The 113,350-nt window shown below is 51.5% G+C and overlaps 2 protein-coding genes and 2 long non-coding RNA genes across 12 annotated transcripts; 3 read left to right on the plus strand and 1 right to left on the minus strand.

Annotated features, from left to right (window-relative positions):
* The first annotated feature begins 3,330 nt into the window (after positions 1–3,330).
* On the plus strand, positions 3,331–15,334 carry LOC135424444 (F-box/WD repeat-containing protein 10-like). 7 transcript variants are annotated; one of them, XM_064675665.1, is made up of 13 exons: positions 3,331–3,392; positions 4,274–4,472; positions 4,560–4,687; positions 5,659–5,787; positions 6,313–6,425; positions 6,861–7,064; positions 7,532–7,653; positions 8,173–8,321; positions 9,408–9,550; positions 10,376–10,534; positions 11,386–11,576; positions 12,742–12,786; positions 14,221–15,334. In XM_064675665.1, the coding sequence occupies exons 2-13, from the start codon at positions 4,379–4,381 to the stop codon at positions 15,066–15,068; spliced, it is 2,325 nt and encodes a 774-aa protein (XP_064531735.1). In that variant the 5' UTR covers positions 3,331–3,392; positions 4,274–4,378; the 3' UTR covers positions 15,069–15,334. The 7 variants fall into 7 exon arrangements, with proteins under 7 accessions (XP_064531735.1, XP_064531737.1, XP_064531742.1 ...); XM_064675667.1 differs by having other exon boundaries at positions 5,722–5,787; XM_064675672.1 differs by lacking the exon at positions 14,221–15,334 and adding an exon at positions 13,468–13,707.
* Positions 15,335–16,111: 777 nt separating this feature from the next.
* Positions 16,112–17,158, minus strand: LOC135424452 (uncharacterized). The gene is made up of 2 exons (XR_010435228.1): positions 16,497–17,158; positions 16,112–16,403 (listed from the first exon to the last, which is right to left on the minus strand). It is a non-coding gene; the product is annotated as an uncharacterized LOC135424452 (long non-coding RNA).
* Positions 17,159–18,174: 1,016 nt separating this feature from the next.
* TVP23C (trans-golgi network vesicle protein 23 homolog C) lies at positions 18,175–25,126 on the plus strand. Of its 3 annotated transcripts, none has more exons than XM_064675679.1 (7): positions 18,175–18,282; positions 19,425–19,504; positions 20,436–20,580; positions 21,041–21,130; positions 22,711–22,842; positions 22,928–23,056; positions 23,816–25,126. In XM_064675679.1, the coding sequence occupies exons 1-7, from the start codon at positions 18,280–18,282 to the stop codon at positions 23,846–23,848; spliced, it is 612 nt and encodes a 203-aa protein (XP_064531749.1). In that variant the 5' UTR covers positions 18,175–18,279; the 3' UTR covers positions 23,849–25,126. The 3 variants fall into 3 exon arrangements, with proteins under 3 accessions (XP_064531749.1, XP_064531750.1, XP_064531747.1); XM_064675677.1 differs by lacking the exon at positions 18,175–18,282 and adding an exon at positions 18,468–18,793; XM_064675680.1 differs by lacking the exons at positions 18,175–18,282; positions 20,436–20,580 and adding an exon at positions 18,461–18,793.
* Positions 25,127–40,615: 15,489 nt separating this feature from the next.
* LOC135424450 (uncharacterized) lies at positions 40,616–68,681 on the plus strand. The gene is made up of 4 exons (XR_010435226.1): positions 40,616–40,714; positions 42,718–42,842; positions 44,161–44,267; positions 68,220–68,681. It is a non-coding gene; the product is annotated as an uncharacterized LOC135424450 (long non-coding RNA).
* Positions 68,682–113,350: the final 44,669 nt, after the last annotated feature.

The raw sequence follows: 113,350 nt of genomic DNA on the forward strand, positions 1-113,350 counted from the left end.
GGTCGGGCTCCTCTCCAAGGTGCCAAGAGACAGTGGGCACAAACCAAAATGTAGGAAATTCTCCTTAAACAAAAGAACCCACTATTTTACTGGGAGGGTGGTCCAACGTGGGGAGAGGTTGCTCAGAGAGGTTGTGGAGTCTCCATCCTTGGAGCCCAACTAGACATGCCCTGGAGCAGCCTCTTCCCACTGGTCCCACTGGACCAGGAGGTTGGAGATGACTCCCAGAGGTGCCTCCAGACTTGGCAACTCAGTGTTTCTGAGACTACAAGCCCCTCATCAGACCCTCTTCCCATCCATGCCATGCCCTGGCTCTGCTCCCCATGCTCCTCCCTGTGACATGGGACATGTCTGGATCCTGGCCAAGGTTTTTGGACACTTGACTGAGAGACAGGAACACCCATCGTGATTTCCTCCAGCAGATCTGCCCAGATCAAACAACCCAGGTGGTTTATTGACTTCTGTATTTAACCGGATCATCTTCTCTCATGTTGTTTCTGTGTGAGTTTAGTCCCAAAAACATGACTTTGAATTAATTCTTTTATTTTTTTGTGAGTCAAAATGCTCTTTTTTTGTTGCTGTTGTTGTTGTTGTTGTTCAAGTCACCTGGGTCTTTCCATGTGGGTTTGCAGCAGACCCTGCCCCGCTATTTTAATTTTTGTGGCAGAAAGGTCTCACCAGCTGCTCCTGAAAGGACCCCAAAGCCTTGCAGAGCTCTGCTTCTCTACAGGTCCCTGCCCTCCAAAAGCCCTAAGAAGAAAATGAACAGAAAAAAGGACAAGGTACCACTGGATGTGGGTCCATAAGAAGTGGTTTGGACCCACTTTGGGTCCCACCCCACGAAGTGCTGAGGTGGCTGCACCAAAGCCCAGCTGGGCTCTTCCCTCCTGACCTGTCCCCAGGCAAAGTGCATCAGCTGATCAAAGTTTATTCTTCTACCTTCCCCTTTTCTTCCCTGCACACTTGAGAAGAGACACTACACCAACACTATGGTTTGGGTCTTTTGGTTCAACTAGTTTTATGTATTATGAAGAGAAACTCAAAGCAAAGTTCCAAATTCATCATCCCTGGGAGTTGTCTCTTGTTAAACTTCCTGTCTGGTGTCCTGGACTCACAAATTGCAGGATGATTTGTTTGTTTCCTCTATTTCATTAATAAAATATAAACAAATAAAATACACTTATATATTAATAAATGTTTTTAATAAATATTATATATTAATAAAAGTAATAATGATATCAAATGCAAAACACAAAAGCAGATATATGCCAATCTATTTTATATAGACTATTTCATAATGTCATAGAAAACATAACATAATATACAAATATATAGAAGTATAAATATAATAAAATATAATAACTCTTTTTTTTTTGTTTAATTAGAAACATTCACCTTTCAAAAAACCTGTTGTGGCAACGAGTGTTGCACTGAAATGCCATTGATGTCCAGGCAGTGGGCACAGGCTCTGCCTGAGCTCACCCACAGAAGTGGGAATTTTCCGTTGGATTTAAACTTTGCAGCTCAAATTAATCCCCAGGGCTGTTTCTTTTCCTGTTGTTTGAGTGATTTCTTTGTATTGTTTGGCTGCCATGGAAAAAAAAATCCCAGTGTCAGTCACTGAGAGACTGCTCACCCCCCTGCCAAAATCCCAGTCCCCCCACGAGCAAAGTTCCCCACTTGCAGGCACCCAAGCCAAGAATTTAGAGCAATCCATGGGAAGAGCATGGACGGGATGGGGTGGGACGGGATAAACAAGTGACTCATGGTGACCTCCTGGCCTCAGGCTCCTGGCCCTGCTGCGGGTTGCCCCTCCAGCCACCACAACCCTCTCCCCTCAGATCCCTTTGGGATCCCAAATCACTTTGGCCGCTTGTGCTTGCAGAACTGGTGGGAGCAGGAACCCTTCTAGCCACCAGCAGGAAAAATCAAAATATTGGAACAGAGACATCCCAGGCCTTGGAGGTCCATTGTCAGTCACGTTTTTGGTGATTTGAGAGAGAGTTGTAGTAGAGGCATCAGGAATTGCACTGTGGCCATGGGAGATTGCCCAGAGCCTGGTTGGGATGAGCCCAGCTGGTGGCATCAAAATTCCTGGCCTGACACCTGCAAACTGCCCTTCTATGTGGCCAAATATGAGTGCAGGTGCAGAGGTCCTGGCTGTTCCTGTCAGTGCTGCTCAAACACATCCTGGCCCCTCATCCTGCAGCTGGACTGGGAGATGCTCTGCCCTGGGGGAGTGCTGCTGGCTCCTCTCCACCAGCACCACTTCATTCCCTCTGCTGAGGGTCTCCCTCCTCTGCAGGGACTAGCATGGACCCAAACCTCCACCCTCTTCTCCTCCAGCCCTCTTCTGCAGGAAGAATCACATCTTTTGTTGGGAATTGGCTTGTGACCAGCTCGCCCTGCCAAGAACCATGTGTGCTCTCGGCCAGAGGTGTGGTGGCGGAGCCTGTGCCAGATGTGCTCGTGTGCAGCCAGATGTGCTGGTGCTCAGAGAAAGACACAAACTGGAGGAGCCCTGAAGAGGCCAGAGGAGCCCTGAGAGGAGCTGACTCCACACCTGAACAATCACAACACCTTGGGCTGATGTTCCTCCAAAGCCCAAGTAGAACATCAAAATCTTTCAGAAAAAAAAATGTGGGTTTCCTATTTTTTGATCTGTTTTCCATCAGAAAGGAGTTTGATGGGAAATTGTCACCAGCAGGTACGTGGCCAGCCACAGTGCCACTTCCTTGGTGTCTGTTTGCTGGAACATCTCCTCCTGGGTCACTGCACTGGAGGCAAGGCAGTGACAAGCCGGGCAGTGACCTGGAGGGGACAGGCAAGGCTTGGCCAGGGCAGTGACAGCTTCTTCCACCGAGGGAGTACCGAGCAAAAAGTGCCTCAGTGACCCGAGATTGCTCCCGAGGGGTTCCTCAGAGCTCCCAGCACCCCGGGACAGTCACAGCACGGGAGGGGGGGGGGGGGGGGAAGGAGGGTGGCGAGCAGGAATGTCCTGTTGCAGAGCCGAAATTGCAAGTCCACCTCCCAAAACTGAATAAGGATGAAGATTCCTCCCAGGAAAAAAGTGCCAGGACAGAAAGGTCTTGCTACCCGTGGAGTGCGCTGGGTGGCCCCTCAACTGCACCTGAGATCACGAGGCTACGAGCTTTCTTTCCTGGGGGAGAGGGTCTCGGGTTGCCCTGTCCTGCCTTGCTTGCCGGATCCCATCCCGAGGGGCTGCCGTCCCCCCAAAATGCCCCTCTGTCACCCCGACACCTCCCGTCACCCGCCTGATCAGCGGGTTCTGCCCGCGAGCTGCGCGGCTCTTAGCAGCACTACGGCCGGCGGTTGGATATTTACGGTAACTGTCGCCCAGCGTGGCGGGGGCGGGCGGGGACCCCGGGCAGGTGAGCGGCACCGAGCCGGGGCTCCGAGGCCACCACGGGGGCCGGGGGGCGGCTGGATGCCGTGGGGGTCCCCTCGGGACCGGCGGAGGGACGGGGCTGTGCCGGGTCCCCCGAGCTCCGAACCCCGGTGCCGCAGCCGAGACTCGCGGGGGGCTGTGCTGGACAGGAGCTGCCCTGGCCGTGTGCTCGGCTGCGGGGTGACCGCCGACCCTCTGAGGGGTGTTGGAGTGGGGCAGAGATGCTTGAGGTGTCCGCGGACAGCAGCAGGAACTACGAACGTGAGAGGGGCATTCGCTGCGTTTAACCTTCCCTTGTCCTGGGGACAACAGGGACATTAGTCCCCCTTTCTTTCCTTCAGCAGTGTCGTAGCTCTAGTCGTATGACTGGAAAATCTTGCGGCTAAAGGAAGAGAAGGTTTCCCACTCTTTTCAGTAAAGCAGTGCTACGTCCTTGGCAGGAGGTGGGTTTTAGAGTCTGGGACAGTCACCCTCTCATGCTATAGGGAGATGTGGAGGAAGAAAAGTGCCTTGTGATAGTAAAGAGAAAACTGCTGCACTTCGTCCCCACCAAGCTCACTCAGGGTCTCCTGTGGCCCCTCTGCCCCCCTGATGTTTCCAGCTGTGGAGAGCCCCCAGTGCTCTCCAGGGCAGGGGTGAGGGGGAAGAGTTGTCATGCTGCCCCTCAGACCCCACTGGTGTGAGCTGTCCTGCCACACCTGGAGCGTTCCCAGCATTTTCCTTTGGTTAATACAGCACCAAAGTAACGAGCAGAAGAGTCAGACTAACACCAACCAACTCCTGCAGGGCTTCACTAACAACAGTGCTGTGAAGGGCCACCAAAACCCAGACACTTATGGGACTGTGAATTCCCCTGTCTGCCAGGTGATCCACCACCAGCAACGTGCTCCCAGCCCAAAACACCGAATTCAGGAGGGCCCTGATGCAGAGGACAACTCACCTGTGTTTGTAGCTGATCACCATGTCACCATGGCTCCTGCATCTCTCCAGTCATGCTCTGAAGTCACCCAGTGCCAGGACTTCACCCGCTGCCTGCCCCTGCAGCTGTCCCTGTACATCCTGGGTAAAGCTGCTCTGATTTCCCCAGGGTGGTTTCCCTTGAGGGTAAGTGTGGACAGGGGTTAGCCAATCTGTCCCTTTAATTTCTCAGGGTTTTTGGATGAAAAATCCCTCAGTGCCTGCTCTGATGTGAACAGTCACTGGGCTTTTCTGGCCGGAGCAGTCAAAGAGGAACGCGAGTGTCGAGCCACAGTACAGCAGGATTTCCTGCAGCTGAAGGTATGGCACCTGGGCTCCTGCCATTATTATGCACTTTAAAAAGAAGGTGTTTTCCTGCTGCTTAAGACTTTACATGGAGATACTTGTACTAGAGGCTGCCTCCCAACTCTGCCAGTCTCCATCTGCGTAGCAAAACCAGGTTACCTGTTCACAGTGGCTCAAGTAAGCACAAGAGAACAGTTTTTACTGACCTTTAGAGAGCCTGTGACTCCAAAAATGGATCAAAACATTCCTGTCATCAAGAAAGCAGAGTTTGGTCACAATGAAAATACTGGACTTCTTAGAACAGTGGAAATTGGGCAGAGCTACAACAGCTCCCTGAGGCAGCTCAGAAATGAGCTTTATTTGCTCCAGAAAGGGCAATGGAAATGCAATGTCTCTGTGAGGAGTGGGAGGTGGTGGTTGGGACACAGGAAAGCAGAATTCATGGGAAAGGCTTGTCCTGGTTAGCAGGACCTGCTGTACACTGAGAGAGGTGTAAAGGTACATCCCCCAAGAGACAATTTGGAGCCTTTGCATACTTTGATTTGTGAAGAGAGCACAGAACCTCAGCTCTGTGCTAACCTTCAAAGAAGGCTTCATGGAAGGTTTCACATGCTCAAAATGAATCTTAAATGTTGATCAAGGTGTTTTGAAAACCTCTCAACTCAATGGGTTTGGGTTCTGAACCAACTGAGTGCACACCAAAGATGAGACGCGCTCAAAATCTTGCTGATTATTAAGAGCTTAAGACTAGAGTTTGGGGAAAATAAAAAAAAAAAAGGCAATTACTTTTCACAAGAAGTTAAACCTTTAGATAGACAAAGTCATAAATGCAAGGCAGGTCTCAAACAACAACAAGGCAGCGTGTGCAGCTCAGCTTTGCACGTAACTTCAGCGTCCCATGGACATCCTGAAGCATCAGCACATGAGCAGCTTCCCTGGTGTGCACGGACTCTGCAGTTATTGTTGCCTCAACTGGTTTGTTCCAGGAGTTGTGTCCTAGAAAAACCATCCCAAACTATGCTAAAAGAGTCACTGTGCAAATTCCACAGTTAAATGAAAAGGGTGATGTCACTGAAGAGAAAGGCAACAACCTGAAGAGACGCAAATCCTCAAAGGTATGTTGGAAGCTGTTTGCCTTCCATGGATCCTGCACTTGAGTATTTGGGGAGGAAGAAGGACATGTCTTGGAAGACAGGACACTTCCAAGACACTTCTTGGAAGACAGTGAATTTGGAGTTGCTTTACTCTTCTCCCACTCCTGCTTCTGGCTTGCCCCATCATGAGGGGCTTGCTCAGCACCTTCTCACACGGGAGGGAGCCTGCATTCCCAAATTCCTGCCTCATCCTCATGCATCCCCAGTTGTACACAAAGCCCTGAGGCCAGGGGTGCTGCCAAGCCTGGGCCTTCTTCCTGCAAAACAAAGGGTGCAGCTCTCAGGGCTTCAGTTTTTGCCACGGAACATGGCATGGGAATAACCCTTGACTAACCAAGGACTTCCTGCACTCTGGGGGCTCCTCAGCAACCCTTTGTGCCTCTGTTGGGCTCATCACTGTAGTGGGGACCAGTGTGTTTAATTCTATGGAATAATGCTGCATTTCTCCCTCCCTCAGTTACTTTTCCCTATTTTTCTTTCCATCAGACAGAGGAAGTCAGTCTGCAGGCAGCCTATCGTAATCTGAAAACCAACAACATCCAGCTGGAAGAGAGAAATGTCTTCTGTGGCTCCTACAATACCCGTGTCCTCATGGCCCAGTGAGTAGATGCCTGGCTGTGGGGCCAAACAGCAGCTCTAGAAACCCTGTCCCACTCCCTGTGATCCTTCTGTGAGAAGGCATGGCTGGGGAAGGGTCTTTCAGCATCAGTGTTAAGGAATCTCCGTGTCAAATCCATTGTTTTAATAAAGATACCAAGAGAAGCTGTTTTTAAAGGCAGATGGGTTAGCAATCCATGGTGTATCACCAGGGCTATGGGGCTGGGAGGAGCCCTCTCCCCTCTTTAAGCCCACCCCCCTGATATAAAGTTGGGTGTGCAGAGCTAGGACCGTGGTTGTGGTGCCCTGCAAAGGATTCACCCACTTTTGCCCATCAGGTTGCTCAGCTGAGCACCAGAGAAATGCCTCTCTCAGCCTCAGAGCTGTTGTACCTTGCAGCTGGCCAAAGCTCATCTCAGTCACCGTTTCTTATCCAGGTCAGACAAAAGAAGAATGATCCATTACAGTGGTGGCAGCTTGGTGGCCGTGGCCTCTGCCAACCAAAGAGTGAGGCTGCTCGGGGTGCCAGCAGGGAAGGAGGTGCCTGCTCTGCTCTATGGCCACGCTGGGAGCACCAGAGCTCTCCACCTCAGTGAGGAGAAAGGGCTCCTGCTCACTGCAGACTTGGACCTCAGCATCAGGTGAGCTGGGGCTGTGCCATGGGGTACCAGCCCCTTGGCAAATCCAGGGAGAAGGGAAATGTAGGGGTAAAAATTTAACACTAAGCCTGACCTGAGCATTCCAAATTCTCTGACACCTCAGTGGAACAACTCCTGGTTTTTACCTCATGTGTGTGGGAGAAGAGTTGGGCACATTATGTATTAGACAATCATCACAGAATCATGGAATGGTTTGGGTTGGAAGGGACCTTTAAAGGCCATCTAGTCCCACCCCCAGCCATGGCCAGGGACACCTTCCACCAGCCCAGGTTGCTCCAAGCCCTGTCCAACCTGGCCTTGGACACTTCCAGGGATGGAGCATCTACCAGCTCCCTGGGCAATCTTAGAGGTGGCATCTGTGACCTCTCTGAGCATCTTATTAATGAATAAGATGAATAAGCCATCAGTTAAATTGGTCACTGTCTTCCCCGTTTGGTGCTGCTCTGTAGGTGCTGGAATATACACAGTGGTGCCTGTATGAAAAGCTTTAATGGTCACTATGGGACAATCACCTGCTTGGATTTACACAAAGAGCAGTTTGTGTCAGGAGCTGGAGATGGGATGGTGAAAGGTGAGAGCCAAGACCAGGAGATTTCAGCCAAAGGCCAACAGTGGAGGATAATGGGCAGAGTACATGGAGCTGTGAGGAGTGTGAGTATGGAAGGAAGTGTGTCAGCCAGAGGGTGAATCCCAGTGTCCCATATCTTTCCTTCCAGAAGAGCCAAAGCTGAGACACACAGTCTCTAGCTGTCTCTTTGACTGATTCTCATAATTTCTGCTTTTATTCACTATTAATGCCTTTGTGGCTATAATGCCAGCCCAACTCCTGGGCAAGTGCTATCAACTTTCAGCTTTGCCAGAGGTTTCCTTGTAGAATAAGGATGGAAAAGATGTGCTATTTTCTGCACTTTACATTCAATTCTTTTGCCATGAAATTACCCTTTTTAAGTCAACACTCAGCTCCACACAGAGCTGCAGGGACAAGGTGTGACTGTAATTCCAACAGTATTTTTGAATTCAGATTGTACTCAGCAAAACTCATCATTTGGGCAGATGTATTTTTAATATTTCTCTACTTTGCCCCTAACAGTGTGGAGCCTGAAGAGTGGGAAATGTCTCAACACTCTGATGCACAACAGTGCTGTCTGGGCAGTGAAAATGGACGGGACCCACGTGGTCAGTGGGTGTGAGCAAGGGCTGGTGAAGGTCTGGTGTGCTGATACAGGTGCTCTGATCAAGGTGAGCTTCTTCTTAGGTGGATAATTTTGTGCTAAATGATCAAAAATCTGTGCTGGTTTATCATAGGTTTTTTTTTTTTCTGCTTTTGCCAGAGATTTTCTAAAAAAAGAAAATAATCCCCCAAAACAATCCCAAAAGAAGTCTAAACCAATAAAAGAGATCACAAATAATTTAAGAACTGACTTGCAAACAGCTTGATTTTAAGGCAGGGTTTGATTTGCCTTGCTTCACACCCATCATTATTCATTCTCTCTAGATATGTTCATCTCTGCTCTGGTACAAACATTCAGAACCTGGGAAGAGGGTGGGAGGGCTCGACTGACTTGTGGCTGGAGGTATTAAAATGTGGAGGTATCGAAATTTGGAGGCTCAAAATGTGAAACCTGCTCTCAGAACCAGTTTCTAAAGCTGAAGCAGCTGAGTAACTGCTCAGCACTGTAAGGCTTGAGGCCAGAGTCCATAAATTACCTTATCAGGCATTCAGAATTAGAGAATCACAGAGTCAGTGAGGTTGGAAAAGACCTCTGAGATCATCAGCTCCAACCTGTGACCCAACCCCACCTTGTCACCCAGACCATGGCACTGATGGCACATCCAGGTTCTGCTCAAACACCTCCAGGGACGGGGACTGCACCCCCTCCCTGGCATTATGGCCCTTAGCATTAGTCCATATCTGGGAAAGGAGTGAAGCTCTTCACCTGCAGGGAAGAGAGTTGCAAACAGAGAGATATCTCAAATATCTCAGATATCCCATCTCCAGCCTGGCTATTGCCAACTGAACTCACCTGGAGGTGGGATATCTGAGAGATTGTTCCTGGGATCACAAAGGTCTTGGTGCAGTAACATCTATTTATCACATGTAATAAAGATGCAAAATGGATGTTAATTCCATGCTAGTGGCTCATCAGCATCAACAAGCTCAGAATATTTCTTTTAAGTGACCATAAGACTAACACAGCTATCCAGAGGGTGCATTGCTACAGTAACAGCCAATAAACAATACCTTATAGGGCTGGTGTCCTGAATGCCATCAGATACCTCAGCAGCTCTGCTGACAGTGTTGCACCTATTTCTTTTACTTTGCAGACATTAGAGAAGCACCAAGGCCCAGTGAGCTGCCTGTCCTTTGATCAGTGGCACCTCCTCACAGGAGGCAGCGATGGATTTGTCCTGGGATGGAGCATGTTGGGAAACCTTAGGAAACGCCTGATGGCTTTCTTCCATCCTCAGTAGGAATCAGATGTGTTTCAAGTTGTAGTCAGCAGTGTACTAAACCTGCAAGGAAAATGCATCCCTTATAGGAAAAGAAAATGCCTCAACCAACTGTCAGTCTTAGCATTTGAAATATCCTCACTTTCAACAATTTTCATCCTAAAGGCTGTGCCAGGCACCACGTGGTCACAACCAGCACTCCTCAGTTAAGACCTGCAACATCTTGAAATGCAAATCCACAACCACTTGTTCTCAAACAGGGATGACTAAAGACTGAGGGTGCACAGTCCAGTATTCCAAGGATCCCAACCTATGTGTGAGGGTATCACACTGCCCAGTCAGGAACACACTCTGTGCTGGAGGTGGCCCAGTTTCATGCTGAACCTGACCATTTGTATATTCTGCCATTTTCTGATACTTTAATTGTATATAGAACTGTGAAAACTGTAGAATCATACTGTTTTCATTGACTTTCCTACAGAAAACTGAAATTTAAAATGCAGCAGATGGCCAGAACCAGGCTGGTTGCTATGGGGAGCACAGAATGGTAGAATCACAGAATGGTTTGGGTTGGAAGGGACCTTAAAGATCACCTCCTTCCAACACCCTGCCATGGGCAGGGACACCTTCCAGTAGAAGGATGCACTGGGCTGGTTGATTTGGACCTGGAGTGATTCTGAAGGACTTCTCTGTTAGAGCTTTTGAGTGTGTTGATGAGCTCCTCAGTTCAGCCTGTTGATGGAATCAGAGCTTTGCATCTCCTCCAGCACAAAATGAGAGTTGCCTGTGTCCCCCTGTGAAAACACGAGGAATGTGCCAACCCTTACCTGCTGTGTTTTCAGGGCAGTTCTGTCTCTGGAGTTCCTCTACCTCAGAGTCATCAGTGGCTGTGCTGATGGAAAGATCCGTGTCTTTAACTTCTTGACTGGGACCTGCCTGAACGTGTTGCTGGTCAGCAGCACTGGAGACCCCCTGTCTTCTCTCCAGGTGGCAGAAAACAGGTTGGTGACAACAGCTGCCATAGGTCTCTGAACCAAATTAGGTAGATTACACTGTAATTTAAGGAATTGTGTATTTTTCCTTCTCACAAATAACTTTTAAAGGGTTCTATTACTTATTGACTGCTTCACTAATCTGTTTTTGTTCACAAGGCTAAAAAGAGATATAAATTGTTCATCCAGCAATGCACAATGTCCTGCTTCTATACAACCTAAGATACAGACCCAACTGTAAAGCTGAATTCAGAACCCAATTTTTCTAAGAGGTTGGAGAATCAGGCCAAGGCCTGACAAAGACTTTCCCTGTCCTACAGCCTCCTTATAAAAGCCATTAATGGAAAATTCTTCCAGGTTCCTGCACCATTAATGAAAGGTAGTTCCCAGCTTTAGTGGAAGCAATAGCTAAAACACTGCTGTGTTTTCAATGCTGGTTTGGCCACAGCTCTAAAACACGGTAATAAATGGGCAGCTGTGAAGAAAACTAATTCCATCCCAACCAGACCCATCACACCTCTCCAATCTACACTTTGACATCCCTAGTAATATGGTATTTCCAGTTTCTTTTAGCACTGCAGTGATATAGTTCAGCCCACTGTTGACAATTTTCATCCTAATTATTTTAAAACTAATTTTGCCACAGAGCTGAACGAAAGGAGCCCCAGAGAGTTCATGCAGAGCACAAGTTAAAATGTGCAGTGTCTGACTGATGGGGCTAATTGTGCTGCTTCCTTCCCCAGGGGATGGCTGTCTCAGATCTGGGGTTCTGTATTGCACACAAACAAAGGGTCCCTCAAGCAGGAACTGACGTGTCCGTGTTACTTGTGCCTTTACTGGCTCTTCCTTCCCTTCTCCAGGATGGTGATCAACTCCCCAGCCAGGGTGCTGATGTTCCAGTTCCAGGATGTCACGTGGGACTATTCCTTACCTGCTGACAGGGAGGTGAAGGAGAAGGAGGAGAAGCAGCCCAAGGGGAAGTCGAGCAGATCCCCATCTCGGCAGCAGAAAATGAGGAGCCAGTCAGCAAAAGGCCGTGGAACATCCAAATGTATTGCATTCAACCTCTGGCTTTTCTAAAACGAGTTAGAAAAGACTCCAAGGCCCCAGTACCTTCATCCCAGTCAATACACACTCTCTGCTGTTTGCAAGAGCAGTCTGGTAGATGTGCTGCTGCATTTCAATGGTGCTGTCATTTTTAGGCTCCTGTAAAACCTTTATGCCTTTTTAGAAGGGTTTAGTATAAATACAACAGATTTTTCAAGGCAGGCACTGTCATTTTCCAACTGAGTAATAGAGAAATCAGTAGTAGTATTCATATTCTTACAGCTGGTGGGCATGGAAACACACTGCTGATTCAGGGCTTGAATTATTCATTAAAAATACTCTAGAAAGTTATAGAACACCTACATTCAGGATCTGCCATCACTGGGAAATGCAGCTGCATATAAACAGACACCTTTTAAATTGTAACATAGTGATGTCATTTTTTTTAAAATCAGAGTTATTAAACGCAGAGTGTACCACAAATCTTCCAGCTCCACAATCAAACTGGATATTGCAAATAATCTGATAGGCTAAGAAAGCATTTATGCTTTTAAGATGCCATCAGATGCCAACCTCCTGGATGCAGCTCTGCATGGAAAAGATAGGACCTGAGGGAAAATCTGGAGCTGTGTCAGGGCAGGCTCAGGTTGGATCTCAGCCAAAGATTCTTCCCCCAGAGGGTGGTTGGGCACTGCCCAGGCTCCCCAGGGCAGTGGGCACAGCCCCAAGGCTGCCAGAGCTCCAGGAGGGTTTGGACAACACTCTCAGGGACAGGGTGGGATTGCTGGGGTGGACCAGGAGTTGGACTGGATGATCCTTGTGGGTCCCTCCAACTCAGCATATTCTGTGGTTCTTTGATTCTATGATTCTATGATCTACAGCTGTAGAAACAGGAAACAAACAAGGAGTGGACTATATTTTAACTTTAGTGGCAAAAAAGTATGGGTTGTGTATAGATAATATGTTTTAAAATCAACATATGAACTCTGTAAGGTTTTCTAGTAATCAAGTATCCTTGGATTATTTCTAATACTTATATATTTAGAAGCTGCGATAAGAGCTAAACAGTAACAAAGACCTGAAAGCTTATCAGTTGTGGAGATTTTATGTAATAAAGAAAAGTGTATCACCAGCAATGTTTAGAGATGGTTTATTCTTCTCTTTGCCAGCTCCCCCTCGTGAACTGAAGAAATCAGCAGCTTGCCAGCAGCCAGGTAGGACACTATTTCCTCAAAGAAGTGCACTAAGAGAAATGAATGGATAAATCCAAAGATAAAGGATCTCTAGAAGCCAAACCCATTCTGGGTGACAGGTCTGCAGTGGTAAAACTGATCCTGCAGAGCCTGGGGGGGCTACAAGAGCTGCTTCAGATCAATCAAATACACAGGACAAGTCCTCAGCTCAAGCTGTAGGGCTCTACTCTCCAGGTTTTCAGGGTCTCCTCTATGTTTTGTTTCTTTTATCAGGTGTAGGAGAATTCAGCACCAAATTTATTCAGGCAGTTGGTATTTAATCAATAGCAGCAACTCAGAATTGTTTAAAATGACACGTGAATTGTGTCAGCCAGCAAAGACATGGCAACCTGAAACCTGAAAATGAGACAGAACTGAGATCACAATAGTGTCTGTGGCCATGTGGCATTTGTCTCCTTTAGTTTTGATCAGGTGTTTTATTCAGAATCTGTTGGGATCTTAAACTTTCAGACATACTCTGACATCTTCCTTCAGAAGAGCTGCACCCACTGAAAGGCTCTAGCCCCAAACTCCTGGGGCTGGTAACACAGTTACCAACAGCTCTAAATTCTGTTAATTTAGAGAAACACGCAAGATTTTCATTAGTTTTTTGCTGTATTCTGCCTTTCTGCACTGTAAATGTTCTCTGAAATACATTTCTAGAGGGCAGAAGTTTCAGGTAACCGGTCTGGAGGAACAGAGTTGCATTGTGAAGAAATGTTACATGAAGAGCGTGACACTGCAAAGCCAAATGACAGATGAATCTCTGTGGCAAGACATGGGTCTGAGTGCCTGACACAGTCTGTGCCATTGTCCACAGTTAGTTCTTGGCCAAGGACACCATCACACAGTCCATCCTGGCGTGTGTCACACAGCACAGGTCCCTCCCTCACCCCCTGAGCAGCAGAGTCTTGTGATTCCCAAGAGCAGCTCTGAGTCGTGATGGTTCCAAGTGATTCCCAGATGCTGGCTGATCAAAGATTTCTACCAGCAGCTGACTTGTCTTGAAGCCTTTTCCCAAAGCACAGACAAGAAGGGGGTGCACGGGGAGAGGTGATGGGGAACCTCACGGCTTTTAGAAACCATGGTTTCAAACAAGGTGGGCACCAAACCATCCCCACACAAACACAATGCCTGCTACAGAATCTGGCTCTAGTTCATGGCAAGGGGCACTTCACAGCTATCCAAGGCAGAATTCCCTCCTTTGGCAGTGTCACAGTGAGGCCAAGGATGAGCAAACAGCAATGGCACCATCGGTTTGCGGCTTCCTACGCTGCCTGTTCTGCAGATAAACGTGGCCTGCCCACGTGTGTCAATCCAGTCCCCATCCCTGGTCTCACTCAAGTGCTGCCCTTCCAACAACTACCACAAAAACTATCCCCAGCTCCAAATGTATTGCTTTATTTTTGGATACAGATGGTGAACCTGAACACAGCCCTTCTCTCCCTGCACCTGCACACCCTGAAGAGGCAGAAGACACTTTGCAGCCTGTAAAGAGGAGAAGCCCAAGTCATCCAATGTCCCCTTCAAAGCTCCTCCTAACAATCAGTACACTGCAGAACACCTCCAAGCCAGCCCTAGTCAGCTCCAGCACTGAGCACTCTGCCAAAGCCAGGGAATCATGGAAATGTCCACGGGAACATCAGCAACAAGGCCCTGAAAAGGTACCAATGTCCAAAACCCCTCTGCAACACAAAAAGGATCAGACAGAGCAGCTCCAACGAGCGAGACTGCACAGTGACTCTCTGACTATGAAAACAATTTCTACACCCTTTGAAACCAAAATGCTGCGGCTCAAGCTGAAAAATTCCTTGCACGGCCCCGGTGTGAAATCCTCCATCCCTGCTCCCTGTGTTGTACGTCCCAAGGCTTTGCTGGGAGAAAACAAAGTTCCGGGGGGCCGTGGTAAAGCTGCTCCTCTCCCCAGAGACAGGGTTCAGTTCACTGATCTCTGTACAGCTTCTTCCGAGCTGATCAAACCAACACCAAGGAGAAATGAAGTTTCCAGGAGGACAAAGCCCTCTCGTTCATATAACCCAGACCCTTTCCGGAGGGACGGTGGGTTCAGGCTCCTGACAGCAAAGCAGGCAGATGAGGCAGCTGCTGCAGCCCAGTGCCAGGCACAGCAGACAGAGCCCACCGAAGATCAGGAAAGAGCAAGGCAGAAAGCCTGGTTAAGGAAAGTTAAAGGCCTACCTGTGGATTCTTTTACTGGGGAGGGGAAAACACCTGTTCCTGAACTTGGGTATAATGTGTGGGTATAATCCCTTAGTCCAACTAACAACCACTGCCTGAGGATTTTGGTGTCCAGCTCAGTCTGCCATGTCAAGACCCTTGTGCTTTCTAAAGGTAAAAGACATCCCCAGTGTAAGTTTTCCTGCAAAATATTATTGGTATATCCAGCTATTTCTCAAGGCAGCAAAGGGACCGAGCTCTGTCCTCGATTTAACTTGCTACACCTGCTGTTACAACAGATGTGACACTGTTTGACACTAACACAGCTGTGTGCAAATAATAATAAAAATATCTTTATTAGAGTGCATGTGGATTGATTGGAGTGTCTAAGATGACAGTGTGTGGATGGAAAACTGTCTGAGCAGCTGAGCCCAGGGGGTGGGATCAGTGGCACGAAGTCTAGTTGGAGGCCAGTAACTAGTGTGTAGTCCAGGGGTTGATATTGGACCTGATTTTGTTTAATATCTTCATTAATTAATGCCCTGGCTGATAAGGAGCCACCCAGGAGGAGTGGCTGCTATCCCAGAGAGGTGCTGCCATCCAGAGGGACCCGGACAGAATGGAGACAAGGGCTGTGAGAGACCTGGGGGAATTCAGCAAGGGGAAACACCAAGTACTGCCCTGGGGAGGAACAGCCCCACAGCACCAGGACCCGACTGGAAATCAGCTTAAAACTTAATTCTTCTTAAGTATAAAATAAAGGTTAGAGTTTCTATTTCCCCATTTTTGTTGATAAATGCCTAAAACTGTACTTGGTTGTGGAAGGTACCCTGCCCATGGCAGGGGGGTTGGAACTAGATGATATTTAAGGTCCCTTCCAACCCAAAGCATTCCATGATTCTGTGATTTCCACTAATGCTCAGGACTTAAATTGCCTTGAGCCAGGAAGACAGAAACCTCTCTAGTTGTCCAGCTTTGAGTATTTAGGCCAGCATACCATAAATTTCTTATTCTCTTGCATTAGAGGCTTAAGACAGGCCACTCCTGCCCATGGACATATCAAGGGGCCTTTCAGCTGCAGTTCTGCTTTGAAATGAAAGCCTCTGAAACTCTCCATACAGTGGGGTCGTGATTAGCTTTGATTTGTTTATTTTAATGTCATCTTCAACTCCCAAAGCCTGGGATTAAGCCAGACCTTGTAATTGTGTAAAATAACAAGAGGGGGGCTGGCAAGTGGCCTGGATCAGCACATCTGTGCCACTGGGACTGTCACTGCCTGAAGGGGCTTTGCCTGGCTCTGCTTTCCAAGCAAGAAGCAGCAAGGATTTCACAGGCAGCCACAGGATGGCACTTTCTCCAAAGAAATCAGGCGTAAGTCCAGCCAGGGGTCCTTTGGCACAACCCCCTTGGGAAAAAAACATCTCCTAGAAAGAGAGAGTGATGGGAAAATATTGCAGAAAGGCTGATGCCTTCTTAGCCCTGCTGAAGTGAGGAGGATCAGAGGGTTGTGTTCCTACTTGGAGTCGATAAATCAGCACCTCCCTCCAGGTGTGTGGGCTCAGGTGCTTGGAAGATGCTACAGCCAACAGAGGTGTTGTGAGATCACCTACAGGGCAGTGCTGGACCAAGTCCTGGGATCAGCTTCAGCTCAGCACAGCAGCTGCAAAGTTGGGAGAGGTTGTCACAGAGGCACTGGAAGGGAATTAACCTGTGGCAAGATGTCACATGTGGCAGGTGAAGTCACAGAGGTAAATGAGAGGAGGTGGTTTTTCATAGAATTCCAGAATGGTTTGGGTTGGAACAGACCTTAAAGCTCACCCTGTCCCACCCCCTGCCATGGGCAGGGACACCTTCCACCAGCCCAGGTGGCTCCAAGCCCCGTCCAACCTGGCCTTGGACACTTCCAGGGATGGGGCAGCCACAGCTTCTCTGGGCAACCTGTGCCAGGGCCTCCCCACCCTCCCAGGGAACAATTTCTTCCCTATATCTCATCTAAACCTACTCTCCATCAGTTTTACCACATTAACCACTCACTTCCGAATTAAACTGTCCCGTCCTGTCCCCTGGACCTTCACATGTGCAGAGGTGACAACCCGGGGGGCAGTGGCAGAACTGGGTCGTGCAGGACGTGACACACCTGCGAGCAGAGAAACCCACTCAGGGGGGTGCCAAGAGAGTTTTCATGCAAGTTTTGCCAAAATCGGGTGTCACTCACGTTGTACCTGTCACCCACAAAGTGCAGATGTTACCCTGATGTGATGACACAGCGTTGATGTCACAGCAATCCTGTCTGTGCAGCTCCACGGGTGTTTTTGAACAATTGAGTGTTGGTCAGAGCTGGAAGCGTTGCCATTTCAGCAGAAATACCTGATGCTTCACAAAGAGAATAAAAAAACCCCCAAAATCCTCCAAAAAACCCCCCAAAGAGGCAAGACTGCCCCCTTCAGATATTTTTCAGGGGTACTTCTGAGTTGTTTGTTTTTAGGGGTTTACTTTTATTATTATTATTATTATTATTATTATTATTATTATTATTATTATTATTATTATTATTATTAATTGTCTTGTTGTTTCGTTTTCTTTTTGCTTTGTCCTCCAAGCAAACATTCGGCCGCAGGCTGTAAAAAGAAAAAAAAAAAAAAAAAAACACAAACAAAACAAAAAAACCCCCAAACCCAAAACCCCCCCAAAAAACCCCCATCCAATAAAATCCCCCAAAAACCCCAAACAGGCAAGATTGTTCCCTTGAGATCTTTTTCAGCGGAATTTTTGACTTTACTTTTTTTTTTTTTGACTTCCGGATAATTTAACACAGAACGTTATGTGCTGCTGCGTCGCGTCATAACGGGCCGGGATCGGCATCGGCATCGGGGTCCGGGATCGCGGTCTGGGACCGGAGGCCGGGATCGGGATCGGAGGCCGGGATCGGGATGGGAGGCCGGGATCGGGATCGGGGGCCGGGATCGGGATGGGAGGCCGGGATCGGGGTCCGGGATCGGGATCGGGGTCCGGGATCGGGATCGGGGCCCGGGCGGTCCCTCACACGGTGCCATTCCCACCCCCTCCCCTTCCGTTCCCCTCAGGGCCTTTGGCGGGAGCGGCGCGCGGACACGTCTCCCACCTGGCCCCCGTCAGCGCGCACGCGCGGGCTGGGAGGGGCGGGGTCACGGGGGCGGGCCGCGCCGCGATTGGTCTGCGAGTGTGCCAGACCGGGGTGTGGGCGGGATCACGGGGCGGGACGCGCCGCGATTGGTCCACGGAGGTGACGCTCGCGGAGGGGCGGAAGTGGCGGCTCCGACCATGGTACCGGGATCGGGGTTGGGTTGGGATTGGGAACGGGGCCCTCGGCATTTGTCATGGGACCGGGATCGGGGTTGGGGTGGGATTGGGAACGGGGCCCTCGGCATTTGTCATGGGACCGGGATCGGGCAGCCGCAGCCAGGATCGGGATCGGAGGGGGGCCCTGGGCATAGGACCAAGATCAGGATTGGGATTGGGATCAGGCCCGGCAGCGGTACCGGGATATGGGCGGCAGCCTGCGGGCCCCGGGACACCGAGGCGGTTCATCCCAACAGCCCCTGGTTGTTACCAACAGCCCTTGTGGTGCGCTGCCGCCCGGTGTTTGACACACACACATTCCCTGATATGGGAATGGAGAGCTCGGGGGTGTCACATATGATGCCTTAAAATCTCTATTATGTAGGTTTTCAGGCATCACTTTGGCCCGCTGTTTACAGGGTCACAAGAGGCAGGGCTTTAGTCACAGCAATTTCCCACCCTGGCCGCAGTTCGGGTCAGGAATTCTCTCTGAAGGGTCAGTAACAGAATATGCTTCCACTTGAGTTGTTATTCAGGCAAGAACAGGAGGTTTCCGAGGCTGCTGGTTAAGCACTGGGAACAGTCAGTGTTTTTGAGGAGCTCTAGAGCCACAGGGCTGGGCTGGCACTGCTGGGGGCACGAGGGGCTCAAAACACTAATTCCTCAGGAGAGGCAGCACTGATCTCTGCTCTCTGTGGCCAGGGACAGCACCCAGGGAATGGCTGGAGCTGTGCCAGGGCAGGGTCAGGTTGGATCTCAGCAAAAGGTTCTTCCCCCAGAGAGTGGTTGGGCACTGACCAGGCTCCCCAGGGCAGTGGGCACAGCCCCAAGGCTGCCAGAGCTCCAGGAGGGTTTGGAGAACGCTCTCAGGGACAGGGTGGGATTGTTGGGGTGTCTGTGCAGGGCCAGGAGTTGAACTGGATGACTCTTGTGGGTCCCTTCCAACTCAGGATATTCTACCATTCTATGCATTTTTTGTTTTGTATGTGGTTAAATCTTCACATTCTTCCTTAACTAATTTTGATCCCGAGGTGCCTCTGATTTTCTGGGTGATCAAAACTGTCCCTGCTTGAAGTTAGAAATGGATTCATTTTTCTCATGTAACTCTTCTCTGTTCCCCTCTTCAGGACAGTGATGACATTGAGGATGTGTCTCTCTTTGATGCAGATGATGATTTATCCAGGAGATCAAAAAAGTCAAAAATAAGGTCAGTGGCCACAGAGGGAGTTTCTAGATGAGCTCTGGGCAGAAGTGTGAGGAAGGAAGGACTGTCATGTTACATCAAAATATGTAATGGCAAATACTTTCTTCATTGATTTAGAAGTTATGGAGAGCAATTTCTGGATAACTGAGTGCACCAGTTCCAGAAGCTCAGTTGGGATCTGTAGATCTGTGTTTTCATGTTTTTGGGTGCCCCCACACTTGATCTGTGTTCGAATCCCCGTGTGTGAGGAAACCACAGTGACACAGCTCTGTGTAAAAGGGGTTCTCACCGTGTCAGCTGCTGGGGCTGGGCTGGTCCATTATCTCCCCCCAAATGTGTTCTGTGCTGCCCTGCTCTCTGCCAAGTCCTGGCCTGGTTAGTCCAGCTGGCTCCTTCCTTGTTCTGCCCAAAATTGCCCCCCTGGAGCATTGTCCATCCCTCATGCTGTGACCTCGGCTCTCGTTTCTGACCTGGAAACCAGAGAAACTCAGCAACCTGGGCTAGTGCAAGATGTCTCTGCCCATGGCAGGGGGGTGGAACTCGATGAGTTTAAGGCCCTTTCCACCCCAAACCATTCCATGATTCTATGAAATCAGGAAGGAGGGCGACTCTGCTGTGTTGAGAAGTGACATCTTTCCTTTAGAGGAGTTTTCTCTGTCAGAACCTCTTTAAATTTACCCCATAAAAATTGCCATGTGTTGAACAGCAGGTGAAGCTCCCTGTCCCCTCCCACCCCAAATCCTGCCTGCATGTGGGATATCCCTGCATGCAGAATGTCTCTTCCTTGTGGTGACTTTCCACTCAGTTTGTGTCCCATATTTTCAGAACTTGTTGCACACTGGGTTCATGTTATGATGCTGATCCTTATGCTGGGAGATCTCTTGGCAATGTCATTTGTCTGAAGGAGCTGTGACTGTCCTGTCCTTCATTCCAGGCACCCAGTGGCATCATTTTTCCACTTATTCTTCCGAGTCAGTGCCATAGTTGTCTATCTGCTCTGTGAGCTCTTAACTAGCAGCTTTATTGCCTGCATGGTGACCATTATCCTCCTCTTGTCCTGTGACTTTTGGGCTGTAAAGGTAAGTTCCTCTTATGCTTTTTGTTATCTTTGCCTTACTGTGTAAAAATAATTGACAGTGATATTCATGTCTTAAAAAAGTAACTTCTTTGTGCCTTTGCTGCAAAATGATGCCCAAAAATACCCTCAAATTCTGTGATGGATTGCAAAGTGTTATGAAATAATAAGTCTGTGTACTTGGTTTCATTTTGAAAACCAAATAGGGAATATGTTTTAGACTTTCTTTTGAGGCAGCACAAGCTTTGTTATCACATCATTTTTGAACCAACAGAAATCAGTCATTTGGCATTGTACTGGACATCCTACAAAACAGATTGCTGTGGGCATAAGGGCCTTGTAATCTTGTTTTCCCAAATGTGAGGCACACAAGCACCATGGAAAACAGCAACCCAGGCAGCTGAACTTTGGCAAGAGGTTTCTTTTAGCAGGAGACACAAGGCTGATTGCTCTTCTTGTTTCAGAATGTCACAGGGAGACTGATGGTTGGCCTTCGCTGGTGGAACCAGGTGGATGATGATGGTAGAAGTCACTGGGTGTTTGAAGCCAGGAAGGTAAATTCCTTTGGTTTGTATTTTTTTTAATCTTTTAATTGTTTCTGTTTTATGAACCCCCCTATTAATTGGTGGCTGTGCTTGTGAAGGTAGATTGCACAATCTACATTTACTTCCAGCCACAGGTCTGTCACCATGGGCTTGTTTCCCAAAGGCTGCTGGATGAGCTTTTGGATTGTTGAGTTATTTAAAAGTTCTCATAATGTATTGAGCTTAATGGTAGTAACCTAAAAGTCCCACATGAGAGGCAAGAAAGGTTCCCATGCTGTATCAGTATCCTACAAATTTTCTAGTGTGAGCTTGGAACAGCTGATGTAGCTTTTTGCTGCTTTGGAAAACTATTGGAAATAGGAAGAAACACACAGCTGGTCCTGGCTTTGCTTTGCCTTTGTGTTCCTGATGCCTCTCTGGTGTCACATCTGTCAGACATGTCACATATTTGCCACTTTGGATCCTTATTTTAGTTATAGGACATAGAGGAATGGCTTCAAACTGAAAGAGAGTAGGGTTAGATTGTATATTAGGAAGAAGTTGTTCCCTGTGAGGGTGGGGAGGCTCTGGCACAGGTTGCCCAGAGAAGCTGTGGCTGCCCCTGGATCCTTGGAAGTGTCCAAGGCCAGGTTGGAGCAGCCTGGGACAGTGGGAGGTGTCCCTGCCCATGGCAGGGGGTGGAACTGGATGAACTTTAAGATCCCTTCCAACCCAACCCCTTCTGGGATTCCCTGATCTCTGGATGGAGCAGATCTGGAGTGCAATAAACATCCTTTCCTAAATCTCATGGGAGCACTGCAGTGGTTTAGGGATTGAACCTAAACCTTTCTCCAGCTCAGTTTGTGCACTCACTGCAGGCACACTCTTTCTCAAAACAGTGCTAGTTTAGAACAGCTAAAACACATTGGGAGAGGGGCAAAGTGAGCTGAACTGCTGGTGGTGTGAACTGGTGGTGGAAACTTGCCTATGAGATGTTAATCCAGTCCAGACTTTTTAGCTGTTATAGGAGGTGTTTGCTTGGGGTCTCCTGCCATGTACAGACTTTATAAAATCAACAGTGTGTGTCAGACCTCTGTGCTTGTAAAGGAAAAATCGCCCTCCTTGGATGCCTAAAAATATTACTATTTATTTCTACCAGTGCTAGGATTAGTGAAATTCTGTTTGTCTGTGTTTTTGGAGGTAGAAGATTCCCCCTATGCCTGTTTCTAAGCTTTGTAAGTGAACCATGCAGTAAATTCACATTTCCCAAACTTTTAGCCCCAGGCATTACAAGAGGATTTGAGGCTGCAGCCTCCACTGTGTCTGATAGAAAACTGACAAAAGGATCCCATAAATGCAAACACTTTCTGGTGCTGAGAGGTCTTTATGTGACTAATAATGAAATTAATCTTGAAATCACCCAGTGCTGTTGTGTGGAGGCAAAAACCAGGGAGCACAGGGATTCTGCACTGGTTTTAAGGACAATGAGGTCTCTACAGTGGAGCAGCCTGTTGGTCCTCCCAGGCAATGGTGTGACTCTTGGGGATGGTGCTGTGCAGGGTTGGACTCGATAATCCTTGTGTTTCTGTGATCTTCATTCCTGTTTTTAGGTATCAGCACAAGGGAGTAAAACCTCATCTGAAGCAGAGTCCCGAATTTTCTGGTTAGGCCTGATTACCTGTCCCATGATCTGGGTGATATTTGCCTTCAGTGCTCTCTTCTCTTTCAAAGTCAAGTGGCTGGTGAGTTCCCTCCTCAGCTCCATAACGGATCTTGCACCCCACAAATAAGGTGGTGGAACTCTGACTTTACCTTCCTGTGCCACAGGCAGTGGTTGTGATGGGGGTGGTGCTCCAGGGAGCCAACCTTTATGGTTACATCAGGTGTAAAGTTGGCAGCAGGAAGAACCTGACCAGCATGGCAACCAACTACCTTGGGAAGCAGTTCCTGCGGCAGGTAAGATTCCCAGGGCTTTGGAAACCCTGGGAAAAAATAATAGTGTGGCTCCAGAAAAGAGTTGTTATTTAGGGTTCTGCAGTGGGTTATTTAGGGTTCTGCAAGTTCACACGTTGCCTCCTTGTGAATTTGGACTCCCTTAGTTAAGTCAATCTCTTGCTAATTATTGTCATCAAGTCCCATTTGCAGCATTGTGTATTTTGCTGGTGCCATGGACAAGTGCCAGAGGATTTATTGGGATATGTCTGGTATACTGGAAAAAAGACTCTTAGCTAAAAGGGCTGCCACTGCCCTTTATGTTCTTTCTCATTTCCACCCAGCTCTTCTCAACAGCTCCTTTTCTGCCCCAGCACAGGCTTTTCTTCCTTCCATGGGGCCCTGCAGCTGTAGGAACAACCATCCCTGTTCCACTTCATTTAACTGCAGCTTTACTGGTTTTTCTGGCTGTATTAGATGACTCTGGGGAGTGGTGGTTTGGCTGCCCCAAGTTCACAAATATTTGCTGGAATTACTGTCACCAGTATGATCAGAAAAGCAAACACTGATCACCTTTCTTGGCACTCTGTGCTGGGATCATCCTCTTCTGTAGCTTGATTTGCTTCTGAAAATCTTGATTTGCTTCCTTTATACCATGGCAGTGGTTACCCAAAGGCCCAGCCCTGTCTCAGTCTCTGGCAGAAATGAATGTCTTGCCCCCAAAATCACAGCAGTGACTCATAGTTCTCCTGTCCTTTTCTTCTTTTATTTTGCCTCCTGCAGACTGTGGCTACAGAGGAGCAAACAGCATCCTGAGCATGGTGGAAGCCTCAAGCCAGGCTGGATTCACAGCAGTGACCAACAGAGAACGTTGCTCAGACCGGGAGGTTTGGGAGCTGCACACGAGGTGTGAATCAAAAGAAGTAAATAAATTGTGCAAGACTTGAGGTTAACGCTCCTGGCAACTTATATTCCATTTTCCACTAGCAGTTTGTGTTTAAGTCCTTTCTTTAGTTTGGTTAATTAATTCGCTTAGACTTTAAATCGAAAAACATCCTAGGTGGGTTTCCTGCAGGTTTAGAGCTACTGGATGAATTAAGTGATAATTGCTGGAGATTCTTCAGAAAAGCCATGCACAAGCTGAGCCTTCTGTCACCTGGGAACTCCTCAACTCCTCCAGCAGTTGGTGCCTCAGATAGTTTGTCGTGGACATCACTGTGTTTTGCTCTTGGAGGTTGTTGCTGCTTCTTTTCCAGTTTAGGTAGTGACCTTTTGGCCCTGCATCCCTCATTCCGTGGTTGGAACAGCACTGAGAGGTTGCAGTGAAGGACATCTACAGGAATTGGAGCTATTGGATTAGTGGGAAGATCACTGAAGTCTCGTGGAAGCTGCAGAAAGTGAACTCTGAGCAGCTCCAGGCCCTGGTTTATGTGAAGCATTCACAGATCTCAGTAACATCCCAAAGCCCTGGATTTATGGGAATCCCTGTTCTCCCTGTGGGCCTGTGCCTGTATGGAGAGTGTAGCAGTTCCAAGGAAGGCTGCACACATCATTGCAGTGAGGGGAGTGAGAGCAGCCCTTGTCTGACCAACCTGTCACAGCGAGGCCATCAGCTGTCCTGGAGTGTGTGTTGGGGCCACAGGGCTTTTCCTCAGGCCAGGAGGGTGCAGGGATCAGCAGGGAATGTGACTGACAGGGTTTTATCTTCCTGGAATCCATGTGGTGTGCTGAGGAGTCTGTGGGCTGGCCAAAAAGCCTTTTGTAGGCTCATGAGACGTTGGCTTGCAGTGTTCACTGGGATGGCAGAGAGTGGTGTGTTCAGTGTGTGGAGTTAAAAATCTGTACAAAAAGGGTCTGTTCCTTCTTGTGGGATTTGTGCTTGAAAACTTTGGATGAGGTATTTTAAATGAAGAATGTGGGTTTCTCTTTGAATAGTGGGTGTTGTAAATTGTGGGATTGCATTCACATGGTTCCTCTCCCTGTGTTCCAGCAATACTTGGGAGCTGTACATTTAACTCTTTGGATTGATACCTTCCTTTTGTAAATAAGTATTTATAAAATCTTGAAATTAAAATAATGCTTTGTTTAACCAGAGCAGACATTCCTTCTGTGGTTCGTGGCTCAGCTCTGTTTCTACACCGTGTTCTTGCCATGTAGCTTTAACAGGGGTTAAAACTCTTAAGTCAGATGGTGCTGCTTCATGAGCTCTGGGCACAGTTCCTTTCACCCAGGGGTCTTGAAAGTTTTCCCTGTGGAAACACTCTCTTCCTGAGTGTGCTGGAGTCTCTTAAAGGCTTGGCTGGAGAGGTTGAAATGCTCCTTCTGAGAGCAGTCAGAGGTGCCCCCTGCTCAGGTCTCTGGCCTGTCACTGGAAATGCTCGTGGCACCATGATGTGGGAACTTTTGGACCCCATTTACATGGAAAGGATCATTTATTTCTATGTAAACAGGCAAAATTCAGTGAAACCCTGAAGTAAAGACACTTCTCCAGCCACACGGGGCCGCTGGTCGGACGTGATGGAACAGGAATCCTTCCTGCTCCTGCTCCTGCTCCTGCTCCTGCTCCTGCTCCTGCTCCAGCCCAGCGAGCCCCAGTTTGCTGCTGGTCAGAGGCGCTGGCCCAGCTCCAGCCACGAGGTCGTTCTTTTCAAGAGTGTTAAAATTTTTGGACTTAATGTTTATTCTCCTGCTGCCAAAGCTCCCCCCAAACTGCTGGAAAATAGTACTTTGCTGGAAGTCGCAGTTTATTTAATCAAGGACAGAGGCATTTCTTAGGACGTGCCTTTAAATAGAGCCCTCTTTGGTTTATTTTTAGCCTCTTGGCAAACATTCAGTCTTTTGGCTTCTGAGAAACTGGCAGTTAATTGCATTTCTCCCCAGTGTGGATCGGAACCAAATTTCTTATCGCTGCTGCACTTGGGTGTGAGTCCTGTTTGATTTTCACTCACTGTGTGCTGGGGTTTCCTGGGGAGCAGGAAGTGGGAGTTGCCACAGAGCAGAGAAATTCTCTGAATGTGCTTTTTTTTCTTTTTTTTTACCACAAGCCTCAGGACTCCACACCAAGCCAGTTCCTTGAGCATTAGCTGTGTAATGCTGGCCCCACCTCAGCCCTCCAGAGCTGGGTGGGGGCTGAACTTTGAGGCTTTACAGAGCAGAAATACTCCAAAAGCAATAATAATAAAATACTCTTTGCTCTGACATAGCAAAGTACGCCTCTGATGTTGTGAACACAGGGGAAAGGTGGGCTTGAAATCATCCTCATTTTCCATTTTTGAGTCCTTGGAGCAGAGTGCCTTGGGCCAGCGAGGAGCTTGGGGACAGACTGGGCCCTGGGGACACTTGCTGTCTGTTTTTGGGGTGCACAAAGTCTCACCCTTCCTGTGTGTCCTGAGCTGCTCTGGGGCTGTTTGGTCACAGCAGGGACCTGTGGTGTGCCCTCCCCCACCGTGCAGCCAGCTGGGTGCTGGATCCCCCTGGAAGGTGCCAGGACACAAGGAAGGATTTCAGGGACACAAGCAGTGGTTTTCCTAGCCCTGTGCTTTAACAGGTTACCATTATGCACCTGGATGCTCTAAAACAAAAGCTTTCAAGGCAGATTTTCCCCATCTCCCCTCCTCCTGTGCTGGGGAAGGGCACAGGAGGATGCTGAGTGTGCCAGGCAGCCCCGGGCACTTGGAGCCTGTCTTTTCCTCCCTGGATTCCTTGGAGACTTGCTGGGGCTGGAGGCCTGCAGGGGAGGGGTCTATTGTAGCAGCTTGGCAAGGCCACAGTCAGCCCTGCTCACAAGGGACAGGACATCCCAGCTGGTATTTCCTAAACAAAAAGCTGTGTGAGCTTTGGGAGAGCAAAGGGAGTGTGACCTCTGGGGAGAGCCCGTGAGGAGGGTGGCTGTGGGCCAGGACCCAGCCCCGCTTCCAGGGCTCCTTGCAGGAAGGAATTTCTCGCTTCCCTCCTGCCTTTCCTGAGCAAACAGCCCCAATTTGGGAGCAGGCAGCCCTTCCCACCCTGCGAACCCACCGCCAGCCAAGCGCCTCCCCACTGCCTTGATAAGGCAGCGAAGGGCAGAGAGAAAGGAACTGCTATTTCTGTGTCACTGAGAGCAGCATTTTCGTGCCACAGAGGCCACGTGGGCCTGTGTGTGCTGAGAGTGTGTGCTGGCAGCACCCTGGGTGTGTTGGATGCCATTCCAGTTCCTTCCTCTCCTCCCCAGGGCCAGTGTGTGGCTGGTGTTGGGCACACGCTGTGCTGGTTTCCACCACTCGCCCACAGCACTCAGAGGCTTGAACTCCACTCCTCTTCCTCAGGGAAAGCATCACTTGTGGTGCTCTCAGCACCCTCTCCCTGCTCCCAGCCGTGTCCTGAAGCTGCAGGAATGTCTCCTGGGTCACAGTGCACCCCTCAAACCCAAGGCTTGCCTCGAGCAGCAGCTAATCCCATGTGCCTTGCAAAGCTGTGGGGAAATGGCAAGCACAGCCACGGTCCCAGGAGCACCTTTGTACCTCCACAGGTTTGGGGCTCCCTCAACGTCACCTGGTGGATTTTGGTGCCATTAATTTGGCCAATTCCTTTCCAAGCCCATAGAGATTCCTGGTATTTGCAGTGTCCTGCAGCAGAGACCTCCACAGATAACAGTGTCCATGGAAAGATGTGTTGCATCTCCTTCGTGTGGAAACTGCCTCCCACCTAATTTGGTGCCCATCTGGAGAGGGAAGGGAAGGCCAGGGGTCCTCTGTGTTTGCAGCTGTATATGGCAGAGACACTGAGTTTTGTGTGGGGTTGCACTGCTTTAAACGTGGGCTTTGGAATTCCAGGAACAGACTTAAACTGCTGCTGGGATCCTGCTGGATCTGCTTGTTGGAGCAGCTTGGATTTTTTCCCCCAAACTATTAATTTGTAAATTATCCAATTAATGGCTGTTCAAGCCAGATCATCTCATCCCCCAGCTGCTTGCTGCACATTTCAAACAGCTTTAATATTTGCCAGGTGGGACTTGGCAAAAGCCACATTGATGCTCTTCTCTCTGTGATTCTTCTCTCTGTGAATCCTGCTCTGTAGAACTCCAGTTTGCTCATCATGGGAGCTGGGCCTTCTGGTCTGCTGTTCCTCATATTCCTTCAAGAATCCTTAAAGAAACACCAGGATCACACTTGCCACCTTCCACCCGTCTGGCACCAGGAGCAGCAGTTGGTTGGGGGATTAGTTACTCAGTGAGTTCATCCCTGAGCCCTCTGGACTGCTGTTGGAAACCTCCTTGGCCTGCTGAGTTATTCCTTTTCGTGTTACCAGCTACAAACCTCCTCCTATTTAATTAATTTTGAGTGAGTTCTTTAGCTTTTTTTCCCCCCTCTTTTTTTTTTTTTTTTATTTTAAATTTTTTTTTCAATCCCAAAGCAACATGTAAACAACTCCATAGTAACCTCTGGAGTACATGAGTCATTCAGCTTTTCTGCCACAGGACATACTCCCTTGCTCCTGCCTGCTCTTGTGTTTCCAGATTAAAGGAGACAGTTACTCATGGTTTCCTACTGAGTGTACCAGTGTTGAGTCCGGCCCTTTTTTATGCTCTGTGTAACTTTCCCCCTTAGAGAGAGATCCTCAACCCCTCTGGGACCTTCCATGCTTGTCATCCATCCCTCTCCTCTAAAGTTTAAAACTCATACCAGTTTCTTTTCACTGGTAGCTGGACTAGGTTTTGCTTTTGTAGGAGCCCTCCCTCACATCTGGACCCTGTAGCAGAAGGAATTTGTGTCACCTCTGGTCCCACATGCACTTCCCAACACCTGAGAACCCACTGGAGGTGCCCAAACCCACCTGCAGGCAGAGTCCTGACCCAAAACATCACCTAAAATCTCTCTGGATGAGGACAAAACTACCCCCCTTTTCACACAACTCCAGGGTACGTGAGCACCTGATTTCTCATGTTTTAAACATGGTTGTGCCCAGAAATTTGGTTTAATCAGGATCTGGACTGGATGGAGGAGGGGATGGGGACTTTGCTTGGATCCTGTTCCATCCCTGGCTCACAGAGCAGATCCTTGTTGATGGGGCTCAGCCAGGAGCTGGGGCAGGAGAGTGACCAGGGCGGTTTGGGGGCTCTGGCACCAACACCCAGGATGTGGGACCTTCATCAGGCATCACAAGCCACACTCAGACTGATCCCTCCGAGCTCTTCTGCAGCTGCTGCGAGTGGGACACCCCAAATCCTGCTGTTCCCGAGAGCAGCCTCAGCACAACAGGACAAACCCGCAGGATCTGTAACATCCCTGGGGGATTTTTCTCTCCGCTTGTGGAGCAGCATCCCCTGGGCAGCCTTTAGAGAACTGTCAACCAGCGATCCCCCGGACAAACCCTCCTCAACCCCCACGGCCCTGGAGTCGAGCCTGCCCTCGAGTCCCTCCCACAGACCTCAGCCCATCCTCTCCCATCCCATCCCTCTCCCGTCCAAACCCGGCAGAGGGAGCTCTTCAGCTTTTTCTTTTTCTTTTTTTTTTTTCTTTTTTTTTTTTTTTTTTTAAAGAATAATTAAATAAATAATAATTTAAAAATGGAACAATGAAAGTTTTCTGGGAGGGTTGGTTGGAAACTCCTCCGAGGATCAGTCCTGCGGCGTGTGAGAAGCTCCAGGAGCAACCTGCCAGCCCGACACATCCCCTGGGAACGTGGGACTGCGGTGGGAAGGGTGTCACCTCCCCGGGTGTCACCCCTCCTCTCCGAAGAGGGGAACGGTCACCAAAACCACCTCGGAGCGCTCTGGGGCCGCGCTGGGATAGAGCGGGATATAACGGGAACATGATTCACCGCCCTGGTGTTACAGGGTGGTGTGAGCAACCGCTGGAGCTGGAAAAAGCAAGTAAAAAGTGAATTTACTGCCAGCTCCGTGTGTGTGGGACCGGCTGGCGGGGCTGTCTCCTCGAACAGGCGTCGGGGCCGTCCCGATTTCCATCAATGTTCCCGAGGAAGCCATTCAGCCCCGGGGCCAGTTCCCAAATTTCTAGGGGTACATGGTGCCCCACTGCACCCCTGTGGGTCCAGCACCCCTCCTGGGACACGGGCTGGGTGTTCCTGGAGCAGCACCTCTGGGTTTGGGCCAGCTCCTGGTCTGCCAGCCCCTGCTCCTGGTTCCATAGCTCCGAGCCTCCTGCTCCAGATCCCAGGGACTGTCCTCTTTGGAAGCACCTTGGCAAGGATTTGAACTGGGACTGCTACAGCTGGGCAGTGCTGCTCCACCTCCCCCAGTGATCCAGCGCTCTGGCACCTGCCCAGGTTGGCAAAACTCAACCATCTCCCCAGTTCTGCTGCCAGAAACCAGGAGGGAATTTTACCGTCGGGTTTAGAGGGAGCTGGGCAGGTTTAATTGTTGGACACCACAAAAAAGTTGTCTCAGGTGCTTCCAGGCTCCAGCACCTGCCATCGGTGCTACAAAGTGACAATTGGATGCTTTCCCTGCCATTCAAATGGTGACATTTTGGGATGAGAGGACTTGGGATAAGATGACCTGGCACCGCTGGCTGCCAGGTCACGGCCCCTGGACTAGGGAGGTGCAGCAATGTCATGGTGGGGCACTCAGCCTGGCTCAGCAACACAAAGCACATCAACCCTGGTCTTTTTGGTGTCAGACTCAGCTTTGTTTTGCATGGGAAGGGATGGGGGAGATGTTCCCATGATCCATGAATGGGTGATGAAGAGCCAGGGCAGCACCTCTCCTCCCTCCCAGCCCATCCCATGTGCCAGCCCTGCTCAGTGTGGGTGCAACACTGCTCCCAGCACATCTGTCCCAGCTCAGTGGCTTTCCTCAGCTGGCAACCATGGGACTGCACAGCCCTGAGCCTGGGTCCCCAGAGCCCTTGGGAAGGACCTTGGGAAGGACCTGGCTCCCTCAAGTCCTTTCCAAGGTGCTAGAGAAGGTCCTTGGGAAGGACTCGGCTCCCTCAGGTCAATCCCAAGCCTCCCTCTCACAGCACTGGGTGTGGCTGGCCTTGGTGATGGGTGAGGAATAGCTGTCACCCCTCATCAGGCCTGCACACCCCTCTGCCACAGGCAGTTCCAACCCATGAGCTCCCAAATCCATCGTGGTTTTCCAGTTGCTCCTCATCCCTTGTGCTCCAAGCAAGCAGCTCAGCCCCCCTCCTTGGGTGTTCTCACCCAGAGCCATCAAGTACAAACATCCTCAGGATAATTTTTGGCAATGTCAAAGTTTCTGGCTTCAGATCCATCGCCAGGACTCGTCATTCCATGTGGCTGCTTTCCCCTCCCCTCGCTCCCACCAGACCCTGCAGTTCTCTTACACAATTTTAGGGCATCCACACAACAACCAACCTGTTATCCAGGCCTTGCATTCCATTTTTACAAGGTGGGACCACAGTTTGCACACCACAGCCTCACCCAGCTGCCACCCCCACCCATGCCAAGCCCTGCAGCACCTTCATCCTCATCCTCATCCCCCACCAGCACCACGAGCACCACGACCATGTGTGTCTCGTGGCTGCTGCTCACTCAGGTCCCTCTCCAGGCCTGGGGCCACACGTGTGTAACACAGGACTTGGCCTCAGCAGGGCTTGGGGGTTATATTTTTATTAAAAGCAGCAAGAATTGATTTCCTCTCCCCTGTGACCTGTTGCCATCAGTGCCCATGGATGGCTGTGAACACTGGCACTGATGGAACAGTGTACCCTGCCCTTCTCCCACCACTACAGGGGGAACTCTGAATTCTTGCTCTTCATTCGCAACTTTAAGGTCTCTTTTTTTAGCAGGGAGGAAACTACATCAAATGCCAAGGACTTTTCAAGACTTCCATCCAGTTTATGTCTGTGCCCAGGCAGTTTGTTGCCCATCCCACTGCTCACTGCCCTTGCTGAGGGTTGGGGATTTTGGGTGGCTGCACTGATGTCATGTGGAGGGTCCAGAGCCACCCAGGAGATGTGGGGTGAGCAAGGAAGGAGCTGCCATCTCTAGGCTGGGCTGATGCACTTGCTGGCACAGGTGGAGAGGAGTTTGGGACCTTCTCTGTCCAAAACCTGCCTGTGCTGGGATCCCTGCTGTGGTGTCTTCACCAGCCCCGTGACCACCAGGAGATGACCAGCAGGGACTGACCCTAAAGTACAGCTGCTCCAGCTGCTGCAGGCACTGAGGTGGGACCTGCAGAGCAGGCTGAGACCTGGAGCTCAGTGGACACGTCCTGCAGGGCCATAGGACAACCCTGGCAGAGGAAAGAAAATCCATTCCCTCCTCAAAGCTGAGGAAGGCTGTCCTGTGCCCAGATTTCCAGTGTAAGCTTTACTTGCAGCCCAGCCCTGTGTGATGCATGTGGGCACCCCACAGACACTGGAAGCAAAGCAAAGAAGGCTTGTGGCAAAAGCAGAAAGTGAATCCTGATTTCTTGGGCAGGAGGAAAGAGCCCTGGAAGGATTACATTTCACAGGACTTTCTTTTTGCAATATTGGTTTGTATCACATTAAAGTTCAGACTCTCTTTTCCCCAGGGTTGTTCTACAACTGCCTGACTGGAGGGTAGAGCCAGGTGGGGGTTGGTCACTTCTACCAAGTGACAGGATGAGAGGAAACAGCCACAAATTGTGGTAGAGGAGGTTTAGATTGGCTCTTAGGGAAAATATTTTCACTGAAAGTAAAGGAAGGCATTGGAAGGGACTGCCCAGGGAAGTGGTGGAATCACCATCCCTATAAGTGCACAAAACACATGTGGGTGTGGCACCTGGGGACGTGTTTAGTGGTGACATGGTGGTGCTGGGGGAAAAGTTGGACTTTGTGACCTCAGAGGGCTTTTCCAACCTTAACAATTCTATGATTCTTCCTGGAATTAGGTGATTTCATGGCCTGACAAAGATCAGGGTGGCTTTTTCTCCACAAGCAACTAGAGAGCTCAGGGGTATCCCACCTGCCCCCCTGCCCCCAAACACCAGAAGCAGCAGGTATTCCCTGCTCACAGCCTGACTCCCTGGGCAGGGAATAGCACAATGGCCTGTTATCCTGCTTTTCACCCTCCTACTGAGTGAGATCCTTTCACAGAGGAAAATCAGAGCCCCACACCTGAGCCAAACACACCATGTCATTGAGCCCTTGAAATTAAAAGTGGCTCAAGCATAAAACTCACCAAGCTGGACTACAAATCAAGCCTCTGCTTTCAGGCAAGCCCAGCTGGCTTATAAATCACTCCCTCCTCGCTTAATAATTTGTATTAAGAACATCTTCAAATTCATGTCCTCAGGTCGAAAAGTCCATTAAAACGAGAGTCCAAACGACTAAGGGAGGATTTTACATCTGTATCCAAGTTTGCAAGCAAATATAGGCATTTGTAGGAAGAGCTGTCATCCTCAAAGTATTTCTGCAAAAAAAGAATAAAGCCCAGGCAGGGAATGACTAATGGGAAAGGGCAGGAAAGGGCTGATCCATGGGCTGATCCATGGGCTGATCCATGGGCTGATCCACGCTCGAGCTGCAAGGAGTTTGGCTGTGGCTGCCTGGCTCCACCTTGACCTATGCAAATCTGGTTGAGTGAAGGCAGATTTCTTAGGAATATACAACTTTTCCCTGTTTTCTACTGGCTCTTTGCCAGGCTGGGAGGGGAGGGTGTGCAGCAGTGAGGGGGCTCACGGGGTCTGTGCCGTGCTGGGGACCACAAAAGGCAGCGGAATTGCCTTTGTGTCCTTTGCTTCTGAAACACCAAAAAGTCTGCCTGGGTTTTTTTTCCATGTTGAAAAATCCCTTATAAAATAAATTCCTGAGGCTGCTGAGAGCAGGAGAAATTCGACTTTCCGCACATTTTCTGCAGGAGGGTATCGAGGGTCTGGGATCCCTTCACTCTCCTCCCTGTGCATGCACTCAGGATTTCTCCCAGGAAAAGGGGGTTTGGGAATAGGTTCATGTCTCTGTGAAGTTTGGAAGGTGGGAAGACATCATCCATGGGATTATGTGTCCATCTGCAGCTGGGAGAGCCAGGCAGAGGAGCCCCACAGAACAGGGCTCTGGGGTACTTCCCCTCACAGCAGGAGCTGTTTTTCAGTTTGAAATCACCTTCCCCCTGTTCTTCACCTGCTCAGCCCCTGGGCAGAGGGGTTTCATGGCCCTGTGCAGCTTGCATAGATTTGGGATGGATTTCATCCATTTTTTGAATGTCAGCAACTGCTTTAACTGAGGCTCAACAACACCCAAAGGTGTGGAAGCACCAGGAGCTTTGCAATTCCCTGGGTGGATAACTACAGACACAACCCTCCTCTGCCTCCTGAGCATCCTCTCCTGGCTGGGAGCAGCCCCAGATGTGAACTCCACAGGAACTCAGGTCTCTCCTAGTCTAAATATGCATTGGAAGGAAATTCCAGCTCAGGCCCCTCCTGGCAAAGCTCTCGGCTCTGCTCTTGTGGTTTGAGCACGCAGGACCTCTGACTTGCAGCTGCAAATATCTTGTAGTTACACAAGAGGAAGCAGCACAGCTCATGTGCCTGGGAATTATCCCGTGTCCTAAAGCTTTGCCGGGCCTGGAAGCCATCTGTGTGACCCTTCCCGGGGTCAGAGGGGAGACATTCCGTTTTTCCCGTGTCATTCGGGATAAAAAGCCAAATATTGGTGCTCACAGCCCTGTGTGGGGACACTGTGAGCTATTTTTTTTAAGACATGAATTAGCAACGCCCGAGTGAGCGCAGCCAGCAGCCTCGGGGGCCTGCAGGCACACGGCTGGGGATGTGTGGGATGTGTGGGATGTGTCACAGTCCTTCAAGGAAAGGGCAAAAAAAAATAAATGAGCACAAGTGAAAGGCTGAAACCTTGCAAGTCTGCAGGACTCAGCAGCTGCAAGGGGAAATGGGAAGGATTTCAGTGTCTGGAGAGATTAAAGCATGGACATGGATCCATGTGGAAGTGCTGGCTGGACACTCTAAGATGGGCAATTTATGGCAGTTCATGACATACATTGGCTGGTAGTGGAACAGTATCAGCCATCAGCAACCACAGCAGAAGGTTAAAATTCACTGATTTACATTTTAGTCACTTGGTTTAAACCAATCCCATACAGGTGAAGTCAAATTCACCGAATTTTGACCCCATGGACCACCCATGAACACCCACCCACGAGCACCCACCCACACCCAAGGAGTTGTGGTGCCCCAGATGGGTTTGAGGTGCCCAGCTCCAGACGTGACAACCCACTCCCCAAAGAGCCTGTTTCTCCACAGTTACAACAGAATAGAATATTACTCTCAATATTTAATTACTCAGGACAGAGCTGTGCATCTCCTGGCTGCACCTCTTCTTCCCACCAACACAAACACAAGCTGGGGATGTGCCAATAAACCAGGGTATATCCCAGCCTTCCAGAAAAGGTTCTGCCTCTGCTCCCTGGGATGGGATCTTTGGGGGAAGACCTGGCTGGTTGTGTAGTCCCATGATAAGGAAAGGTCGTCATGGGCTCGTTGTGTTGGACCAATCCAAAGCCATGGAGCTGAAGGCTTTTATCCTGGGTTTTTATTTGGGAACTGCCCAAATGTGGGTGAAGGGACAGACTTTTTTTGGGTGCACAAGGTGAAAGACAAGAGGCCAATGTGGCCATGGGTGGACAGAGCAAGGCCATGACAGCCTGGGTGACAAAGCTCCCCCCCTGTGCCAGCGGGTGCCAGGGCCCTTGTTTAAGCCTCCCAAACTTTCTCCTGAATCTCCATCCTCTGGAGATGCCACTGCCAAGATGAGGTTTTGAGTCTCAAACTGGCACTTTGCTCCTCCAAGAAAAAGTCCAAGCCATGAATGAGGAGAGGGGGAGTGGGGCTGATTTGCATTGGAACATTTCCTACAGGGAATAAATGAGGCAGCGTGAGGAGGGGAGGAAATCACCCTGGAGAGGCTGCTTGTTTATCACTACTCACGCTGCTCACAGACAGGAAAAGTGGTCCCTGACTTCCCCCATCCCCTGGCAATCCGAGAAGTTGTTTTGATGTGTCGGGAGAGGCGTTGGAACTGTCCGAAACACCCACGGAGAGACGCGTGTTCCCACCGCTCCCGCCCCGCCGAGCGGCCGGGGCTGACTCAGATTTCCCGGAGATCCTCTTATCTCGTCCTGCCCAGCGCTCGCTCGGCAGCGAGGGCGAAGCAGCAGCCCCTGGAAAGGCCCTTGGAAAGGCTGCCCTCTGCCCTTTCACAGCCTGCTGGGGTTTCCTGGCTCTGCGGCTCCCACACACCCCGAGAGCTGGAAAAGCCGCTGGAGCCGCTCCTGGGGAGGGCTGGGGGGATGTGGCACATCCCGGGCCACAGTGACCTGGGGGGGCTCCAAGGTCGGTGCAGGTCTGTGTCCCAGCTCAGCTTCTCCGAGCAGGGAATCCCAGAATCCCAGGATATGCCGAGCTGGAAGGGACCCACAAGGATCATCCAGTCCAACCCTCAGCCCTGCACAGGCCCATCCCCAAGAGTCACCCCCTGTGCCCCAGAGGATCAGCCAAACCCTCCTGGAGCTCTGGCAGCCTTGGGGCTGTGCCCACTGCCCTGGGGAGCCTGGGCAGTGCCCAACCAGCCTCTGGGGGAAGAACCTTTTTCTAATATCCACCCCAAACCTGCCCTGGCACAACTCCAGGCCATTCCCTGGGTGCTGTCCCTGGTCCCTCCAGAGCAGAGCTCAGTCCTGCCCCTCCTCTGCCCCTCCTGAAGAAGCTGGAACTGCAAAGAGTTACATGTTCAGTTGGGCATGGCCAAATAATCCTGCCCAGTCCTGGAAACCCCTCGGAAAGCTCCGGGACACTTCCATGAGCGTGTCATGACATGGGACCCCTCTGGCATCATTTTTCCATCACACTGTGGAAATTAATGCTGAGAGCTTTGCTGGAGCTCTGGGAAAGCCAGGATGAGAAACTCAGTGTCACAGAATCATAGAGTCCCAAATGGTTTGGGTTGGAAGGGATTTTAAAGACCAACCACTTCCAACCCCCTGCCATGGGCAAGGACACCTCCCACTATCCCAAGGTGCTCCAGGCCCTGTCCAACCTGGCCTTGCCAGGCCTGGCCTGGGTATCAAAGCATACAGCCAACACTATTATCATCAAATTATTACCCTTGTTATTTTCTTATTTTCTTGCATGTGGGGTCTGCTCTCTGTGTTAACCAAGGACTACGGGGAGGACTCTGGGCTGACAGGAGACCTCGTGTCAGGATCTGTGGCCATGGCCAGAATTTTGCACTTTTCTTCATGGCTTCCTTTTTTTTTTTTTAATCTGTGGCCAGTTGTTTTCTTTCCTCCCTGTAATGTGACCAGTGTGACATTTGGGTTCTCCAATCCCTTGCTGATGTTCCCTGCCACCTGGAGCTCTGCCATGGTGTCCCTGTCCTCTGGCTGCTGTGCTCCTGCCCAGAGGGGGGGGATGGTTTCTCACCAGTCACAAGGACATCAGGCCATCATCCTCCATGTTGCCCCAAATTATCCCATTGTGTTGGAGGCAAACCTCATCTAGACAGGTCAAGGTGTGTGAGAAATGAGCAAAATGCACAAATTTAGGAAAAAAATGCCACCAAACACACACAAAATATCATCTTGACCTGGCAGCGTTACCACCAGGGGCAGCTTTGGTGTCTCTGACACTGTGAGTGCACTTTCCTGTTGCTGGAGACACCCTCAAATGTGGGATTCCAGCCCTTCTCTGTGACTGGAGACCTTCTTTGTGTCAGCCCAGCCCTGAGGGTCTTGTAACCAGATGGAGGAGGAGGAATTCAGGTGATGCAGGACAGAAAGGGTTTTTCTGGGGCTGGGGATGTCCTCAGCTCAACTCCTCTGACTTGCAACTTTCTCTGACCATGAGAAGATCTCCAGGCTTTGACCACAGCTCCAGTATTGTCCCTGTTGGAGGAACTGGGCTGCCTTGGCTCCCTGCCTCAGTTTCCCCAAACAGAGCTACCAGTGTACCTACCTCACAGGAGCAGAGGACACACAGGGACAATGTTGTGCTGGACACAATGCCACCGTGCTTTCCCCCTCTTCAGAAAGTCTGGATCACACCAGCATCCCACCTCTGGGTTGGAGTGAGACCTCTGGGATGTGATCCTGAGCAGGACCCAGCCTGGCCCTACAGGCATTGCCCTGTTGGATCCCCCTCGCTGTGCACAGAATGAGCACCTCTGGCTACGAACAGTAAATCCTGGAAGTGGTTACATCCCTCCTGCACACTGCAAAGGCATCTGGAAAGGGCCCCAGCCCGGGGAAGAAGGATGGTGTGGGTCAGTGCTGCGTGGTGGATCCGGCTCTGCAGGGACAGGGTTTAGTGGAAGTGATGTGGCCCAGCCTGGCCAGGACGGGCTGGATCCGTGTCACACCAGGAGGGGCTCTGGCTCCCTGCCCTGCCAGAGCCCAGCCTGGAGCCACGATGGCTCAGATTGTCCTCATGCTGCTTTTTCCAGAGCAAGGCTGGAGCGCCTCTTCCCGGGGCTGGGGGCTCCCAGAGGAAGTGATTATTCATTTCCAGGAATGTGTGAACCAGGGAGAGCTCCTGGAAACCTCCTTAGTGCTTGATGTCAATGTGTTTCCTCAGCGCTGGACTTCTGTGTCCTTTGGGGCCAGAGAACCCTTTGGCATCACTGCCTGGTGCCATCCAGGCTGCCTGGGCAGCTCCAGGCTGGGCTGATCCCTGGAATAGCACTGTCCCAAAGTGGCCAGAGGTGGGTGGCTGCAGAGCTGCCAACTCCTCCTCCACAGGGACAGGCTCTCCCAGGGCAAGGACTGGTTTCCAGGAGTGTAGATAAATCATCCCAATGGAAACTCTTCCCTGAACTTCTCTGCTGCTCTTACACCAGCACAAGCTCAGCATCCACAGGACCTGTCGCAGTTTAACTACGCACTGAAAAAACCCTCTTTTTGCTTATTCTGAAACTGCATCCTCCTACTTTCATTAATATGACCTTGCAGGATGGAGACCTGCTTTTCTTCCATCACAGCTGCCTTGGAGAGCTGTTCCTTTCAGCCACCCCTCTGCTGTCATCTCTGGGATGGGCAAACAACATCCCCAGTGCAGGCGACTCGCAGCTTTCTCAGGTGGAACAACATCATCCGAAGCTCTAATCCCTTTTCCTCCCCTCACCCTTTCTCCCCTGGGCTGGGGGGAGCTGGGTGCACCCACCAGCCCTCCTTGCCTCCATCCCTGCTCCTCCCAGCACAGGGCTGGGACACGCTGGGGCTGGGACAGGGTGACCTCAGCGCCGAAACTCCTGGCTGGGCCTCAGGGCTCTGCCCCTGGGTGTTCCCCAAACGCCTCTTTATTTACGATGCTCCATGAAAACAGTTACTGTCACTACCAAAGAGGCTCAGCTGCAGAAGCCCCCAGCTTCCCTGGAAGGAGGGACAGAGCTGCCAGACTGTATCCAGGCACAGCTGCTGGTAATGGGGATGGTGACAGCTCGTGTAATCCCCGACCACTGCCTGTCCCAGAGAGGGGCTGCTCTGGGTGGATAACCAGCCCCTCTCCCTCTCCTGGGGTTGTTTCAGGTGGAATTGCTGGGCTCAGTTGAATTTGCTGGGTTCTGCCTGCTGTCTTTGGGAGCATCCTCCCCATCCTGCCCCACCTCGGTCCCTTCCGGCTCCCACCCTCTGCCCCTGCCATGGGCGTCCCCCTCCCTCTGTCTGACTGCACTGCTCAGGATTGTGGTTATTAAAATCTGCCCAAAAATAAGATGAAGGTTTGCTCTCCCTCCTCCCCATCTGGCTCAGCCTTCACCCTTTCTTTAAGGACATGGAGAGGTCACATTGCTGCTTCCTCTGGCCACTCAGGGGTGATCCCATGGGAGGGGAGGCCAGCAGGGAGGAGACATATCCACGGGTTTGGGTGCAGGATTTGTCCTGGCATTACCAGTCCTGCCTGCTGGGAGAGCCCCGGGGCGGGCAGTGGCTGCATGGGTGGTCTGTCCTCTCCTCCCTCCACAGCCAGGAATCCCTCGAGGCTCTCATGGCACGAGAGGCACCATTACACACTTCCCAAACTTGCTGCTTCTTGCCAGAGACATTACTCAATCCAGACACAGCAGGAGCGTCCAAATCCCTATCCCATGTGCAATCGGGTAAGAATTACACCCAGCTTCCTGCAGGGAGCCCTCACCCACCTGCTGCAGGTGCAAATCAACTCCTTCCATGAGAGCAACGTGTTCCAGAGAGAAAACATCAGAAAACATCTATTTTTGTGCCTAAAGGCACTTGTGGGGGGGACTGACCTGGTGAGACATCACAGACAGCGTGAGGGGCTGCAGGGGGAAGTGGTTCCCTCCTGTCCCCTCCTGTCCCCCATGCAGGGACCAGGAGAGGGGAAGCACAGCAGCTCTGGTTCAGAGCACACACATCCCTGCACTGCAGCAGGGAAGGAGGATCAGGGACAGGATGAAAGCCCTGTAACTCCCTGGTGAACGGCCTCTTGCCCAGCCTCCTCCCACAGGCTCCACTTCTGCAATTTGTCATAGGAAGAGAAATGGAAGCTCTGGGAAGAATCACAAGCTCCAGTTTGTCATAAGAAGCAAACTGGAAGCTCTGGCAGGAATCAGAAGCTCCCTAAGGCTTTGTGTAGGGAGTATCTATGAGGTCACCCCGTTCCTGCTCCTCCTATTGCAAAACATTCCCCTCTGTGGCTTTTCAGTGTAAGACACAATCTGCCCTGAATCCATCTCCTGCTCCAGCAGGCTGCAGCTCCTGAGGCCAGGCTGGATATTCTTTAAGTACATGGAGGTAAAAGCAGAATATTTAGAAGTCCCAAGGGTCTGTGAGTTGATACACAATCACCACTGAGCCAGGTAGGCTCTGATCCACAGCAGTGCTCCGTGGCTGTGCTGGGGTTTGGTGCTGCTCTGCACCCTCTGCACGGACACACTCACCCATGTCCAGCGTGTGGGGATGCAAAGACATGCTAAAGGCAGCAGCTGGGCTGTTATTTCATGGTTTAGACCAGTAGCCAGCTTTTACAGGACCCAAGACGAGCTCCCTGTGCCTGCAGAACTTGTCTTGTCCCAAAATATGTATTAGCTTTGCTTCTGTGTGGATGTTCTCCTTGTTATAGTGGTTTTCCTACACCAGTGTGTGATGGAGATGTAAGATAGTCAGGTGTTCATGTGTGTCCTTCCCACACAGCTCCTCAAAGCCTCCCTTTCCACAGCCTCCAACAGCAAACGTGGTTTCTCCCAAGACTGGAACAGCCAGTGGGCACTGCGGGAGGAGCTGTCTGGATGCTCATGTAATTAATGCATCCAAAAACGGGAAGCTGAGATGTTTGGGATTGACTTTGGTGCACACTGGCCTGCAGAAGGGTATAAAATGCTGCTGGAGGCTGGGAGAACTGGGCTAGCTGGTCTCCTGAGGCTGCAGGAGTTTCTGGGTGGGATTCCCTCCCTCCCTCCCTGTAGCACACGTGGTGTCGAATGAGCAGGTTCTGGTTAACGATGGGTTTAATTTGGGTTTCAAATCCCGAATTTCTGGGAGCCAAAGGAATGAGCTGATGAGCAGCACCTGGCACGAGCAGTCCCTGGGCATGGGCTCATAACATGAGAACATTTGGGGCTTTTTAAGGTTTCTTTTCTTGCCTCAAATCTCCGAGGCATTTCTGGATGTATCACCCCTGACGGACCAAGCCTGTTTGTGCAGAGCAGCTTAACATACATTCCTGCTATTAATTAAACTTCCAATCTGTCAGCAAAATAGGATGTTTGCTGGGTGGAGCCACAGATTAATTCCAGCTTTTTGGACACCCAGGCAGGTGTGATAACCATGGGATAGACTCATCTGAATTATCTGGGGGGCAATATCCATGGACTGGTGACCTGCTCCAGGGTGTGCATGGGCCAGTGTTGGTTTAGGCATTTAATTGGTGTTGCTTTGAGAGGGCTGGATGTGGGTATTTTGTTCACACAGGATGTAGGAAGGATGATATCATAGCATCATATCATGGAATCCCAGAATGGTTTGGGTTGGAAGGGACCTTAAAAATCATCCAGTTCCAACCTCCTTCCATAGGCAGGGACACCTTCCACCAGCCCAGGTTGCTCCAAGCCCCGTCCAACCTGGCCTTGGACACTTCCAGGGATGGGGCAGCCACAGCTTCTCTGGGCAACCTGTGCCAGGGCCTCCCCACCCTCACAGGGAAGAATTTCTTCCCAATATCCCTGCCCTCTTTCAGTATCAGTTGAGCTGTGTGTGCAGCACAGGCTTCAGGAGCAGAGTCACAGAGGGAGCAGCACCGAAGTGACCAGAAGGACTTTTTCTAGTCAAGATTTGTAGTTTCTGGAGAGCTGGTGTGGGAGGAGGATGGTGATACAGCCCTTGCACTGCCACAGGAGTGCACACAGGATCTGGATCAGCTGCCCAGAAAAATGCTTGTCCTTGTGGGGAGGTAACCAGGGGAGAAAGAAAAGTTTGGAGAGACAGATGAGGCTGTACAAGGGCCATGTACAGGCCAACAGGAACAACTGGAGACATCCAGGCTGATTTTAGGGTTACTTCCTAAGGAAATGAGCTCTGTAGCAGTGCACTGAGTGCCTCTGCCCTGGTAGCCTTTATCCAGCTGGCTGATCCAGCTGAAACCCAGCAGAGAAATTCCCCAAGACATTTCAAATGCCCTTTTAAAGGTGTGCAGTGGGGGCTGGAGCAGGGCTCAGCTGATGGCTCTGACTGAGGAGGTGGCTTTGGGGGATAAAAGCACCTCCAGCAGCTGGGCTGACTTCCACCTCTCACTTCATCAGGTGCTGCTGCTGAAATACTTTTGTGCTGTCATAGGCACCCAACAATGGTTGGATTCCTGGGTGTGTCCTGGGGCCTAATTCCAGCAGAACTTGCCCTGCTCCAGGCTTGGCTGCAGCATCCACAGGTACTGGGGGCTGAGGGCATGAAAATGGGGATGGGTGAGGTTGGGACTGGAAGGAGAAAGCAAGGGAAGGTGGCTTAGAGAAGGGAGTGGTGAGCTGGGTCTGAGGGATCAGCAGCCTGGAGGGAGGGTGTTGAAAAGGAAAACAAAGGAGTGTCTGCAGCCCCTGGCTGTGCCCACTGCCCAGCTCCCAGCTGGCAGGGGGTGACACTGGGATTCTCAGAGCAGTCCCACGCTTTACATGCTTGTTTTTTTGGTGGTGCAAAGCCAAGTGCTCTGGGTAAGGAGAGGTGGAAAAGTGTGTGCAATGGGGTAACTGGAGATGAGGAGCACCCCCAGTGCAGGCAGCTGGGTGTGTGCCCAGGGTGGGGGAATGGCTGGAACCCCAGGCAAGGAACTGGGAACTGGCACCAACCAAGGCCCTGTGGTGCCAGCTGAGGGCTGGTCAGTCACCCTGGGATTCTGCAGGAGCCAGGGAACAGACCCCAGACACAAAAATAACCCCTGGAATGGGTATGTTGATTGTCAGGGAACAAAAGCCAAAGGATTCTGTTGGTTGGGGTCCCTCCCTGGAGGCACCAGCTCGAGCTGTTATTGCATCACTGCACCACAATGAAGGGACTTAAAGAAACCAGAAGTCTGGGCCTCAGGTTGCCCAGAGAAGCTGTGGCTGCCCCATCCCTGGAAGTGTCCAAGGCCAGGTTGGACAGGGCTTGGAGCAACCTGGGCTAGTGGAAGGTGTCCCTGCCCTTGGCAGGAGGTGGAATTGGATGATCTTTAATGTCCCTTCCAACCCAAACCATTCTGGGATTCTGTGACTATGCTGTGGGAAACCTGGGGCCAGGTTGGTGAGGGAACCTTGTGAGTGTGGGGTGTGCAGGGAGTCAAGGAGGACACCCATGGGGGTCACTTGGAGCTGCCTACTCTGAAGGGACTTGGGTCCCAGCACTGCCAGTCTGAGTGTGGAGTGTGTTAAGGAACACACAGCACTGGAGGGTGAGGCCGAAATTTCTCTCATTGTGCTGGTTTTTTTCCTTTAAAATGCATGACTTTGCCACCTGCCCAGTGCTATTCCAGCGCTGTGAGCTCTGTGTGCACTGCCCAGCACCCAAAGCCCCATTCCAAGCCTTTCAGGCAGGAGCTGCACTCCCAGGCCAGGCAGGGAGAGCACCATAACATCTCTGCAGTAACCCTGCTTGTTGGCAGCAGGGCACCTCCTGCACTCTGCTCCTCACCCGTGGCCCTGAGGGGGGAAAAAGGGAAAGAAAAGTTTGGCCACTCCGCCAAACGCTGATTTGCTTGCTTGGTGCCCCCACTACAGATTCAGTGAGCCAAAGGGGAGCTTTTAAAAGGAAATCCTGGAGCTGTCAGAGCAGGATTAATTTGGCCACTTGACACGGATGGAACAACCTCCTGCTGACACCTTCAGTAAGTAGCCTGTGCACAGGTACGGGCTGCCCGGGGAGGGGGTGGATGGGCAGGATCCTGCCGGTGGTTGCCCAGGGCAGGGATAAAGCAGAGGAAGCTGGAGGATGCCCACGGTGTGCCCCTCCAGCGAGGGCACTTCACCCACGCTGGTCTCCTGCAAAACTCTGGGATTTCTTGCAGTCTTAAATATCTACTGAGCTGAAACTTAAAACTCGGCTGCAGGAACACGGATGAAGCCGCACCTTTGGTGTCTGTGGCTGCCCACGTGGAGATGGTTTTGTGCTGGGAACTGGGGGCTCTGCTGTGCTAAATAAGGTTTAATGTTCTGTTTGACCTTGGTTAGTTGTGCCGGGCCAGCCCTCGCCGTGCGTGTCCTGCAGCTCCCAGTGGAGTCAGGAGTTACCTCCTTAGGGAATGTGGGATGCGCGCCCTGAAATAGCTGAAAATACTCGGATTTTGTTACGGGCAGCTCAGCAGAAAACAGTGAGGCTCATTTAAGTTCTTGTAGCAGGTGCTTCCCGAGGTGTAACTTCCCCGCTCCGGGATGCCCAGTAATTGAGGTTGATTAGTGGCTAATTGGAGCCATTAGTGGCTCGTTTAAGGCTTCGCTGCCCGTGCGATGGAAACGGGCAGGGAACTTGTTTTTGCAGCAGGTAACACAAAAATCACTTTCTGTGTGGCTTGGTGTGGTACGTGTAGTATGAACATCAAACTGTGTGTGTTCACCAGGCTCTGCAGAGCCCTCAGAGCCTGCCCGTGGGTGTCCGGGGTGTAATTCCTACACCTCTGGGTAGGAGGTGATGATGGAGTCTACGGTCTAATTAAGTGATGGTGGAACCTGTAGTGTAATTCTTGGTGTTTTGCATTTTCCTGGATGTTTTCTACCTTCTTGCAGCCATGTATTTGCATGTACCTGCTACATCTCTACATGCTCTTGAGACCCCTACCTGGGGGTGGGAATATTTTGGCTCAGCCTCTGTGGCTGCCTGTGGGGCTGTGTGTGCAGGCAGAGATGCTCTTCCACCTAAGAGGGTCCCTGATGCTGGAGGTGACTCTTGTTGTGCCACAGCCTTGTGGTGGGACCTCTGGGAGATCCTTGTCTCTCTCCCACTCTCAGGACCTTCCTGTAACATTTCCTGCCATCTCTGGCCAGTGAATCCCAGGGCTACACGTGGTCTCTAAGTGGAAAAGCAGGACCACGATCCTGGGCTGTCCTTGTTTTCCCAGCAGAATTTGCAGCACAAGGACGTTTCCATCCGGAGAGGTTGATGTTTTGGTTTAAAAAGCTGGGTGCTGCTCTCTCTGCCCCCAGAGAAACGGGTATGTAGTTGTTCTATGTAGCTGTGCTCACTCATTAACTCACAGATCACCGGGGTATATTTTTTTTGCATGAGTTGCTCAACTAAAGTTTGAAGATTATACAAACAAAAAGAGTATGAAATAGCTGGAAAATGGTGCTGGGATGGGCCATGACTGTAATTTTGCCATAGGACTGGGAGCTGGCTTGATGTTGTTCTGTTGAAGGCACAAACTCCTCTGCTACCTCTAACAGGGTATTTCAGCCTGTGTGCTGTGGAAGAAAATAGCTCAAGGAGCTCCAACCAGCTCTTGAATTGCCTGTTGGTGGCTTGTGGGCTTCAGGTGATGTGTCCCTGGGTGCTGTGCAGAGATCCCCTGGCAGCTGGCAAGGCCTGTCCCCTCTTGGGACACTGCCCTGGTCCTCACAGCCCCCTGTGCCCCTCACAGTGAGGGTGCAGGGAGCCCTGGGGTGCTGAGGCCACCACATCTGACTGGGTGTGTGATCAGCTGGCCTTGGGCTGTGAGACACTTGCCATCCTGAAGGGGAGCAGTTGTTTTTCATCAGGACTCCACAACCCCACGGGCTCCCCCAGGCTGGGGCTGGATGAGGGGTCAGGCTGTCCTGAAGCCAAACAACGTGCTGAGGTGCAATCCTGCTCCAGACATCTCAAGGTGGGTGGGACTGGCTCCCTGTGGGCTCCTTGCTTCCCCTGGATCCTCCAGCCCTGTCCATACACCAGCTGCAGAGGTTTCTGTTGCCAGCCAGGGTTATGTCAGCCCTGCCTGCTGTGGGCAAGGATGCCCTGTGTGCCTCTGGTTTCAGCCTGTTGAGGTTGAGCTGCTCTACAGCCCTGTTTCTTGGGCAGGGATCACTGCTTTTTCCACCTGCAGCTCTGATTTGGTAGCCTGACTTTGTCCCAAGGGATGAGGTGTGTTTCTTGGGGAGCTGCTTTTTCCTTTTCTCCACCAAGGTTTGCTGGGATCGGTGGTCAGGAGTGTTGGAGGAGACAAATGGCATGTGCTGCATGCAGACAGACAGGCAGATGTATGTGTTCCATGCACTTGGAGCCCTGCCCAGGGGAACATAGGAAGCAGATGTTGGATTGGGACCTGCTGGATAAGCCATGGGCCCTCACTTCCTCCCGTGCCTCTGTGGTCTGGGTTGGCCAGAGCTGGAGTCAGTAACTCTGCAGGGGCTCAGGCAGATCAGTGCAGCCCTGGCTGCTTCTGCTGAAAGGAATGTCTGTTCATTTTGGAGTTTGGATAGTGGAAAAAGGGATCCAGAAGGCAGGTTAAATAGGAATTGAAGCATGATCAGGAAATTGAGATGCTCTGACTGCTTTTCCCTATTCTCAAGGAAGCCTGGGGGCTGCTCTAAGGTACCCACGGGCCAGCTGGAGACAGCTGGGTGTGTTGGGTGCTCCTCTGAGAGTCTGTCCTGCCCAGCCAGACCCATCCCCACCCATTCCTTAGACACCACTTGGTTATCTGAGTTCTTCCATCTTCAGCATTGGTTATCTGAGTTCTTCTCCATCTACCCCAGAGCTGGACAAAAGCTGAGGGTTTAACCTTCAGATCTCCTTGAACTTCAGCCCAAAGAAAGACCCAAATGGGTGAGATCCTCAGCTGGGCTCCACAAACTTTCCTCACTTCCACAAGCCAAGGAGCAGGAATTATCTCACTTGTCCTCTGCTGTGCCACCTGATGCTTGTTCCTGTACCATGAGGACTGATAGGAAGGGATGTATCTGGACCATGAAAGAGAGTCCTAATTAAAATCTCTCTGGGGCCATGCAGCCCCTGGGGTGTGCTGGCAGTGCTGCTGTGGTGTGCAAGAGCTGCTCTGCCCACAGGACAGCAGTGCCAGCTCTTGCTGGTGCCCTGTGCCGGGTCAGGTGAGCAGTCATGTGCCAAAATGGGAGAGCAGCAGGTCTGCCTTGGGCTGTTGGGTCTGGGCTGCCTTCACTGCTGACCTCAGGGCATAGAGGAGCAGCAGGGAAAGCTGGGCAAAGAAATATTTCCTCCCCAAAATGTGAGATCTCGTGATTCCAAATGTTCAGGGGCCGTGGGTGTGTGCCCAGCCCAGCTGGGTTGGTGCTGGTGTGGAGCACCAGTGGTCCCAGGCTGGCTCCAAACACTGCTGCCTGTGTCTGCCCCTGGGGTGTGACATTCCTCCCAGCTCTGGCTCCTGGCTGCAGCTTGGATGTGCCAAAGGAACACTGCTGCAGCACAGGGAGGGGTCTGTGTGAGCTGGATGGCTTTCTGCAGCATGGAGTTTCTTTGCTCCTAACAAAAAAACCACAAAAAAACCCCACACCAAAGCCCCAAAAAACAATTAAGGAATTTTATTGTGTCTCAGCCATAGGCTCTCGTTAAAAACCTACCAAGGGTTTGTTAATTCGTGGCTGGAGATGGGAAACAAAGGTTGCTACATGATCAGTTTTGCTGAGAAGGAAAACTTCACTGGAGTGATTTTGCTTTTGGAGTGAGGAACAGCACTGTTGGGAAATATATCCTGAAGAGGATGTTTTGAGGGACTTGTGCCTTTCCTGCTCTAAGCCATATGTGCAGCTGGAGCAGCTTCAGCCCTGGCTGACTTTCAGGGCAGATTAGGAAAACTAATTGGATCCAAATGCCCTGATTTGGCTCCTCTGAATAAGGAGGATCTGAGATCCAATGGGTGGTTTGGGGTGTCAAATGTCTCCTGTGCAGGGTTGAGTGCCACAGGTGATGGGCTGGATGTGGCTGATGGTTTGGAAGGGACTTGTCTCTGGAAGCCCAGCACCTCAGAGGGGCTGAACCTTTTGCAGAGGGAGCTCCAGCCAAGGGTGTGTCACAGCTGGCGACAAAAACCTCTGGATGCTTTTGGACATAGTGGCCTGTTCTTTCATTTGAGGGTGCCTCATTTTTTTTGAATCAACCAGCTTTATGAAGTGTTAATCTGAGACATCCCTTTCCTACCAGCTCAGGGAAAAGGCAGGTTTGTGGGGGCCACTTGTTCTACTGGTTTTGGCTTTTGCCCTCTGTCTCTGCAGCCCGGGGAAGATTGTGTTCTGATTTACACTGTCATGTTTTCTGCAATGCAGATAAGGGCAGGAGCAAGCAGAGGGTGGTGGAAGGCTGAACTCTGGAGGGCTGAGCTGTTCTCCAGGGACAGCTCAGCAGAAATTCAAAGGAATGTTGTCTTGAGCACAGCTCAGGAAGGAGAATGCAGGAAGTGATGAATTCAGTGGTGGACACTCATATTTCTTAGGAATCTTGTGTTGCTGGTGTCCAGATTGAGTTGGTGTTTGCTTCTCTTGGAAATGATATCAAAAGCTTCCTTGCAGGAATGTGTGAGAGATGCAGCAAACTTGCAAGCAAATCCCTTGGGCATCCTGGTGGAAAAGCAGTGCACATTTTTAACTGGGGGTGGCTGATCTGAAGGTTTCAATGTGAGCTCACATGTGTCCTGCTGGCACCTCTGTCCCTGCTGAGCTGCTGCCTGGTGGCCCCTGTCAGCCCACGTGGGCCCAGGGCTGAGTCCTGCTGATGGAGCAGCTTGTACACAGCAACTTGTGTAGAAAAGGATTAACAGTTCCTCTAGAAATCACCCCAAAGCTCTTTGGACCATTTTGGATGTGTTCCTTGCATTTATTTGGCACTGCTGGCCAGCTCCATCAAGCCTGTGTGTATGTCTGGGCAGTGTGAGCACACTCAGCTCTAGCCCTGACCTCCTGCTCACCCAGATTGATCTCCCAGACTTAAATCTTTTTTCCCTTATCCAAGTGTTCCCACAGCTTTCAGAAAGTTGCTGCCATCTAAAGGGTGCTGAAAGGATGCTCTGAAGCTGCAGAACCGTGGAGGTGGTGAACACTTGGGTCAGTGTGTCCCTGTTCACGTTCCAGCATCAATCCTAGGGAAAGGAGCCTGGGGTTGTGCTGATTTGGGGGCAGTCCAAATGTGGCTGTGCTATCTGAAAATCACAGCCTGGTTTGGGTTGGAAGGGAAATTAGAGATCATCCAGTTTAAACCCCCTGCCATGGGCAGGGACACCTTCCACTGTCCCAGGTTGCTCCAAGCCCCGTCCAACCTGGCCTTGGACACTTCCAGGGACGAGGCAGCCACAGCTTCTCTGGGCAACCTGTGCCAGGGCCTCCCCACCCTCACTGTAAAACACTTCTTCCTTATATCTAATCTAAACTGACCCTCTTTTAGCTTTAAAAAAAGGTTTGAAGTGTGCTTTGGGTTTGTTCATAGGGATCAGATGGTGCTCAAGGGAGTCTTGGTCAAAGCCAGAACTGGTCCCTGTAGGAGAGCAGGGCATCCATTGGTCACAGGAATGTCTGTTTGCGGGAATTCATCAGATTTCTGGAGCTTTGTGTGCAGTTACCAAGCCACAGGCAAAAAGCACGAGCACCCTGTGTCCTGAGAAAGCATTTGTTTTGGCTTTTCGTGGCCTGTTTGCAGGACTCTGGGAGGGCTGCAGGGCTCTGGGAGAGCTGCTTTCCCTTCTGATGAGCTGTGTTCTGAAAATGGGGAGAATTTCCTGTGCTGAGTGAAGCTGTTGGTTGACAGAAGGTTGCTGCAGATGGCAGATACAGAAAGGGTCACGCGAGCGGTGACACGAGTGCTCTGACTATTTCCTTGTTGACAGAGCTGTTCTCAGCTTCACTTGTTAAAACTGACTTCCCAGCCCTGGGTCGTAGGGGAAAGGTTTGGTTTGGGAAGGGCTGCTCAGGCACAAAACCCAGTTCACTTGGGAGGGTCCTTCTGCTGTGCTCCTGTGACATTCCTGATGGAATACAGGCCTGTATTTTCCTTTTGAAGATAAATTGTTCTGTGGTGTGCAGCATCCATCAGGGACTTGTAGGAAAATGAATCATCAAGGAGGTGCTTCAATCACTCAGGTCATTCCAGGAGGCTCCCAAAAACACACAAACCCCACCATAACTCAGCAACCACAACTACTTGAGGGAATTTCGTTCCTGGACCTGTAAAACCTTTATCATGGTGTGCAGTCACTGCTGCTCCAGCAGCAGCACTGGAGACCTTGGGGTGGGGGAAAACAAAAAGTGAGGATCTGCTGTAGCTAAACCACTTCAGAAAGTCATTGGAGCAGATAAATGTGCCAATCCACATGGGTGAACTAAGTAGGAGAGCTCCTGCTGCTCGGACACTCCGGTCCCTTCCTGGGTTATGTTTGTTGGGGGTCTGTGTGGGGTTTCCTTTTATGTCTTTGTTCTCTCTTGTTTGTTGTTCAGGAGTAAGGGGCTGGGGAGCCCCATTTGGGTCATCCTGGGTTTCAGGAGGGCGGGCTGGGGATGTTCCCTTCCCGTGGAAGATGAATTGTCCCAAGTGGTGTTTCAGTTCCCCAGGCTGATTTGGCTGCACACTGAACATTCCCACCTCGCATTTTTAGGGCTGTCACAGCCCTGCAGCATCTTCCTGCTAAAAACAGCTGCTGTTCCAGCCCCTGGCTCACGTTGCAGGCTGTGTCCAGAACAACTCGTGTCAGAAAGGCACACACCCCGCTCCTCCCAGCCAGGCATCTCCAGGGAATGCGGGGCGGCTCCGGGATGTGTGCTGGGCTCTCACAACATGCACGTTCACGGCAGCTGGGGGGCGAGATGACCTTGCCCATCCACTCCTGCTCCATGAAGAGGCTGCCCAGAGCAGTGGGGGAGTCACAGTCCCTCGGGGGTTAAAAGCTGTGTTAGTGTCACTTTGGGACATGGCTCAGTGGAGGCCTTGGCAGTGCTGGGGGAATGGTTGGAGTCTGTGATCTTAGAAGGCTTCTCCAGCCCAAATGAATCCATGAACTGGGGGGGCTCAGCCTGGAGAGGAGGAGGCTCAGGGGAGACCTTCTCACTCTCTGCAACTCCCTGACAGGAGGGGGGAGCCAGGGGGGGTCGGGCTCTGCTCCCAGGAACCAGCAGTAGGACAAGAGGGCACAGCCTGGAGCTGCACCAGGGCAGGTTTAGGTTGGACATTGGGAAGAAGTTCTTCCCAGAGAGAGGGATCAGCCCTTGGAATGGGCTGCCCAGGGAGGGGGTGCAGTCCCCATCCCTGGAGGTGTTTGAGCAGAGCCTGGATGTGGCATCAGTGCCATGGTCTGGGTGACAAGGTGGGGTTGGGTCATGGGTTGGACTCGATCTCAGAGGTCTTTTCCAACCTGGCTGATTCTGTGATTCTGTGGTTTCAAAGGGCCAGGTTGCTCATGCAGGGCTGGGGGTTGAAACTCTGGGTCCAGCAAAACCAAAAGCAGGGCTTGGAGCTGAACTGGAGCAGGGATTTTTTGAGCGCAGAGCTTGGCTCGAAGCCCTGGAGATATTTGGGCAATGACATGTCCTGTGGGCCTCCAGCTCAGCAGGAGGCAGTCTGGGGCCATGAGAAACCCCAGCCAGGAGCAGAGGTACCTCAGCCAGGAGCAGAGCACGTGGGGCCAGCTCCAGTGGCAGGAATGCTGTGCTTGGGGCACGGTGTCACTTCTCAGGATGGCAGAGCAGCCCAGTTGCTAATCAGTGGAGCTGTCTGGGAATGCTTTCCTGTGCTAAGGAGGATTTAATGACAAAATGAAAACAAACAGTACGAATTTTCCACTTGGAGAGATCCTTTTCACTCAAAGGCAAAGTCTTCTCTTCTCTTACCTGATCAGGTTTTTGATGTGAAGTGGATATTTTCCAGTTGGAGTTTTTCATCTTGTCAAAAAGTCAAGAGCTCTGAAAAGCAGATTTATTCCAGCAAAATAGTTTCAGGCTCAAGCTTTTTTCCTCCCAGCTCTCTTTCAGACAGCTCAACTCATTATTGCTGTTGAGGTTGGATGCCTCCTGATCTGAATGCCTTCACACAAAAACCTTTTTTCCATGATCAGAGACTGGGATTTTAGTTAAAGCAGAAAAAGCATAAAGCAGAAGAGTCTCCATCCTCAGTTATAAAAAATCTACTGCTGGCCCTGCTGGGAGGAGGCAGGTTGGAGTAGAGGATCTCCAGAGGCACCTCCAGCCTCAGCAGTTCTGTGAACCACTGCACATAAAGCAATGAGCTTTGATTAGGGGCTGCCCTGTGGAAGGGAAGTGTTGGAAGCCACAGAGACTTGACCTCTTGCTCAGTGAAATTCCTTCTGGCCGCTGCTGGAGATAGTGGTTTGCAAGCACAGCTCCTTCCTGGAGCTTCCAAAACAGTCTGGGAAAAGTGGAGTGTTGTGCTGCAGGGTTGGGGTCTGTTGGGGTCTGTGCAAGTCCTTGTCCAAATTCCTTCTAGGCTGGGTAGGCAGGGAGGAGAGGAGACAGCCTGGCTGAAAGCTTTGCCTCCTGCTCCCCATCACAGAGGTGTGGAGAAGCTGATTTTTGTGGCTGTCTCAGCCTTTCAGGAAATCCATGGAAGAGCAGCTTCATCCCTTAGTTGTCACCTGCTCGAACCTGCCCAGGTACATGAGATTCCTTCCTCTCTGAGATGGATTTCTATCCCAGTGCCTTGCCCAGCAGGCAGGTCACTTGCTGCAGCTCAGCCCTGGGGGGTGCCAGGCTGTGGTGGGACCACAGACCCCTTCAGTGCCATGTCCTGATGGGACAACAGCAGCCAACACTGCTGAGGGGCTGGGAGTGACTGACAGGATGGAAGTGTCCCCTTGAGGGACACTCTAGGAAGGAGCAGGTGTCACCCTGCCTCTCAGGCCAGGCTGCTGGGTGAGGAGGGACATGTTTTCTGTGAGGCCTTTTGATGTGGTCTCTGTCCAGCTTGCAAGTGAGAAGCCATTCCCAGACAGAAATGGGGATGTCCATTCGAATGGATATTGGAGAGGGTTTCTCCAGCAGCTGCTCCCAAGCTGGGAGTGGGGACTTGCCAGAGCAGTGTTTGAGTTGCTGATGAAGCACACAGTGGGAACGCTTTGGGCTCCCCTCAGCAAGCTCTGAGTGTTCAGCCAGCTGAACCCCCCGGGGTTATCAGGCTGGGTTTGGAGTCTGGGTCTGAGCCACCCTGGGAGTCTCCCCCATCCTTTCTGGATTGCTGCACATGTTCTGTCCCTTGTGTTTACTGAGTCATGTTATAGTATGTCTTGGTAAAGGAGAAATGTGTGGCTTCCCTGACTCATCTACTTCCTCTCTGTGAAACTCTGTGGGGATCACAGACACCAAAATAGGGAGGGAGGAAAAGCGGGAACCCAGAGCTTCCTTCTTGTTCCTGTGTGGTGCAGGAGCAGCCAGAAGCCCAGCAATGCTCAAATTAACACTGTGTGTGTTTTACATGTCAAACAGGCACCACCTGACAGCGGGATGGACCCCTTGGCAGCGCTGGGTCCTTCTGGGCTGGGCTCCACAGATGTGTGGGTACATGTGATCCCAAACAAGAGCTTTTTCACAGGAAAAGTGATCTGAATTCCACGGGCAGAGGGAGCCAACTGTGGTTGTGGCACTGGGTGACTGGGGGAGCATCAGTGGAAATGACTCTTCAGCAGTTCATGCTGGCTGCCAGCAGGATCTTGCCTATCAAGCCCAGTTTGCTGCAGAGGCTAATAGCCCAGTAATTAAGGTAAACCAAATATTAGCTGGGAGCTGTGCCTGTAACTTAAATCAGATAGCTCTACTTTTGATGTGAGGCTCGATTGGAAAACCTTATGCTTAATTTGTGTTGCATTAGCCTGGTGGCAGCTGGTTTTGTGGGCTGAGCCTGAGCCAGATCTGCTGCTGTCATAAAGCTCTGGCTCTGCTAACACGGTGCTGATTTATGCTGGGTGAGGATCTGGGCCAAGTCTCCTTGTTGTGTTGCTGTAACCTGCATTGTTCAGGCATTTGCTGGGGTGTTTGAGGACAACCCAACAGTAAGGAGGATGTGAGGAAGGAGAAAACACTCTTTTACTTCCTGTTGGTCCGTGGGTTTAATTTTTATTGTGCTATAGATAGACCTGACTGTAAATGAGTCAGATTTGTGCCTGGATTTGAGGTTTTTGTTGTGCTTCAGCATCTCTCTGTACCTGAATTTGTATTAAATGTGGGAGAAGGTGCCTGTCTTCATATCCAAAATGTGCTGAATTTTTACACAGGGATGCTCTGGGTGGGCAGTTCCCAGGGAAGGAGGCAGGAAGGCCCTCTGGGAGCAGCACTGGGTGTCCCAGGCTTGTTGCTCTCCAACCCAGCAACTTCATCACTCCCATTTGCTGCCTGAGAACCACAGGCTGATGTCAGCTCTAGTTCTGCCCCAGCCCCCCCTTGTTCAGCCTGTTCTCTCCCTGGCAGCCCCTTCAGGGCCGGGCTGTGCAGGGCCACGGGCGAGCTGGAGGTTTGCAAACATCCCTCTGAACTGGGGGCTGAGCTGTTTCTCTGGGTGAGGGTGGACTTCAGGGGGTCCTCCCAGTCTTCAGCCTCATCCCAGCTTTATGCTCAGCCTCTGGATTTGGAGCATTACCCCTGAGGTTGTCCCATCCCCGTGGCTCTGCTCCGTGTGGAACTCGTGGTGTGGAGGCAGGGAGTGGGCTGGTTCCACGTGGTTTGGGTGCGTGACCCCATCCATGTGCTGTTGGGTGATGGGACTCAGTGGGCTGCTGCCCAGTGTTCTGGCCATGGTGACTGAGATGCCAGCCTGGGAGGTGCTGATCTCTCCCTGGATTTTGGGTTTGGCCTTGCCTTGTGTCAAGTTTTCCCTGGGGCTTCATGCCCATGAAGAAAGGGCAAGTGATGTGTGGTGAGGGGGAAGCCCTGGCCAAGAACATCCCCTTTCCCTTGTGTTTAAGTCCTTAACCTGAGTGCAGTGCCCTCACAGCACTTTCCTTCTGTGGGAATAATATGAACTTTTGACTCTCTGACTAATCCTCAGAGCTGCTGTCCCTGCCCGTGCTGCCAGTCTGCTCTTGCTCCCTTCAGGTCTGCGATTTCATCTCATCCCAAATCCAGTCCCTCCTCTCTGCAGGGTGTGTTTTAACTGTCAGCATTGTGTTTTGTACTGCTTGTATGAGTACTGGAGGTATTGGAGCTGTGTCAGTGCCTGGGAGAACACTGCAGGTTACAGCCTCCCTGAAGCCAACTCCATGTGCTTGTGATCCCTGTGCAAGAGGAGCCTGGGAATGTGGCTGTGACAGCAGGAAGCTCAGGGTTTGCTGCCTAAATATTGATCTGGTTACTTCTGCTTTGTAGAAGAAATTGTTCCCTGTGAGGGTGGGGAGGCCCTGGCACAGGTTGCCCAGAGAAGCTGTGGCTGCCCCATCCCTGGAAGTGTCCAAGACCAGGTTGGACGGGGCTTGGAGACACCTGGACTAGTGGAAAGTGTCCCTGCCCATGGCAGGGGGTGGAACTGGGTGGTCTTTAAAGTCTTTTCCAACCCAAACCATTCTGGGATTCCATGATTCTACTTGGGAAAGGTTGGAAAGAGCCTGTACTGCTGGTTTAGAGCTGCTGGGGTCTTGCACACAAGCTGTGCTTGGGGCAGACCCCCTTGGTGGGACAGGACCCTTGTCTGTGCTCTGCTCCAAGTCCAAGACTTGGAGCATCACCACTGAGGTGCTTGTAAGCCCTGTGCAAGGGACAGTGTGTCTGCTGGAGAAATAAGGATGGAAAATGCTCCATTGAACTGGTCACCTTGAAGTGAAAACTGACTGTTCTTTCAGGGACATACTGGATAATATCTTAGGAAAATGATTCCTGGGGAAAATGTGGTCCATGCTTGTTCTTTAGTAGCACTAAGACCCTACTTAGCTCTGATTTTCCCCACCATCAGACAGCTGAAGTAGAACAAGGTGATGCTAAACCAAGAAGGCTTGTAATGACTTCCATCAGCTTATTGCTGATTAAGGAAAATTAGGGTGAAATTTGGGGCTGGGGAGCGGGGAGATGAACAGCTTTCCTTGGAAAGCTTTCCAAGGCATGGCCTTTGGATGTCACAAATAAGGCACCCCTTGGGAGTGGTCACAGGGTGGCCTTGGTCTCCAGTGTGTACCTTGTCACCACGTGTCTGGATGCTCTCCCTGCCCTGGCACCACTGGGTTACCAGCCAGAGCACTTGGGGAAGTGCCATGGCATTCCTGGGGGATTAATTGGGAGACAACACGAGAAAGCACAGCCCCACATGACTGGAAAGGCACAAACACTGGGATTTATGGTGTGTTTTCCTGCAGACCCACCACAGGGGTGTCCCGGGCCTGTGTTAGAGGAGGACACAAGTGCAGGGGAACTGTGAAAGCTCCAACTCTGCATGTTGATCTGCACATAGGGAGCAACATCCCTGACTCCTCTGGGAAGGTTTCCATAGGTGAAATTCCAGGGTGAGTGAGCTTTCAGGAAGATCCAGCTCACAGCAAGGTTTGCTGCCTTGCTTAGTCAGTGGGAGTCTTGCAAGAGTCACTAAAAACAGAAGCTGCACTAAAATAACTCCCCAGGCCAGCTCATTTCCAGGGAAAATCCTGCTGAGTCACCAAGTGTAGCTCAAACTACATGTGCTTATTCATAAACACGTGAGGTATCCTGGCTCTCCCTCACTGTGGAGTGGAGCATCCATAGGGCTTCCAAGGGGGATGCTCTGGCTGGGATTCCAGGTACATGGCTCTGCTGCACTGGGTTTGTTTTTATTAGCAGGGTGTTTACAAACATCAGAATTGAAGTGGGGGTATGAGAGACCCCAGTGGATAACAGGATTAGCAGTGGGGTGATTTTAACACAGCCTGAGCCCCCAGACTGCTGGGGTTGGAGTCAGTCAGGGGAGAGGTGAGGGGAGGCAGGTTGGGAGTGCAGCTGGGGAGGAGGCTTGTGTGGGGCCAGATTTGTCCCCTTGGCCTCAGGACACGCCTGTCTGAGCTGGGCTGTGATGGTGGTGGCTCTTCCCTGGTGGAGCTGGGTGCTGGAGGAGGGTGAGGAGCCTCTGCTGAGCTGGTGTCTCCTCCTGAGCTGAGCCTGCTGCACTGGGCTAAGGAGCAGTGGGAAGAGACTGGAGGGAAGCCTGGATGGAGAGGAAAATGCTGAGGAGGCTGTTTCTGTAGAGGTTTTGAAGGCTTTTATGGCCATCAGTGCTTTGAGAGCTCTGGGGCAGCACTCACTGCTTTTCCTGCTTTGCTGTGGTCAGTTAAGTCTCTCCACAGCCATTCCAGGCAGCACCTCTGGAAGGTGCAGGAGAAGGTCAGAGATGTGAGGACACGGTGCTGGATACGTCCCTTCCCTGCCACAAACAGCTGTGCCTTAATCATGGAACCCCAGAATGGTTTGGGTGGGAAGGGGTATTAAAGATCATCTCATCCCCCCCCCCCTGCCATGGGCAGGGACACCTCCCACTAGCCCAGGTTGCTCCAAGCCCTGTCCAACCTGGCCTTGGACACTTCCAGGGATGGGGCAGCCACAGCTTCTCTGGGAAACCTGTGCCAGGGCCTCACCACCTTCACAGGGAAGAATTTCTTCCCAATATCCCATCTAACCCTGCTCTCTGGCAGTGGGAAGCCATTCCCTGTGTCCTGTCCCTCCAGGCCCTTGTCCAAAGTCCAGCTCTCTTGGAGCCCCTTTAGCCCTGTGCTTTGTACAGGTTGCAGGAAATCTGTGTGCTGTGTTGCAGGGGTGCTGGATTTTGGGTTGGGGATGGATACTGTATTTATCTCCTTCCCTAGTGAGCAGCTTATCCCAAAAAAGTCACTGAAGGCAAATAAAACACGAGGTTATTCCTCCTTTTGGAGCTGCAAAGGGTTAACTGCTGCCTGAGCTCATAGCCCAGTGCTGTGGAAGTTGAGCAATCTGGGATTTATTAGGGAAACTCAAACTGGGAGTTAAGAATGCTCCAACCAGCAGAAAGCTTTCTTGGAGCTTTGAAACAAGTTTTCTTCAAGCAAAGCCCTGCTCTGCAGTGGCAATGCCAGGATTTCTTGCAGGGGCCTCCGGGAAGCGAAGGAGGGACAGGCGGATCTGCTCTGTCCCACCAACCCAGCATGGAACTGCTGCTGCTGTTGTGTCTCCTTTCCCAGGCAGACAAAGAGCCCATTGTCCACCCCAGCACTGCTTCCTCCTCCACACCCCAACCCTGATCTTGTTTCTGGTGGACAACAAGGAGGTTCAGTTCTCCCTGGGGATGCACAGTGCTCCAGAGCGATCAGAGGCGTAAAACCAGCTGGGGGTGTGGCCCCTGGCCAGATGCTGGGGAGCAGAAAGAGCTCCTCTGGCTTCTCAGAGGAGGTGGCTGTTCTTCACCCCTGGGATCCTTTCCAGGAGTTAAAAGTGATTGGGGGAAGCTTCAGGAGCCTGGACAGGAGGAACTGAGAGGAGACCTCATAGCTGTGTGTAACTCCCTCAGGAGGGGCAGCACCAATCCCTGCTCTCTGAGAGGAGGGACAGGACACAAGGGAACGGCTGGAGCTGTGTCAGGGGAAGTTTGGGTTGGATCTCAGCAAAAGGTTCTTCCCCCAGAGGCTGGTTGGGCACTGCCCAGGCTCCCCAGGGCAGTGGGCACAGCCCCAAGGCTGCCAGAGCTCCAGGAGGGTTTGGAGAATGCTCTCAGGGACAGGGTGGGATTGTTGGGGTGTCTGTGCAGGGCCAGGAGCTGGACTGGATGGTCCCTGTGGGTCCTTCCAACTCAGCATATTCTATGATTTCAAGTAAAGCACGTGCTGTGCAGTGGGTGGGTGGGGAAGGGAGGGCTGAGAGAGGCTGTTCCCAGTTCCTCGGGGAAATGGGAGCTGATGCTCAGCCCCAGCGTGGCTGGGACTGGTTATTCTCCAAAGTGCCTCCATCAGATGTGGCTGTGCATCTGTATTTTTTCTTTCCTCATTTGGAGTCTCACAGTTAACTGGGAGAATGTTCTTCTGCCAACTCCTCTGCCCGCCCTGACGGGAGGTCCTGGTGCTCCCCCCGACCAGCACGTGCTGGGCTGTTCTGTGGGCACAATGCCCTGCTGTTCCCTCCTTGTGCTTGGTGGGATGACACACTTCTGCTGGCACTGGGGGGGTCATGCTGCAGGAGAATGGGGGTTTTATTTTCTGTGTCACCAGCCTTTGAACCGGGGCTGTCCTGAAACGACCTTATTGCCCTTGGCTGTGTGCTGTGCATGGGCAGGAAGGGGAAAATGTGCTGGATTTCCAAATGAACTTGGAAGACTCTGTTTCTCCCCTTGCTGCTCACTGGGTAGGGTGGGGAAATGGCTGCAAACAACAGGAGTTGCACTGAGTCCTGGTGTTAATGGGACTTTTATCCCATAAACTGCTTTAGGAAGAAATTGTTCCCTGTGAGGGTGGTGTGAAGCTGTGGCTGCCCCATCCCTGGAAGTGTCCAAGGCCAGGTTGGATGAGGCTTGGAGCAACCTGGGCTGGTGGAAGGTGTCCCTGCCTATGGCAGGGGGTGGAATGAGAGGATCTTTAAGGTCCCTTTCAACCCAAACCAATCTGTGATTCCATGAAACTGTGGCTGCTGTGCCAGGGTTGGATTTATCCAGTATTTCACTTGCATGGAGGTGTTACTGTCCTGCTGGTGAGGGATCTCAGCTCCCATCCCTGTTCTACCAGCACCCATGGCAGAGCCTGCCAGGGACATCATACATGGGCAGAAAGTGCCCTGGGGGTGTGAGGAGCTTCAGGATGAGCAGGATGGTGGGGTCTGTGCCAAATTCTTAGTCTTTGAGGTGGCAGATGTTCACAGAGGGTCAGGTAGGAGGCAAATCCACGTGCCTTTATGAACTTGGAGAAATCCTTGTGCTTTTGGCAAGATGAGGTGGAGTAAGAGCGCTGCTGTGTTCCACAGGTGCCCTGTCCACAGCCAGATGCTGGGGTTGGGTTGGTTCAAGCCCTCTGTGGGCACTCTGGGGCACAAAACTTTGGGGGGCAAAACTGTTGTGTAACACTTCCATGAAGAAAACAGAGAGGAATCCTCAGCCCTGTTGGGAACAGCACTGATGGAGAAGCAGACATCTCCTGGTCCTTGCTGGGACAGGAGCATGGGCGTGGATGGGGAGCTGGGCAGGCTGGAAGGTGGTGTGGGCTTGATGCCCCTCATTGGGGGAAGGTCTGGAGGTTTGTGTGGACTGATGAGTCCAAGGGAACCTGTCCTGGCTCCCAGGAGACACCTGAAGCCTGGTGTATCAGCTGGCCTGGAGATGCCCAGCAGCTTGCCTGTGGAGCTGCTGTCCCCTCTCCAAAAGGGGAGGGATTCAGCAATGGCTCCCTCCACCACCTCCAGGTGTGGGGGTAGCTGTGAGTCCTGGTCCCGAGGGGAGGCACCTCCAGGCTCTGCCCCTCCATCTGCTGCAAGCAGGGAGGGGGTTCTGGGGGTGTAAAGGGTTTGGGGGGCTGTGGCAGCAGCAGGGCAGGAGGTGGATGTGGAGTCACACATGAACATCTCGTCCTTTCCATCCTACTGGAATTGGGCTGTGGGGCCACTGCGTCTCCCAGGGGAAAAAATGCCCAGGAATTCCACAGACTCTTCAATCTCATTTCTGTTTTACAGTGAGACAAAAAGGGTGCCTTTGTGTGAGGGCTGAAAGGAACTGCCCAGTCCCACAGCCTTCCCGAAAGCTTAATGTCAACTATTTGCCTCCTTGTGTTTTCACATAATCAAGCACTTTTAGCTGAATTTCTGTGCTCTGGCTGCTCCCCCAGATGGGTGTCCCCCTGCTCCACGGCACCCATGGGATGGACAAGCTGTCCCTGTCAACTACCTCCCAGCAGAGATGCTGGGATATCTGGGGGATACCAGCAGGAAAGGTGACTAAAGCCAGGCTGAGAGACAAACCAGCAGCTTGAGCTGCTTTTAATTTGAGCCAGTGCTGCTTTTCTGATAGCAGGGGCAAGCTTGTGCTTATAGACCTGGTGTCTCATCCCTGTTTACACCAGCCTGGCCCAGTATCTCTTGCTGGGGCATCACCCATCCCACCCTGGGGTCAGATGTTCCCCTGGTTTAAAGTGACTGTCAAATTAACAGCGGCAGCTGAGAAACCACCCCTTCTATTTTGGTTGCTGTTTGCATGTGCACACTGGAGCGTCTCGGGTGTAGCACCAGAGGTTTCTATCCTGGACTCCACCTTCTGTTTGTTTTTTTTTCTTTTTACCATGTTCTCTTCCCCTTTATGAGAAGAAAAACTAGAAGTGAAAGAAGGACTAATGCTGTGTCTGGAGAGAACACAGCTGGACTAAAAATGCCAGCAGCGTTCCTGTGGGTACCGTTCACTGAGCTGGGCTGCTCCCTGTCCTGTTCTGTGAAACATGAGCTGTCACCAGGAGCATTGTCAAACATGTCCCATGAAAAAAAAAAGAAAATCAAACCCAAAATAACCTGGGGGGTGCAGTGCCTGCAAACTGCTGCTGCTGGGGAAGCCCTCGTGGTTTTTTCTCATGTTCCTCAGGCAGTTTTCAAAACTCAGGGTTGGAAAGTGGATCCTGGGGTGGCTGAGGTAGTGGTGGGGATCCACAAGGATTCATTCCTCACTTCAGCACCCATTTAGAAGTATTTGGCCTGGGACAGGATCTTGGCTAATGAACCATCGTAGTTCACCCCATGGTTCAATGTCCAGTGGATCCAAAGCCCCTGGAAGGGAATGGATGGGCACTTGTCAACTCCACCTGATGTTGGATTGAGTCCACCCTGGAATAAACAGCAATAAACCACTTGTCAAGCTATTTGTTTCTCCCACTGGCTTTTCACTGTGGCCTCAGCACCTAGACAAGGTTTTTCACCTTGCCTGGAATCTGTCATGGGATCCTGACTTCCCAAATCTGTCTTGCTGCCTCTTCTGTTGATCCATTCCTTCTCCTGCCCTTTTCACAGCCTGTGATCATCTCTTTCCATCTTTATCACAGCCTCCAATTCACATGGATGGGGAGGAGTTTGGGTTGGAAGCAGCTCATGGAGAACTTCAAACAGTAAAATCACATGAATGAATAAAGGGGATTTTTGTTGCTCTTATCCTTTCATCAGCTTTATTTCATTCCCAGCAGTTGAACTTGCAATTGCTGTTCTCTCTGGCTTCTTGCTGAGTGTCAAATTAAAGTCCTGCTGAAGCTGAGAGCAAACTGCTGTTGAGCTCTATAGGACGAGGAAGGTCTGAACTTTACTTCTGGCAGAGTAGCACTTGGTTCTCTTCGTGTTGCTTAAGCTGAGAGGTTGCAAAGCCCTTGGACAGGAGCCTTGGAGGCAGGAAATTCCTCTCCTGAGGATCCCCCAGAAATGCAGGCTAAACCAAGGTGTAAAACAGAGGGTTAAGATGTGCCCAGTAGTGCCTGTCAGGCTTCTTGGGAAGAAGGGTCACAGCTGCTGATGTCTTCCCAGGGGAGTTCAGGGGTTTTCTGTGCCACACTTCTGTTTGGTTGTAGGAAAAACAGATGCTTCAGTTCCTGTGAGAAATCCCACGTCAGTGGAAGATCACAGAATCATTAAGGTTGGGAAAAACCTCTAAGCTCATCAAGTCCAACCATGAACCAGCACCCCCCTGTTCACCACCCAAACCATGTCCCCAGGTGACAGGGTCTCCCTCTCAAGACTCTTTCCACTGGTTTGGGTGTCCTGTGGACTGACTGTGCTGCAACAATCTGGGTGCTGGGGAGGGGTGTGTTCCTTGGTTCCCATGTCCAGAGTGAACCCCATGTGGAATCCTCTCCACCCCAGCCTGTGGAGATGTCAGTTCTTGCAGGGCTGTGTACCCCAGCCAAGAATATGGGAACCACATGTCCAAAGCCCAGGGAAGCAGAGGCTGGGGGCCCAGAGCCCGACAGCAGGGGTGGCTTAGAAACAAGTTAGAGAACAGAGGGGGGGGAAAGAGTTAGTTCTAATTATCTTGAACTTTAAAAACCAGAAAATAAAAGCTTATTATTTCACAGAGTCCCCTCTGCAACATGTAATTTCATTTCCCTCTATTTGCTTTTACTGCTTGCTCTGGGCACTGTCAGAACAACTTGATTTATAAGCGACAGCTTTGGCTGTTTTTCAGGCGAGTCTCTCTAAATATAAGAGTGTGAAAACTGTCCCAGTGCCAGCAACTCTCTGCAAATTCACATGAGTTGTAGCATGAAGCAAAGTGCTGGGTGCTTTATGTCTCTCATAAAAAGCAACCCTCCCTTCTTCCTCTGGGGAGATTTTTTTCCTTTTATTGCAGGGAATATCTCGACCTGCAGTTGGAGAAAATAAAAACAAAATAAGCAGTGGTTGTTACCTTGCTATTGCCCTGCTACTGCCTCCCTTGTGTGCTATCAGTGGAGAGTTGTAGATCAGGAGGGAGATGTTTATTGACCAAGGCTTTTAGCAACAGGGCTTTGTCTCGAGTTTCTTCCTCATCATGGAGAGGTAAAAGAAAGGAATAAAATGAGGCCTAATGCAATGGCAGGTATATAACACAGCCATGAATTGATAATTACATCTGAAATTTGGGGACAGCCTGAACAGGACTTAGCATGTGCTTAATGTTCTGGTTAATAAAGACAAGCTGTGTTCTCTGTGTGACAGTTCTTCTGTGTCACTTTGGAAGTGCCTGGCTTTGGTGGTGCTGTTTTGGATGTAGTCAGAGAAATTTGGACCTTTGACTGTCAATCACTAGAAGCTCAGAAGCCTTTGATGTGGATTTAAAGTTGTCCATGTGCATCCCCATTCTCACAGGAGTTGTAATTCTGTAATTAACTATAAAGTTCTGGTATTGCCCATTTTTAGTGTCACAAAAGGATCATTGTTTGGGTCTTTTAAACTCTGCTCTCCAGAGTGGGCTCCTCTGGTGTCCAAACAACCTGAGTCTGATTTATAGCCTGGCTGGACAGAGCAGGCTGGAGGCTTGTGCTGCCAAACCAGTGGGAAGGGTCTCAGGTGGGTCCCTGGCTCTGGCCTGGCTGCTGCTGATCCTGCAGAGCTGGTGGTGGACAAAGGAGGCTTTTTGATTTGATTTTTGGACTGAATCATAGAATCCCAGGAAAGTTTGGGTTGGAAGGGACCTTTAAGATCATCTCATTCCTGCCAAGGACAGGTTGCTTCCACTATCCCAGGTTGCTCCAAGCCATGTCCAGCCTGGAGCACTTCCCACTGGAGCTGATCCCTCGGTGTGGACAGCTTCAGACAGACCCCAGGCAGGGGGAGGTAATGGCAGGCAACAATTCTCTGCCTCCAGTGGGATGGAAGCCAACCCAATTCTGCTCTGGGAAGCCTTTCCCAGGACAGTCCTGGAGACAGAACTCCCTGGCAGGTGCTTCTGAGGCAGAGGAGCTCACGCTCAGTTATGCTGAGAGGATTCCCAGGGATGTTGTGGAGCCATTTCCCTTCCAGGCCAGTAGCCAAGCACAGGCTGTAAATAACAAATGGTGGCTGATGATCCCCTCTTGTTCTGCTCCGAGGTGTTGTCAGCTCTGGGCTTTCCCTTGGCATCTTTGCATTTCCATCTTCAGCTCCAGTGCTGCTGTGGCATCTGGCTGTCTCCTGTCATGCCCTTGGTGTGAAGGAGTCCCTTCTGGGGTGGCCTGCCTCACATCAGGGATGTAATCCAAGGAAAGTTGATGAATCCAGGCTCTGTGTGTCCTTTCCCTGGAGCTTCTTTAGTTACTGCTGGTTTGGGAAGGGTTAGAGATAAGGTCAGAGGAGAAATATCTGGGATTTGCACCAGCCTCTGTCTCATCACTCCAACATGGGCAACTTGGCAGACCTTGTGGACTTGTCTGAGGTTCTTTGCACCCAAGCACCCACAAGTGCACTGGTAAATTCATCTGGTGGGTATCCAGACTTTATCCTGTCACCAATGTTCCCACATCATTAAATATCCAAACTGGGGGTGCTGTCCATCAGGTTTTATTGCCCTGTGAGATGATGCTGTAGCAACATAACTGAGCCCAAGGCTCTTCTGAAACCCCAGCCTACATGAATATCCCTGGAGTAGCAGGATTTATCCAGGATTAAACAAATGTAGGAGACATGCCTGGTGCATGCACATGTCCTTCTGTCCTGGACCCATGAGCTCAGCCAGTGTCTTCACATCAGGAGCCCTTTGAGCTGGGAACATTTGGCTCCAAGGACAACACCAGGCATGCAGTGAGAGGAGCTGGAGCCACAGCCCAGCACCAGAACCCTTGCCCTTCCCTGCTCCACCACCTCGTTGTGCTCATTCCTTGCCTTTCCAGTGCACAGCTGGTGGTTCAGGGTGAGGGACTGAGCTGGATCTTTGTTTGCTCTGCAGAACATGGGGAGAGCTTTGGTGGTGAGGAACAGGAACTTCTCCCCCACGTTAGGCTTGTGTTTGCATGGTGAGGAGCTGGGGGTGCTGTTCTGGCTCTGGCCCTCACTGTCACGCTCCCTGTCCCCCCTGGCACCCGTCTCACTGGCTCTGGGTCCTGCTGGGAGCAGGTGGGAGGGATTTGCTGCATCTCTGGGGTATATGGAACTCCTTCCATGGGCTGTGCTTCTGCTGTTATCCCCACAGCTCAGCCCTGGGTGGCATCTGTGTGTTTATTCCTTTTACAAAGACATGAACTACGGCCTATAAAAGTGGGGAAAAGGCTCCAGATCAGCTTTTTGTGCCTCACTAAGCATTGTTTTGTGTCTGATTCTGCTGGTTTATTACCAGGTTGCAGGGCTTTACCTCACACATGAAAACACTCATCATCAAGCCAATGGGTCCCTGTTCAGAGCAGCTCCTGGTACCTCAATTCCTTCTGCTGGGGGTGGCCTGCTGTCCTTCCCAGCTCTCTGGAGAATGGGCTGAGCCAGAACTCCCCAGTCATCAGAAACACTTTGAAAATAGTCAAACTGTCCTTTAACAAGATTTTTTTTTAACCCTCCTGTAGTGGTTTTACTGCCCATCAGCCTGATGAACCCAACAGTAAAACAGTGCTGCAACAAGGGTTAAAAACTCCAAACAGTGAGTCAGAACAGGCATTCCAAGAGACATGGACTATCTCAGACTGTCAAAATAAATTCTGTTCAAGCACAGAGCGTGCCACTGTCTGAAATCTCATCATTTAAACCAAGACTATTTTTGGTTGGGCTTTTCCCCCTGCCCGGGCTGAGCGTGTGTGCACAGGGTAGGTACAGAGTTTCACTGCACTGAAACTTTTTTGGTATGGAAACTTTTTTTTTTTTTGTTTCCCCCTCTCCTGCAAACACGTCAGGCTGTTTCTATTCCTGGCTCGGGGAAGAGCCCGGGCTGCCCTGACCGTCCCAGGGGTGTCCTGGCTGGATGTGCGGCCGTCTCCCTGCGGGGAGGATGGATCGCTGTTCCTGGAGAGCAGGGGGAAGGCGAGCAGACCCCAGCCCTCGGGCTGCCATGGGAGCAGTTGCCGGCGGGAGCGCTGGGCTGTGTCCGGGAGCGCAGGACAGCACGGCCGCCTTCCCGCAGCGCAGGTGGGAGCACGGCTTGTGGAAAAGCACATTCCTGACGTTTCGCACACCCAGAGCCCACCTGGAGCCAGCCCTGGCACGGACAGAGGTGCAGGAGCAGTGTGGTGCACGATCTCAGGCTTGGAAGCCTGAATCATAGAATTATGGAGTCAAGTGGGTTGGGAAAGACCTCCGAGATCATCCAGTCCAACCCCTGATCCAACCCCGCCGTGGTTCCCAGCCCATGGCACTGATGCCACATCCAGTCTCACCTTCAACACCTCCAGGGACGGTGACTCCACCCTCTCCCTGGGCAGCCCATTCCAAGGGCTGATCACTCTCTCTGTAAAAAATTTCTTCCTGATGGATGTGGCTCGGTGCAGACACCGCTGAAAATACAATTTCCCTCCTTCCTTCTGTCCCTACAACTTTAGGCTTCAGATTATCTTTTACTACAGTCTTTAAATGCTCTCATTTCTCTAAAACCCTGTCTTGCAGCTCTGAGCCTTTTGGTGTTAATTTGTGGTGGGACCTTGGGAGAAACCCCACTCCCAGCTCTGACCCTGCCGTCCCCCCTCTGAGCACCCAAAGCTTTTTGGCACTTTTGAGGGGACCCTGGGTATTGCAGCTGAATATCACAGCCCTGACAAACCCCAGGGTGCTGCTGTTTTGGGTGTTTCCCTGACATGCTCAGCTGGCTCACAAAGAACTGGCCCTCTGCAGGAGAGAAGGGCAGAATTATCCCCAGTTGAAAAAACAAAATAGTGCACAATGAGATGTAAGGACAAGCCTTGTGTCAGGTGAAAACTCTGTATCTAAAAATACTGATACCAGTGATCTCATTTTCCAAGATCTGTCTGAGTGTATCTTCCTTTCCTGCATGACTTTTTTCCTGGATTTTCTGCTTTGAAGCCTCCCTTGGACAGACATCTTCCCAAGTAGGCTCAGCCTTATTGCTCCAGCCATTTCTGCCAGCCTTGTGGCTTTGTGTGTGAGGTGCAAGACTTGAGTGATGAAGGGGTTTAGGACAGAAAGATGAGACTGGGAAGGTCTTCAGTGCAGGCTTGCCTTGGCCATTGGTCAGTGCTGCAGAAACAAGAACTGCTGATTTCCAGCCCACCCCCTTTTCTTTCCCACTGTTTCTTGGTGTAACACTGACCTCCTGCAGCTCTTCCTGTGCTCAAAGATAGAAATAAAGGCTCAAGGGCTAGAAATTATGGACATTATCTCTGTTTCTTGCATGGCTTATTTGGATCTTGATGCAAAGTAGCTCTGGGGAGAGCACTGCTGTCCCTTAGTGCTGCCTGGCCCTCCACGGCCATCGCTGATCCCAACGTGGTCTTTGGCTCCAAGGAGCATCCTTGGTGTCACCCTTCTTCGTAACCCTTCCCAGAGAGGGAAGAAGCCGGGCTGGGATCTCATGGTATCTGTTTCTTGGGTTCCAGAGGCTGTGCTGCCCTCAGCCAACGTGGGGCTGCCAGGACACCTCATCCAGATCCAGCGCCCCGGGCCTGCCTACGTCACCCACACAGGGCCCCTGGTCAGGAGGCTCCTTGAGCAGGACCAGCAGAGAAAGGCTCCATCCAACCCCCCTGCACAGACAGAGCCGAACATGGAGCCTCCAGGAGATGGTCCTGAGGAGCAGCCCCAGGTGCTGAGCAGAGGCAGCAGCCCTGGGAGTGGGAAGGACTCCGTGGGAATGCCCCCAGCTCAGAGCACTTTGCCATCACAGTGTGTTTACAACAGGGTTATTTTTGCAAGGAGACCTCCCTCCCGTGTGCTGCCATGGAGCAACCTGGTGTGTGCCAGCAGGAAGGACTGATCTGCCTGCAGCTGGAAGCAAAGCAAAGAAAGAAGATGCTCTTCAGTGTTTTCTGGAGTCCATTAAACTACCCATGCAAACAGCATTTAACTTTTTGAGTCTTTTCCTAAAAGCCCCATGTCAATGAAAGCAGAGGAGCACAGGAGATGGTGGTGATGCACTCTGTGCTCTCTGCTCTCAGGTCTGGAGGAGACCAGAACCTCTGCTGCTGGTCTTGCCTCACATGGCAGGAGCTGTTTGCAGCTCTGCTGCTCAGAACTGCCCCCGAGAGCCGGGGATGGAGATGAGATGCCTGAACACCCACACACAGGGCTCCTTCTCTGCTCCTGTGACCCTGCTGGCATCAGCACAGAGTGCCAGCACCCATGGGGGGGTTGGCTGAGGGGAACAGCCTCTGGGGACTCTCTGTGCATCAGCACCCGCTGGGGGTGTTGGATGAGTGGAGAAGTGCCCTGGGAATTGGTGTCCCTGCTCCTTGGAGCTGTTGTGTCCTGCTGAAGGAGCGTGGACTGGAAGGGAGAGGAGTTTACAGTGGGCATTTCCTTGTGCTTGTGTCCCTTTTTATCTTGCCTGCCTGTCCTTAGGGTGTGAGGTCTGACCAAGCTGCATTTACTACTTTAGTTATGAGGAAAGGCTGAGAGAACTGGGATTTCTGCCTGGAGAAGAGAAGCTTTGGGGTGACTTAATTGTGGCCTTCCAGTGCCTGAAGGTGCTACAAGGATGGAAAGGGACTATTTCCAAGGGCCTGGAGTGACAGGACAAGGGGCAATGGCTTCAAACTGCCAGAGGGCAGGGTTAGATGGGATGTTGGGAAGAAATTCTTCCTTGTGAGCATGGGGAGGCCCTGGCACAGGTTGCCCAGAGAAGCTGTGGCTGCCCCTGGATCCCTGGAAGTGTCCAAGGCCAGGTTGGACGGGGCTTGGAGCAACCTGGGCTGGTGGAAGGTGTCCCTGCCCATGGCAGGGGGTGGAATGAGATGAGCTTTAAGGTCCTTTCCAACTCAGGCCATTCTGTGATATCCATGGACACAGGTCAATTAAAAGCAGAGTGATGCAGCAGCAAAGCTGATTAATCAGCTGGCAGATGAGCTGCTGCTCCTTTCTCACTTTTACAGATGAGCTGAGGTTAAAGCAGCTTGGGGGACATGAATTTTTGCAAGTCCTTCCCCCAGTGTGACACTGCAGAGCCCATCCTGGGTGTCCAGCTGCTGGTGTGTGCCAGCTCAGCCCTCAGCGCTGAGGAATATTGCCAGGCTTTTAAAAACCATTTGCAAAGGCACCACCTCATCATTTTTTGGCTGTCAGAGGTGGAACCCAGTGTTCTGGTACCATCTCTGTGGCCACCTTCCTCCTTTAGGATGTTCCAGCTGGCACAGCAGAGCCTGCAGGCCCCTCTGAGAGTGTATCTAGCTCTGCTACAATGGGTCCACCCTGTGCTTCGAGTGAAGTGGGGTCCAAATTGGGCAAAAATGCTGAGTGGCTGCTCAGTGACCAACTACACCAGCCTGCACTCCTGAGGGGTGGCATCTCCTCCTGCAAGAGCACTGCTGAGGAGGCACCTGAGAGGGAGCAGGAGGCTCTGCAGAGGTGGGAGGGAGGTGCCCAGTTTGGCCACTTGTACCTGTTTCCCCACAGGGCTCTGCTGGGGATGGGACCTCACATTTCCCTGGAGTTTCTAACTGGCAAATATGGGAATTCTTGTCATGAAAACACCAAAACACACCCCTTCCCACAGGGGTGAGCCCTTCTTTTTTCAGATTCCTCTTCTGCAGGGACTGAGCTGGTGCTGGATCATTTCAGCATTTAAAGCACTTGAAACAAAGTACTTTTACTTTCCTTGTGATGGTGTAAAAAAAGAATTGGCAGGTGTTTTTTTTCTTCCTGTCAAAATGAAATTTGCTTGAGGAAGATGTTTGCCCTGGAAAACTTCACTGAAGTTATAAACAAGTTATAATCAGCAGTATTTGCTGCTGCACCTAATGGTGTTCCCAAAGCTGCACTCTCAGATAGGGGGATTTTTGGCTGCTGTGGGACTGGTGCTACTCATCAGCTTTGGGAAACAGTGTTGGGTTTCTGCAGGGAAAAAATGTGAGGAATTAGAAAATATGACAAAAAAAAAATTAGAGAAATTACCTCTTTCTGTGGATGTAAAAATAAGTTTGTTCCCTGCCCTGTTTTGAGCCCGGGCACCCTCGTGCCCAGAGCACGTCAGGAGCCCCGTGTTCAGGGGCCTGTCCCTCCTGCCAACCCTCAGCTTTGGCCACGAGCCATGGAAATGGGAATAAATAAACAAACCTCACTTTCTGACTTAGTTTCCTGGGAGGGATCCTGGAGAAGGGAGGCAGAGGTGCCGTGTGCTCCCCCCTTGCTGCCAGGGTGGTGGTGGAAATGGTTGGGAGAGAGACCCAGCTGGGGCTGGGGCTGTCCTGCTTGGGACTGGGGGGGTTGTGGGCTCTGTCCCCCTGCACCCCCTTGGCACAGAGCTCCAGTGTGGGGGGCACATCTGTGAGGGGTGGCATCTATTTAGTGGCCATCTGGCAGCTGGCACCAGGAGGGTGTCCCATGGCAGCGCTGGAGCCAGTGCAGGAGGTGTGGGATGTGATGTGAACCCCTGTCCAAGCCTCTCAGGGTTTGCTCTGCAGTTCCATATTCCCAGGGAAGGTGGATAAGGCCCTGATTTCCCCTCAGGTTTGCTGTCAGCCATCCCTGCCCATGCAGAGGTGTGTGAGTTGTTTGCACTTGCAGGGCTCAGGGGTGGGGAGAAGGAAAACATCCCCCTCCTCCTGCTGGTGCAGGGAGGCTTTGCCAGGGTCTTGTTCATAGCTCTGTGTGAAACCATTCTCACTGTTCCACCTCCTCCTCCTCGGGGAATGGCCTTCTCCTTCCTCAGCTTATTTACAGGCACTTCTGTGGTGAGAAATGGTAGAGAAAATGGCTGAAATCATCCCTAGAGAGCCAGAAACAGTAGCTGAAGTGACTGAGAAAACATTCTTGTTTTCCTTTTGCACGTGCAAGTGTTTCCACGTGTGCTGGAGCACGTTAGAGCTCGCTGAGGGAAGGTGTCTCAGGGCACAACAGCATCTTTCCAGCTGGGGAATCCTGTCCCATGGCCAGGTCTAGGACTGGTGGAGGTGTTGTGGGCTCTTCTTTGCTCTCCTTTTCCTCACACAAGGTGGTTTTCTGTCTCAGTTTCCCTGCAGCAGGGTCAGGGGTATGTGGTTGGGTCGTGCCTGTGCACTGGAGTTCAGGTGTGTTGGAGCTGTCTTGAGAACATTTTGGCATTGCAGATTCCTGGCAGTACAGATTCCTGCAGCAACATGGCCAGAGGTGTAAAAGTTTCAAGGAGTTGAATGATTTTGTCATTAAAAAATAGTTGAAAATGCGTTATGTCTTCAGTGAAGGTTGGAGCGTTGCTTCTCCATGACAAATTAGAGTAAAATGGAATCAGGCAAAACCAAGTGTTGTGAAAAGCACTGGTAGGAAAAAAGGGGGGAAAACTCACAGTGAAGAAAGCAGAAGAGAAAAAACAAACAAACAAAAACCACCGACAAAACCCATACAGGCTGGCTTTGGTAATTCTTAAATTAAGCTTTTAGTAACTTTTATGGGAAACGTTGATTTTTCTGTTGTCACTGAGGACGAAAAGGACTTTTCCAGGGTTGCAAATCACAGAATGGCAATTCTGTTTCAGCCTGTACTTTCCATTAGCAGTAATAAAATACTTGGAGCCCCGTTCAGCTCCAGCTGAAACCATTCCCTGCTATTTTGGAGCCCCGAGGCCCAGCAATGCCTGGTGCTGGTGAGCCCAGGGCTGTGCTGGAGGGGGTGCAGGGGCACTGTGGGTACCAAGAGGGCTCATCATGTGGGTGAGCTCTGTGCTCTAGGCAAGGCTGAAACCCCTAAAGCAACCCATAAAGGTGCCCTGGGCACTTGCTTTGCTCTGCAGCCTGGCAGTGGGCAGGCAAACATTTGCTGGATGGTGCAGGAATCCCTGCTATGGCAGAGCATCCATGGAACACTGGATGTGGAACAAGGGAACACTGGGGATCTGAGGACAGGAGGAGATGTGGGGAGTCTCTTGGGGGTAGGGTGGAATTGCCCCCCCTCTGTCTGTCAACAGATGTAGCAGCACCTACTTAATCATGATAATGTCCAAGTGGGGGCCCAGAGCTAATTGCAGCTCTAAATGAGTGTTATTATGCTGTGGCTGCTCCCTGCCTGCTGTATGGAAACCAGATGCTCAGGTTATTAAACAGACACAAGCCAGGTGCTGACTGCCTCGTTTAAGTAAAATAGGAGCTGATTTCCTGCAGGACTGAGTGTGGTCATATATATGCCAGCACCCAGGGATGGGAGGAGAAGGCTGGGGACAATGTGGCCATTGTGGCTTGGGGACCCCTGATGAGGGGTTTAGTATCACTTTGGGATGTGGCTGATGGATGGAGTGGATGCAGAGCTGCTGAGGGTTTTGGGGCAGTTACTGTGCTCCAGAGCAGTGCTGTGTTCCCTGAGCAGGTCACCAGTGTGCTGATGTGTGTTAGGAAAACGTCTCTGGGTGGGACACCTGCCCTGCAGGAAGGGCCCTGGCAGGGCACACGGTGACAAACCCTCAGCAGCATGTGGGGCTGATCCCGGGAGCTGCTGGGCCCAGTCCCTAGATCAGGTTTGGGAGTTACCCACACTGTTTTGCTTTCAGAAGCAGAGAGTTTTGTTGGAGGGTTTGTCACTGAGAACCCTCATCTCCAGGTGCTTTACAACCATTGTGAGCACAGCGGGTGAAGACTGGAGTTGGTTGTGACCAGAGCCAAGAGTTGCCCAGATAACTCTGAGGTGGTTCCAAAACAGCCTTTTTTCAACACTTTTGTTTTGGTTTTTGGTTTGTTTTGTCTGCAATCTCCACTTGACTCATCTGTCACCACGTGGCCACCTGTGCCAGCAGCAGCTCCAGGCGGGAAGTGCTCCATGCCTTGCCCTCACCTCGGGGTCATGTTTGAGCCCTGGTGGGACTGAGCTGCTGCCAGAAGCTACAGTGAGTAGTTCCTACTACTACTAGTAGTTTGGCTTGTGCCAAATACCACAGCAGTGTTCAAACTTGTCCTCACCACCCTGTGAGGTGGAGGGGAGGTGCTGGAGATGCCTGTCCTGCTGCTCTCTGATCCTTCACAGCTCTTCACAAAGCCTGTGGTGAGTGCCACGGGGGTCACAGCCTGCTGCAAACTGTCTGATCCTCACAGACATGTGGATTTCTTTCCTTAGAGGTAGCTTGGAGTGAGTTCTGAGGGGTTATGTGAAACTGGGGGGGTGTGGGGTTGTCCCTCCTCATTGCAGGGGGGCTGGACTAGATGAGCTTCAAAGGTCACTTCAACCCAAACTGTTCTGTGATTCTGTTGGAGAGAATCACTTGCTGTTTGGCTGCTAAGGCTGAACCTGGGTAGCTGGAAGCCTCTTGGAACAGCACCAGACCACAGGTGAGGGGAGACCTCAGTGCAGTTCCACCTTCCTGGGCAGGGGCAGAGGAGGGGCAGGGACTGAGCTCTGCTCTGGGGGGACCAGGGACAGCAGCCAGGGAATGGCTGGAGCTGTGTCAGGGCAGGCTCAGGTTGGATCTCAGCCAAAGGTTCTTCCCCCAGAGGCTGGTTGGGCACTGCCCAGGCTCCCCAGGGCAGTGGGCACAGCCCCAAGGCTGCCAGAGCTCCAGGAGGGTTTGGAGAACACTCTCAGGGACAGGGTGGGATTGTTGGGGTGGACCAGGAGTTGGACTGGATGATCCTTTTGTGTCCCTTCCAACTCAGCATATTCTGTGATTCTGTGAGTGCAGGGCAAAGCTGGGACAGTCTGGACCTGGGCTTTGCTGAGTCATTTTTATTGGACTTAAAGAGCAGTGGAAAACCGGCCATTTTCATGCAAGAATTCCCCCCCCCAAGCACTGCTCTGTCCTCTCATGCCACAAAGATGCTTTTTTTTTCTGTCCCAGCCTTTGCTCTGGGTGCAGTTGTGCCACTCCAGCTCTCAGAGTGACTCTGCCTCAGTAGGAGCTTGGTATGATGTCAATGTTTCGAGTGGGTGAAGCAGAGGAGGCAAAAATAGACATTTAGACATTTTTCCAGTTTTGTCTTTTCAAAAAGGAATATTTATAGCTCGGTGCATAAACACAAGCTCTCTTTGTGCTACCAAATGCAACATACAGCACATCACCCCCTCAGCCCCTCAGCCTCAGGATGGGTCCAGGCAGCTTTGCCTTCCTGGCAGTGGGAGCCTCTGTCTCCCTGTACCCAGCACGGTGCTGGAAGTGTTTCCAACCCAGGCATGAAGCACCCACCAAGATCTCGGGGTGCCCAGGGGCTGCATCCCTGGCAACAAAGCTGTCCTGTGGGGCTGCATCACACTGGAGTCTGAGCCCCCATTTTGGGATTAACTCTGCAGCATAATGAGGATGGGGATCAGGGGGGTTGTTATCAGGTCACTCTTTGCTGGGTGCAGAAGGTCCAAATCACTACATTTCCCCTTACATGTGTTTTTCCATCTGTGGGATTTGGATGATGGCCTTTACCACAGAGTTTTGAAGTGCTTTGAGACTTTTTCAGGGTGTTGTTTCACAGCTGAACCACCTCTCAAGTTCTGACCTTGCTTGCAAGGAGTTTTGGGTCAGTCCTCGTGTGTTAAGGTTCTTTAGCTGCTGTTGTCTCCAGTGTTTCAGCAGGAATGGGAGGTTGGATGTGGGTGGCAGGTGAAGAGGTTTTCAAAGGCCAGCACTGGCTCTTCAAAACCTGTGTGAACTGTATTTCCCAAGAAGGTTTTCCTGCTGCCTCTCAGCCAGGAGGGCTGGTTGGTTTTGGCAATACTCTGCAATCTGAACTGCACAGGGATGGTGCCTGAAGGGCTCTGTTGTGTTGATGCTGCTCACCAGAGTGGCTGGTTTATATGTTTGTGTTTTTGGATCAGTTGTGACCCTTTGAAGAGCAGCTTGGTGGAGGGTTAACACTGGCTCATGTGGGAGTAAAACTCCCAGATCTTTGTGATAAGGAAAAGCTTAGTGGGCAGGAAGGTGGGGGCTGGTGATGCCTGAGAGTCTCTGAAGGTGGAGAGGATTCAGTGCCTTGCAGGATCACTCTTCTAGGATCCAGGGGGATTTCACTTTTGCACCTTAAAGCTTTAAATGCAGGACAAATAATCCTGATAGCAGTGGGTTTAAAGCCAGGCTCGCTGTGCTGTGCCCACTGTGCAGCTCCGAGGGGGACCCTCCAAAACCTTGCCAGAGATCTCCATCTCACCTCCAACTGCTTTTGGTCTCATCTCTGGCATGTTCTCCCAGCTGCTGGAGCAGGACAATCAGCTCCATTCCACAGTGCCCAGCTATGTGCCAGCTCATCAGGCTCCCCACGCTCGCTGCAGGCTCTGAGGTTGGCACTGCCTTCCTGGCTCCTGCATCCCTGCCCTGCTCCAACAGCCAGAGCCTCTGCTGCATCAGCAATGGCATTTTGATTCCTCCCCTGCAGAGGCAAAGTCCAGCAAGTTTGAGTATCCCAGCCCTGATGGGATTTCCGGAGCTCTGGGTGCAGGAAAACCCTCTGAGGGGGTCACGGGCGTTGTTTGAGTCCCTGGGTACCAAGAGGTACCTTGGAAATGCAGTTCCACCCCCAAAACCCATCTGCTCCAGTGAAACCAGCACTTCCAGAGGAATTTTGCTGTGTTCTTGGTTTTGTTTGTGTTGAAGGCTTGTCTGGATATCCCAGCATGGGTGGGGATCGTGGGAAGGAGAACCTAATCCCTGTAATTTCAGTCTTTCCCTCCTGATCATTCTGTTCCTTTTCTTTCTTCTCTCTCCCTGTCCCCCCTGGCTCCATCTCTCAGCTGAGCTGGTTGTTAGCACAGCAGGACAGGAGGAAAGCTGAAAGGCTGGATGAGATTTCCCTGGCTCAAATGTCAGGGTGAAACCCCACACCCCACTCTCACAAAACTTCAGGTGTAGTCACCTTTATCAGTCTTCAGTGGGTGGCATCTGCTTTGAGTCCAACCTTAGTCCTGCAGTGGGAATTCTGAGTTTGCAGTTTGTGTTGGACATGGGATTTTTACACTTTTCTTGTAATGGAAACTTCTCAGCAGTTATATGAAACTTAGATGCCTTTTAAAATTTTTCTTAATGTAGAGTAGGTGCTTTTTTAAAGGTGTTACAGTTTCTTGTTAAAAATCTGAAAACCACAAACTGATTTTGGTTGGGTTTTGACCACAGATTTTCAGTTTCTAAAGAGATAAAAGATCTCTTCTCGTTGAGCCTGGGCAAGGAGAGAGACTTTCTCCTACACCTTTAGCTGTGCTGGTGTGAAAGTCTGTGTCACCTGTTCAGGAAGAACAGCACTGAAAATAAGTAATGTCTCCTCTAAAAGATGCAGACCATAAAGTCACAGAATCACAGAATGGTTTGGGTTGGCAGGGACCTTAAAGCCCATCCAGTTCCACTCCCTGCCATGGGCAGGGACACCTTCCACCAGCCCAGGTTGCTCCAAGCCCCATCCAACCTGGCCTTGGACACTTCCAGGGATCCAGGGGCAGCCACAGCTTCTCTGGGCAACCTGTGCCAGGGCCTCCCCACCCTCACAGGGAAGAATTCCTTCCCAATATCCCATCTATCCCTGCCCTCTGGCAGTGGAAAGGCATTCCCTGAGTCCTGTCCCTCCAGGCCTGTGTCCCAAGTCCCTCTCCAGCTCTCCTGGAGCCCCTTTAGGCACTGGAAGGGGCTCTCAGATCTCCCCAGAGCCTTCTCTTCTCTGGGCTGAGCAGCCCCAGCTCTCCCAGCCTCTCCCACCAGGGTGATGTGTGAGCAGGGGCAGCTGAAGGTCCCTGGCAAAGCCTTGTTTGGAGGAGTGCACGTGTGTCTGTCCAGGGCAGAGCTGCAGAAGGATCTGCCTCCCTTATCTCCTGTCCTTTCCTTTCCCAGCAGCTGGAATATTTCCTCTGCTGGGATCAAGGAAGGTGGGTTCTGCTGTGGTGGCAAAGGTGGAGATGAAGAGGCATCCTCTGGGATGGATGTGCTGGTGGGTCTGCTGTGGGCTCAGGAGGTACCTGAGCTGTCCACACAGAACTGGGGAGCTGCTGGAGCTTAAAACTGGGATTTGGAGCTTAAAACATGAACAGCCAGAGGGAGGAGGCAGCAGAGCACTCAGTCCTTGCCTACAGAGGTGGGATCGGCTGCCTTCATGGGGGACTGGTGTTCCACCTCTTCCCATCCACCTCCAGGCTCTTGGCTTGACTGTTTGCCAAGGAAGCAGAGTGGTGGCAGTTCCATTTTAGCCCATGGCCCTCTCTTATGGGACAGATTATTTTTTACAGTCATCAGGAACCAGCAGGTCTGACCTGCTGCTCTCCAAACTTCACTCCCTAAAAGCCAGAGAGATGCCAAAGCTGTGGTGGAGGATGGCACAAAAGGCAGCAGCTGGGAAAAGTCTTTTGAGTTGCAGTCAGCAATCCCTGTGCACTCCTGGGTTGGTGGCTGTGCCCAGACCTCACATGAGGACCTGTCAGCCTCCTGGGGGGGTGCCTGGAAGCCACTCTGTGGCAGCTCCTCTGTGATTAAAGGATTTCCCTGCTGGTGCTGGCATCCTGGGCTCCCTTTTAGCAGCCTCAGGAGGTGGATGACATTCCAGCCACCCACAGAGGTCATGGCAGCTAAAGGAGCCAGAAGACTGGGCAGTTCCAGCCAGTCATGTGCCCGTCTGCCACCACACCCAACACTTGGAACTGCAGGAAAGGGCTCCTCGTGTTCTGTCTGTGCAAGGTCACAGAACCACAGACTGCTTTGGGTGGGAAGGAACCTTAAAGATCATCCAGTCCCACCCCCTGCCATGGGCAGGGACACCTTCCACCAGCCCAGGTTGCTCCAAGCCCCGTCCAACCTGGCCTTGGACACTTCCAGGGATGGGGCAGCCACAGCTTCTCTGGGCAACCTGTGCCAGGGCCTCCCCACCCTCACAGGAGGAATTTCTTCCCAATATCCCATCTAAACCTACTCTTTGGCAATGGGAAGCCATTCCCCCTTGTCTTCTCACTCCAGGCCCTTGTAAACAGTCTCTCTTCATCTTTCCTGTTTCTTCTTCAGGTCCTGGAAGGCCACAATGAGGTCACCCCAAAGCTTCTCTTCTCCAGGCTGAACAACCCCAACTCTCTCCCCTTTCTTCCCAGCAGAGCTGCTCCATCCCTCTGATCCTCTTGGTGCCTCCTCTGGACTCTCTCCAGCAGCTCCATGTCCTCCCTGTGCTGTTCCCCAGGGCTGGAGCAGCTCTGCAGGGGGGTCTCACCTGAGGGGCAGAGGGGCAGGATCCCCTGCTGGCCACACTTTTTCTTCTCAAAGAGGTTGTACCTGAATTTGGGGTGCTTTACAGCAGCCTGCCAGCCAAGGCAAGCCTTGGCTCTGATACTCACCATGTCGCTCCCCTGTTTTCTTTCTAACCACACACGGATCCTGCAGCACATTTCCTGGAAGATGCTCCGGCAATTAAATTAGCATCGATCCCCCCGAGCTGGAAGTGGGCTGTGCTGGGAGCCCAAGCTGTTAGCAGGGCCCTGGGGAGCTCTGAGGGGCAGAGATGAAAACATGCTGGGGAACAGAACCTCTCTGTGGCTGCCCCAGCCGCTCTGGGCCGCTGGCCAGGCTCCTTCGGGCGCGTTAATGGCAAAGTACAGCGCTGATAACGAGAGCGAGCCCTTTCAGAGCAGAGCTAATCCAGGGCTCCAGACTTGCTGATTCACTCTCTAATGGATAAACAGGGATGCTCTGCCCATGCTCCATGTCTAGACGGAGCAGGGTGGGCAGGGAAAGGTGCTCTGGGAACAGCCAGGTCGTTTGGGGCTCCGTAGACTCGTGTCAGCACTTCCACCAGAAACTCTCCTGCCTGGAGGATCCGATAGGGAAATGGTGTGGGAATGACAGGGTGAGGCTGTAAAACTGGGCGAGGCAGGACTTAGAGGAGATTTGTTGTAACAGTGACCTTGAAGGCCGGTCAGGATACTGAGGGGCTGGAGCGTGTTCAGAGAAGGGCAACGGGGCTGGGGAAGGGTCTGGAGCACAAGTGCTGTGAGGAGCAGCTGAGGGAGCTGGGGGGGCTCAGCCTGGAGAGGAGGAGGCTCAGGGGAGACCTTCTCACTCTCTGCAACTCCCTGACAGGAGGGGGCAGCCGGGGGGGGTCAGGCTCTGCTCCCAGGAACCAGCAGTAGGACAAGAGGGCACAGCCTTGAGCTGCACCAGGGCAGGTTTAGGTTGGACATTGGGAAGAAGTTCTTCCCAGAGAGAGGGATCAGCCCTTGGAATGGGCTGCCCAGGGAGGGGGTGCAGTCCCCGTCCCTGGAGGGGTTTGAGCAGAGCCTGGATGTGGCATCAGTGCCATGGTCTGGGTGACAAGGTGGGGTTGGCTCATGGGTTGGACTGGATGATCTCAGAGGTCTTTTCCAACCTGGTTGATTCTGTGATTCTGTGATTCTGTAACACCCGGGGTGTTCTGCCCATCTGCACCATGGCAGGAATGGAAAGGCAGGTGGGTCACATTGCTCCCAGGAAGGAGAAGTTCCTGCTGGAAAAGGCTTGGAGAATCCACTATAGGATGCTGTTTTGCATAGGGATTTGTCTGTAACTTTGCATGGAAAAATGCATCCTGCTGGTCCAAGTGGATCCCTGAGAGCTCCCTGTCAGTGGGACAGTGGGATTTTGGGGTGAGTTTGGTGCTTTGCCATGCAAACCCCACTGCCCCTATAGCAGTGCAATAGAGCAGGGGAAGATTCATGCCTTTACCTGACTCTTAAAAATGCCTTTCACCTGTGAAAGATGCTTTGGGGTGAAGTCAGATGGTTTAGGAACCTGAGTCTGTTCCTGCCCTGCAGCAGAGTCGGTTCCTTCTGTGGTGTCAGTGCAGCCAGCTGGGATGAGCTCTGGCTTTGGGGAGGTTGGTGGCATTGGGCCTGTCCCTGGTGCAGAGTCTTTGCTGGGACTGGAACAGACAGACACAGTGCTTTGGTGCTCCTGGGAAGCTGGTCAGGCCCAAACTGAGGGAAGGGGACTCAGTCTGGGGCTCCCTGTGAAACCACAGGGTATCCCAAAGCCTCAGTCCCAGCCTGGGTGCGGCTTCCAACTCCTCATTTCTGAGGGATTTGGAGTAGAATTGGTACATCCAAGAGCATAACATCCAACAAGATGCCTCTGTTTACCTAGATAACTGTTTTTTGGGGAAGAAATAAATCAGTTTAATTAAAACCAAAGCACAGTAGGCCACACTCCCCACACATGGCCATGGCTCCCCTGGGCACATTCCCGGTGTGGTCACGCTCAGCTGGGCCATGCAGAGCAGCACTAAGGTCTCACTTGCCTTGTGTTGACTTTAACCTGAAGCTGCTGCATTTTCCAAGCTGCTGAGGACCCATCAGTGTCCAATACAGCCCCTACTTTGCTGCCTGCAGGCAGCTGGCCCAGGACAGAGTGGACAGAGCAGAGGTTCCAGCTGTTTCTCCAGCCAGGGATTGAGAGGCAGGATTTGGAGGTAGGTAGAGAGTGAGACTTCACACAGAAGTGAACTTCACTCCAAATTTTGGCCAGACCCTTTGCTTCCAGCACTGCAAATGAGGCAGATCAATTATTCTGAAACAGAAAGTGGAAATTACAGCTCCCCTGGCGTTGTTCCAGCCTCTTGGTTTGCTGGAAATCATTCCAGCTGATGTTCTCCACGCACAGACTCCCCCTGGGATAAAAGGCATCCTGCTGCTTGTTTTCATGCAGATCCCTCCATCCCACCACCCTGAGCCTTGCCCAAGTCTGTGCTCGTGCTCCTGCAGTGCTGGGGAGCAGTTTGGTGGCAATTTTGATAGCTGAGCTGCCCCATGCTCTCTGCACCCTGGGACAGGGACGTGGGTTACACAGGAAGAGATTTTTCCCAACTAATGTATTTCCCAACAACTCAGTTTCTTTTCTTGCAGCAGGACAGGCTGAGGCTGATACAAGTTTTGTGATCCAAAAGCAGAGCCAAGAGCTGTGCCTGGGAGGGACAGTCCCAGGGTGAACCTCTGCCCTGATCCCACATCTTGCAGGGAGGACAAACCTTCCTTCAGAATTATGTCACAGGAGGGACGTGCTGAGAAGTTTCACTTCTTCAAGCAGCCGTCTTTTGGACAATTTCCAGATGAGTTCTGGTGATGAATAAGCACTTTTGCCCTGGAAAACTCTTTCCTCCCCCTCCCTGTAGCAGCACAGTCCTCCAAGACTAATGGCCACATTGCCTGAATTCCAGGAGAGCCACCTCCCCTCCCCTCCTCACCCCTCTGAGGGCTGACACTGCTTTCTGGGGGGATGTGGGTCTCCCAGGGGCTATGGGACACTTTGCCAGCTCCAAACCAAAGCCACTGCATGCTTCCCAACCTTTCTCTTGGTGGGGTTGCCCCTCTGGTCCTGTGGCTGGTGACAATCTGGGTGCACTGAGTGCAGCTTCTTTCATAATTTGTCTCAGGTCACCTTACATGGGCTTGTGTCACCTGCTCCTTTGGGGCAAACCCGGGGTTCCTGTGGCTGTTGGTGAGACTGTGGGTATCCCACAGCATCAGGACCAGTATGTCCTGCCCAGTGCTTTCCCTGGATAATGGAATATCTCCTCCATGTGCAACCTCTGGCCATTAAGGTGCATTTCCTTTGCCTCTCTTTTGCAGCATCCCACCCTTCTGTTGTCCAGAAACTTTGCTGGGGCTGCTTGGTTTGTCAGGTTGTTGGTGTTTCCTGGGCCTTTGGGGCTCCAGCTCTGCCTTTCCTGCCTTCTTTTTAATTTTACCTCTTTTTTTTTTTTTTTTTTTTAAGTAGTTTTTGTATCTGAGCTCCAAAAGGCAGATTTTCCCAGCTGGGGAAAGCTTGCAAGGATGTAATTCAGGCCTTTAGGAGAAGCAGTCCTGACACATCTACGTGCAGCTTCCCCTTAAAGACGTGATGGATGGTGCAGGATAAGGCAGAATATGTGTAAAGCAATATAGCTCTAATCATATAGAGGCTAAAAATGGGCTGGAAAACACTCCCAGGGAGTCAGTCCCTGCCACAAGTCCCAGCACATAATTGTTTTTTTGTGGCATGCCTTGAGCATTAATGTGAAGGGATATTTTGGACTGAGAGCTGGGAACAGATCCCAGCGTGCCGGAGCCTTCATGAGAGCTCCTGGCAAGGGCTCACTCTCCTAGAACACAAAATATTTGCAAGTCCTGCTGGGCTGCCTTCCCCTGGGGAGCAGTGGTGAGGACACTGGGCTGTGTGTGTGGATATATCCCTCTCCACGGGCTGGATGGGGCTCTGGGAGAACCCAACCCTTCCTCCACTGTAGGGTCACGGGGCCAAATGCCCGAGGTTTTCTCTCTGTGAAATGCAATCCCCCCGTGAAACATGGGGGATTGGTTTTCCTGCTGTGAGCTGCCAAATGGCAGGGTTTGATCTGGGAGTGAGCTCTGGGCAGAGGAGGATAAGGGACAAATGGCACAGAGTCACCAAATGCCTCCCCTGTCCTTGCCCGGGCTGAGGTCCTGCTCTGCTGAAGAGATTTCTGCACCAAACACTCTGGACTCTCGCTTTGTATTGACTTGAAAGAAAAATGGGTGTCAAAATCTCAAAACCAGGCTCTTGGTGCCTAAACCCCTTCTGAAGGCGGGCCTGGCATTGTTCTGTCACTGGTGGGGTGACAGAACACCCTGGGTTGTCTGCAAGTCTCAGGTGACTTTGCAGAGAGGGAGAGTGGGTGCCTTCACTGTGAGACAGGGAAAAATGCCTCATCTTGGGAAGGAGTTGAAGCAGGGGCTGAATGCCCCACTTGGATATTGCCTTTTATTATTTTTGGGGGGGAGTTTAAAAAAAATCCGACGTGAAACAAGGGACCCAGTTTTATCCAGCGGCTGGATAAAATTTTATCCCAGTCCCTGGGAGCATCCCCGGCTTTGCTCAGTGGAAAACTCATTAGCAGCGTGTGTGTGATGAATGAGGCTCTGTTACGACACGGAGGCTTCAGAGAGCAGCGAAGCCCCGCTGGGTTATTCAGGATTTCGTGGTGCTCTGGAAACATCCCAGAGGGGGAGCTGGTGGGAGGTGCTGTCGGAGCGCGGCTCCGCTCAGCCTTCCCCGCTTTTCCTGTTTCCCTTTGAGGCTTCCTGGAGTGCCCGGCGCACTTTGGGCTGGAGTTTGTGAATGAGCACTTTGGAAAGGGATGGAGGGTGGGAGAGCTGCGGTGGGCAGGAGGCCCGGGACCCCTCACTGCTCCCAAACAGTTCTTCTGCTGCTCAGGGAAGTCCAACCAGTTTGTTCCTCACTTTGGGCTTTGCCCTTGTGCCTCCACATTTTTCTTGCAGATTCCCAACCGAACTTGGATAAAGTCTTTTTTTTTTTTTTTCCAAGCTTTTTCTTTTCCCCCCTCGAAGTTTCCTCGTGCTAAGGGGAAACAGAATGTGGGGTCTGAATTCTTCCCTCCCCTGAACAATTAGTATCACATTGACTGGAGCACAAATATGCTCTCTGCAATCCAATGTAAAGAGCCGTGGAGCCAACAGCTCCTTCCAAGTGCTTTGTGGTGCTGAAATGAGGGACCAGACCCCATGTCCTGCCCCAGCACTCGTGAGCAGCTACTCAAGTGCCTGATCCTGCTGCTCCTGCACACCAGCCCAGCGTCAGAGCGGGGTTCCTTGTGTGACTGAGCTCAGAGAGCCCTCAGGGGGGTAGAGCACGAGGAATAAGCAGGAACAAGCACCTTTCCCCGAGGTGGTGGGCTCTGTGTCCCCTCAGGGGCTCTTTGGGACCGTGTCCCCCTGGTTTGCTGGTGGCAGGGTTGTGTTTCTGTGCCTGGCTGCTCTCAGCAGCCTTTGCCTCTGGCCCTGGCAGCGCTGAACACGCTGAACACGGGCTGGTTGCATTACCCCGACCTTCTCAGGTTACAGAGCTTTTTGTCCCTGGGAGCTATAAAAAGCCAGTAGTGAAATTAAAACCACAACGGAGCTCCTGCCTCTGCTGGCAGGATGTTTCTTTTCCTCTCTAAATGGAGCAGAGGATGAGGAGGAGGGATGTGTGTGGCAGTGCAAGGAGTGTGTGTTTGCATGAGGGGGAACAGTGTCGGGGCTGTGTCTGTCCATGTTCCACTCCCACCAACTCCCCAGGGAGCCACAGCTCCTTATTTAGCAAAGTACCTAAAGTTAGGCAAGACAGATGTGGTCCACTGAGTCATTTAAGACCAAACTTCAATTATGACATCAGCAGAGAACCTCAGAGGTGCTCCTGGGTGGAGCAACCTGGTCTAGTGGAAGGTGCCCCTGCCCATGGCAGGGGGTTGGAACTACATGATCTTTATGGTCCCTTCAACCCAAACCATTCTGGGATTCTGTGATATTCTCCATCTGTGCTTCCCTGGGCATGAAGGTGGTCCAGATCTGACTGGATCTGGAGGATGTTTGGGGCAGAAGGTGGCCCCTGCCGTGTGGGACCATTTGTCACAATCTGTAAGCAGCTTCTGGTGCCTCCTTTTTTCCCTTCCTCTCTGCTGATTCTTCTCTGTTCATGTGTTGAGGACCAGCTCCAGGAAGGTGATGGAGAGCCCTCAGGACTCCCCCCCTGCCATCTCAAGGTGGCCTTGGTGAGCCAGGGTGGGGACAGTGGGCACATTGATAATAAGGAAGAGCATGTAAGGAAGAGGGAGGATGTGGAGTGAGGTCTGTTGGTGGAAATAGCAGTGGAGAATATAGGAATATGTGTCATGTCTTCCAAAGAGTGGTGGGATGCCTTGCTGGGTACTATAAATTCCCATGGATTTAAATTAGTGGTGTCTCTGGGCAATAAGCCAGAAATCTGAAGTTGAATAACTGAAAGGGGTTTTTTTTACCCCTTTGGAAAACATCAGTTTCTGGAAATCTCTCCCACCTGGAAAAGTATTTGTCCAGAAGGTTTCTGAGTTTTAGAGTGGACTGTCAGAGGGGGAGGGATGGACACCCACTGGTCAGACTGGCCTTGGGATGGGGCTGCACCCAGGTGCACCCAGCCCCGTGTCCTTTGAGCTGAGCTCTGCCATGCCCACCCTCCTGAGGTGTCCACAGTGCCCTGAGCTGTTCCTGGGAGGGATGGTGAGAAGGTCTGGAAAGGGTGAACGATGTCCCAGATTGCACCAAAAAAGCCCTGGAACAAAACCAAGCCTGGAAACCTCATTTTGTTCCCACAAATTGCTGTTTCTCGTTGCTGTTTCTCCAGCTGCAGCACCACGACATGACCAGGCTGTGATCGCCCTGCTGGGAAAAGGCAGGGATTGCCCAAGGAGGGGAGTCTCCTGGAGCAGCCTGGCTGCTTCACGGGTGATTCCCTGACAGAAGGGATGCTCCAGCGTCATCTCCTCCTCTCAGCTTTTGGTTCTTCCCAGCCTGAAGGACAGGGAGGTGCTCTGGTGGCAGATTTTCCTCCCTTCTCCTTGGCAGCTTCCTGGAACCTCTTGGGGGTGGTGTATCCCTGTGCTCCTCTGCTCCCAGAGCACACTGTACTTTGCTTCCAGATGCTGTTCCAGCTGTGTCCTGCCAGCACAGCCCAAGGCACAGCTTCCTGATTGACACAACTCACCACATGAGACAGTGGGCAGATCTCTCTTTCTCTTAACCCCTGGGGAGTGACCATGAAGAGGTGTCCCTCCTTCGTGGGAGAAGCTCCACACTTAAGGAAGTCTGTGGAGTCATCTGCCATATGAAAGTTGGACTGGGCTTTTACAGTTATAAAGTGATGGACTGGCAGGCACAGATTTCCAGGCCAGTGAGCAGCTTATCTGTCAAATCCTGCTTCAAAAAGCAGGGGGTGTGTTTGAAGTCTGGGGAACCAGGCTGCTTTTAGCACAGTTCAACACCAAAGCAGCACCCTGGTGCCAAGCAGCAGAACTTGCACGCTGGCCTGCATTGTTTGCATTCTCTGAGGGGATTCTAGGCCTTCTTGGGGTGGGCCATCCTGCCACACCATGTTGTGCTGGTTCCCATGTGAACCTGCCTTCACACCTGTCTCCTCTGTGAGTGACTGACACCATGGGCTGGAGGCCTAAAATCCGTCCCCAAACCAGGGGGCACGTGGGAAATGCAGGTGGCAATCAAAGGGAAAAGGGGGCAGCTAAATGTTCAAGAATATGGGTGTCACTTGGCACAGGTGGGTCACACAGCAATGCACTGTGCAGGGCTGGCTGGGCTTCCCATCTCAGGAACCTGGATGTGTTCACCAGGAACTGCAGTGACAGGACAGGGAATAATGGGTTCAAACTGGAAAAGTCCCCTGGACATAATTTTCCAGGGGAAATGTAGGTTAGATATACAGAAGACATTCTTCCCTGTGAGGCCCTGGCACAGGTTGCCCAGAGAAGCTGTGGCTGCCCAATCCCTGGAAGTGTCCAAGGCCAGGTTGGATGGGGCTTAGAGCAACCTGGGACAGTGGAAGGTGTCCCTGCCCATGGCAAGGGGTGGGACTGGATGAGCTCTAAGGTCCCTTCCAACCCAAACCATTTTATGATTCTGTGATTCTGAAACTTGGTAATACACAGGATACAATAATTGAGACAATAAATACTGGTTATTCCAGATGTACCCAGGGAACAGGGTGGATGTGCTCCACTCTTTTACTCCTTCCCTCTTTGAGAGCTGACTCGGGGCAGGCTGTGCCTCATCCAACTGCAGATGGAGTCATGGAATACTCTGAGCTGGAAGGGACCCACAAGGATCATCCAGTCCAACTCCTGGCCCTGCACAGGACACCTCAACAATCCCACCCTGTCCCTCAGAGTGTTGCTCAAACATTCCCTGAGCTCTGGCAGCCTTGGGGCTGTGCCCACTGCCCTGGGGAGCCTGGGCAGTGCCCAACCAGCCTCTGGGGGAAGAACCTTTGGCTGAGATCCAACCTGAGCCTGCCCTGACACAGCTCCAGCCTCGGGTCCTGTCCCTGGTCACCAGAGAGAAGAGATCAATGCTTTTTAATTTCAAGCTTAATTTTGGAAAGGGTCTCTTTTCAGTACCCTGAGGGTGAGGACATTGCTGTCTCCACTGTTTTGGGGTTTCCAGCGGGCAGGGACCACTCTCGGTGCTGGAGAAATCCCACCTTCCCTGAACTCTGCTCTCTCTTTCCATCCCATCACTTTTGGGCTTTATTTTTGCTTAATCCCCAGATGATCTGGGGAAGGAGTGTGCAGCTGGGCAGAGAGGAGCTGCAGGACAGGGACAGAGCCTCGGGAGTTGAGACCCACCTTCTTATTTGTGTCTTTTCACTTGTGGCATCCAAGGGCTTGTTATCCTGCTGTGCTTTTCATCTGGTTTCTCTTTCCTTTTTCCTATAAAACATTTTGAGAGGGTCCTCTGGGAATATCCCAGCTTGGTCTGGGGGATCTGGAGAAATCCCCAGATGCTCCAATGGCCAGATGTTTTGAGAGCCATTGCTGAACCAGTTCCTCAGCATGGAGCTAGGGGGAGGTACCGTCTTTCAGATGAGATAAAATCAAAGTCCCTGTGACCCTTAAAAGTTCTAAGATGCTTTTTGCAAGACTGGAGATGTTAAGGCCATTTTTAGGGCCAGATGCTTGTACACCTTCCTTGTCATTTTGGTTCTGTAGCATTAGAACATCTGCTGCTTCTTCCCAGGGACATCTGTGCTTTCTTTAGGGTTGTGTGACTGTTGCAGGAGACACCCAATATTCCCTATCATTCAATCCATTCAGGAACTTGTGGGATGAGAGGCATTAATTATGTAAGTGACAGTGGGGGGGGATTTTCATGGACAGGAGCAAGTGATTCATCCCTTTGTATTGGCCACAGTGATGCTCCAGTTCCTGCTCTGGCTTCCTTATGTCAAGTGAAAGGTTGGTGTGAGAGCAAAGAAATTTGGAAAAAATCCATTTTGGGTGGGAACTCCCACAGTGGTGCAGGATGGAGACACCATGCCTGGCATTGTGGTCCATGCCTGGCCTGGCTGGAAGGCAGGGAAGGCACATTGTGGTGGCCAGTGCTACCTGTTAGCAACTCCTCCTGATCCTGTTGTGGCCCTCTGAGCAGATAAGGGCAAGCAGATGCAGAAGTGAGATGATTTTCTTGGCCCAAAATATGCTTCAGGTGTGGGATTCCCTCTAGAAATGCAAAATCTTTTGCTTTTGCCTCGGTGCAGTTTCATTTTTGCCTCTGCAGGAGAACGAGAGATTAAAACCATCAGGACTGAGAAGTCCCATAGTCCCTCTGTTTAAATGAAAGCATCTCCCAGCTGGTGTTAGCATTTCCCAACTGCTGTTACCACCTCCCAGCTGGTGTTAGTGTCTCCTAACTGGTTTTAGCATCTCCCAACTGGTGTTGGTGTCTCCCAACTGGTGCTGTATCACTGTCACAACATCTGAACCCCAGCCACTGTCACCACCTTACAGACATCTGGTTTTGATGTGTGGGGGTTTCTTTGCAAGCACAGAGATGTGAGGAGGTCACTCAAGTGTACAGGTGGTGGGAAGTGGCCCCTGAGCTCCTGTGGGGGCTGTGTGGGGGTGGGATGCAGTGGTAGGAGCTGGGCTCTGAGCAGGGAGGTGACCACAGCCCACTTGGCTGAGTGGGGAGGGAAGCCCTGAAGACCAAGGCTCCATCTCCAGTCACCCTGGGACTCCTCAAGGAGAAAGAAGAGACCTCACAGCAGCTACAACTTCCCGTGGAGGGGCAGCACCAATCTCTGCTCTCTGTGACCAGGGACAGCAGCCAGGGAATGGCTGGAGCTGTGTCAGGGCAGGCTCAGGTTGGATCTCAGCAAAAGGTTCTTCCTCCAGGGAGTGGTTGGGCACTGCCCAGGCTCCCCAGGGCAGTGGGCACAGCCTCAAGGCTGCCAGAGCTCTGGGAGGGTTTGGACAACACTCAGAGGGACAAGGTGGGATTGTTGGGGTGTCTGTGCAGGGCCAGGAGTTGGACTGGATGATGCTTGTGGGTCCTTCCAGCTCAGGAGATTCTATGATTCCCCCACCTCGGTATATTTTTGTTGTAGTTTCCTCTTTTCCCTGGTAAAACTGATTTTCCCCCAGAACCTGCCTTTCCCTGTCCATGTGGTTTTAATCACACGCACGTGCTGAAGGAAACCAGAGGTGCTGCCTGTCCCAGCCCCGCTCACGGGCCCTGTGTTTGTGTAGGGCTGCTGCTCCACACCTAAGGCTGCTTGGCTTGGGTTTTCTCTTTCATGAATCAGGCCTCTGGGGAGGAAGCTGTTGGATAATACAGCCATTTGTTTTGGCAGCTGCCTGCGGGTGCCGGCCCTCCAGCCTTCCTGAATGTGCTCTCACATGTGAACTGCTCAGCCCAAAGGGGCAGCAGGGCCTTGATCTGTAACCTTAATAAAAAGCTGGTCAAAATAACAATAAGCAAAGGGAGCAGCTCACCCTGCTCTGCTATCACACAGCATGAGCCCACACGGGATCCTCTCCTCAGCCCTGGTCCCTGTGTGAGGCTGCCCGCTGAGTTTGGGATCCCCGAGCACAATGAGCTGCAAGAGGAAAGTTTTTCATCTACCCAACCCTGTGAGGACAGAAATCTCCTCTGGAGGAATCCCAGCTGTCTCAGCTTCCCCTGTCCTGCACAGTGCAGAAATAGGACAATTACACCTTAATAAAGACAGAGTTCCCATCCCTGATCTTCTGGCAGCCCTTTGTGGGGTGGATGAGGCATCTGACAGAGGGCAGGGTTAGATGGGATATTGGGAAGAAATTGTTCCCTGTGAGGGTGGTGAAGCCCTGGCACAGGTTGCCCAGAGAAGCTGTGGCTGCCCCTGGATCCCTGGAAGTGTCCAAGGCCAGGTTGGACGGGGCTTGGAGCAACCTGGGCTGGTGGAAGGTGTCCCTGCCCATGGCAGGGGTGGAACAAGATGAGCTTTAAGGTCCTTTCTAACCCAGATGATCTTTAAGGTCCTTTCCAACCCATAATTTCCAACCCAGATCATAGAATCCGTGATTCTCTGGGGTTCTATAATCTGTGATTCTCTGATTCTGTGTGAATCTGTGATTCCATGATCTCCCACGTTCCTGCCCTTGCAGCACCAGGGATGGGGATAACAGGGACAACTCACACTGCTATCAAGAAGCAGAGGTCTGTCAGGATGAGCTGGGAATCTCCCCAGGATGACTCATGTAGTGCTGCCAACACCTCAAGATGGTGTTTTTGGGCTGATGAACTGAAGATAAAATATTTAGACTCTTCCCTCCCAGCCAGGATGCCTGGAGGGACCAGCCAAGGCCATGTCCTGCCCTGGTGAAGGGTGACTGCAGGGCCTGGTCCCCCGTGGGAGTGGCTGGGATTGAGTCACTCTCCATCTGTCTCTTGAATCTGTCCCCTCTGTATCTGCAAAATTCCCTTGCAATGAGCTGTAATGAATAAATAATTCCTAACAAGATACTTTTTATCCATACTAAAATCAAGAGTGAATAACCTGAAGACAGATTAACTCAAGCTTTGGAATCTAGAAAAATACTGAGAAAACTTATCCATTAATTTCACTGCTTTCTCTTCATCAGTGGCTATTGGGTATCATTAAGTTCTACTCCAGATCCAAGTCCTACAAACCTACTGTCACAAGGGAAGATGACCATTTGTTGCTGTGCCTTTAATTCCTGATCCCTGGGAACACTGATTGTTTTGCAGCACCTTGTGTAGAATCAGTGTAAATCAAAAGGACATGGTTGGACCTCTCCAGATCTGTAAGTGCTCTTAGCAGACATCAGGCAGTCACCTTTTTTTCCTTGCCAGCTCTGCTGGGCAGTGCCAGTGCCTTCAGTGCCACCCCTGCCCTGCCCTTGGCATGTGCTGGGAGCGTCCCTGTCCTGGTGACACACCAGAAATGCCGAGGCTCTGTCTGGGACTATCCCAATAAATCACTGTGCAGGGCTGATAAGGCTGCAGTTATTGCCCCCATTCTGTCTGGGAGGTTCCTGTTGGCTTTGGGGCACTGATCCCACAGAGGGCATGTGTGCTGTCAGTGTGACATTGTTATAGTGTGATCCAGCCATTCAAAATAACATTATTAAAAGCAGAAAATGCAGAGCCAGTTAAACGGGAATATGATTCCATTAGAAAATGTTTTAATGAAAAATCACGTGGAGGGGAGGCAGAGAGATGTAACGTTAGGTCAGAAGAAAGCTCACAATTTTTTTATTCTTTCTTTGTACGTTTTTTTTCTTTTTATTTGTTATTTTTTGTTTTGTTTTGTTGGTTTTTTGTTTGTTTGTTTTGTTGTTTTGTTTTGTTTTTCTTTCCCTGTTTATTTATTTATTTGTGTGTGGAGGTTTTTTGAAGGTATTTTCACAGTGCAGCTGACAAACCTGAGTACAGACTCTGGTGGTGCAAGGCTGCTCTACCAGCTCCTGTCAGAACCTTTTCCTCTCCATGAGACCCAGACTTATCCAGCCTTGGAGCTAAACACAGTGTTGATAAACCCCATTGGTTTTGGGGTTCCTCTTGCTTCTGGTCCCATCTCTACCCCGTTTGCATTTCAGTCAGCAGGGAAGGGCTTGCACACAAACCCACACCCTCAGGCAGCTCTGAATGGCATCATTGAGATCCTAATCACTGGCAGCCTCCTGCAATCCCAGCCCTGGGATGGCTGGCACGGTGGAGTGTAAGTGAATTAGGGAATGCAAGAGCATGATTAAATAGAATTGATGGTACAATTAGATCTGATTAGCTCTGGGTGCCAGTCTGCATCCCAAGGCTGTGCTTTGGGTGCTGAGCCCCTTTTTGTGAACCTACCTGACAAAGAGGGTGCAAAAAGGGCTGTGTGTGTGCTGTGACCACACTGCTCTAGGAAGGCAGATTGATTTTTTTCCCCTAAACTGGGAAATCCTGTTGTTCCATGATTGAATCTCTCCATGTGTGGATGCCCAACCTGAACTTTAGGTGTCACCCACTGTGCCAACACTTGAGACATGCCCATGGGGGACAGTGTTGTTGTTCTTCCCCCAGGGTGGTTGGGCACTGACCAGGCTCCCCAGGGCACTGGGCACAGCCCCAAGGCTGCCAGAGCTCCAGGAATGTTTGGACAATGCTCTCAGGGACAGGGGGGATTATTGGGGTGCCTATGAGGGGCCAGGAGTTGGACTGGATGATCCTCATGGGTCCCTTCCAACTCAGGAGATGCTATGGTTCTGTGATTCTGCTTCCCAAACATCCCAAACAACAGTCAAACTTCCCTCCTTGCCAACCACTTCCAGGTCAATGTGTTGCTCACACCATCCATGGGATTCAGCCACAAGTGGTGGCCACGACCCCAGACAGCAGTGGCTGCCCAGGACCTGTCAAGATCGCAAAGCCTGGAAAGGTCCAACCCCCTCTGAAATAACCTTCAGCCTCCTGCTGGTGATGGTGGTGGTTAAACCTCGGGGCAGCAAAGGCTTTAAAGGCAGGTCAGAGCCAGGGGGGTTCAAGTGATGCTCCCACGGAGCTGGTCGAGGACTGCCGGGTGACGTTTTGGGTGTCCCTGTGCCAGATGTGCAGGGGCTGCTTTCATTGTTCCTACGAAACACAGTGTTGGGGACAACTTGGCACAGCCCAGGTGATGCCCTTGCATGCTCCTGTGCCACCCTGGGTTGGCAGAGACGTGTGGCACCGAGGGCAGGTGAATCACGGCGGGACAGCCCGGGTGTGTCTCCGTGAGCCTCACTGAGGGCTCTGCCCTTGCTGACACCCTCTGGCGCCCTGTGGGACTGCTGGGGTGGAGCTGTGAGCCCTGTGCCCTGCCCCTGCTGCATCACACCCCCAGCACCTCACAGGAGCTGTTCCAGTGCAAACTGGGTCTGGTTTTGCTCTGGGGACAGAGATCCCTCCCCATACGAAGTGGGACTCGTGCCCCTGATCTGCTGCAGCTCTGCTGCTGGGGGGCACAGGCAAAGAGTGACACAGAGTTCACCAGTGTCGGTGGTTTTGGGTGGGTTTTGGGTTGGTTTGTGTCTGTGCCCCTCTCCCCTCTGACACTCTCCCACATCAGAGGGGAGAGAGGCACCGGGTTTGCACCTCCCAGGGCAAGAAATCCCCCCTTTTTCTCTAATGCTGCAGATAAGCAGAAACCAAATGCTCTTTATATCAGGAGTTTGGGCTTTATAATATTTTCTGCTCTGAAGGGCTTTCTGCCTGCTTTCCATTGGGGATTCCCAAATTCTCTGCAAACTCTCTGTCCACCCTTAAGGCTGCACAAAACATTAGCAGCTCAGAGCCCCCTGACCCTTCCCCTGGTCTTCTCTGTGCTCACCCCAGGCTAGTTCTGCTGGGCACAGTGGGAATCCTGCTGTGTTTGTCATCAGACAGAAGTGCTGGGGGCAGGATCAGGACCTCCCACACCCATGGGATAAAGCCACACACTGTGCTCCTGGGAAGAGGCTGCCTTATAGGGTGGCATTAAATGCCCAGAGGGAAGAATTATTTCTGCTTTAGCCACCTCAGAGCTGGATGTCTCATCCACGCTGACTTTTACAGACTTTGAGCAGACTGAGACCTCTCTCCATTTCTTAAACACTTACCAGCAGTCTCCTGGTGGATGTTACTGGGGGGGACAGGTTGGGGGCTGGGCCACCACCAGACACGAGGCTTCACTGCAGCTGGACTAAGACAGGAGCCCCACTCTCTCACCAAGGGTGGGCTAGGCAGGGTCCCATCCCCATCCCAGGGGCAGAGCTCTGTCCCTGTGGAGCCCCGTGCCACCCCTCCCTCCCTGGCACGGCTCTGGATGCCCCCCCTTGTGCTTTTCTGCCGTGTCCTGCTCGCATTCCACGGCTGCTTGGCTGGCAGAGGCAGCATCCCCAGCCTGGTTTTGGGATGCCATCCATCATCCCCCCGCTGGCCTGGGTGTCTTGGCTGGAGGCTGGGACACTTCCCTGTGCCTGGGGCTCGTCAGGAATGCGCTAATTGCTGCTGGAACAGAAGCTGCTCCCGGGCGGTGCTGAGCGCGCAGGGCCGATCCCCCCCAGCCCCCGGGGATGCTCCGGGAGGTCCCGCCGTGCGCTCAGCACACGCTCCCGCGGATTTACAAAGCGCTCAGATTTATCTCCCCTCCTGCTGTTCTACTTAAAAGGCGTATTCGGGGCCTGCCAAGAGCTCGCCTGGAAAAAGCATTCCCTCCTCCCCCTCCGTCCGAGCACGGACTGTGAGCTGCTGGCTCACATCTACCTTGAGCGATGGCACCTGAAATTCCGGGAGGTTTTCCCAAGCGAAAGCACCCCACGCTCCCCAGCTATTTGCTGCTGTGGTGTTTGCCAGGCTCCCTTGCTGGTGAGTCAGCAGCATTCCTGCTCTTTGATTTTTTTTTTAATTTCAATCTGGGATTTTTGCTGAGGCAGCGTTTTTCCCCTTATCTCCGTGCCAGCACATTTGGGCAGGTCCCTGCGTCTCTCCTCCCTGTCCCGTGGCCCCGTGGGGGTCAGACACGGAGGGAATGGCTGTGGGTGCCCTGAGGGATGGCACAGGCTCCCGACAGCCAGGTGTTGTGATTTCCCCATGGGGCACTTCAGCAGCTTGATAGAATCCCCCAGCACCCCTGCCCTGGGCAGCAGGGAGCAACTTAGTGGCAGCTTTCTGGAAATTAAAGATGCAAAGAAATGTTGTCCATTGAAGGGGCTTTTCCCAGGAAAAAAAAAAAGGGCAAAATCGTGTGCAGGTTCTGGCAAGGGCAGTTTAAGTGAACCTGGGAAGTTTGTAATAGAATCACAGCATGGTTTGGGTTGGAATGGATCTTACAGATCATCTACTTCCAACCTCCTGCCACGGGCAGAGACACCTCCCACCAGCCCAGGTTGCTCCAAGCCCTCTGTCCAACCTGGCCTTGGACACTTCCAGGGATGGGGCAGCCACAGCTTCTCTGGGCAACCTGTGCCAGGGCCTCCCCACCCTCGCAGGGAAGAGTTTCTTCTGTATTTCTAACCTAAATCCCCCCCTTTCAGTTTGGACCCATTTGTCCTTACCCTGTCACTACAGTTCCTGATGAACAGTCCCTCTCCAGCTTCCTTGCTGGCCTCTTGAGATACTGGAAGGTGCTGTGAGGTCTCCACACAACCTTCTCTTCTCCAGGCTGAACAGCCCAACTTTCTCATCCCGTGTTGAGCAAACACTCAGATCCCAACACTCAGATTTTATTTGCTGTGGTTCAAAAGCAGCAGGTGCTGGTTGCAGAAAGCCACATAGATGGAAATAAAGTGTGTCAGGAAGCAGAGACCTGGCCCTTGGGTAGGTGGGTTGGTGGCTGGGCCGGAGCACCCACCCTGGCAGGGCTGCTGTGAGGGGATGGGAAAGGGGTGGCAGAGAGGGCTGGGGAGGGGGGGTGGCATCTGGGCTTAGGCAACAGGAGGAAACTGCTCAATATGAATGAGCCCTCTCTGTGCCAGACCCACCATGGCAGGGCTCTCAGAGTCCCCCAGATGCTGTTTCAGTATTAAAATCCACCCTGCGCAGGGATGGGCTGCTGAGGTTTGCATCATGGAATCATGGAGTCACAGAATGCTTTGGGTTGGAAGGGACCTTAAGGATCCTCTCATTCCACCCCCTGCCATGGGCAGGGACACCTTCCACTAGCCCAGGTTGCTCCAAGTCACGTCCAGCCTGGCCTTGGACACTTCCAGGGAATGTGAGTGTCCTGCAGGACTCCATCACCGCTGTCCCTTTGCCATGGTTTGCATCCTCACGGCAGGGAGGAGGGAGGGACATGGTGATCCACTCTTTTATTTCTATGTTCAAGGATCCATGGAGCCAAGGTGGGGGCCAGGCAGCTGTGGTGTGGGGAGTGCTCTGCTGGAAACACCTCCCTGGGATTCCTGGAGAGCGAGCGGAGCCCGGCCGGGCTCGAGAGGCACAAGTGGCACTGGCTCTGGCATTGCTCCCAAGCCCTCACAGTGATTTTTGTACATGTGCTGGTGCTTTATGAGCCCTCAAACCCCGCTGTCTCCATTCCAAGATCCGGCTTTATTGCAGGTGGGGCTCATAGCAACCTCTCCTCTGTGTTTGCCTAACAGTGCCCATCGTGCTTTTATTTGATTCTAATCTTGCCAGAGCGTGGCCACCAGCCTCGACATTTTTCATGCTGTGTGTCAGCTCCCTTTTCTCTCCTTGGAAGATTTCCAGGGCAGGGTTTAGCTGTTGGGAAGGGCAGGGCTGGGGCACTGCCCCTCGTACATCTGACCACATCTCCTCACAGCAAAGCTCCCTGGCACTGGGTCCCTGGGAGCTTTTGGGCCAGTATTTGTATTTTCATCAGCTGCTTATAAAATCCCTGGGACGTGGTGCTCCCCCCCTGAGTTGGCAGTGAAGCCTCCTGGAGCTGTGCTGTTGGTTGTTTAAGGAATGCAGAGGCTGCCTTTGCTGCAAAATGTGTTTTTCCCAGAGGCAGTGCAGGATTGGGCCCTTCCTCATGCTCCATCCCTGTCCTGGTTTTCAGGCTGGCTGCTCACCAAGCTCACATACATGGCCCAGGTGTCCCTGTGAGCTGGCAGAGCTGGCAGCCCAGGAACCTTCCCTGCCCTGGCCTGACCCCACAGTGTGGGCAGCAGGTAGGGGGGAGATTCTGCCCCTCTGCCCCACTCATGTTAGACCCCACCTGCAGAGCTGCTCCAGCCCTGGGGTCCTCAGCATAAAAAAAACGTGGAGCTGTTGGAGTGAGTCCAGAGGAGGCACCAAGATAATGAGGGGCTGGAGCCCCTCTGCTCTGGAGCCAGGCTGGGAGAGCTGGGGGGGTTCACCTGGAGAAGAGAAGGCTCCAGGGAGACCTGAGAGCCCCTTCCAGTGCATAAAGGGGCTCCAGGAGAGCTGGAGAGGGACTGGGAACAATGGTCTGGATGGGATAAGGGGGAATGGCTTCCCACTGCCAGAGAGCAGGATTAGATGGGATATAGGGAAGGAATTGTTCCCTGTGAGGGTGGGGAGGCCCTGGCACAGGTTGCCCAGAGAAGCTGTGGCTGCCCCTGGATCCCTGGAAGTGTCCAAGGCCAGGTTAGAGCAACCTGGGCTAGTGGAAGGTGCCCCTGCCCATGGCAGGGGGTTTGGAACAAGATAGTCTTTAAGGTCCTTTCCAACCCAAACCATCCTATGTTTTTATGACAGCCCTGCTAAATTTGGGCTGCCCCCATATCAACCCAACCTCAGTTCTCCTTTCTCTGGGATTAATGCAGAGATGCCTGTCAGCAGCTGCAGAAAACCAAACCCATACTTAGTTCCTTCATAAGATAAAGATTCAGCTGCTGGCTGAGAAGGAGGATCTCCCATGGCTGGTGCAGGGCTGACACATCACTGGGGTGGATGGATGGCTTGTGCAGCAGGGCTGTTCCTGGAAGGCACAAGCCTGGCCTGGCTTCACTCACCCTGAGCCTGACAAATGCAGCCTGATGGGATTTTTTTTTAAGTGCAGTGTCTGGATCTCCCTGTTGGAGAGCTTTGCAAGCTGACAGACAGACACACACATCCCTCAGAGCCTACAAAGCTCGGGGAGACCACGGAGCTGGTGAGAGGATGCTGATGGCACATCCTACTGAGCTCTGCACCTTTGGTGCCCTGGATGGTTCCTTGCTCAGCTCTGGGGTCTGGCATCCTCCAGCATCCTCTGGTTTGTCCTGGCAGAGCCCAGGGGAGAGTGTGAAGCTGCTCTGCCCACCCTGTACAGGTGCTTTTGGAAAAGTCCTTCTGTTTTAGGGGAAGCTGGTCTGGTTGCACATGAGCCCCATGTTGTGGTCATGGGCAATGGGCTACCAGGGGTGAAAGGCACTTGAAGACAACCAGTTTTGGAGTGAAAAACATGCTCTGAGTGCCAAATATTAAAAGCTGCTGGAAGAAAAAGAGCATTTTTGTTGTTGGAAAATGGCCTGTGACCCACAGGTCAGGCAGGGGGGCTGAGCCCTCATGGAACAGGGCAGGGGCAGGATGGCCTGTGCTGCCCTCCAGAAATGAGCCCAAGGGCCCCAAAGGAGACACCAAGATTCCTTCTGGTGCACTCAAAAGGTTTGTCCTTCCCTCTTGTCCATGGGGTGTTTTCAACAAAGCAACATTTTCTACTGGAAACCCTGTGAAGGCAGTGAGAGCACAGAGCCCCAGGGCTGCAGAGCAAACAGAAGTGGCATTTTCTGTCACTGCCCCTCACACTCTGCAGTCCTGCTCCCATCTGGGGTGGCTTTTCATCTTCTTTGGCATCCTCAGGATCCCAAAGTGCAGCAAATCCCCCTCACTGCTTGTACTTTCTGCACTCCCTTTTTTTTTTCCCCACATCTCCTGGCAAAATCAAGGTATTTGAAAGACTCTGAAGTGTCTAAATCTACAGATCTCCATATACACATTTCTCATCACGTTGCATCCAGCTCAGTCAAGTCCCACAGAAGGCCAAATGCATGTTTTGTTGCTTTAGAGAAGCAGAGATTTTGCCCCTCAAGCCCAGCAAAAGTTGGTTATTTAATCCTGAGTAGCCCATGGAGAAGTGAGTGGGGTTGGGATTGCTCTGAGCCCCTCAGTAGCCTTTTCTGTGCCAACTTTCTGGATTAAAAGGTTGGAAAAACGTGGTCTTAGTTTCTGTCTTCACTGCTTATCTGTTGGCACAGCACTTTAACCCCAGCAAATAAAAGATGGGTGAGAGTGTCCTGGGGATGAGTTGGATGGGAGTATCTCAGTTATTAAAGCCACTGAAAAATTATTCTCAGGACAACTTTCCATATGCAACAGCAGGTTAATTGAACTTGAGCCATGCAGTAGAAATGTGCTGATTCCAACAAGATTTTCCAGCAGCAAAAAAAAAAAAAAAAAAAAAAAAAGGAAATATTTTGTTTGGACTGTATTGAAACTCCTGCAGAAGCAGAATGTTTCTGCTCCATCACTTAAATTAATTTCATGTAATGTGGAGTGTGAATTTAATATTATATTGTCTTTACAGATTGTATCATGTAGTGCATGATTTAAGAAATGCAAGGGAATGACAGGAATAATGAGAAGAGTTGCTGGAGTGAAACACTGTAATGGCCCTAAACTGCTTGCTGGGAGGAAATGTTTCTTGGCAAACACAAGAATTCCAGGTTTTTTGTGCAGAATCAGAATCAATCTCTCCCTTCAAGTCAGGATTTCCCAAGGAATGGAAATTGCAGCTCCCAGCCAGCTCTGCTCAGGATATAATCTGTGTTAATTATTCATCAGAGCCAGATAGAATCAGAGATAACTCAGAGGAAACCTGGGATAACAGCTCTGAAGCCCTGTCACATCCCTGGCTGGCTGGGGACATGGGGCAGAGGGGATGCTCAGCTTGCAGTGCCTGGGTTGGATGGTTGTGCTCTGATGGTGGAGGGGCAGAAGGGACCTTAAAGATCCTCCAGTTCCAACTCCCCTGCCATGGGCAGGGACACCTTCCACTAGACCAGGTTACTCAGAGCCCCATCCAACCTGGCCTGTTGCTCCTTGTGTGCCCACAGAGACCCAGCTGGGATGTTGCAACTCCTGCTGTGGGCTCCAGAGCCCCCCAGCTCATGTGCAGCCCCCCAGCTCAGGGCTGTGCCTTGCAAAGCAACAATGGGGCTGCAGCTGCCAGAGCCCAGAACCAGCTTCATTTGTCCCAGATTGCAAAATCCTTGTGTCCATCCAAGTGAGCAGGCAGCAATCCATGCTGCTTTGGGCAGGGGAAGCCCAGGGAACACCTGCATGGTGGTTGCCCACCGTGGCTGGATGTGTTCTGGTGGCAGGAGGCACCCACCTCGGCTCGGGGTCTCCCCAGCACCCCGTGAGAAAGAGACAGTGGCAAGAATTTATGGCACAGAATCACAGAACCAACCAGGTTGGAAAAGACCTCTGAGGTCAACAAGTCCAACCTTTGACCCAACCCCACCTTGTCACCCAGACCATGGCACTGATGCCACCTCCAGGGATGGTGACTCCACCCTCTCCCTGGGCAGGGAGAGACATTCCAGTGTCTGATCCCTCTCTTTGTAAAGAACTCTTCATAAAGAACTCTCTGTGAAGAATTTCCAAGCTTTCCAGAAAAATTGCTGCATTGGCAGTGCTGTTGCAAAGGGAAAGAGTGGAAGAGGGTAGGAGTGAGGAGAGCCCAGGGCCAGGCAAGCCCTGACTGCCACGTTTGGGGCCGGTGCTGAGCCAGCTTTGCCAAGACAAGGAAATACAGCAGTGGGATGCACACAGAGCTGCTTCCATCAGACAAATCTTGTTGCCTCTAAGTTTCTGCCCTGTAATTGGATCCAGCATTTTGGAGGAAGGCTTCACTACCAGCTATTTTGATTTTTATGGGGAGCACTGAGCTGTTTGGGTTTGTTCCTTTCAAGCCACCGGATCTTGGAGTCCTGTGGCTACATCAGCATCTCAGCTGCTGGATAAACCAGTGACCTTTCCAGGTCCTCAGGATAAGAGGCTCGAAAGGTGTATTATTTTATACAGTTTCCAGAAAAGCCACATTTATTTTGGCATTTAAACTTCCACTGTGCAGCCCTGTGGCAACCTGTGGCCCTGGCAAAGCAAATGTGTGTTCCATGCTCAGTTTAAGCTGTGAGTGTTGTCACACAGAGGAACAGAGTTGCTTTATTGCCCCAGGATGGGGTAGGAAAACACAGAGGCTACAGTGCCTGAGCCTGGGACAGTGTGGTCCAGCCTGGAGGGAAAAGCAGTCAGAGGGACTCTTCCCTCCAGCCTCCTGCCTGGTCTCTGCAGGGCAGGGGACCTGTGTTGGGACAGCAAACACAGCCATAAAGCCAAGAGATGTCTCCAGGGTTTGCTCCCAGCTCTTTCTGCAGCTACTGCTGTCAGATTAACCCACCATGAGTGACTCCTGCTCCAAGGGTGATAATGGCATGAGAACTTGTCTGATAATTCCACAACAAACTTGTATTTACCTTGAAAAAATAGCCCCAACAGGACCTTCCCCCAAACCTTTCAAGGAGGAAAACAACTTTCTGTTTCTAATAAAGGTCTCCAACATAAGCTGAGCAGGTTTTATTTTCATTTTTTCTTCTCCACAAAAGTTTCCATTGTGTCCAAAAGCCATTTTCTGTCAAAAAGGTTTTGATGGAAAATATTTTACTAAATCTATTCGAAGCTGATACAAAACCTTGCCAAGAAAGAGGGAATGAGTAAACCCTGTGAAGCTCCCGCTCGGCACATTAAAGGGAATATCACCCAACTTTCCAGAGGCTCCAGAGGGTGTTTGGGTGGTCCTGGTGCTGGGCAGTGGAGCTGGGATCATCACAGCCTCTGGTAAATGTTAAACCAACAAAAAAATCTGCTTTGCTCAGCAGCCAGAACTGAGCCTTCAAACTGGGGTGAAGCTTTCTAAATATCATCAGGCATATTTTCTTTAAAGGAAGGAAGGATCTTAATTCCAGCATTCCAACCCAAAATAGATGTCTCTAAGAATAGCCCTTCCCCACTGCAGGGCAGGATGCCCGTCAGGAGGAAAAGGGGTTGGGGGAAGACAAGGAGTGCTTTCCCTAAATAGCCACTCTGGAGCTGGGAAGGGCTGGGATTTAACTCTGACCGTGGGTGATTGTCCCCAGAGCATCCAATCCCACTGAGGTGGCTTGGAGCTGCCAGTGGCCCTTTGGAGCAGGGACTGGAGCAGCTCAGTGGCTCCTTGGGTTGATGGAATTGTTCCTTGGAGGCCTGATGGCCACCCTGCAGTGGATCACAGTATCCCAGGATATGCTGAGTTGGAAGGGACCCACAAGGACCATCCAGTCCAACCCTCAGCCCTGCACAGGCCCATCCCCAAGAGTCACCCCCTGTGCCCCAGAGGATCAGCCAAACCCTCCTGGAGCTCTGGCAGCCTTGGGCTGTGCCCACTGCCCTGGGGAGCCTGGGCAGTGCCCAACCAGCCTCTGGGGGAAGAACCTTTGGCTGAGATCCAACCTGAGCCTGCCCTGGCACAGCTCCAGCCATTCCCTGGGTGCTGTCCCTGGTCCCCCCAGAGCAGAGCTCAGTCCCTGCCCCTCCTCTGCCCCTGCCCAGGAAGGTGGAACTGCACTGAGGTCTCCCCTCAGTCTCCTCTGCTCCAGCTGAACACACCAAGTGCCCTCAGTGTCCTCACACGCCTTCAAATCAAGGCCCTTCCCCATCTCTGTTGCCTCCTTTGGACACTCTCTGATGGCTTCATGTCTTTCTTGTCCTTCCCCTCTGCCATCAGAGCCCATTGGAGCCCAGGATGTGGCTGGTGAAGGTGCTCCAGGGAAGGAGAGGATGCCCCAGCCATGCTCAGTGTGTCCTGACAGAGAGAGGCAAAGGCATCCCACCTGAATTATGAAGCTGGGAGGTGTTACCTACTGAAGTCTCTCCCAGAGTAAGTTATCCTGGGTCAGGTGCTGCCAGGCTGGAGGGATTTGTGTGTGGCTGTGTATGTCTTGGGGCAGGGAGGACTCATTCCCATCCTGACACTTCATCAGGGATTGTAGTGAAAGGACAAGGGGTAACAGGAACAAACTGAAAGAGGGGAAATTTAGGTTAGGTGTTAAGAAGAAATTTTTTGGAAGAAACCCAATTTATGGAAGAAATCCACAGCCCAGAGAAGCTGTGGATGTCCCTTCCCTGGCAGTGTCCAAGGCCAGGTTGGAAAAGGCCTTGAGCAACCTGGGCTAGTGGAAGGTGTCCCTGCCCATGGCAGGGGGGTTGGGACCAGATGAGCTTTAAGGCTCATTCCAGCCCCTTAACATTCTATTAGTCTACGACCCCTTCCAGTTTAAAAAGTGCAACACTGGAGTACCTCAGATTCCATGAAGTTCAAGAAGAGACTGGATGGATGGAGTCTGTAGTCCCACCCTCTTTTCCCTAGAAATTACAGTTTTGCATAATTTGAACAGTTTTGACTTCAATATTTCCCTTTTGGGGTCATATTTTCCGTGCAAATATGAGGTTTAGGGAGGAATCTCAGCATTAAAGACAGGTTTCTCAAATAGCCTTACGACCCCAGAGTTGTGGCTCTAAGAAAACTCCTAATTTCCATGGAAGTCTCAATGAAACAATAAAACCTGACAGCACAGGCAGGTCCTTCCTCCCCCATTTCCTTCCTTTCAGTGCTGGCATTGGAATTTAAATCTCCCAAGTTTCAAGCACCTTCAGATGCCAAAAGCTCAGCATCTCCTGGAGGTACAAACTGCACCTTCCCAGCTCCTAAATATTGTACCTGTTCCTGGTGTATCCCTCCTGGAGCTGTTGGAAGCTTTCCTCTGTGCAGCTTTAGTGCCACATTTGGGTTGAGCTGTTCCCCAGAAGTCCATAACCACACTTGGGTGATACTCAACACTAAACATCATCCCAGGTTTTTCAGGAGTGTATGGCAGACCTTAAATATCATGATTTTGGCTTCACCAAATTGCGTCTTTAGTTTAAAAACAGTATTTTGAGGGCTGCACGTGCCTTGTAGAGAGTTTTACTTGTCCCAGTTCATGTCCACAGGGTGAGTGTGCTCATGGGAGCTGGTTGTACAGATTCTCTTGGCTCTCAGGGAACAGAAACAGGCAATTCTGGGGCAGAATCACTCCCTGCCATGATGGTTTTAAATGTACAAGCAAGTGAATGAACTGCCTCTGCTCTTATAGCCCAGCTTTACAACTGAGATGATTTATATATTCAGGTGGGTTGAAAAATGTTGGTCTAAAACCAGGCATAACCCACTGGGTTTGGCCAATTACTTCGTATTTTGGGCCCTTCTCAAATAAAACCCAAGGTGGGTGTAACAAAACCACGAAACCCCAAATCTGAAAGATGCCTTTGCACAACCCCCTGAAAAGCCCCCAGGAGCTGAATCTCCCCCTCCAAAAAGAGGGAAAAATAATAGGGTGGAAAAATGTGAACTCCACCAGGCTGCAAAAACCTGAAACCTTTTGGTGCTTGTTTGTGAAAAGCCAAGCCAAGGAACGGAGCTCAGGCCAAACTTTCACTGTGGGAAGGGCTGGTCCAGCCTGAACTGGCTCCTTCCTGCTGCTCACACACTCCAAGGGATAAACTCTGTGCAGAGACAAGAGAAAAAACACTTCCCATGGGATGTGGCTTCAAACAGGGAAGCCCACACTGTGTGTCTGTGAGGGAGGAGGTTCCCCCTCACTGGGGGGTCTGGGAGCTGCCTCTCACCCCTCCACCCAGATCCAAAGGTCTCGTTTTAGTGACACCTAAAAGGTGCCCCTAAAAGGGTTAGATGGGATATTGGGAAAAAATTCTTCCCTGTGAGGGTGGTGAGGCCCTGGCACAGGTTGCCCAGAGAAGCTGTGGCTGCCCCTGGATCCCTGGAAGTGTCCAAGGCCAGGTTGGATGGGGCTTGGAGCAACCTGGGCTGGTGGAAGGTGTCCCTGCCCATGGCAGGGGGTGGGACTGGATGATCCTTAAGGTCTTTCCAACCCAAACCATTCCATGATTCTGTAGTTGTTAGTGATTGCAGACGGTCAGGGCCAGCATATAGTGAAATATTTTCTCAGGAAAGTGTGGGAAAATGCAAATGTCCTGGCATACTTTTCCAACTTCCATGATACATTGCCAATGTCTTCTAGTTATTCTTTCTTCACTGCCTTTATCTGGTTTTCTCTGTTTTCACTGTTCTAAGGTGAAATCGTGGGGTTTTGTTTTGCTTTGTGCAGCTGGTGGGTGAAGGTAGATCATGTTCTGGCTTGGGCTCAGCAGCACCAGGGTCCCTCCTGCCCACCCTCATCTGTGTGATGAGTTTCTGGGTGCAGGACACCTCTGTCCAACTCTTCCTTTCCGAGGACTGTGGGTGGCACTGGGAAAGCCCAGCCTGGTGCTCAGGTCACAGGAAAAGCTGCCATGGAGCAGGTGCACAACAGCAAACACGGGGCTGTAGGATGCTCTTACATCAATTATCCAGGTCTTGCTGCTGGGAAAGACTTGTATCCCTCTAAATGTGTGTGATATCAGGCAGGAAGAATTTATGTGCAGGGTTTTTTAGCACAGATTAGAAAAAACAGCTGGTTGAAGAACAGAATGGGTGATGTCACCATACAGCTGGGCTGTGCTGGGTATGGGATGAGTCCTGAGGATGGAAGGACCTGGCACAGAGCTGAGGATCTGGCTCCAGATCTCCACTGGGACACCTTCATGATTCCCTCTTGGAGTGCAGATACCTGGCACAGCTTCCCCCATCTCCTTGGGGAAGGTACCTGGAAAAAGGGGCTTTGGGATCATTGCAGACCTTGTCGTGCACCAGCTGGTTGTCCAAAGGAATTCACCCCAGGGCAAACCATGGGGGTGGGATTTGCAGCTGCAGCAGAACAAATCCCACAGGCCAAGGGAGAGGTGGCTGGGGGGGGTTTGTGGCAGTCAGGAGTCCTGTCCTCGGGCTGGGGGTTCCTGTGTGAAGCACATGGGCTGCACCTCTGGGAGGCTGCTCTTCACAGCCCTCTGTGTCCCAGGACCGATGCAAAGTGTTTGTGCCTTGTATTATGATTTGGAAGGCAAGATTTGGGAAGAAACCACGGGATTTAAATGAAAACTGAGGGGCTGGCACAGCACTTTTGAGGAGGCAGGTGAAAATCCTGGCTGTCAACTGAAACCCCAAACCAAAATGGCCCAGAGATGCCTTTTAGAGTGAACCTTTATGAGGGTTCAGTGTGCAGAGGTCTCAGAGACTTTCATACTCTTACTTGGACACAACATTCCTCTCTCTAAAACATGCCAGAATTAACTTTTTCTGAAGGCTGCTCGGGATACAACCAGAAACCACCATTTCCTTAAACTCCTTGAAAATATTCATCCCTTCCAGGGGAAGAAACCCATCACTTCAACCCTGCTTTCCATTTTCCTTAGCAGGCACTGTGTGCTGCATCTGGCTGAGCAGACCACAGAGCTCCGAGGATAAAAATGACATGTAATATGAGATAAAGCATCAGGCAAAATATTTATGTAATGAAATGTTAATGATTGTTCTAAAGGTCTGTGGCAGGGCAGGGCAGAAAAGAGACACTCCTCTCACTGGTGTGTCACGGGGGGGACAGATGCAGGAGGAACAGCACTCACAGGGGTAGGAAAAATGGGGTTTATTAGGAAATTTGATCTGCCCTTTCTAGCAAAACCGATCTGCCAAATGACACCGAGTAATTTAAGGGATCTAATCTGATCACAGCTGTCTTAATTATTTTTCAGCTCTGCATAGAAATGGTTTCCCTTTGTTTTGGAGTTGTAAACATCCTCTGTAACCCTCAGCCTGCTGCACAGAAACCAGAGAGCGACGCTGACCCAAAGCACTGGGCTGGGGGCACATCCAAAGTCATCCCATCCTTCACTGGCAGATCCAGCCCTGGCATCCTGGCTGGGGCTGGGACAGCTACAAGGGCCAGTCACCAGTGTGGTAAGAAAGGCAAAATTTTCTGGAAGGAAAAGCCAGTTCAGATCCAGGCTCTAATTCCGGCCCAATATTTGGTCAGGCGAGGGCGGCTGCTTTGTTGTTCTTATTCAGCATCTTAGTGGAGTTGGAGTTTTCCATATCACATCTTGAAATGGCTCTTAAATACACAAACTTTGTGCTTATCAGAGCTCTCAGGGGCAAAATCTGACAGTAGGAAATTTGGTCTGGAATTAGACAATCCCTCAAGTGATCCTGAATAATAAGTGCTACTGAAATGGGGAATTATTGCTGCACTTGCAGCAGCAGTAACTCTGTAGGTGATCCCTTTGCAGAAGTGTTCAAGTCAGTCAAGTGCAGCCCAGGGGGTGTTTTAAAACAAACTCTGGTCACAAGCACTTTGTTGTGTGTGTGTGTGAGGGACAGGCCAGCCAAGGCCACCTGTATTTTGGGAAGTACAAATAAAAGCAGCTGGTATTTAAGTCATCGTGTTTTGGCTGCAGCCTCTTGAGGTCCCCAGGGCAGATCACAGAGTCCCAGAATGGTTTGGGTTGGAAGGGACCTTTAAGATCATCCATTCCCACCCCCTGCCACAGGCAGGGACACCTCCCACCAGCCCAGGTTGCTCCAAGCCCTGTCCAACCTGGCCTTGGACACTTCCAGGGATGGGGCAGCCACAGCTTCTCTGGGCAACCTGTGCCAGGGCCTCCCCACCCTCACAGGGAAGAATTTCTTCCCAATATCCAATCTAAATGTCTCCTGGGTAAAAAGTTGCTCTTCCTCTTTTTTAGAACCCCCCTTTAGGCACTGGAAGGGGCTCTCAGGTCTCCCTGGAGCCTTCTCTTCTCCAGGTGAACACCCCCAGCTCCCCCAGCCTGGCTCCAGAGCAGAGGGGCTCCAGATGCTCCAGGATGGAGTGGAGTAGATGTTCCCTCTGCTTCTTCTCCAGCCTGAGGAGCTGATTGTGTCCTAAACTCCGGGGGTGTGGCAGAAAGGGTGGGGCAAGCACTGGCCAAGCTCTCCCCAGGACCGGGGTGTGTCAGGTCCCTCCAATGGCTCACCTGGTTTCCTGAGAGTGTCTTCCCTGTATTTTCCCTGACCTGGCTGTACCAGGAGTGTCCCAGGAGCCTTGCTCAGGGCTCAGCCATGGGGTGTTGGTGCTGCAGACACAGAATGGATCCACTGCAGGAGATGGAATTCAACATCAAGCAGCTGGTGCCTTGTCCAGCAGGTTCCCTCCAAACATTCCCACCAGGAGCATCTGCTGAGTATTTACCGAGGTAAGTGAGCACTGGGAGATGTTTTCCTTGCCCCTGAGCTGGAGCAGGGAGGGAGCAGTGGGAAGGGACTGCAGAGCTTGTTAGCACTGCACTGATGGAAGGGCTCCATGGGTCATTCCCTCCTGGAGCTCCAGCAGTCTCAGGCAGAGCTGGTCTGTTGGGATTGCTTGGTAACAGTTCCCCATGTCAGCAAGCTCTACAGCCCAGGAATCAGGGGCACCTCTGCAGCAAAGGCTCCTCTCTGCTCTGTCCTGAGTGGCAGCAAAAGGGTTTGTGCCAGGGGCAGGATGATCCCTCCTCCACAAAATTCCCTGCCACGGGGAAGGTGTTTGTGTGATCATGGAGGGAGCGCCCTGGCAGTGCTCAAGGGCTGAACAGTGAGGAGAGAGATTCTGGGGATGGGAACAAGGTCCCTTTCCCTTCTCCTTCCCTTTCCCTTTCCCCTTCCCATCTTTTAAAAAGCAGTTTCCATGAATGCTAGTTTGTTGGTTTTTTGGTTTTTTTCCAGATGAGCTTTCTGGGCCCTTCCACAACAGGACTGGGTTCAGCCCTCACTATTTCCTGAGGAGGCAGGAGCTGAGGTGGTTCCTATCAGCCCTGCAGACGTTTTGATCCTTTTGCAGTCTGTGAAATAGTGGCCTGAATATGATGACAGAGAAAGAAAATACAGTAACTCTCCCCTCCCCTTTCCAACCCAAGCCCTTGCCAAAGCAATAAAAAACTTTAAACAATAGCCAGTCATGACATAAACCAGTCCTTGAGCGGCCTGCCAAAATTTACCTCAAGAAAGCAGGTCCAAAAATAAACAGCAACCTATAAAAAGCCCCACAGACTTAAAGATAGTCTTCTCAGTGTGCTAATTGCTTTCACATCTGGCTCAGAAATGAGGAGTGTAAACGAGCGTGGAGAGGCCACCAATAACTCCCTTCAGCTAAGCACAAAAGCATGTGTGGAGCATCAATCATGAGAGCCAGCTATTACCACTCAGAGAGCTCAGATGCTGGGGTTTGTGTTTAAATTGCCCTGAAATAATGGGGCTGGTGGTGATGTTAACAGACAGCACGTGCTTAAATGCTTTCACGGGTGGGATATTTCAGGGTAAATGTAGAGAAACTGGTTTCGTTGCCCTTTTTCCCCCTCCATCAGTTCTCAGACAAGTTTTTGTCTGGCCTCCTCCTTGGGAAGAAGGGGTGGTTGAAAGGTTTGATAATGGAGGGTTGCAGGAAGGTGGGATATACGAAGGAAAACTACCTGGGATGGTTTCATGAAGCCTTTCCTGTGTGACAAGGAGGTGACCTCAAAATGTGACCTTGTGTGGGTGTGGTTGGAAAGGCCAAAACTCCATCAGATCCCAGGGAGGCAGAGATTTGTGATGCTCTTCATCCTCTGCTCTGGACATGTGTTCATCTTCTCTCCTGCTGATGTCTAGACCTTTTTTATGACTGTGAATCAGAGGGTGTGCATAGAACTGTCCCCTACTTGCTTTCACACCTGTTTGTTTGTGGAGCTGGCTGAATTTTGTGGTGTGAGCAACCCCTTTGGATGCAATTTAAAGCACACCTTCCCACAGCCTTGGACTTTGCAGTGAGACCAATGCAGAGAGCAAAATCTAGGACCCCCCCCAGCCTGTAATGTTTTGAAGTGGCTACAGGGAAGCTCTTCCTGAACTCAGGTTTTTATTTATGACAGTTCTTGAGCACCACTGAGCACATCACCAGTAAATACTGACATTTCCTGAGATCACCACTGCTGTAATCACACGAGTCATTGGTGCCTTAACCTTGGGGAGGAGCCTCTGTGGTTTGGTGGTTGTGACTCATCACTGGAGCTCAAGGAGGGATTTGTAAGGATATATTCATGCCACATTTATTGTTTGGAAAGCTCAATCAAATGCTGCTACGGTTAGAGTGAATAATTCATCTACCAGCCTGCTTTTGATCTCTTTATTGTTTTCTCTCTGTGTGAAGAGCCTCACGTTCAGAGGTGAAGATCATCTCAGAGAATCACAGAGTGCTTTGAACTGGAAGGGACCTTAAAGTTCACCTAGTTCTACCCCCCTGCCATGGGCAGGGACACCTTCCACCAGCCCAGGTTGCTCCAAGCCCTGTCCAACCTGGCCTTGGACACTCCCAGGGATGGGGCAGCCACAGCTTCTCTGGGCAACCTGTGCCAGGGCCTCCCCACCCTCACAGGGAACAATTCCTTCCCAATATCCCATCTCTCCCTGCCCTCTGGCAGTGGGAAGCCATTCCCTGTGTCCTGTCCCTCCAGGCCCTTGTCCCAAGTCCCTCTCCAGCTCTCCTGGAGCCCCTTTAGGCCCTGGAAAGGACTGTAAATCTTCTATGGCTGCTTTAGTCTACAGGCCTGATATCTTTGGACACCAAAACTTCAAGAGTAGATTTTCAGTAGGTCTGGCCTTGCTGAAGGAAGGACTGAGGATGTTTCTGAGGAATTCTTTTCTCAAAAAAGGGACAAGATTTTCACAGAGGGCTCATCCCTCCTGGGTCAGTCACAGGTCCAAGTCTGGGTGTTGCTCTGTGCATCTGTTATAGGACAAGGGAGAACTTCACCTTCCCTTGCACCATTTGCCCAATCCTAAAAGAATCACCCAGATAATGGCCCCTGGAGAGGCTTGTTTCTTCCTGCTGATTGTTAAGGACAATTATTCAGGTTGCCAGGTGTGACCTTCAGTGAGGTGACTCCCATTCATCACGTCCCCCGTGGGCCAGCCCGGGGCGCGTGGGCTCCTGTTCCATGTCACGTGTGTCTCCTGAGCATCCTGCACTGCAGGGCAGTTCTGGGGGAGGACAGAGGTCTGTCAGTGGGAAATGGAGTTTGTGTGTTTAACTCCCCATCATTTTCCCAGATAATTTGGGAAATTCAGTGAAACACCCTCCTGCAGGTGGGAGCTGATCCCTCAGCTCTGGGGCAGGGCTGGAGGTGGGATGTGCTCACTCCATGAGGAGGGTATGAGAGGGGTGGGAATGAGATGGAAATGAGATGGAAATGAGGGGGAAAATGGCAGGCAGGACAGGGCTCTGCTCCCCTCACTGCAGCCCGCCCGTGTCCACTTGGAGTTGGCTCCAACACATCCCCTGAGTTCACTGATAGAAAACTCAGGGGGAAAACAGAGCTGTGAACCTCATCAGAAAATGCAGGTTCCAGGAAAACAATCACTAATCCCCTCAAGAATGTTAAAAAACCCCAACAAAATGCACATGAAATACACACATAAGGAGTGATTCATGTAGGTGACTGTCATGGCTTTGTGTGAAATATTTGGATTATTGCTCACACCTCTTTCAGGAAACAGGACACACACAGCTTCTCTCACCCCAGAGAAAGAAAAGGTTTCCCAACACCCATTTTAAACATTTTTTCTAGGAATAGCTCCTGGATCAGCCCTGCAGAGATCAGCCCACCTTAAACCAGAGCAAGGCAGAGGAGTCAGGTCCTTCCAGGGCACCCTTCTGATGGATTGTGCTTTTGGAGCCATTTAAGGATGCCAAGAAAGTGACTCAAATGAGCTGGAATTAACCAGCCCTTTGAATTTGGCATTGCCCCTTGTTTATAGGTGGGGATTTGCCCTGCTGGGACTCAGCTGTCACCTGCAGAGCATGGAGAGGTGCCTGCCAGCAGACTGGGAGGATGGATTTTCTAAGAAGTGCGACCAGCAGGATGGTGTCACTTCCAGATGCTGCACAGGGCTGGGGAGGAGTTGTCATGAATAGCTGAGCTTCTCCAACCATGGACAAAGGACTCATGCTCTTCGAGGGGCTGTTGGAAGAAGAAAGGAGAGCCCCAGATGATCTTCAGTGGTTGCCCAAGTCCAAAGCTGATTCTTTCTCCTTGCCAACCTGCCCAGCCTCCTCTTCTCCTCCAGTTTTGGTGTCCAACCCCCCAGACCTCCTCCTGCCAATCCCAGCTCCAGTGCAGCAGCAGGGGCTCAGTGATGGCCACAACCATCTTTTTTCCCTGTCCAAGGGAGCCATACATCAATACCTGGAAGCCTGTTTGCACCCCTAAAGTAGCCCTGGGCCAGATGTGCTGCCTGTGAGCATCCCTGTGCTCCAGGGTGACAGCATGGGATGCACCACACACACTTCAGGGTTTTTTTAATCTCAGTGAGTTAATGTGACTTGGGAAAATTACTGTGCTGTTGAACAGAGGGCTGGAAAACCTCTCTTACAAGGAAAGGCTGAGAGAATTGGGATTGTTCAGCCTGGAGAAGAGAAGGCTGCAGGGAGACCTTAAAGCCCCTTTTATTACCTAGAGGGGCTCAAAAGAAAGCTGGAGAGGGACTTTGGACAAGGGGTGGAGGGACAGGACAAGGGGGAATGGCTCCACACTGCCAGAGAATAGGTTTAGATGAGATATTAGGAAGAAATTCTTCCCTGTGAGGGTGGGGAGGCCCTGGCACAGGTTGCCCAGAGAAGCTGTGGCTGCCCCATCCCTGGAAGTGTCCAAGGCCAGGTTGGACGGGGCTTGGAGCAACCTGGGCTGGTGGGAGGTGTCCCTGCCCATGGCAGGGGGTGGGATGAGATTGTCTTGAAGGTCCCTTCCAACCCAAACCACGCTGTGTTTCTATGGTTCTGTGAGTTGACAACTGAGCCCTTTCAGGCAGGTGCAGCGTTTATAGGGGAGACAGGAATATTCAACTGTGTGTAAAACTGTGACTGGGCAATGTTATGGGTACAAGGAGCCTCGTGAGGGGTGCTATAAAAGCTCTGGATCTGAGTATTTTCAGAAGGGCAGCTCAGGATCCAGTGTAATGCTGTATTAATAGACAGCAAGAATGTAGAGCTGTGACAGAAAGACTGACAGCTTTTGGCGGTGGATTTTGTACTGAGGTATCTAAATGTGTCCCTTGAAATTCCAGTTTGGTCAGCCAGGCAAACCTGGGCTGAGGTGCTGGGAATTGGCACCTCTGCTTCACATCAGCCTCACGTGTTCAGCCTGCTTTTCTTTTTTGATTCTGAGCTAAAATGGTCGAGGCTTCAGCACAAACTGTTCTCACGTGGCCACCAAAACTGGATGTGCCCCCACCAGAACTGGGTGTGGACCTTTTGTAATTTTAGTGATTTTGCAGCTCTTGGACTTGTAGTCAGAATTAAGGAACCAGGTTTATTTAGCCAAATAAATGGTGGTGGTGTGAATAGCCTGTTTAATTCAGTGTGGTACCCAGAACACAAGGGAT

Source organism: Pseudopipra pipra, chromosome 19 (genome assembly GCF_036250125.1).
Source record: "Pseudopipra pipra isolate bDixPip1 chromosome 19, bDixPip1.hap1, whole genome shotgun sequence".
Classification (NCBI taxonomy): domain Eukaryota; kingdom Metazoa; phylum Chordata; class Aves; order Passeriformes; family Pipridae; genus Pseudopipra; species Pseudopipra pipra.

What these genes read in the sequence shown, in the direction of transcription:
- LOC135424444 (XM_064675665.1), top strand. Translation starts at nt 4,379, where the DNA reads ATGGCTCCTGCATCTCTCCAGTCATGCTCTGAAGTCACCCAGTGCCAG. An exon ending in AGAGACGCAAATCCTCAAAG is followed by an intron (nt 5,788 to 6,312) that starts GTATGTTGGAAG and finishes TCTTTCCATCAG; the next exon opens with ACAGAGGAAGTCAGTCTGCA. An exon ending in ATACAGGTGCTCTGATCAAG is followed by an intron (nt 8,322 to 9,407) that starts GTGAGCTTCTTC and finishes TTTACTTTGCAG; the next exon opens with ACATTAGAGAAGCACCAAGG.
- TVP23C (XM_064675679.1), top strand. An exon ending in TCAAAAAAGTCAAAAATAAG is followed by an intron (nt 19,505 to 20,435) that starts GTCAGTGGCCAC and finishes CCTTCATTCCAG; the next exon opens with GCACCCAGTGGCATCATTTT. An exon ending in GGAAGCAGTTCCTGCGGCAG is followed by an intron (nt 23,057 to 23,815) that starts GTAAGATTCCCA and finishes TGCCTCCTGCAG; the next exon opens with ACTGTGGCTACAGAGGAGCA.